This window comes from Megachile rotundata, chromosome 5 (assembly GCF_050947335.1).
Source record: "Megachile rotundata isolate GNS110a chromosome 5, iyMegRotu1, whole genome shotgun sequence".
Classification (NCBI taxonomy): Eukaryota; Metazoa; Arthropoda; class Insecta; order Hymenoptera; family Megachilidae; genus Megachile; species Megachile rotundata.
Window position 1 is genome coordinate 2332197 of NC_134987.1, and position 144179 is coordinate 2476375.

General features: G+C 40.8%; 2 protein-coding genes and 1 long non-coding RNA gene across 3 annotated transcripts; all 3 read left to right on the top strand.

The window, feature by feature from the left end:
• Positions 1-5944: 5944 nt before the first annotated feature.
• On the top strand, positions 5945-71275 carry LOC143264463 (uncharacterized). The gene is made up of 3 exons (XR_013038199.1): positions 5945-6422; positions 68572-68779; positions 69984-71275. It is a non-coding gene; the product is annotated as an uncharacterized LOC143264463 (long non-coding RNA).
• A 60702-nt stretch (positions 71276-131977) lies between these two features.
• On the top strand, positions 131978-132916 carry LOC105663405 (uncharacterized). Its single transcript, XM_012292096.2, has one exon. The coding sequence runs from the start codon at positions 131978-131980 to the stop codon at positions 132914-132916; it is 939 nt and encodes a 312-aa protein (XP_012147486.1).
• Positions 132917-143415: 10499 nt separating this feature from the next.
• On the top strand, positions 143416-144105 carry LOC143264500 (uncharacterized). Its single transcript, XM_076531974.1, has one exon. It carries the CDS (start codon positions 143416-143418, stop codon positions 144103-144105), a length of 690 nt encoding a protein of 229 aa, XP_076388089.1.
• Positions 144106-144179: the final 74 nt, after the last annotated feature.

Sequence of the window (144179 nt, forward strand, 5' to 3'; positions counted from 1 at the left end):
CACAAGCGTGCATAACGCCTACAAAGCTCGACTATCGTTACGGTGGACACGAGCAATTAACATTTGGTCCTTCGAGCCGGATACAGTTTATCCGCTCTTTGGCTACGAAGAAGACACTTGGAAGAAGACGTCTCACTGGAAGCAGTCTGGTACTTGGATCGACCCACGACTGTCAGCGAGGACGTGCAGAAGGACATCGAAGGAGACTACAGCATCTGCAGCGGTACATCCAGGAAGGCGACTGTGCGCAATAGTTGGACGACGCATCCCCCTGGACGTGATAGCAGCCGTGCAGATACGCAGATTCGAGGAGATCGACGCTGCAGCTGGAGGAAGCATCCTAGCAACGCTAATCCAATTCCTTCTTCACGTGAGTTTTTAGTTCCTTTGTCTTATTTGCGTTGAGATAGTGTAGAAATGGAATCCCTCAAATCTTTGGTAGCCGAACGCGGTGCGATAAAGTCGAAGTTGACGCGATTTAGAAAGTTCGTGGAGACGTCAGCTATAGAATCTGATATATTAGCATTTAAGAAACGCGTTCGGGCAAATGAGGGCTTATACGATAAATTTGACGGCGTTCAATCGCGTATAGAGACCATAGTAGTAGGCACGGAAAATGAGGAGACGCATTTGCAAGAGCGCGAATCGTTCGAGGATATTTATTTTTGTGTTCTTTCAAATGCCGAGAGGCGCTTAAATAGTGTTAGAGGCGTGCAAACTCCGGTTCCGTCGCAAGCAATCGGTGCTCCGTCGGCAGCCGTTGAGCCGATGACGACTAGACTTCCCGTTATTAAACTCCCGACTTTTAACGGCGATTTTGGCCAATGGATTAGATTTCGTGACACTTTTACTTCTTTAGTGCATAATTGTGAAAAGTTGACGGACATCGATCGGTTTAATTATCTAGTATCGGCATTATCTGGACCTGCGGCGCGCATTTTAGAGTCATTTAGCGTATCGGCCGCGAATTATGCGCTCGCGTGGTCGCGCTTGAAGGAGCGGTATGAAAACCCAAAGGCGTTAATAGATCATCACGTCAATGCGTTGTTTGATGTACCCCCTGTTCGGAAGCAAGATGGCGAGTCTCTTAGTAAATTTATAGATACAGCGGTCAATAATGTTCGTGCGTTAGAAGGATTATTAAAACCGGTAGAATTGTGGGAAGCATTTATTAGTGCATATTTATCGCGACGCATAGATTCTGCTTCGCTCGATGAATGGGAGCGAAAAATTATGGAAGCTCCGAATAGGCCTGGATTTACCGAATTCGCAAAATTTTTGGAACATCGTTCGCAATATCTTGCTAGAAAGGATGCGAATAAGGCAGGCGCGATTACAGTTCCTAGTAACTTGAATAAGGATAATAGACTTCGCACAGACAATCGAGTAGTTAATAGAGCCTATCATCCCGTTTCTCATGTCACTAGTCAGCATAAGGAATGCCCATTATGCAAGGGTGACCATGAGTTACAATATTGTAGTAAGTTGTTAGGATTAGCTTTCCCGCAAAGGCATGAAACAATCAAACGTTTGCAAGTTTGTTTCAATTGTCTGATGCCGGGACATAGTATCAAGAATTGCACTCGCGGTAAGTGTAGAATATGCGGTAAAAAACATCACACCGTATTGCATCGCGAAGAAGCGCCCGCGACGACTGAAATAAAGTCAACCCCTGCAGAGCCTTCTACGTCGCACGTAGTGCAGTCTTGTTTAGCGAATTCGACCGAAGCCGCGATCGAGTGCACTGTTTTGTCGACAGCAATAGTTTTTGTAATAGATGATAAGGGCAATAGGCATAAATGTCGCGCACTTTTAGATGTAGGTTCTCAGGCTCATTTTGTTACTGAGGAATTTTGCCAACGATTTAATCTTAGACGTAGACCCGTGGACATGTCTGTCGCTGGTTTAGCTGGAGCAAAAAGTACCATAGAATTCAAAACGCAAATAGAAATAGCTTCTCAAGGAAATTCGTTCCATACCGAATTATCATGTTTAGTTATAAAAAAAATCACAGAGACCATGCCGAATATTCTCCTTAACAAGGTTAATATTCCGGTACCCCCTGGCGTTATTCCGGCAGATCCTGAATTTCAACAACCCGGTCACATTGATCTTTTAATCGGCGCTGGTTTATTTTGGCGATTATTATGTATCGGCCAGCACAAAGTAGGCTTAGGTAATTTAGTATGGCAAAAGACGCGCTTAGGTTGGGTTTTAGGAGGCAGTTTGAATTGGCCAGAAAATAGAAAATCGGTGCAAGCATGCCACGCGATTACAAATGCACAGTTAGATGCCTCAATTTCGCGATTTTGGAACATAGAGGAAATTGATTCGGGAGAGTCAACTAGTATAGATAGCAATGAATGCGAGATATATTTTAAAGAGACTACGGTACGCAATTCGGACGGGCGTTATATTGTTAGTTTGCCTTTTAACAATCGTATTAGCGAATTAGGAAATTCTCGCGAACAAGCCCAGAAACGTTTATTGAACATAGAACGTAGATTCAAAAGAGATTCAACCCTTCGATCGCAGTACATAGATTTTATGCAAGAGTACATAGATTTAGGCCATATGTCTATAGTTCCGGACGAAACCGTAGAAAATTCCAACTCTTGTTATTACTTGCCGCACCATGCCGTTTTCAAATCATCTAGTACAACCACGAAAATTAGAGTAGTATTCGATGGTTCAGCGAAAACGTCATCAGGACTTTCTCTGAATGACGCACAATTAGTAGGACCTACAGTTCAGAGCGACCTTGTCACAATTCTCATTCGTTTCCGGAAACATCGTATTGTATTATCCGCTGATATTGAGAAAATGTACCAGCAAGTACTTGTAGTCAAGAAGGATTCCCTGGTATTGGTCAAGGAGGACAATTTGCCGCCCACGAAATGGCGACTTGGACGCATCACAGAGCTGCATCCCGGATCTGATGGTGTTATCAGAGTAGTGACACTCCGGACAGCTGATGGCATCCTGAAGAGGCCAGTCACGAAAATCTGCCCTCTCCCAGTTATAGACTCGGATCAACCTACTGATCCACCCTCCCCCAGAACTGATTTGTGTATTAGTAATAGTTGAACCATGGACGAACTTTTTTGTATATTTGTATATATGTGTATAATTTGTGTACAGATATGTTTATATTTTAATTTATTCACTTGTTCCACTTGATGTCATTTAGATGTAATTTTGATGTATCGATTTCGTTTGTAATTTTAGTTTTGATATTGTAGAACCCTTTAGAACATTGTATCATATTGTATAGACTTTGTCGTGTTGAACGTAACCGTTCAAGGTGGGCGGTATGTTAAGACTTGTCATAGATTTAACTGTAAATATTTAGCTTATCCTTAGTTTGTAAATTCATAGTATTAGTTTTTAGTTGATTTATAGCCGGTCCCTTGAAAATTTGTAAAACGTTCCGTGGCAGCAGTAAACTCATGAAGCCATAAAGACCCGCGATTCTTACCGTAGCTTTTTTCGTTCCTTTGTTTCGCATATGGTCACCAGGTACCATCATTTCTAACTTTCTAGTCCGTTATTTCTCGAATGTTTTACCACGGTCAGCGCGCTGCTTGACTTTATTACTTGCCACGGTCAAGGGCCAAAATTAGTCATAAGTAGCGACTGGGAAAAACCCAAGAAGGGCGTTAACTTTCGCCTCCCTTCCCTGGTTTTCACAATTTTTGTCACCCAATCGGAACATTCCTCCCCCGCCAAGTACATCCTTACCGAGGTTACCTCGGATATAGTTTTACACTTTTTAGACAGATAGAACCTAGATAGAACCTAGATAGAACCTAGATAGAACCTAGATAGAACCTAGATAGAACCTAGATAGAACCTAGATAGAAACTTGATAGAAGGCAACATAGATATTGGACTTAGAAATAAACTAGCACATTTTCAAACCTAGACACTTAGATTTTTTCCCGAAATATCGGGTGGTCCTTCGAGTGTTAGAACATTAGCTCTCGTTGGCACAAGCGTGCATAACGCCTACAAAGCTCGACTATCGTTACGGTGGACACGAGCAATTAACAATTACGATCGTGGCTCTCAACCGGTAGAATTTAAAGTGAATGATCTTGTAAAAATTAAAAATGTTCAAATTAAATTAGGATTATCAAAGAAACTTTCTCTAAAAGCTAATGGACCTTACCGAATTATTCGAGTGTTTCCAAATAGTACAGTAGAACTTCTAATAGGCAAAAAGAGAAAGAAATATCATACTAATCTTCTCAATATGTTTTTTCCAGATGAATCTGACGATTCCATTCCTCCTCCTATTACCTCTCCTGATAATGAGTCATTACTATCATAACCAACCACTTATTAATTCAAGCGGAATTTTTTTATAATAAAAAAGGTATCGCTCAAATTACTAATTCTAAATTGACGTTATTAGCTCACGTCAATATCACTTATATAAATGATGCTACTCGAATGTTAAGTGAATATTTTATAAAAGCACAAAGCATTTGTACGTCAGTTGTTAAAGATCCTTCTCATAATAATCATGTCAGTTATCACTGTGAGCGAACTCTCAAATTAATTGAAAATGAATTAGATGAAATAAGGAAAAAACAAAATATTTTACAACTAAGTCGACAGTCTTCACTTAGGAAAAGGCGAGGACTTATTAATGGTGTGTCATATGCGCTTAAATGGATCTTCGGTGTACCTGACGCCGCTGATGCCCAATACTATGGAGGTAGTATCAAGGCTCTAATAAATAATAATCAACAAACGCAGACATTGCTCAAGTCGCAGGTACAAGTGATAGCTAGTACAATTAGAAATTTTAATAATTCTATTTCTTCCTTGAAATATCAAGAAGCAGTTATGAATGAGAATGTTCAAAAAATTAATGAATTCACTATTCAAACAAACTTATACATAACCCGATTAACAATGGAAACAATAGTTACTCAACAAATTACCTCGCTTCTTGCGCTTTCAAGTCGTATCACTCGCAAATATAATCAATATATTGAAGCAATTAATCTGGCCGAGCGTAATATCATCTCATCATTGATTATAACCCCTGAAGTCTTATATGAAGAATTACAAAATTATAAAGGAGAATTAAATTTAATTATGAAACCAGAGCCACAGCACATTCGATCATTTTATAAATTAATTCAGCTTCAAATGATTACATCTACTGATATAGTTATTTTTGTTCTCAACATACCTCTAGTGAGAAAAATAAGTTTTGATATCTATGAGCTCATTCCACTCCCCATCCATCATAATCACTCATCTTTTTATTCCTACATAGTTCCTCGAAACAATTACGTGCTCATATCTCAGTCCAAAACACAAGTCACTTTCTTAAAGGAATTGTCTGAATGCATTGAATATCTAGACCAGCTCTACATTTGTTACGATCTTCACACGACACAAACGACAACGCAACAAGTTTGTGAAGAACAGAACTTTAAAGAACCCCTAGCATTTATGGCATATACCGCCGGCATTAGCATTACCTGATATGCATCTCGGAGAGGTTGCTGAACAGATTTTGCACATCATATGGCTCTGACAAGAGCCTTTTTTGTGTGTATTTGTATGTGATAACTATTTATAATAACTATTTATAATAATTATTCTTATTTTCTTATTAAAACTCCTCTTGCAAACATAACTGTCGTGAGAATTTTATAACCTACCTCGCGACACTTACAAGTAAACCTACCCAAGTGTCACTCTCCGATTTTTATGAAATTTGGATATGTTATAGTACATGGAAAATTAGGGGATACGTATTTTTTTTTATCTGCGGTAAAACGTATTTAGGGAATGAAACAACCCCCTAAAGTGTGAGGGTATAAAATAATTTTAAGAAAAAAAATACGCCGACATCGAAATGCACTAAAAAGTATAAAATAATTTCTATTTGCTAATGAAGTAATTTCTATTTCATTTGTTACATCCGAGGAATATTCCTTTTCCGTCGGTATTCGGGTCGCGACCGAATTGACTCGCAGGAATGCATTAACGCGGCATTCTGCGAAGGCGATCGCGTAACTCCAAAATGTGCATGAGTGACAAATGAGAACTCGATTTGGCACACTTTCGGGTACAAAAACCGCCGACAAGCGCGAGTAAAGAGTTAATGGTTGATAGTTGATAGTCGATGGTTGATGGTTGGTTGTAGTTGATTATTCGTGACTTTACACTTTGAGGTTTTCTTCGCGCTCGGCCAGCGGTCATTCGTGTATCGTATCTCCGGGTCTGATAATACAAGACCCGTAAACAGTTAATTCCGGGAGTGCGTGCGCCATCGCGTAGGTCCACCGCGAAGGATAAGACTATCATTGACGTCTACAGGGGCAAAGCAGTACCCGAAACCAAGCCACCATCAGTCACGAGTGTAAGTGCGTGTGAGAGAGAGAGAGATCATCATTGTAAGTAAGGAACATATACAATAAAATCTAATATAACCAACAAAAGGCTTAGTCAGTTCGGAAATAGCCTCCATCGAATTTCCCTGATTAGCCTAGAAATCGGAAACCGGCTAAGGTCAAGGTGTGCGTCAGCACTTTAAGGTTAAAGAACCGCAGAATAGTCCGCGACGTAACACATTCAATCATACAATTACGTAACAGATATGAATGAAACCTATTTACTCGTTAGGTAGTATATTAAATACATTTCAACCTTTTCGGAGACAGCGCAAAATTAAAAATACCTCAGTAAACGTTGTTGCCAATAACCAGTTGATTGTGGTATGGCGTATTGGAAATTAATGAATCCTGAGAAAGAATACGTACCATTATAGATATGTGGTAATATACGTAAATGTAACGACTGCATCTTCATTTCGCAACGTTTCTGATATAAATGAAATTGAATCGACTTCGTTCGCGTGTGGAAGCCATGGATTTAAGAACCTATAAACGGAGCCCACGACGCGGGAATAACCAAATTTGCGGCAAATGGGCTCTATCTTTATAGTATATGCGGCAATCGAGTCTTTCCGTCGCATACTCTATGAATCTAGATAGACCATAGTTACAGTCTATACGCACTAACTCCTACTTCGCGGCGTGCTGTCGAGTTATATGTATAGAAAAAAAAATAGCTATACAAGCTTTGCCTATGTTCGGCTGTCCAAAGGTTGACATGTTCAAGAAAATCTTTTAATTTTGCGCCACCTCCGAAAAGGTTGAAATGTATTTAATATACTACCTAACGAGTAAATAGGTTTCATTCATATCTGTTACGTAATTGTATGATTGAATGAAATAAAAATTACTTCATTAGGAAATAGAAATTATTTTATACTTTTTAGTGCATTTCGAAGTCAGCGTATTTTTTTCTTAAAATTATTTTATTTCACACTTTTTGGTGGAATGGAGAGAATTGTATAGGATTCTGTGAGACAGTTCTTCCGGGCTTTTTTTTGTCTGCGTAAATGCCATGAACATAATTAAGTAAAAAACAACGTGGATATTCGTTTTTTACTTTGTTAACTTTCTTTGCAAAAATTTACTGCGCATGTGTATCTCTTACGGTTTAGAACTGCGCAAGGGTCAAAGTATCCGTAAAATAATAGCAGATCCTGCGCAACAAATTTTCTAACAAATCAAATTGATGCATTTTTAGAACGATACGGAGACTGTACCAAGCAATGGGAATAATAGACCAACGTCAACGTGAACTCATCTTGGTGCATAAGTCGCGTGTCAGAACGGTAAAGCTTAGTTAGTGTTTTGGTACAGTGCATAGTAATTGCCCTTTCTTTTCTTTCCCGTGCATAGCACGGGGCGTTCCACTAATATTAATAACAATAGTTTTTCGCTAATATCACGAAAACTAAAGTTTTCCGTCAATTATGCATAAGGAAAAAATTCGTTCACAATCATGCCACTAATAACGTAGTAGAAGGACATAAAAATCGTTCGAAGTTGGTTTCAAAAGTTAATAACAATTTTCGCTATCTCGAAAAGAGAAGCTTTCCGTTAATTATGCAAGAGCATAAAGTTGTCCAGAACCACGCACCTAACAACATATTCGAAGGACATTAAAATCGTTCGAAGTTGATTTCAAAAGTATCCGGTTGTCTTGCAATAACAATACTTTGCAATTAAAAAATGAAAAATTTTTTTATATTGCTACCAATGAGGAGTCAGGACCTACCAGATGTAAAAGGTTTCGTTCCGATCGGTCTACCCAGCTAGGCGTAATCGGTGAACATACATAGAAAAAAAAGAAATATATATATATATATATATATACAGGGTGTTCGGCTACTGGTGGGCATAATTTTAGAGGGTGGTAGCTGGAGTGATTCTGAACAACTTTTTCCTTTACCAAAATGCTGGTTAAAGCTTAGTTTTTGAATTATTAATGAAAAACACTGACCAATGAGAGCGCGTATAGACCAGTCGCGCGACAGCGTGAGCGACAGCTTCGAATATGACGGCCGATCGTCGTCGTGAACAAATGTATCGATACTGTCGGTATAACGTCGGTATAACGTCGGTATAACAGGAAGCTATTAGGCAAAAGTTAAATCGAATAATGAATTAACATGTTAAGAATAATATTAAATTCTTCGTAATTCGTGAATGAGAAATAAACCAATTAGTTGTTGTTTACAACAACCACACGAAGTATATTGTATTTATTTTATGCCTTCAAAAAGGGAAAAGAATAAATTCACGAAAATTAATTTTGTCAACTATACTAATGAAGCAAACGAATAAATTCACGTTTCAAAACGAATGAGTACCTTGCCTATGAAATGAGATCGAACTGGAATAGAATATCTAATGCAGTACTTCATTGAAGTGAAATAAATCTATTGCTGCGTACGTTTAATTTTAAAAATACAGAAGTAACTTAAATAACACTTACTCATTGATTCATGGAAAAACTAGCTTCGATATAAAATATTTGTGTCACCGGGTAGATCCACCGATCAGAGCATCAACAGCTGATGTCCTGGCAGGGTCAATGAACTCTCAATTTATTTCACTGTCTTTTTCTAATAATAATTGCACAACATAAGCACGACCGGTAAACGGACCGAATGAAAACGCGTGAACGATTATTCATAGATATGTATGTTTAACGATACACTATTCTAATTATAAGATATCCGAATTGAGGAATCGAAATTATATTATATTTTATAAGAAGACATTGTTAGACTGGCTACGGATCGCGGTTTTGTTCTCGATCGCGAGGCATACGTCGCTAACGGTTGCCATGCAACGATGATCTGTTGAACGACTGCGGCGTCGATCGACAGTCATCGTTTATTGTCGAAAGAAACGTGTCGAAATAAAATGTATCGTTGTTTTTAATCGAGAATTCCGTTTTCTTGCTTTCAAGATACTATAGTTTAAATCATTTATGAATTTTCGTTCACGTGTTTTCATTCGTCCTATTTACGTGTCGGACTGACAGTGAAAATTAGTGCAAATTAGTGAAAAATGAGAAAGAAAAGTGATAATGAAAACTCATAATGAAAGATGAAAGTGATAGGTGACAATGAAGTTTCTTGAGAGTTTTTTGAGAGTTTCTGTATGGTGATTGATTTATATTAACAGTAAGGACCGGTGGATCGGACCGGTGACAGAGACGCATTTTTATTGTGATTATTTGCGGTTTAATGGGTGAGCTACATTTAAATTTATTAATTACTGAATTCACATTTTTATTTGTTGAATAGAAAAGTTATTCAATTTTTTAAAAATGAGAATTTGTTCTTTTTCATCATTACAATATCTAACGAAAATAATTTTCCATATTTTAGCTATTATTTCTTTGCGATAACGAATAAACGTATTGAATAAATTCGATTTACTTTGATTACGTGAGTAGAGACTAATTTTGTTATTTCTTGTTCATGAATGAATGATAATTCAACAATAATCCAGATTTTTTTATTTATTATTCAATGTAACTTTCATCTAACAGCTTTCTATTATACCGACGTTATTCCGACGTTATACCGACAGTATCGATACATTTGTTCACGACGACGATCGGCCGTCATATTCGAAGCTGTCGCTCACGCTGTCGCGCGACCGGTCTATACGCGTTCTCATTGGTCAGTGTTTTTCATTAATAATTCAAAAACTAAGCTTTAACCAGCATTTTGGTAAAGGAAAAAGTTGTTCACAATCACTCCAGCTACCACCCCCTAAAATTATGCCCACCAGTAGCCGAACACCCTGTATACATATACTGATCGAAATGAGTAACCTCCTCCTTTTTCGAAGTCAGTTAAAAATTGCTTTCTCAACCCCAACTTTAAGAGTTATTTTCACCACTTCAAAGTGGATATTCGCTGATAAAAAGGTACGTATCAAATATTTTTTCGAGTTCTATAACATATTAAAATTTCATAAAAATCGGCGTGTATCAATTGGGTGACGTCCCTCTTTAATTTAAGTTAATAACAAATAATTGGTTTATCCCTATCTGCAAATAATGCATAACCGGATCTTATTTTTAATTATTTTATTCGTTACTAGTTTTAACTTTATCGTAATGGTTTTCTATTAGCAATCACATTGTCACAGTGTAATCGCGCTTGTTCACGATCATGCTCGGCCGTTAGGCTTGAAGTTGTCACTATCGCGTTTGAGCGTACGCAATTCTCGCGCTCTGTTCTTACTTAATGATTCAAAAACAAAGCTTCAAGCCCTATTTTTACGAAGGGAAATGTAGTTCACAATCACGTCCACTACGACCCATTTCCGGGATCTACACTAGTTGGGAGACACCATTTATACAATGGTGACCTTTGAATAGGAAAAGCTCTAAAGATTATAACGAGATGTCCGTTCATTTATCTAAATATTATATATTTATCTAATATTTATCTAAATGCTTTAAATGATGGCGCGTGTTAAGAGCGCCATTATGTTATAAACAGGAAGGGTTTTTTTCTCAATTTCTAATTTTATATCCACGTTTACTGTCAAGGAAAAAAACCTAAATTACGGTCCGCTTTAATCACTTCACTCTCATAACCTTCGGCAATAAGACACACCATAAACCATAGGCAAAATATTCTCACTACCTGCACGCCAACTTGGGTTTTTCCAAAACACGTACCCCGAGGAAAGGGAAGAACAACCCCCGATATGACCAAAAACAGACGATTGGACAACGACTTTTCCCACATTAGTTTTAGTTCTTACCTCCGCACACACGCCCACATTCGAAAATAGATAAAAAGACCAACACGATAGTTTTTAGGGAGAATTTTTGTAACATCTCAGAGCAACACACTAAATAAAATAAATCAGGAGTAGAAAGGCAAAGTTAGCATTTGCTACATTATTTAAAATTCCGTACAACAGTACAAACGAATTTAACAGCGCGTACATTCAACAGATCTTACAACTTTAGACTTCTTTCTTTTGTTGCGATTAAACTGGAAAACAAAAGAATAAATAATAAGAATTGTTTGTGTCAATAAACAAGGTATAAAAAAATGCCAGAAACTCATTCTTTAAGTTTGTGGAGATTTGAGTTGAATCCGAGCGATATTATTTTGAACATTTGTTATAATAAAAATTTCATACTTAATCTTTCTATTAGTCATTTCAGTCTGTCCGTCAGTTATCTAACATCTCATCAATTTTTAGTTTTCAAGGCTTACTTTACACAGTACTCAAGGCAAGTCAATCATAATATTTATGTCATTGGACGCCTTGACCTCAATTCTTATTCTATTATAATGAAAATATGTTGTCATTATTAAACAGACTTCAATGATTATGAAATCTCATAAAAACTGAACTCGAGAAAAATTTCATAACCATTATAATATTTGGTCCTTCGGACAAAAGCATGTTTCTCTTTGACTTTTATTTCTGTCGCAAAAAATATGCAAGATATTCGAGATGCTCAAGTTAGACAGAGTACCCTGTATAAGATCGATTATAACTTTCCGATTTAGTGTGATACGTGTGTATGGAAACATTCATTAAAATCCTTTCCTGCAGCACTTTTGTAAAGGATGTATAAAGATTATTTTTCTCTGTTTAAAGGATATTGGTATCATTCAACATAAAATTTTCATTTTTAACGTACAGAAATTTTTCGTTTCTAAGATATAAATTTTAACATCAAAATGAAAAAATATTGATGAAATTATTTGATCGAAGTGAAACTATGCTATATCTAAATTTCATCATAACATTTATTAAAAGACTTCTGTCAGTTATTACAATGAAATTAAATAGTATGTACAATTTTTTCTTCGAAATCTGCAATAATTTTTGCTTTATACATCGTAAACGTGGTGCAAGGCTATGACTGTGAAGTAGAGACCGATAAATCGCTATTATCCTTTTTCGTGCGATATAAAGTCCATTCTGATCACTGAAAGCACCACCTTTGTAAAAGCTCCAATTATTGGAATCAAAGCTAGAGCTGTTCACAACTGAAGTCCCACGTCTGCATGAAAGCAATTTTTCACTATGAACGTCAGCGTTAACATCAACGTTATATCGTTGAATCGAATTTAAAGAAAAATTGATTTATCATAGATTTCTGACGATCAATTCTCACCTAGGTGAATATTAGCGACGAAAAGATGGTTCAACTAGGAAATCACGATGCATAATGTTATAAAAGCGCCATACACGCGTAATTATTATGCAGGATGTTAGATATGTCAATAGAAAGTTTGCAAGGAATGAAAGAAAAGGTTATTTGAAACGTATCTATATAAACCTTTGTGCAAAGTATCGTCGTTTTTGAGATATTGTGGTATTGATTGAATATTTGTCAGTGCAGTAAATTCTTTATTTGGTTAGAAATCGCTACCCTCACTGAAGAATTTTTAACTTTTCCATTTATTAGTAGATTGTTATGTCTGGAGACGTCAAAAGAATTGTAGACCCTACTACAAAAATTAAGGAAGAAATTAAGTTAGCTATTACTACTGGTGAAATCCGAAGACGATTACATTCTGGAAGAATGTATCAGCGTCCGAAGACGCTGGGTACATTATTGTGTTGATACAAACAACTTACAGAAAATGGTCAAAGTGTTACATACTGTAACATCCCTGGAAGAGTTTTTTTTTTACTTTTCATCACCAACATGACAGTTCTGTGCTCAATTAAATTACCCACCAATAGTTTAGTTACCGACAATAATAAACTGTTATCGACGGTACATTATATATTAGTTATCCTGTGTATTTAGCTTTGACAGTCGGTAATCATTAGATATATATATATATCAATATTCTTAATTTTAATAATTGTTTTATGTTTCTAATTTAAAAAGAGTAATATGTTTCATTAAATTAATCAAATGTTAAGTTAATTTATTTAAAACAAGTTAATGTATTATTTTATAGGCTATTGTAATAAATGTATTCCGCAATGCTATGTGCCTACGTGCCGCGAAGCTAGCCCCGAATTTCCTGGAATTCTCGCGTAGTCTTAGAGAAGGATAGAAATACATTTTACAATTGCGATATTATTAATTATCAAAAACTATTAGCTAAACAAATCAGTTACTACATATCAAGCGTACTAATATTATGTTATCCAGAATTAAAGTCAAACGTTAGTTTATTGCAACATATGTTGTAAATTATAATATTATTCAATGGAATGTTCTAGAAGCATCCTATGCTTATACATCTAGCTCCGAACCGTATAGAAGTCGTGCGTAGTACATAGAAAAGGATAGAAAATGCAATTTCATTAAAACACTATTAAATTACTATTTTTATATCAGGAATATAAATCATTATGTAGAATGCGATATTAATAATGTAATTAAACCGTTCGTTTGTACAATTAATGTCTAATTACGAATTTATAAGACAATTATATATTTCGACGTTATGGGGGTTTTCCGAGAATTCGCCAGGCTGGCGAGTATAAAAGGCCGAGCGGAGCTCGCCAAAATTGCAGAACAGTTTTCGAAGTCGAGCCAGCTAGAAGTCTTCAGATAAGTATAACCGGAACAGTTTTCGCTGTGAAGAGCCGCAACGATTCTTAATACTTGACTGGTAAAGCGGGTATACGCCATTTGGATACTTGGTCGTGGGTCGTTCTAGTAGCTAGCTAACGCAGGCTCCCCATTCAAACGGTCTCGTATCTGAAACTCCTTTAGGAGAGTGCTATACTTGGCGCCAAGAAAGGCTAAGATATCGAAAGGATAGCTCTCAGCTACTCATATTTGATTTTACATCGGATTGCTAACGCGCCATCAGATTCTCGGAGCTCGCTCTGGGTCGTTTCGTAGCTAGCTAACGCAGGCTCCCCATTTGAGCGGCTTGGTCTCTGAAGCCCGTGTCTTTTGGGTGGCAGTTCAGCAATTACGATTTTATATTAGAATCAATTGATTTGCTACCCTGTCAACTTATACTGTTCACCCTTTTCCTGTATCGTTGGGTCGTTCTAGTAGCTAGCTAACGCAGGCTCCCCAATTAAGCGATCTGGTTTTGGCTGTCAGTGTTCGTTTTGACGAAAAGGGTCATGTACAATTAGTTGTCGAGTCAGACTAAAAGAGTAACTGTTCCGAAGTAATTAATTCATTTAGATTCAAACAAATTTTGAACTTGAATTAATAAAAGAATATTGTTCTGTCATCAGCGTAATTTCCGTAGTCGACTACACCGCGTTAGATATCAGATAAAATCATTAATCTATCTAACTTTGCGAAAGCGTATTTAGGTACACTTAGAGAATCACACTTAGGTCGTGTTCCTCGCTGCGGTAGACTATCACGCGCTAGTATTAATAATTTCGTAAAAGACTTTTCATTATATAAATTATAAACGTATTAATCAATATAAACTTTGTAATTGCGATAGCGTTCGAAACAAGAATTAAAATAATATAGAATATCAAATTCAGTAATTATATAAAAGCGAAGTCAGACTTAGGTATGAAATAATCTAAAGTGTTAACTAGCGAGAATCAGATTTAGTTAGTTTCATAATTATCAATTACATATTGTTTAATTTACCAAGTACTATTATTTCTATTATCAATAATATATCAAAGTCTATTTAGTTTCTTTAATCAAACCAGTATACTTTTCATATTTTGTTGTTATTTGTTACTTGTTATTTGTTAAATTCATCATCTTCGTTATTTTATTGAATAAACCTTATTGTTGAAAGATATTGACCTGTGGATTTCACTCCTTAACCGCACACCACACGAATCCCACAATCTTTATATTTAGTTATTTTCCAAAACGAGTCGTTCAGTTGGTAAAAGCCGCTCTTTACCTTACTAGCGCTAGTAACTATCTGAATCTAGGTTCCAGAGACGTTACAATACCATTAAAAACAGAACAAAAAAAGTTTTTACAAATATTTTAATTTGATAGGAACTGTTTTTGAAAAAGAGGCGATTGCAAATTTACTTTAATTATAAAACACAATATACAAGCAGATTCATTCGCTTACCAAATATTTAGAATTACGTTCAGAAAGATTTTATTACGTGATTTAAATGAGATACGTTCTAAAGATAAGAAAATATAGACATTTGGAGTTCATAATAATCATAATAAGCTTTTGACAAGCGTTTACTTCGGAAATGTTCGGTAATAAACGAAATTAGCAGATGATACTTCGCATAAAAGTATATATAGCAAAATATTTTTCAAATAACTTCTTTTCTCATCCCTAACAAACTTTCTATCGACGCTACCTAACACCTTGTATAGTATAATATGTAATATAAAAACCAAAACTTTTTTATAAGATTTGATTTATAGAGTATTAGTAAACTTCCTGATTGTGTACGTTAGAATTGCAGAAATTTTTTTAATTCTTTAAACCAGGGGTCGGCAACCTTTTTCGGATGGCGGGCCATTTTCAAAATAAAATTTTTTATGCGGGCCGCACATTCAAATGTAACTTAAATAGTGCTTTTATATCATATACGAGTATAAATAAATTAAAAATAACATGTATTTCTCATTATCTATTGTAGTGAAACGTCATACGGTTGTCAATATGAACGTGTTTATGTGCAAAATGTACATATGAACATACAGTAGCAAATTGGCGAAATGAAAGAATGTTACACTTGTTATGCGAACCGTCGTATTCGCTAGGGCGTGGGGACTAAACTTGCGCAGTAAAATAGGTTTCCCAATATGCTTCTGTTAGTGCGCATTTTTGTCACTGGCCACATTTCGGCACGCTCACGCTCTAAGTTTGTTGATTTTTTCTAAAATTATATTGGTGTTTTGGCGGGCCGCACAAAAAGTTGCATAGGGCCGCATGCGGCCCGCGGGCCGCAGGTTGCCGACCCCTGCTTTAAACCATAACGCTTATAAAGAATAAAAAATTATTATTATTTAATAACTTCTTTTTATAAGGAAAGAAAAATTTATTCCATTGAAACGTGAATTACATTCACGCATAAGACAGAGTCTTGACTTTCTGGCTAGTACTCAACGAGCTTTCCTGTTCATACAAATAGTTCCTGTCCATCCCATCCATAAACTACCGTATCTAAGACAAGGACCTGCTAAGATGCCTTACTGACGAATCAACTACCAAGTCTGGAACGAAAAGCTCTCTCCCTTTCCTTCATTTTTTTCATAGTCTTTGCACTAGCTAGTCAAACTGCCAAACTCTCTTATTAAGAAACATAAGTTCTGTGTTCTTATACCTAGTGCAAGAAGAAACAAACTCGGAATGATAATTACCAAACCATAAGTGTCTTCAGTAATAAATTAAGTTTTCTGTATAACATGTTCAGTACATTGAAAAGGGAAAGTCTGGAAAAAGTCTTTCTAGTAGCTGCTAAATTTAAAGATATATCTTACAGAAAAGTATGTTGAAGAAAATAACATTTGATTTCGAAATTTATTGAAATCAGACAATTTTATACCAGATAATCTAAACAGTATAGGTAATAAATTTGAAGATGATTTCATCTGAAAAAGTTTTATTTCGTTATATACAGGGTGCGGCGCCAAAATCCGGATAAATGAAAGATTACTTTCAAACATAATTTTTTTTGTGAAAACGGAAATATTTACAACTTTTTTTTACTACATTGTTAATAAGGCTATAAAGAACCCTTTTATTCAATATATCCTTCCTCTGCTTGAACGACTGCTTCCAATCTTGGTCTGAAGCGCTTGTAGGCCCGTTTTAGTGCCTCACGGTCCATATCGGCAAATATTGCCTTGATAACGGCTTTCAATGATTCTATGTATGGATGTATGGATTTGTTGGTGACCCTTTCAACAACGCTCCATACATAATAATCTAAAGGATTTAAACCGGGCTATTAGGAGGTCAGAATTCTTGAGCACATTGAACGATGTCGGGTGTTCTGAGAGTACGCTCCTTTGAGTCAGTCTTCCTGGATGGTGTTGCAAAACTTTCATTTCATTTTTCCGACACATATTTCTTCATGACATCGTATACAGTCGATTTCGGGTACCCGAAGTAACGAATAATTTCTGTCGCTGTGCGGCCTGCGCGAATGCTTTCGATAACCGCGGCTCTTCAGTTATATTCTGCGCTTGGTTTGGACATTGCGACTATTATGAGGGTTAGACTGTTTAATACATATTTCAAGTTATTTGGTTGCCAATCGCGAAGTTTGCAATAAGTATATGACGGCGAGAAAATTAAATTAAATTTTATCTGGATTTTGGCGCCGCACCCTGTAATTACAATGGTATTATTTTTTAATACATTTTTCATGATTTTATTAATCACATTAGTGTAGAAGAGTAACGCAGGACTAGGTCGATCATAATATGTTCGACCATGTTTCTAAAAAAAAAAATACCGCGCCACTGCCATTCGAGCAATTGCCTTTAGACAGATGTGTATATGATAGTATGAATGCGAAGTATGAATGGGTATAAATAAAGGATGTATCAGCGAGAGAGAAAGAACGAACGCGAAAAAGAAAGAGTAACGAAGATATAATAGTTTGAAAATCAAGGCGGCACGGCGGGTATTATTTGAAATGCTAGCGAAATAGGGATACGGCGATACTGTAATTTAATGAGATTTTTTAACGTAATTACGAAATATACAGTGAGGACCAAAAGTGAACACACATGCGATGCTTTTACAAAAATGAATTTTTGTTCAATGTTTGTGTATAAAATAAAAACTATATATACAGGGTGCCTCACAACTCGTGTAACTCCCAGAAAAGGGTGGTAGAGAACGTAATTCTGAATAAGATTTCCCTTTCCAAAAATAGGGTTTGAAGCTTCGTTTTTGAATTATTAAGCAAAAACACGGACCAATCAGAGCCCGACGATTACGCGCGCCCAGAAGCGAGAGCAAAAGGTTCTAGCCTAGCAGCTAAGCATGATCATGATCAAGTACTTATGCGCCAGGACGATGTAAACGTTTAATATGAAGCCCTTACGTCAAATATCAGTTAAATAATAAACAAAACAGTTACAAATACTGTTCTCTTATTCGTTTGTCATGAGTAAGGAACAGAATTAGTTATGTGTAATTAACAAAAAGCGAACAAATTAAATTTCTGTAACTTTAGATTTATATATAACTTATAAACCATTAAAATAAGACTCACCAATTATTTAAAAATAATCCTGCTTGATTAAGTATGGATCCTTGTAACGAGATCGTTCTATCGATTGTAACTATTCGCAAAAATAAGACGCAACATCACTTCACTACAATTTTTTATTATCACTTTTCACTGTAAAGTTGTCCTTTTAAGGGAAGGCGTTGTCCCTTTCTCTTTCTAAACGGCAAAAACGGTATTCGCCTTTTTCTAAAGAAAGGCGTACTTTCACTTTCGTTCGAGAGTCAAACGTCCTTTTTGCAAGGGACTTTTGTCTAAATTTTCCGTCAAATATGTTCATCACGTTGCGATCGGTAGTTTGAGAGAGACCGTCAAGTGTTCAACAGCAGAGAGGAAATAGAAGGTCGCTGAAATTTATAAATAATCATTCTAACGTTTTCATTCGCGTTCTTTATCTGTGGTTATTACATTGGAAAATTAGTGAACAGAGGCAGCAGAATATTAGTTAAAAATGACAATTAGAAGTGACAGTAAAATGAAATGAGTTTACTGACCAAGCTGTGACATCAGATATTGTGCAGTGTGTCTTTTTATGAAAGATTGGGATCGATGAAGTCATGAGAACACAATTTTATTGGAACAGGATTATTTTTAAACAATAGATGAGTCTAATTCAAATTTGCTTATCATGCATTCACGAAGAATGAATAAATGATTCTATTTAAAAAAAATTATTGACCTTCATATGTCCTTTACACGTCCACCTACAAAAAAAAATATACCATCAGTATATGCTCCTCCCAAAACCATTCAACTTCATATGATACATTGTTTGCTATAAGTAACAATAATAACGCAAATCTTGGCAAAATGTGGTGAGCCACCCTGTATATGACGTTCCTTTTTATTTTATATGCATTAAATAAAAATTAATGTTTTGCAAAAATATCGTATGTGTGTTCACTTTTGCTCCTCATTGTATATATCTTTTTTTAGATTATTCGACTTGTTATATATTTAGTAAAAACAAAATAATTGTAGATGATGTAAAAAATGATAAAATTTCCTATTGAACTATAAGTGTGAATATCGAATTAATTGTATACATTCTCGATGTCACGTAATGTATTTGGCACTGAAGAAAGTGTTTAGAAATTTCCTGAAAGTAAATTACTTTCCATGACAATTGGCTGAAACTCAGATTATAAATAACCTTCCCAATAGATCGTTGTATTATTCATCTTGAAATACTCTATCAGAATGTAAATAACAAAACATATCGTACCACTTTAAAAAATAGAGATGACCTTAATACAAAAATTATGATTTATCTACTATTTTTCTGTATCAGCATCGGTACCGAAGTTATAATCTGATGCACTTGTGTGAACCACACTTATATAAATATAGAATACGGAAAAGAGTAATTGCAATCGTTTGCAGTTTAGTACGCCATCTAGCTGGATTTCAATGTACCCCTTTGCATTTTTTTGTTTCTAGTTCTCTTGTGCTAGTACCTTGGTTTACGTTAATATGACTACCACGTGCAAACATGTAGATATGTTTTACGCTTTATTAGATGTATGCTTATTCGTTTATTATTATAAATTTACAACACATTTGCAAGATTTTGATCTCCGAATACTTTCTTTATTTTACCGAAATTATTAAATAGTAAGGCTCTTCTCTTGTCGTTGCAAACCATTTAATTTAATAGTCCCTGTAGAGGCTTGTTAATTTTTGAAAAGGGTATACAGGGTGTTACCTGTAACGCTACTCACGATTTTTCTCCCACTTGCAGCCACCTTACGAAAAAAAGTTTAGAATAAAATTTGCAGGGTATGAAGTGCACAATAGATATTAGTAAAGCAAATTTTGAAAACAGTTTGTTCTCTTGGCAAAGTCAAGGTCACCTTGGGTTTCTTAAATAGGAACATACATTTTTTTTTATTCATAGCTTTAGAGGATATCGAGACGAATTCGAAACATATATTACATTATATTTTTATTAACATATTACTCGATTTACAGAAGTGGAAAAATGTAAAGTACTTAGCTTTTGACTTTGGTAGGGTAACCATTATTTGGTTCCAAAGAGATCACTGAATGTAAACACGCGACTAGAATATAAGAAAAATACACTTTATTTAATTACATGTTCAAAATGTAACATATGTCGCCTTCCATCACATAATATTCCAGTCTTTTACTTCACTTTTCCACTTCTGTAAATCGAGTAATATGTTAATAAAAATATAATGTAATATATGTTTCGAATTCGTCTCGACGTCCTCTAAAGCTATGAATAAAAAAAAATGTATGTTCCTATTTAAGAAACCCAAGGTGACCTTGACTTTGCCAAGAGAACAAACTGTTTTCAAAATTTGCTTTCCTATGTAGACATAGTGTTAGATTTTAAGAGAGTTTGTAATATTGAAGGTTTGACATAGCAGTAATAAAAGACCAAGGAACCGTTACTTGTCCGTTTTAACATTTGGTAGACACATTGAGCCCAGGGTTGGCGTAGTTGTATTTCTTTTTTCGGTACATGTAATTTGAAAAGTCGAGGTGATCCTTGGGTTTATTACTGCTACGGTAATTTGTGAATCGAGGGATGGATGGGTCACCGGTCAACGATTTTGGGTCGGATGACCGCTGCAGGAGAAAGTGGGATTTTCCAATTTGATAGGACGTCACACTTTCCCCACCCCAAGTTTCCTCCCTTCTCGGAGTCCCGAGAAGTTGATAAAATAGCATGTAAGAGAGGATGCGACAGAGTCTGCATTGAGAATTGTCATTGAAAACATTAAACCTCCTCCGTATCCAGTTTTAAAATAGTTGTCGGCCTTTGATTGATTTTTTCTTAACCCGAAATAGTCTACAACTAATATCTATTGTGCACTTCATACCCTGCAAATTTTATTCTAAACTTTTTTTCGTAAGGTGGCTGCAAGTGGGAGAAAAATCGTGAGTAGCGTTACAGGTAACACCCTGTGTAAAGCAAATCGCAAATACTGTACAACCATTTTGTTTTGATTCTAATACATAGATATTTTTTACAAATATGTGAACTCTATTGGTTATCTACATATTCTCCACAAAATGTGCAAATTCCAAATATAAATTACAGAAAATGTTGCATAAAAAATTCGATTTTTACAATAATTAAAAAATCGACTTCAAATTGCGAGCTAAGAGATGAAATTGGCGAAAAAATTAAAGTTTGCGTAAATGCGAGCAGTCAAAGCGGGACATGTGTAACGTCCCTAGAACCTAAGTTTAGTTAGTTACAAGCGCTAAAAGGTAAAGAGCGGCTTTTACCTCTAAACGACTCGATTTCGCGAATGTAGATTGTGGGATTCGTGTGGTGTGCGGTTAAGGATTGAAATCCACAGGTCAAAATCTTTCAACAATTCGATTTATTCAATAAACGATAAGAAATGAAACTAACAAACAACAATAACAACAAAATAAAGAAAGTATATAAATTATAAATGATTGATTAGTATAAAGAACTAGATAGATCTTGAAATAATAATAATGATAGAAATAATAAAAATTGATAAATTAAACAGTATGTAATATGAGACTCGCTGGTCAGTACGTTATGTTGGACCGTATCTAATTTAACTTTGCATTTGTAATATTAACTAAATTTGATATTCCTTATATATATTTGATTTTCGTGTTCGAAGGTATCGCAGTGACAAAGTTTATCTCAATTTGTACGATCGATTTGTATAAATGTTCCTTGACGAAATTAATTAATACTAGCGCTTTATAATCTACCGCTGCGAGGAATTCGACCTAAGTGAGATTCTCTAAACGCACCTAAATACGCTTTCGCAAAAATTAGACAGATTTATCTATTATCTAACGCGGTGTAATCGATTACGGAAATGACGCTAAGTGAGAACAGTATTCTTTCATTAATTCGAATAACCAAAATTTATCTGAATCTGAGAACTACTCTTCGGAACAATTACTCTTATGATTTGACTCGACAACTAAATGGTTCATGACCCTTTTAGCCAAAACGAATACTGACATCCGAAACCAGATCGCTTAATTGGGGAGCTCTGCGTTAGCCAGCTACTAAAACGACCCAACGATACCAGAATCAGGTGAACAATATAAGTTCGACAGGGTAGCAAATCAATTGACTCTAATTGTAAAATCGTAATTGCTGAACTGCCACCCAAAAGACACGGGTTTCAGAGACCAAGCCGCTCAAATGGGGAGCCTGCTATTCGCTGGCTACTAAACTACCCAGAGCGAGCTCCGAGAATCTGATGGCGCGTTAACAATTCGACCAAAAATCAACTATGAGTAGCTGAGAGCTATCGTTTCGATATCTTAGCCTTTCTTGGTGCTAAGTATAGCTCTCTCCTGACGGAGTTTCAGATACGAGATCGTTTGTATGGGGAGCTCTGCGTTAGCCAGCTACGAAAACGACCCACGACCAAGTATCCAAATGGCGTATACTCGCTTGACCAATCAAGTATCAAGATTCGTTGCGGCTCTTAACAGCGGAAATTGTTCTGAGTTCTTATTCTTCTATCGTGCTCGACTGCGAAACCTGTTCTGCTTTTGGACGGGTTGCGCTCGCCCTTTTATACTCGCAAGTTCGCCGAATTCCTGGAATTTCTGTGACGTCAGAATATCTAAATTTTCATATAATTTCGTTATTATACATTAATTATAAAATTGAACGATTTAATTATATTTTAAATGTCGCTCTTTAATTTCTGGCTATCGTTTCGATACTAAAATGGTACTCTAATGGTGTTTTAACGAAAAATACATTTTCTGTCCTTCTCTATCAGAGGCGAGTCTATTTCGATTTACAGCTTTCTAGTTTAAGGAAATAATTTTAGTTCCGGCCATGAGTAGTTTAACACTGGTTGATTTTACGTATATAAATTGATTCAGTTAACTAATTAATTTAATGTCCAAAAATGCCGAAAATAGAAATAGTATCGCTATCCTTTTCTAGGATTAGCGCTGATCTCAAGGATTTCGGGCGAGTATCGCGGCACGTAGGCACATCATAGCGTAACGGGAATTTCTTATACAGACTATTTATTAGAAAAATAAAATAAAATAATACATAACTTTGTTTTAATGATTCAACTTAATATTCAATTATTGGTATGAAAATATTACCTATTCTAAATCAAAATTATAAGATAATTAATATAAATGATAATATATATATATATATATTATGATTACCGGCTGTCGAATTTGATAGATATGGTAATAGATACCTAATGTACTGTCGATAATTGGCAACTACGGTCGATAATTGACTATTCTAATCGATGGACAGAAGATTGTCGCGATGATGCCGGTAGAAAGAAAAAAAAGTTTCCCCAGGGACGTTACACATGTATCTTTGTTAGTGTGCTTTCCTGTTCGTAGGGAAAGTTTTTCGCAGCCAAAAGGACAATGAATAGTCGTCAACAGTGACGTTGGTGTTGCCACGGCTACCTGTGGACATGGAATCACACTAAAATACAAACAGAGCACTTTCTAATTTAGTCTTATTTCATAATATTTCACGGCTTATCGGTTTCTTTTTTCCTGATTTCTTAAAACAATATTAAACCTCACCAATTCTTATGAGGAAAATTGCATATGAAATAAGAAACATTAGTTGCCTTAATATAAAGAGCTGAGAATTAATCAAAAATATCAAATAAAAATGTTTATTTTTGCGATCAAATGGGCGTTTTAAAAAACTATGTAACATCGTATTTAGCCAGTATGATGCGATTCGCAGATCGGTGTAACGATGCGCACGAACAAAACTAGAACAAACCCCAACGTCTCTCGACAGAAACGGAAAAGGAAGCTCTTTGTGCCTTTGACATGCAGCCATAGCCGTGTTAATTAATGTCACCAAATGGGAACTTCGAACTTCACTGTCGTGTCGTTCGAAACTGCGTGCATCAGCATGTTAAAACTGAAATTTCGGTTGTACGAGTGCGTGTCATAAAACAAGAGGAGAAAAATGGTATATATACATGTGAAATGCATAGCTTTGTTGACACTCGTTTACAAGTTTCTACTGACTGCTATTGTTTGTTTCTCTGGAATGTCTGCTGATTATACGTATATGTGGTACATTTAAAAAATAATGTATTGATGTTACAAAATTATTTTATAATTAGTTGAACTGCAAATTAACATTATGAAAACCTTGACACTGCTGAAAGCCTTGTCTCCATTTTTGATAGTAGTGCTGAGAGTAATCAATTAATGTATTAAAATGTGGCGTACCGATTCCTCGCATCGGATAGGTTTTTTCCGTAACCGTTAATGGTAACGGTCATGCGACGGGGGAATAGGAATTTTCCATAAAACCGTTACGCAGAGCGATGCGTTTTTGTCTTCGAGGGGTACGCGTGGCAATAAGCGTGGGCCTCGTGGCCAGTGCGAATCGTAACTCGTGACCGATCACACGTGCATTAAAGAGATGCGCTAATTGTTATTTGTTCTTATTAATAAATTGTTGTTGTTAAATAGTTAACAAACTACCTATATATATTTTTACCTCACCAAAAACCTAAAAAAATTTGTTGGATATTGCTTATAATTAAAAAATGATCATGTTTGAGGGAAACTTTAAGCTTTAGAAAAAGGAATACGTTGTATGGATTCAGGTAGGATGAATAATCTATAAAAGTGGGACATTTTTTTCGCGCAAAAAATTAATCTCGAAGATAACAGTGTAATAGAGAGTGCTATTTCGGTGCAGTTAATAATAGTTCACTATTATTCAATACGATTAATTCCTTATAGTTGCTTTTTTAGTTCTTCGAATTGAACTCACTGCTCATTATTTGACAAGCAAGCTTTGAACAACATATTTTATATACATTAATACATTATGTTCTCCACAAATCTACTTGAAACTCCCATAAATTTATATTACGGTCTAGTTAGGTTAAGTTAATTTGTTCAATAACAATCGATATTTAGTTTTGTTTGCGGAATAAAAACCGTTAAATTGTGTAATTCTTGTCGACCTTCGTTTGATTTAATCTTCTCTAAAACTTTTATTAGATATTAAATGTTCGTTATAAGTGCAAAATCAAATTAACAAATGACTAAACCAAAATGTCGAAATAATTAAAATAAAAAGAAAGACAGATATTATACTTTAGTTTATAACATATATATGTTTAGAAGACATGACAGTACATGTGTAACGTCCCTGGGGAAACCTTTTTTCTTTCTACCGGCATCATCGCGACAATCTTCTATCCATCGATTAGAATAGTCAATTATCGACCGTAGTTGCCAATTATCGACAGTACATTAGGTATCTATTACCATATCTATCAAATTCGACAGTCGGTAATCAATATATATATATATTATCATTTATATTAATTATCTTATAATTTTGATTTAGAGTAGGTAATATCTTCCATAAAAGTAATTGAATATTGAGTTAGAATAATTAAAACAAGATAATGTAGACATAATGTTAGATTGTTAGGATGTTTTATAATATTGAAGCTTTGACATAGCAGTAATAAAGTCCAAGGAACCGTTACTTGTCCGGTTTAACATTTGGTAGGCACATTGAGCCCAGGGTTGGCGTAGTAATATTTCTTTTTTTCGGTACGTGTAATTTAAAAAGTCGAGGCGATCCTTGGGTTTATTACTGCTACGGTAATTTGTAAATCGAGGGACACATGGGTCACCGGTCAACGATTTTGGGCCGGATGACCGCTGCAGGGGAAAGTGAGATTTTCCAATTTTGTAGGACGTCACACTTTCCCCACCCCGTATTTCCTCCCTTCTCGGAGTACCGGGAAGTTTATAAAATAGGATGTAAGAGAGGATGCGACAGAGTCTGCATTGAGAATTGTCATTTGAAACATTAAACCTTCCTCCGTATCCAGTTTTAAAATAATTGTCGGCCTTTAATTTTATTTTTCCGTTCTTTAACCCGAAATAGTCTACAGTTTCAGAAGTGGGATAAAGGACTTGTATTTATTTGAATTTAGAACTTGTATTTTCTTTGTGTTCGGGTTAAAGAACTTGTATTTTTTTTGTGATTAAGACATTGTGTGGACAATTGTATTGGTGAACATTGTTTTGACTCAGTGTGTGATAATTGTTTGTTTATTGTGGTGCAACGTGATTAGCACATTGTTTTGTGAGAGTTTAGCGTATTGGCGCATATTGTGAGAAAACTCGAGCGAAGCTAATCACTAGGATCATGGCGAAGAATTACACGCTCAGCGAATTGAGGGAGTTCCTTCGCGTACGGAATTTGCCTGTGTTGGGCTCAAAATCAGAGTTGGTCCTGAGATTGGAGGAGTTCGACAAGGATATTTGGAGCGTACTGGCGGCAGGAAGGGACAGGATACAGGAGGAAGATGAACAACCACGGGAGGAGGCCAAAGAGGAAGAAGTGCCAAACAGACCACCTGTTCAAGCTGGAGGAAGCCAGGAGACCGATTTCCAAGCACGGGAATTGGAACTCTTGCGACGGGAACGGGATCTTCTGCAGCGGGAAGTTGAGCTCCTGCGCCGTGAACAGGCTGGAGGACGAAGCACGTTAAATGCTAGTCCAGGGTTGATGTCCACGATGAGCCAGGCCGCGGCGACAGCAAGCATATGCGTAAAAGCCGTCGGTGAGTTGCTGTGCGATTTCGATGGACAGGACGGTACTCTTTGGCGGTGGAAGCAGCAGGTGAGATTATTACGTGACACCTACGAATTGGACGATAAAGCCACGCGGATGTTGGTTAGTTCCAAGTTGAAGGGACGTGCCGCGAATTGGTTTCACTCGAGAATAGAATTGTTAACCGCGGATGTCGAGACGTTGTTCCGCGAAATGAGGAAAATGTACGACCGTCGACCGAATAAGCTGGCCACCAGAAGGGCATTCGAAAGCAGAGTTTGGACGGCAGGTGAGAGCTTCGCGGATTATCACCACGATAAGGTGGTTCTGGGGAATCGGGTGCCGATTCCGTCGGACGAGATAGTTGATTATCTCATCGACGGGATTCCGGACTCGCGGTTTCGGAATCAAGCCCGAATATCACGTTTCCGGACGGCGGCAGATTTGTTGGAAGCTTTCGAAAACATCTCCTTGGAACCGAAGAAGACAGTTCCTAGTGAACGGAGGCAGCCAGCTGAGAGGTCCAGTCAGCCGAAGGAGAAGACGGAGGCGCCAAGGAAGCCGGTGAGGTGTTTCAACTGCGGGGAGCAGGGACACATCTCCACGAATTGTATGAAGCCGAGGACGCGGGACCATGGATCTTGCTTTGGATGCGGATCGACGGCCCACCGAATCGCGGATTGCCCGCGACGGCAGCCAACCCTGCGAGCAGGTAGCAGCGCGCGGAAGGAACTCACCGCGACCACGTCGACGAATGTGGTCCACCCCACACTTCCAGCACCGTACCTGCTACAGTTAAGTTATAGCGTAGTTGATGAGAATAATCATAGTTGCAGATACGTACTGAGCGCAATGCTAGATTCGGGGTCGCCGATCAGCTTCATAAAAGACATTTTTGCACCGATAGAAGCGCGCAGTCCGTTGCCGAGTCATACCCCCGAATTCGCGGGAATTAACGGCTCGCGGTTGGAAGTTTTAAGTTTATTTAATTGTAAAGCGGTGGTTGAGGACGTGCCAATAGAGTTAACTTTTTACGTAGTACCCGGCATATATGGCAATACTTGGTCGAGATTTTTCGTTGAACGCGATGATAAAATTGTCATTTGAGGATGGACCCGTAGTGTCCTGTAGGAATAAACCGTTGGAAGATTTAGATACCGTTGTGACGCAAATATTGAGTATTGATTGTATTGGCGAACCTGTAGTTGCAACCGAGAAATTACAGATAAACCCTGACATTGACCCCGAGATTAGAGAACGCATAAAAAAAATCGTATGAGTTAGATTATTTAGAGACGATGAATTTAAGTACGGAACGCATTAACTTTGAAATGAAAATCGCATTGATGCATACCCAACCGATTAGTTGTAGACCGCGACGACTCTCGTACGCGGATAAGGGGAAATTACAGAATATTTTGGACGATTTGCTAGAACGGGGAATAATCCGTCCAAGTGAATCTCCTTATAGCAGCCCGATTGTTTTGGTTAGGAAAAAGAATGGAGAGACACGACTTTGTATAGACTATCGCGAGCTTAACAAGATTACCGTTAAAGATAATTTCCCTTGCCAATTGATAGACGACAATATTGACCGGTTAAAAGGTAAATGTTTCTATACCGCGCTAGACTTGAAGGATGGTTATTACAATGTTCGGATGGCGGAGGAATCGATTCAATTCACATCTTTTGTTACGCCTCTCGGGCAATATGAATTTTTGTATTGTCCGTTTGGATTGACCAATGCGCCAAAAGTTTTTGCTAGGTTCATTAAACAGTTGTATTCAGAATTAATTCAGGCTGAAAGGGTATTAGTTTATTTCGATGATTTCTTAATTGCCACTGAGACACTGGATGAGCATTTACAGACTTTACAAGAAGTGTTTCGGACTGCAGGGAAAAACCGGTTAGTTTTTAAATTAAATAAATGTGTTTTTGCTCGATCGGAGATTGATTATTTGGGGTATCGGGTCAATGTTGAAGGGATTCGACCAAACGATGATAATATAAAGTCGGTGCTTAATTATCCAATACCGCGTAATGCTAAGGATGTACATCGTTTTGTGTCGTTAGCGAGTTATTTCCGGCGTTTTGTACCTGGGTTTTTGATTGTAGCGAAACCCTTATATGATTTGATAAAACAAGGGGTTAAGTTCGAGTTTAGGGAAAAAGAAAATGAGGCTTTCGAGTCCTTGAAGAGACAATTAGCGAATAAGCCCATCCTTTCTATTTACTCTCCGACCGCCGAGACCGAACTTCATTGCGATGCGAGTGCATCGGGATTCGGCGCGATCTTGTTGCAGAAGCAAGTAGACGGGTATTTGAAGCCGATTGCGTATTTTAGCCAGCGAACGACACCGACGGAAGCGAAGTATCACAGCTTCGAGTTAGAATGTTTAGCGGTCGTGAACGCGCTTAAGCGTTTTAAAGTGTATTTGAGCGGGATTCGTTTCCGAATCATCACAGATTGCGATAGTTTCCGGTTGACGCTGAGCAAGCAAAACGTGAACCCGAGGATTTCTCAATGGGCGTTGTATCTACAAGATTTTGATTTTGAGATTCAACACAGACCGGGGAAAAGGATGGGTCATGTGGACGCGCTCAGTCGTTGTCATAGCGTGTTAGTGACTGAGGGTAATACATTAATGATATGTCAAAATAGGGATACTGAAATAGGGACGATTCGGGATAAGTTGGAAAAAGGGGAATTAAAGCAATTCGAGCTTCGAGACGGACTTGTGTATCGTAAAGATAAAACGAAGAAACTACTATTCTATGTACCGCGATCTATGGAGAATAATGTTATTCGTACTTGCCATGATGATCTTGGTCATGTAGGGTTAGACAAAGTTGTGAACAATCTAATGAAATTGTATTGGTTCCCTAGTTTGGGACAGAAAGTGAAAGAATATATTTCTAATTGTTTGCGATGTATTGAATTTTCGCCGTTAGATGGTAAACAGACGGGGTATTTGCACAGTATTCCTAAGGAAAAGGTGCCGTTTCATACGTTACATTTAGATCACCTTGGGCCACTTGAGAAAACAGGAAAGGGTTTTAAACATATACTCGCGGTAGTTGACGGATTTAGTAAATTCATTAAATTGTTTCCGTGCAAGTCCACAGGTACCCAAGAGGTAATAAAATTTTTGAAGGAATATTTTCGGGCGTATAGCAAACCAAAACGGGTAATTACGGATCGAGGGACCGCGTTCACATCAGGTAGTTTTGAAGAATTTGTAGGGGACGAAAATATTAATCATACTTTAATTGCCGTGGGTACCCCTCGTGCAAACGGGCAAGTTGAACGTTTTAATCGCGTAATGACTCCGATGCTCGCGAAATTGTGTGAAACACCAAGTAAATGGGACCGCGTGCTGGATCAGGTTGAATTCGCGTTAAACAATACGGTGTGTAGGGCGACAAATGATACCCCTAGTCGGTTAGTATTTGGTATTGACCAGGCAGGAAAATTAAATGATAAGTTGCGAATGGTATTAGAATCGGCCTCCGATGAGGTGAGAGACTTGGAAGGTATACGCGAAAGGGCAGGGAAAGTTATTGAAAGAACTCAAGCGGTCAATGAAAATTATTATAATAATCGACATAAGGATGTGTTAGTATATAATGTTGGGGACTATGTAATGATTAGGAACATTGATACCACGGCGGGTGTAAATAAAAAATTAATACCTAAGTTTAAGGGACCGTACGAGGTAAAGAAGGTTTTGGATTGTAATAGATATGTTATTGGTGACATTGACGGATTTCAGTTAACACAAATTTCGTATAATGGTGTTTTATCCCCGGATAATATGAAACCCTATATTGCGAGGTAAATGTAGAAATAAGGAATAAGGATGTACATAGATTAGCAATTAGAAAGTGTGAATGGGTTATGGTATGAGTATGCGTGCGTGATTTAATCGGGTTAAAATATTGTATTGGGCTTTGTGTATTGTGTTCGTTATCGTGTTCGATAAAGTCCAAGGAACCGTTACTTGTCCGGTTTAACATTTGGTAGGCACATTGAGCCCAGGGTTGGCGTAGTAATATTTCTTTTTTTCGGTAGGTACGTGTAATTTAAAAAGTCGAGGCGATCCTTGGGTTTATTACTGCTACGGTAATTTGTAAATCGAGGGACAGATGGGTCACCGGTCAACGATTTTGGGCCTGATGACCGCTGCAGGGGAAAGTGGGATTTTCCAATTTTGTAGGACGTCACACTTTCCCCACCCCGTGTTTCCTCCCTTCTCGGAGTACCGGGAAATTTATAAAATAGGATGTAAGAGAGGATGCGACAGAGTCTGCATTGAGAATTGTCATTTGAAACATTAAACCTCCTCCGTGTGTTGCTATTTTAAATTGTGATCGGCCTTTAATTGATTTTTCCGTTCTTTAACCCGAAATAGTCTACAATAATATATTATTTTATTTTATTTTTCTAATAAATAGTTCTGTATACGAAATTTCCGTTACGCTATGATGTGCCTACGTGCCGCGATACTCGCCCGAAATCCTTGAGATCAGCGCTAATCCTAGAAAAGGATAGCGATACTATATCTATTTTCGGCATTTTTGGACATTAAATTAATTAATTAACTGAATCAATTTATATACGTGAAATCAACCAGTGCTAAACTACTCATGGCCGGAACCAAAATTATTTCCTTAAACTAGAAAGCTGTAAATCGAAATAGACTCGCCTCTGATAGAAAAGGACAGAAAATGTATTTTTCGTTAAAACACCATTAGAGTATCATTTTAGTATCGAAACGATAGCCATTAATTAAAGAGCGACATTTAAATTATAACTAAACCGTTCGATTTTATAATTAATGTATAATAACGAAGTCATATGAAAATTTAGATATTCTGACGTCACAGAAATTCCAGGAATTCGGCGAACCTGCGATTATAAAAGGGCGAGCGAAACCCGTCTAAAAGCAGAACAGGTTTCGAAGTCGAGCTAGTCACAACTCTCTGATAAGGAACAATTTTCGCTGTTAAAGGGCCAACAAATTCTTAATACTTGACTGGTCAAGCGGGTGTTTGCCATTCGGGTACTTGGTCGTTGGGTCGTTTAGTAGCCAGTGAACAACAGGCTCCCCGTTTAAGCGATCTTGTATCCGGAACTCCGTCAGGAGAGCGCGATACTTTGCGCCAGGAAAGGCCAAGACATCGAGCGAAAGCCCACAGCTACTCATATTTGATCTTTTGTCAAATTGCTAACGCGCCATCAGTTTCTTAGAGCTCGCTCGGAGAGTCCTTTTGGCGGCGGTTCTGCAATTACGATTTCATAATTAGAGTCAAGTTCGATTTGCTACCCTGTTGGACGTATATTGTTCATCTGACTCTGGATCGCTGGGCTAATTAACATAATAGACGGCAAGTCTGTTTGCAGTCAGGCCACACGGACGACAATATTAGCCCGTTCAGTTGACCACTGAACAGGTAATGGTTCACTTGAAAGTTAAAACTTCGCTACCAACATAAATTTATAACCTAGTTTTACAACTCAATAACGACTCAAATTTTTAGGAGAATTTATTTTAGGGTTTCTTTTAAAATATCGACAATGTATCCGTCAGCGGCCAAATTGCCTTCCTACCCAGTGTTCCGTACGACGGTACATCTGGGTGAGGATTTCGAAAGTTTATTTATGATCGGTCTGTTAGGCAGCTGTTTTTGAGTTAAAATATTTCGGGTTTTTCCAGTTATTAATTTTACTACGTGTCTTGCCATAAATTTAGAGTTAATTTTCGCTTCATCCTCAACGACCACTTTTCGATCATAAATACGGTTTTTTTCCGAAGGGTACTTTAGAAACGGTCACGCACGGACCTAACGGCAATTATAGTCGCCTAATGTACCTAGAAGAAAAAATCGCGGCATTGCCGGACGTTCGGGGTCTTCCCGCCAACTCACCGGATTCCCCACCCTTCCTACACGAAGACGCTCTAAGGAAGCTATGAAGGGTGGGCCAAATCCCAAAAGGCACGCTGATTGGAATTTCATAAAAAAGGCGAAAAACCAATTAGCGTACGACCTCCGACTCCATCATCAACGTGGGAGTCAAGACGACAGCGACTCGTCAGATTCACTAACGTATTATTGAGAGAAATATCTCACCACTTCGCTCATCATTCGTTGCGAAAACTACAAAACCTCCAACAGTCGGGAGGACTTGAAACATTGCTTGTAACAGCAAAGTGTTAGAAACAAATCGCGTTGCGGTATTTTTAATTTTAATTTTTTAATCGTAACATAGTAGCGATACGTTTGACACGCTACACCCAGGAATACAACACGTTACGAGCGCACTGGAGAAGATAAGATGAGGATAAAAAATATCCTTGGTCATTCGTTAGTGTTGGTTTTACGCCGTTTTATTATACATTTAATGTGTGTTTTATACAATATGTCTCTTTCATATAGCGTCTTTACTCGTACTGGCGCGAAAATACACGTCTTCTCGGTCCACGATGTATAAACAAAAGAATAACGATTATGTTAATTCGTGACGTCTGATGAGATATCGCGATACTCCAGTGTAAGGTAATTAAAAATATTAATGGTAAAGGGTGGGGTTTACCAAATAATTTAGTGAGCGCGATTTAGAAAATACTGAGATGTTTTAATGCTGACTTTTCACGACAAATGCCAATATAAGAGTGTCTTCGTAAACACGATCTCGTCTTGAGGACACCACCGTTAACATGGCTGCTTAGGGCACTTAGGCCCACCGAAGTTTTCCTGAGGAAGGGGAAATGCAATGACAAAAGGCACATGGCCTGTGTCGTCCGTTCATCGATTTCTATTTTCTAACAAATGGCCGAAGATTATTCTCAAATAATTGGCTATAGGTGTCCAAATTATACATATGTTAGGGACTCAGCAAACAGCTGGAGTACAGTGGCAACAGAAGTTTTGCCAACATTGTCAAAAATTAGACTGCCGAAATATAAATCAACACGGAAGACCCTGGAGAGAAATAAGCCAAGAATTATCGAGATCACACCATAGAGCTTAAGATTCAGGTTCCAAATAAGCAAACTATACCCAAAAGCCCTTGTAACGAGGCATATTTTTATGCCTCGTTACGAGTGGCCACCAGGGCCGCCGGCCTCACTCCTCCGCCCTGACAAACCCCTCGCCGCGGGATGTATGGAAGGTGTGAGAGTTTTCTATTCTTTTTTTGTATATTTGCGCGTCCCTCCCCTTCAGCCCCCTTTGCGTGCGGCCGCCGACGTAGGAAGAAGCGGAAGAAGCGGAGTCCGCGGCCTTCGGTCGCGGGGAAAAACCTCAACCCGAGCGACGGAGACGCGGGATGGAGCCAGAAGATCACAGCCGCCTGCTGACCGGTCGCCGAGCCACCCGTTCACCTCCGCGGGGGCGACCGGCAGCCAACACCGAGGGACGCTAGGCCTGGGGACGAGCCACCCCAGCTGTCACCCGAAGGGGCCCCAGGACCTGGTCAACATACGCCACTTGGCCCATACCTGGCGCCGAAATCCTCGGGGAGGAGGAACTCCGAGCACCGAGGACCCGAGCCGCGGATACGGAGGAAGAAGTTAGCGAGCCGCGACGTAAGCGCCTTAAACTCCGCCGTGCGCCGAGTTACATCGAGTTTTCTTCTTGCTGTACCTTGCCCCTTCCGTTTTTCTTTTTATTCTCTTCTTCTTTCTCTTGTGTGAGTGTAAAAGTCTGTGTTGGCCCGCCTGACGGAGGATAACGACGCCCGTCCGAACGCGAATTGGAAAGGTAGGATCTTTGCCTTTTGTAAGATCCTTGAGCGTGTGTGAGAGCGTGTGTGCGTGTGGGTGGTTCCTGGCGATAGGACCACCAAATCCCGGCGTCGAGGACCCTAGGGACCGTCTTCGCGGAATATCTCGCGTATTTATTTGCGTCACCCGTTTTCCGCGATTCTGGGCCGCTGACCCCAGTTCGGGTTATCTTTTTCTTTGTATTTTACTTTTAGGCCCAGCGTCCCCTGTGCTGTCCACGACCCCCAAGAGGGCGTGCTCCCACAGCGTACCGCGTTTTCTTCTCATTTCCGATTTTTATTTTGTATCAAGCGCGTACCCCGTGAGCCCCCGTGTCGCGATACCCTTTTCCGCTTTTGGCAATCGTGACTCGGTTCCTTATCGTATTTTGTACCGCGAGGGGCTCATTCTCGTTCTTCTCGAAGGGCTAGCTTCGGCCCTTAATAAAGCCAAAGTTATCTTAGATACTCGCGGATTCTCTATTTATTTTCTATCCCCCCTTGAGTACCGCTCCCGGAAGAGCAGCCGGAAGGGCGATTCCACCGAACGCGTGCGTTGCACTGGCGCCCGCGCCCCTTTAAAGAAATCGTCCGTGGGTGTGCGTATCGGGACGTGGACGATGGTCCCTCCCACCGATCCGTCACACCCTTCAATAGCCAAGCTTCCTCCTCCTGCTTGCTCATTTTGTAAAAACATTGGTCATACGATTGAGCAATGCCGGAAAAAAACAGTTCAACATTTAGTAAAAAAATTTAAACAAAAGCTATAAATTTTCAAAATATTATTTAAATAAGTCAAGATTATTGCAATTTTTTATATAGAAAAATTCTCTATTAAATGACCCACAATTCAAAAAAAGGATTCCAATTACGTCCTTTAATTCCAGAGGTACTCCCAAAAGTATTGTTATACACCCAAATATTTATAGCAGATTAAGATGCATCATCCATTACGTCATCTCCAATCAGTCAACAACTTTCACCATGATTCACGCCAGACTTTTCACTGTTCAACTTCCTCCGAATATTTCCCTCCTAGTGTCAACCCAAAGTTAATTTTCCGAAACCTGCAAATAGCCCTATCTTCCCGTCTCTGGCATCATTCTCATTCTCAGTTGTGGCGGACCGCCGCCGAAAATTCTAGACGCGCGCGAACGCTCGCTATGCGGCACGAGCGTAAAAGAATATTCGCGAACGCTCGCTATACGGCGCGAGCGTGGAAGAACATTCGCGAGGCCGCGCGCTAGAACATTCGCGACGAGGCGTGTGCGACGAGGCGCGCGCGAGAACGTTCGCGAGCAGGAATTTTCGAGAAAGACAATTGATTATATAAATCGGCCGGTTCGTGAAACAATTAACTAGTCGATGTCCAGCTCGCACTCCGAAAGCTTCGAAGTTCAACAACGCGTGTTTGCAAATACTTGTACCAAGTCCGATTTTATAATTTATAGTTATAGTTCCTAGTTCGTAGTTAATTACTTTAGTCTGTAAATAGTTAAATGTTTATTTTAATAAAGTAGTTAAGTTATTTAATCCGCGTATTTAATCCACGCAACCACTTCACAGTTTTATCACGCGTGCTCAACATTTGTAAACCGAGTTTTTTCCGGAATAAAGTATTTTTGTTTTACCACGTAATGTTGATTCTTAATTGCAATTATTTATGTGTTACCCCAAATCCGTACAAATTTCGAGGAACTTATATTTACCGGGCATCACAGTATGATTTCAGCCCTTAACTTCGAGGGCTATTTTCACCCTTTCAATGTGAACGATGGCCGATAAAAAAAACACGTGTCAAATATCATCTTGAAAACTGTCTTTCACATAAGTTTCATTGAAATCGGTATGTCCCAATTCGATATATTTCCTTGTAAGCTCAGAAGTTAACAGCGCTCGCGAGGGAAAAAGCAGCGGTAAATATGCCGTTGGAGGGAGCAGCTCCATATAATACGGCCACGATTATATTTTCGTTTCCCAATTTTGGCCTCATCGATTTCAATTATTTTTCCTGGACCACCCAGAACTGTATCTTGATCTAACTAGGCTAATCTAATTGTGCTAGCAACTGCAATATTTAAAAGTAGTATATAAAATAAAAAATTATACATATATTGCATAATTATTTTAATTACCTCTCCACAAAAATTGGTCCAACCTACAACACTATGAGAATTCATTTCCAATTCAAATTGTAAAAATTGTTGTTGGGGTGGACGTAACATTAAAAAATAAGCAATAAAACGACATGCTTTGTCTAAGCCTAGCCGAAAACGGAAGAAGAATGTTCCATTTAACGGGCTTACTTTGAAATTACATGTCTTCCTTTGCCTTTTTCGTCCATGAACAATTTTATAATAGTGTCCAGTGCAATGAAACAATAATGTATTATTTATATATGTGGGAATGAGAGAATGACGCTGTGCGGGAATGAGAGAATGATGCTGTCAGTAACCAACTGACCGAATGTCGATAATTAATCGTCGGTAATGAATGATATTAGAATATGTGTTTTGTCATTTTGCGTAAGAGTTACCGACGTTTACCGACGTTTCAAGGTATTTTAGAGCGAGCGGGATTGATAAGTTTTTTCCGAAAAGCCAATCGGGAAAAAAGAGTGTTGTTGATTAGAAACCGGGTCGTGAGAGAAGACGTATTAGAAAAATAGGCGTAAAAGTCGAAAAAAGTCGTGAAGGTTCGGTGTTTATTAAAAGATTGTAAAAGTCGTTTATTTTTAAAAGTTCTGTGTTTTGCTAGTGTTAGAGTTAAGTTTTGTTTGTTAATGTTCGTGTTAAAATTTGTTCTTTGTTAAATAATAAACAGAGTTTCTTTCTTTTGCACAAAACCGAATCAAAACGGTGCAAAACCATTCTTATCATTTTAATTCCTACATATATACACTATTAACAATTGTGTTACATCGCGGACACTCAACTGTTTGTCTAATTACATTTATTTCACAAAGATAAGAAACTAACTCTTCATAATTATAGGTTAAATGCAGAAACTCGTGAAGTCGCATGCTCACGAATCTAGCAACAACTAAACACAAGGAATATTTCTACGGCTTCAGTATGCCTCTATTATTGTTATGTGTACATATAAATGTAAACACATACCTAAACATGTTTATATTTCTGTCACATTCAATATACCGAGTAGGTAATTATTCACTTTAGGGGAAGCACCTGTTTTATTTTTAGAAGCACAACTTTAATATGTGTGTAGATGCAATACATGTGTGGGCGGGGAAGGGGCTCCGGACCTCTCCCCCCCCCCCCCCCCCCCCCCGCCCAAATTTAACCCTACCCACACCAATTCTCTGGTAACTTTAATAACTTTTTAATAAAAAACGAGCGATGCCTAAAACCTTCTGAAGGTCACTCAGGAGGGTGACCTTGGCAACATATGTCAAGGTCAAGGTCAGCGGAGCTGACTCCCTCCATCGGCATATTTACCAAACCGGCTTTTACCTTCTGAACAACTCATTTCTATAATAACTAAATCTATAAGAATGTGGGTTTCGTGTAGTGTGCGATTAAGGAGTAAAATCCACAGATCAATACCTGTCAACAGTTAAGTTTATTCAATTAATAAGTGAAGATGATGAATTTTACAATTAACAGATATAGCAAAAATATGAAAAGTATGTGGATTATAAATTAATGTAATGCACGACTAAATCAAAAGAACTAAATAAACTTTGATTGCATAACAGCAGAAACTCAATAAATTAAATAATGCGTAATCGATGAATGTAAAACGAATCTAACAAAAATGCAATTCGCTGGTGAATACCTTTGAAACTTTACGTAATACCTTACGATGAATCCTACTTAAGTCGGATTCTCATTCAAAGCTAACTACGCTTTTACAAAACTAACAAGATTCGATATTCTAAATGCCTATGGTTTGATACTTTTTCAAGGCTAACGCGGTTACAAATGTAAATGTAATGTAAAAGAATACGGTATTACGCACGAGAGTAATACATTGTAACGTCGTATGTTATGCATGATAGATATACAGGGTGTCCCGTAACTAGTGTTACTCCCTGAAAGGGGTAGTAGAGGACGTCATTCTGAACAAGATTTTCCATTGCAAAAATGGGGTTTGAAGCTTCGTTTTTGAATTATTAAGCAAAAACACGGACCAATCAGAGCGCGAGGATTTCGCGCGTTCAGACGCGAGAGCGAGAGCTTCGAAAATGACAGTCGATCGTGATCGTGAACAAGCGTATCGATACCACGTCGGTATAACAGCGGTATATCGTCGGTATAACAAGAAGCTATTAGGTAAAAGTTAAATCGAATAATGAATTAAGAAGTTAAGAATAATATTAAATTCTTTGTAATTCATGAATGAGAGATAAACCAATTAGTTGTTGTTTACCCAGACCAAGTATATTGTATTTATCTTACGCCTTCGAAAAGGAAAAAGAATAAATTCAAGAAAATTAATTTTTCGACTCTTCGAATGAAGCAAACGAATAAATTCACGAATTTCAAAACGAATGAGTACCTTGTCTATGAAATGGGATAAAACTGGAATGGAATATCTAATGCAGTACTGTTACGTGCGGGAAGCGCGCGTATAAAGCCTCGAAGATTTGTTTGCCCTAACAAAATTAATTGTTAACGGGACTTAATGTTTTTGTGGATCCGGAGACACGCTAGTCCCATACGGGCCCTTTCACAAGATCGCAATGTTTGTTCTCTTTTGTTCCGCTGTATTTGGTATTTAGGACCAACGTCCCCTTACTGTCCACGACCCCTCAGAGGGCGTGTTCCTTCGCGGACGAATACCTCGGCGTTTTTTTTTTATACCTCTCTATTTTCTCTATCTTTGTACTCGCGCGTACCGTGTGCCCCCGCGCTGCGAAAGCCTCCCTCGCAATTGACGAGTCGACCCCCTTATTCCTCGACCGTTGCTTGTAACGCGTGGGGCCCACGCGAATTCATTTTTCTGTTCTGTTTACGCGGCCCACTTGGAGGCCCGAATAAAAGCATTTTCTATTGGATACGAACTCGCGGGTCTTTTACTAGTTTTTTTTTTGACCCCCTCTGATTCCCGCTCCCGACAGAGCAGCCGGAAGGGCGATTACTATGGACGAGTGCATTAGCACTGGCGCACAATGGGCCAGCGCGGCGAATTAGCTGTTCACAGCCAATTGTAGCGCTATTTGAAGACTTCAAATGAAAGTATAGCGGTTCCTGTGTCGTTCCAGCATTTAAAACAAGTATTATTATTACATTTAATCGCACCGGATTATTTTCTTGCCAAAAAAATTAAAAATAAAACAAAAATAAGCGTTATATTTCAAAAAGTTAGTGAATATACTATACTCTTAATGTGGACGTTCAGTTTATAAGCATAATTTTTATTAACGTAAACATAAGTTTAACATGGAAACAATTTTTATGAATAAAAATAATATTTATTTATTATTACTTATGTATCATCGTCATCGTCTTGTAGGTCTTCTTGTAACATTAATTTTTCTATTTCATTCTTGAAAATATTAAAACGTGAAAGTGTTTTATAAATTTTTCTGTCTTCTGCCGAAATTGAAGATATTAAAATATTGGACGTATATAATAAAGTCTGAAAAAGGTCCGTCAATGTTTCTAATTGCGAAAATTTTCGTGTGTGGTCTCTTCTAATATCTCAGAAATCTTTGTTTCGTGTCTCCATTGCTTCTTCAGAAAACAAGAAGGTTTACAATGAAGGTTTTCAAGCTGGTTTCCAATGGGCAACCCAGCACTTTGTATTATATCTGCACCATGCAATAATATTTTGTGCAAACTTAATGGCATATAAAACCAGTCGTACTCTGCTACATATAAGTTAAATGTTGCCATTGCATATTCTTGAAATAAAATCGAATGAATTAATTAATATACTTACAGAATATACAATAAAATATAGTAATGTCTATTCGACTAAATACACAATGTATACCTACGTGTTGCTGAAGCGTGTGTCACGCGACGATTCAAACAATAATAACTTCTGCGGTGGGACGAGGGGGGACATGATTCCTTTTGGACTAAAATAAGGAAATCCTGCTGAAAATTTTGCACTATGATAGAGCCTGCAATTCTTTGCACTTTTAAAGATATCCCTTGCTAAAGATGAAAGACTATGAAAATAATCTGTAGTTCATTGAGAATTATTTTGTAAATAAACTACAGCTAATAATTTGTCACGGCATGTGTATTCTCAATATAAACATATGCTGTTTATTAAAGAAAAAAAAATTTTGCAAAAATGTTTAATACTTTTGCCAGGGCATCAATATGAAAAAGAGTAAATTTTTCGGTGAAAAATAGCATTCATAAAAGTCTGATCTTTGAATGCTTGTCATGACTATAATTTTTAACGAATTTCATTACTTTAATCGGTTTTGAATTCGACATATATTTAGCAAGCGATATATGTTCGTTTCATATCGATCTAGGAAAATCAAATTTTTAACAAATGAACAGCTAATTCGCCGTTCTGGCCCACTGTGTGGCGCCCCGTTAAATAAATCGCCCCGTTATTAAATGTATAAAAGAACTATTATTATTTTCCACACCATCCCACACATTATAACTATCATTAAGGAACTGGAAGGACTATGGAAAATTATCACTATCTACATTTTTACATAAATATAACGTCTCTTAAACATACTTGCAACAAAATTCTTATCTGCTATACCATATTATCTGGGCAGAAGGAGCTCAGAAATTCAAGTTTATTCAGGCAAACCGAATCCTTGTGTAACGAAATTTATCAAAATCTACAACAAATTGCACCCCCAAACGAAAGGGTTAAAAGAGGATTAATAAATGGATTGGGTACAGTAATTAAGTAGTATCACCAGATGCTGATGATCTCGACAAAATAAACAATTATTTGGTTTCGCTCGAACGCCAACAACACGAAAATATATTAACTCTTAGTAAGACAGTAAACATTATGAATACGATAAGCAATACCATAAATGGTAATACTGAAATAATTAACAAAAATTTACAAAATCTTGCAAACACTCTTAGTAAACAAAGCACTCGACTTGACCTCTTCGAAGCCATTATTACTCTTATCACACAAGAACAACATTTTCTAAATCTGCTTGAAAAAATTAAAAGATCGTTCGTTTTCTCAGGAGAGATGTTTGACCTAGAAATACTAACTTATAAACAAATGTCAGATATAAAAGCACATTTATTAGAACTTTATTCTCGGAAAGAATTAATGCTATATTATCATAATTTATTGGATTTCCGGTTTATTCAAGGATCAGTCGTAACCGCCCTTGACTCCATTATTTATACACTTAAAATCCCGATTCTTAACCCTATCGAATTCTCCTTATTTCAAAGACTTGCTACAATCAGCCATAACAATCAAACAGAAATTATAACTACACCATGGAAACTAACAAGACCAACAGTCAAATTATTTGCTCATAAATGTCAACTAATATATGATCATGATTATGTTGAAGGCGAGGAGATCCGTGGACGAATAGTGTCGTAATTAATTATATACAAAGCACAAAAACTAAATTTAAGAACGATACAAAATACAATCAGAATTACGTGAGAAGAATATTAGAGAACAAAATTGAATCGAAACATGCGAACACAAGAAGGAACAAACAATTCTCTGATTAACATCGCTAGATGGAGACAAATGTTAATGCTAATTCGTGTATCGCTCTTATATCGCTTTTATGTCCTATACTTCCCCTCGAGACACGCAATTGCATTAATTCAGCAGGAAATTGCTCGAAGTCCAATTCTTTCAGAACACTTCTTGTGTTTAGGCCCTGGAAGTCTCTTGGTCATCATATCTGCACGCATCTCGTCCGTTGGAACATATTCTATTTTCATTTCTCGATTTTTCAAAACTTCTCGTACGAAATAATGTCTTAAATCTATATGTTTGCTTCTGGCCGTAAAAGATGCATTATCTGCCAGTCGTTTGGCTCCCAGATTATCGTTGTACAATACAATATTTGTAAGATTCGAAAATCCCAATTCCTGTAAGAAATTACGTAAATATATAGATTCTTTTGCAGCTTCAGTGACAGCCATATATTCAGCTTCAGTTGATGATAGTGCTACTGTTCTCTGTTTTCTCGCTTCCCATGATATGGCCGCTCCACTTAGGGTGAAAACATATCCGGTGAATGATCGTCTGTCAATGAAACAGTTTCCCCAGTCTGCATTCACGAATCTTTTTATTGTATCAGAATCTGAACAGAAAGAAAGTCCTAAATTCATGGTTCCTTTCAGATAACGCAATACACGTTTAGCAGCTGTCCAATGGATAGACCCAAAACAGTCATTAAATTGACTTAAATATCCAACTGCAAACGTAATATCTGGCCTCGTAGCAACCGCCAGGTACATTAGAGCTCCGACCAATTCTCGATAAGGCAGCTTGAGAATATCACTATCAAGTTCGCCTTCCGGTTTCGTCAGCTTCACATTCGGATCGACAGGAGTACTGACTGGCCTGCATTCGGTCATTCCAAAACGATCCAGAATTTCCCTGATGAAACCCTTTTGATGCATAGTGATGTTGTTTTCCCGACGAGCAAATTCGATACCTAAACAGTAGCCAACACTACCAAGGTCCTTCACTTCGAACTCTTGAGAAAGATTCCTCTTCATTGCCAATATCGCCTTAACATTTCTGGAAATTATCAGAATGTCATCAACACATACCGTCATCAGCAATAAGTCTTCCCCTTGACCAGCATGATATACACAGGGATCGCTGTGACAATTTGACATTCCATATTTCTTCAGGGCTTTGTCCAATAGGTTGTACCAGCACTTTCCAGTCTGTCGTAGGCCGTATAGAGATTTCTTGAGACGACAAACTTTGTCCCCAGACGATAGTTCCTTTAACATGCGTTGTGCCTTAATTTTAATTTGACTATTTTTACCTTCTGACTCAATAAGTGATTCCAACGCTTCATTTAACATTTTAGGCGGTGACATAAATATTTCTTCATCCAGTACACCATTCAAATATGCTGTTGTGACATCAAGCTGTTCAATAGCCATTCCATAACGCGCTGCTATAGCGATTAAAAGACGAATAGAACTTAATCTAGCTACAGGAGCAAATGTCTGATTAAAATGAATTCCCGGACGTTGTGAGAATCCCTGAGTGACAAGACGCGCCTTCCTTTTCTCAATAGTTCCATCCGGTCGACATTTATTTCGTAAAACCATTCTATTCCCGATAACGTCACAATTTTTCGGTCGAGAAACCACTTCCCACGTATCATTTTTAATAACTGACTTTACCTCGGTTGCCATAGCTCTTATCCATTCGTTCACTTCTGGACTGGACATCGCTTGCTTCATGGTAATTTCCGATACAAATGCGTAGTTCTCCTCAACATTACCTGCAAGTTCGCTTGGCATTTGAAATAATTTCCGTGGTCTTCCCCTCAAACCAGTACGAAGTAGTCTCGGTCTTCCACGTGATCTTCCACGACCTACTCTAGGCGTTTCGTCTGGTCGTTCCTCTTCGACGTTTTGCTCATCTGACAAATCTTCCTGAAAATCGTCAAATTCATTACCCGAAAAATCATTATTTTCAACGCTGATTGATGGCTTCAGCTCAATGTCAATTCCGTGAGGCATTTCTTCTTTTTCCGCTTCGTCTTCTTCGTCGAACGTTACTTTTTCATGATCTACAACTCGAGTTCCTTTATTTTCCAGAAACTTAACGTCACGCGCAGTTTCAACTTTTCGATCTTTCGGCAACCAAATCCTGTATCCTTTGGAATTATCAGAATAGCCGACAAAGATACCTTCCTTGCAACGCGACTGAAATTTATCTCTGTTAGATTCTCGATTTAAAAGAAAAACTTTACAGCCAAAATCCTTCATGTGTCCCACGTCTGGTTTCCGATGCGTCCAAGCTTCGTACGGCGTTTTGTTTACTAAACTTCTAGTTGGACAACGATTCCTAATATAATTCGCTGTATTAACTGCTTCAGCCCAAAATGATGAAGAAAGACCTGCCTGCAACAAAAGACACCTTGCAGTTTCCAATAAAGTCCGGTTCTTTCTCTCAGCAACGCCATTTTGTTCCGGATTTCTCGCAACAGATAATCTTCTTGAAATTCCGTGTTCCCTCAAATAATTATTAAATTCGCGACTCATATATTCTCCGCCATTATCGGATTGTAAATATTTAATTTTTTTACCTTTCAAGTTCTCGACGAGTTGCTTAAATTCCTTAAAAGCTTCAAAGACTTCTCCTTTTGATTTAAGAAAACGTACCTCAGTCCATCTCGAATGATCGTCGATGAAAGTTACAAAATATTTAGCTTTCCCATTCGAAATAGTCTTCATCGGACCACAAACATCGGAATGAATGATCTCCAGTAAATCTGTTTCCCGCGTTGATTTTTTCGGAAAAGGCGTTCGTGTCATTTTTCCACGAATACAAATGTCGCACTCCAATTTCGAATCACGTTCCGGTAAATCAATACCTTGTATCATTTTACCGCGTACCGCTTAGATAAGATCTTTACAATTTACATGTCCAAGACGACGATGCCACGACATTAATGTACCCGGCGCGTTTGACGATATATTTTGCGAAATAGCATTACACTCGCCGTGTAAATTTCCGCGCACATAATATAGTCCACCGATGCGATTTGTTACTACATAATTTCGTACTTCCGTTACTGTCTGTCACCACGGCTTTAGTTTTAGTAAATGTAACCTTTATCCGTAATTTTCGCGACTGATAACAAGTTTGTTCGAAGATCTGGCACGTATAACGCATCATCCAACCGAATGTTCTTCTCATTATTATAAGCTTTCGTCGAGAAAGAAACCGTTCCTCTTTCCGTTATTTTGGTCGACGTACTGTTCGCGAGATTTAATTTTCCGAGACTCGAATATTCGATGTTCGTGAATTCGTTCAAATTGTTACATAGATGTGAAGTTGCGCCACTATCTATTGTTGTATGTTGGGATTCGTTGCTAATTTAATTCTGTATGAACATAGAAGAAGCGAAACATAATGTAAAAGCGGCTCCATCTAGCGACAAAATGTAACTTTTAAACGCGCAAAATTTAGATTGTAAAAAGGTTCAGTTGAAGAAGAACATAGAGTGTATTCAACAAATTGTAAATTGAAATCATAGACAACTTGTAAATACTCTTATCTAATAAGTGAAGGATGATAAGGTAGCCAATTAACGACACTTTAATTATAAATATTAATTTTATTGGAGGAAATGAATCAAATTGTAAAACAAATTCATAATTATCCTTGATTTTCAATTAGAAATCTGATTTCGTCATTCAATTCTGTTAAATTTTTATTTGATTACAAAATTCTTACACGTTAACGTCCTTTACGGTATTTACAAAGCGACTGACTACGCACACGGTTCAGGACAGATATATACGCGTTTTCTCTCACACACTCATACAAACAGAAAAAGACGTATCGACAATGACTCATCCTTCTAACATGCGGGAATGCTATTAGCATGTATTGCTATATTTTAACATCCCCCCCTCAATACATGCTTACTTTTTATTTAATTGTAAGGTGGGAATTTTTCATACTTTTTCATACCCGTATTGTTGACGCAAAAATTATGTTTAACCTTGTTAAGTGGTTTTGTCATTACATCCGCAATCATTTCTTTAGTGGATAAATATCGTAAATCGAATTTTTTATTTCTTAAAGAGTCTCTAATAAAGTGATAGCGCAGGTCAATATGTTTTGATCGTGCATGAAACATGTTATTATTAGCAAGTAATTTTGCGCTTTGATTGTCATTGTATAGGTAGCCTTCAAATCAAGGTTTAATTCTGATAATAAGTTTTTTAAAAATATAATTTCTTTTGTTGATTCTGAAATCGACATGTATTCTGCTTCAGCAGATGATAGTGCGACCGTTTTTTGTTTTTGGGTTTTCCATACAATTGCGGCACCACTTAATTTGAAAATGTACCCTGTAAATGATTTTCTGTCGAGAGCATTGGAACCCCAATCGGCGTCAACATAGCCTGTAATATCAAAATCGTGTTTCTTGTATACTAGGCTTAGATTTTTTGTACCTTTTAAATACTTTACTATGCGTTTAGCTGCATTCCAATGTTCTCTAGAAAAACACGAGTTAAATTGTGAGAGAAATACAACAGAAAACATTATGTCGGGCCTTGTGGCTACAGCCAAATACATAAGAGATCCAATTAACTCTCTATAGGGTAGATCAACTACCGTTTCACTCTTTCTTAAATTGTACAGCACGCTTGGGTCAGCTGGTGTATCAGATATTTGCGCATCGCTCAAATTAAACCTTTTTACAATTTTATCAATTAGATTTCTCTGAAGGAGATGAATCCCATCATTTGATCTACATATTTCTATACCTAAACAATATTTGGCTTTTCCCAGGTCTTTAATTTCAAATTCACGCTTTAAATGGTTTTTAATCTCGTTAAATCTAATTTCATTATTATGCGCGATTAACATATCGTCTACATACAAAATTATAATAATTATGTGCCTTTTGTTTATGTCATAATACATACATGGTTCGATTTTTGAAGCTGTCAGATTTAGTTTTTTAAGGGCCTGATCTATTTTTAAGTTCCAAACTCTGCCTGCTTGTTTCAAGCCATATAACCCTTTTCTCAATCTACAAACTTTGTTACCTTTTTCAATTTGATTTAACATATTCAGTGCTTTAAGTCTAATATTTTCATCACTTTCATTTTCTACTATTTGAGTTAAAAAATGTTCGACTAAATCCGGCAGCTTCATATATACACTTTCAGTTAGTTCGCCATTTAGGTAAGCACTCGTCACATCCATTTGCTCGATCTTAAGATTTAATTGAACTGCAATCGCTATTAGAATTCGTAGAGATTCTAATCTTACAACCGGCGCAAATGTAGAAAAATAATCTATGCCGTATATTTGTGCGAATCCTCTTGCTACTAACCTTGCTTTCCTGGTCTTTACTGCTCCACTTTGGTCGAATTTGTTTGTCAGGACTAGTTTTGAATCAATTATATTTCCTTCATCCGGCTTTTCAACGACATCCCAAGTATCGTTTTTAATTAATTGTTTAAATTCATTATATATAGCCTTATTCCAGTCTTCGCTATTTACACCATTTAATGCATCTTTATAGTCGATGTCCGCGTAGTTTACCTCTTCGTAACTGAAAACATCATCGTTTAAACTTTCATTTAATTCATTTTGTATATTTTCATTTATACTGGTTGCTGTCGATCTATATGCTTTCCTTGGTCGGCCTCTTTTGCCGGTCCTCAATAATGTGGGCCTTCCTGGTAAACGTTTTTCCGTCTGGCATTCAATATCTCCTTCATTTTGAATTTTATTTTCGCTTTCCGTAGGTCCTGTTAAAACAACTTCAACTTCTCCAAAAGTATTAGTATCATTATTTTCCATACTCACTTGATTCCCTTTTGTACTTGGATTTTCATCTATGACCTTGACGTCTCTTGATATTAGAATTCGTCCTAAAGACGGCGCCCAAATTCTGTATGCCTTAGATTCTTCTGAGAAACCTACTAATCTTCCTTCAATCGACCTTTCTGCTAATTTGTTTTCTCGGTGTTTCTTCAGGGCATACACTTTTGCTCCAAACACTTTTATGTGATTGATTGTCGGCATTTTACCATGCCACAGTTTATATGGGATCTCACCGTTTAACCCCATTGTCGGACATCTGTTTCTAATATAATTAGCGGCCATGAGTGCTTCTCCCCAAAATGATAACGGCAAACCTGATTGTTTTAGCATACACCTCACTGCTTCTATCAATGTTCGGTTCTTGCGTTCTGCAAGTCCATTTTGTTGCGGCGTGTACGGTGCGCTAAGTCTTCTTGAAATGCCACATTCTTTTAAGTAATTATCAAATTGCTCGTTGCAATATTCCTTACCATTGTCACTGTGAAACTGCTTTATTCTTTTCCCTGTGAAATTTTCTACCATATTTTTATATTCTTTGAATTTGTTAAAAACTTCATTTTTACTCTTTATTAGGTATGTCTCGCACCATCTGGAAAAGTTGTCGATAAACGTGACAAAATATTTAGCTCCTCCAATAGTTGAAACATTAAAAGGTCCACACACGTCGGAGTGAACTCTATCTAATAAATTTGCAGACCTCTCGCTCGAATGATTGAAGGGTTTTACGGTTTGCTTACTTGCAGCACATACTTCACATGAATCAATGTCATCGAGTGTCTTAAATTGAATATTACTCGCTTCTTTCATAATTTGTGTCAAATCTTTTCCATTTAGGTGGGCCATTCTATTGTGCCATAGCATTAGAGAATCATTTTTTTCTTTAGCGTAGTGCATACTATTTTCTATTCCTTTTCTTAAATAAAACAAATTTCCGATTCTATCGGCTACCATTTTTGTTACATTTTTATTATCTTTTACTAAGGCTGCATATTTTGTAAACGTTACAGTATTACCCCTATCGACTATTCTGGCTACTGACATAAGATTCGATCTCAGATCGGGTACGTACAATACTTCCTCAAGTTTTACATTTCTACGCATGTTATTATTTGTATTGATTTCTAATGCTACGGTACCTCTTCCTTTTACGTCAGTTGGCGCATTACTCGCCAAGTTTACGCTATCAGATGCTTTAGACATATTTAAAAAAATACCTTTATCATTGCACAAATGTGCTGTACATCCGCTGTCCAAAATCCATTTTTGGTTATTTATTGTTGAATTATTATCAAGCTTCCCAGTAAAGGCATAATAAACATCTTCTTCATGCGTCGCTTTGTTTGCGCCTTGACCTTCGTTTTTTGTAAATGGATATTTGGTCCTGCACTTTGGTGCTGTATGTCCTCTTTTCTGACACCTGCAACACTTTATATTCCATTTATTATTAGTTCTTATATCATTATTTTTTGTTTTCCAATTTTCTGTTGTGGTTCTTGAATTTTCATTTTCCTTTCTTTCAAAATGTTTTTTATGCGTTGAAGCGACCATGGCATTGGAAGTTCGGACTTCAGTTTTTTGCAATCTAGCCTCGTGTTCTTCTAATATTTTTACTTTTAAAACTTCGGGCTCTGGCAACTCATCTCTTGATTCAATTGCGCATCTGAAATTCTCGAAAGAAGTCGGTAAACTATATAATAACATTATGGATAACAAATCCTCATTTATATCGACATTCATGTATTTTAATTTATCCACCGTATCGAAAAATTTATTTATATGGTTTCTTACGTTTTCTCCTTCGGGCAACCTTTGTAGCGTGAGTTGCTTAAGGAGTGTTGCCTTTCTTGCGGGACCTTTCGATGCGTAAACGTTTTCTAATTTTTGCCATACTGACCTTGATGTCTCGCAACCCTTTAATTGTGTTAACTCGCTCGGGCTAACGCACAGAATGATGTCCGCCTTGGCCTTTTTGTCGTTTCTTATCCATTCTTCAATTTTTGTCCGGTTTTGCTCCGTTTCTTCAGGCTTCTTTATATCACCGCTTACGTACTGCCACAGATCATTTTTTATCAGTATCGCTTCAATTTGCATCTTGCAGGTGTCATAATTGTCCTTGTTGAGCGGTTCAATTCTTGTCGTACTATTCATCGTTTCGTTCCTTTTATTTTATTTCAACTTTGGTTGAATTCCACGTATTTTTAATGCACTCAAAAGAATACAAAGAAATTTTTCTTTCTTGTTTAATTAATTAATTCAGCACAACTGGGCCCATAACCTGTTAAATTTTTATTTGATTACAAAATTCTTACACGTTAACGTCCTTTACGGTATTTACAAAGCGACTGACTACGCACACGGTTCAGGACAGATATATACGCGTTTTCTCTCACACACTCATACAAACAGAAAAAGACGTATCGACAATGACTCATCCTTCTAACATGCGGGAATGCTATTAGCATGTATTGCTATATTTTAACAAATTCGATTTAATTCTCAGAGCTAGAAAGTAACGCACGTATTCTTCACTTACTTAGTAGAGCAATATATTTAAATTCGTTTTGTTAATTCAGTTTCATTTTATTAGTTTAAAAGTTAATCCTTGTTAAAGTTTATTAAAGAAGTTCAAAAGTTTAATTTAGTTGTTTAGTTCATTTAATTCATTTCAAAGTTTCAATTAGCTTATTTATTTTTCCTTTTTGTTGTTTGATTAAATCGCGAAATTAAACCAAGCGCCCATAGCGCTTCTTGAGAATTGAACCTCGCCAACAAAGTCCCTAAATTCAACAAGAAGAATCGCAACACTATACACCAATTACTGGCATTACTCGAACTGTCTACTCGCAACACTTCATGTTTATCAGTACATTCGAGAAACGTACATAATCCGACATCTTCAGCTTTATTTGCATTTGATCCGCGATCGTCTTTAAATTTCTTACAATCCGCAGCTTTATGACCGTACTTACGACACCGATGACACTGATATTTGAAATTTTCCTTAACACTTGGAAAGGGGTGGGCTGATCACCCCTTAAAAATTATGTGCACAGTAGTGCCTCCTAAAACTCGAAGGACCACCCAATGGCTAAATTGGGAACAAATGATACCCAAGCTGATCCTCAGATAACAGTTTATTCAGTAGAAATGTGTGGTGTCGAGTGTACGTGTGTAGATGTGTGTATATGGAAGTATTAATTACAATTTGTATGTGATCCCTGAACTAAATAATTACAACTGACTGATCCAGTTGACTGACTGAAAAATGACTAAGTACTGATTCGGTTGTCTAACTGATTTTGACCGACTGATCTGGTCACTGATTTTTGCTGAACTGGTCTAATTGGAAAATCTTCGCTTCCTGGTCACCTTCCCTTCCAGTGCGCCCTTAGCGCGCTTCCCTGTGGAAGGGGAAGACGAAAACCAGAGTGGGCGAAAGTTAGACCCAAGGCGAAACCAAGAGTCCCAGGAAAACTGTCTTTCGTCACTCCTTGAAACCCCTAGTCCCTGCCATAAATTAGGCCGTACCCTAACAACACTCACGTCTTTCTTTTCCGTTGCCTTCTTCTTCTGATTCCATTTCCGAAAACTTTTATTTACAACCATGGCGCCTTGAACGTTGCTTCGTGCGTCGTTTTTACGAGCGTCACTTTCTTCAATAATTTTTTTGGTTTCGTCACTATAATATTCGTCGCTAATTTTAAGAAGTTCTGACCTAGCATCGTAGCACGTAGCACGTCATGTTCCAGAATATTCCATACAAAACTACATTTACAATATACTATTTATTTAAATTAGTAAAATAATACATGTATCTGATCATTAATAACTCAACTTAACATTTACTTAATTAACTTGTATGTTTCTTGGACCTAAGAATTATTTAATAACATAATATTTGCTGGGCCAATGATCATAGCAGTCGACGCCCTTATAAAATCAATCAAGCAATCAATAATGTTTGCAAATAAAAGTATATACAGGGTGTCCCGTAACCAGTGTTACTCCCTGAAAGGGGTGGTAGAGGACGTCATTCTGAACAAAATTTTCCTTTGCAAAAATGGGGTTTGGAGCTTCGCTTTTGAATTATTAAGCAAAAACACGGACCAATCAGAACGCGAGGATTTCGCGCGCTCAGACGCGAAAGTGACAGTTTCGAAAATGACGGTCGATCGTGATCGTGAATGAACGTATCGATACCGCGTCGGTATAACGCCGGTATAACGTCGGTATAACAGGAACCTATTAGGTGAAAGTTACATCAAATAATGAATTAAGAAGTTAAGAATAATATTAAGTTCTTCGTAATTCGTAAATGGAAGATAAACCAATTAGTTGTTGTTTACCTAGACTAAGTATATTGTATTTATTTTATGCCCTCGATAAGAAAAAAAAATAAATTCACGAAAATTAATTTTGTCAACCATTCTAATGAAGAAAACGAATAAATTCACGTTTCTGAGTCTGAGCGCGCGAAATCCTCGTGCTGTGATTGGTCCATGTTTTTCGTTAATAATTTAAAAACGAAGCTTCAAACTTCATTTTTGCAAAGGAAAATCTTGTTCAGAATGACGTCCTCTACCACCCCTTTCAGGGAGTAACACTAGTTAGGTGACACCCTTATACATTATCGACAGTTTAAATAAATTCTGATGGTAACTGATTTCTGTAGTCTCGCGATCGGTAACACAAAAAGAAAATGCAATCGATGATCGAAACTAAAGGTGTAATTGAAGAAATAAAATTAACACTGAAATTAAAAAAGAATTCTTCAAGGATGTTACATATGTGTAAATAATTCATAATCTGTTCTCATTCTTGATTATTTCATTGATTTGATTTAACTTTGACGTAGCGGTTTTCTGTTAGCAATTATACGGTCACGGTGAAAACATGCTTGTTCACAATCACGCTCAGCCATCAGTTTCGGAACTGTTGCGTTCGCGTCCCGGCGCGTGCTACTCTCGCGCTCTGATTGGTTAGTGCTTTTTATTAATAATTCAAAAACTAAGCTTCACTCAACAGGTTGGTAAAAGAAAAACTTGTCCAGCATCATCTCAGCTACCACCTTCATTTATATCAGAAACGTTGCGAAATGAAGATGTAGTCGTTACATTTGCGTATATTACCAGCTATATCTATAATGGTTCGTATTCCTTCTCAGGATTTATTAATTTCCAATACGTCATACCACAATTAACTGGTTATTGGCAGGAACGTTTACTGAGGTATTTTTAATTATGCGCCGCCTCCGAAAAGGTTGAAATGTATTTAATATACTACCTAACGAGTAAATAGGTTTCATTCATATCTGTTACGTAATTGTATGATTGAATGAAATAGAAATTACTTCATTTGGAAATAGAAATTATTTTATACTTTTTAGTGCATTTCGAAGTCGGCGTATTTTTTTTCTTAAAATTATTTTATTTCACGCTTTTTAGTGGAATGGGGAGAATTGTATAGGATACTGTGAGACAGTTCTTCCGGGCTTTTTTTTTTGTCTGCGTAAATGCCATGAACATAATTAAGTAAAAGACAACATGGATATTCGTTTTTCAATTTTTTTTGCAACAATAATCCTTTGCAACTAAACAATGAACAATTTTTGGTAATGGTACCAATGGCGAGTTAGACACTACAAGATGCGAAAGGCTTTGTTCCGATCGGACCACCCACCTAGGAAAAACCGCCGAACATGCATAGAAAAAATAATCCTTGCAACTAAAAAATAAAAAAAATGTTTGTTAGAACGGTAGGGAGACTGTACCAAGCAATGGGAATAATACACCAACGTCAACGTGAACTCATCTTGCTGTATAAGTTGCGTGTCAAAGCGGCAAAGCTTAGTTAGTGTTTTGGTACAGTGCATTGTAATTGCCCTTTCTTGTCTTTCCCGTGCATAGCACGGGGCGTTCCACTAATAATAATAACAATAGTTATTCGCTAATATCACGAAAACTAAAGTTTTCCGTCAATTATGCATAAGGAAAAACTCGTTTAGAATCATGCTACTAATAACGTATTAGAAGGACATAAAAATCGTTCGAAGTTGGCTTCAAAAGTTAACAACAGTTTCTGTAATATCTCGAAAACAAAAGCTTTCCGTCAATTTTGCAAGAGGAAAAAGTTGTCCAGAACCACGCCCCTAACAACATATTAAAAGGACATTAAAATCGTTCGAAGTTGATTTCAAAAGTTAATAACAATTTTTTTCGCTAATATCTCGAAAACTAAACATTTCCGCGAAATTTGTATATGAACAAAATTGTACAGAATCATGTCCGCGATAAGATATTGAAAGCGCACTAAAATCGAGAAAAGTTTATTTTAAAAGTCGCCGGTTTTTATGCAATAACAACACTTTGCAATTAAAAAATGAAAAATTTTTTGATGATGGTACCAATGGGGGGTCAGAACCCACCAGATGCAAAAGGTTTCGTTCCGATCGGTCCACCCAGTTAGGCGTAATCGGCGAACATACATAGAAAAAAAAAAATATATATATATATATATATATATATATACTGATCGAATTAAGTAACCTCTTCCTTTTTCGAAGTCGGTTAAAAAATTGCAGAAATGTAACCAATTTTATTTTGCAGAAGTATAAGGAACGCATGCGTCTTATGTTATTTGCTTGGTCGCTGGGAAGAGAATGAATACCTGCTCCGCGCTCGCGGATCCGACGGAGCGATAACGCGATACCGATTATTGACGAACGCTACCCATAACGTCCGAAAATACTTCGTCCTTCATAGACTCGGAACCTCGCTACTTACGAGCATTGCTATCGAATTTTCTTATAAATTCGAATAATCACTCATTAAAAAGTCAACTCTGCCGGTTTCGCCGGCAGTTTAGCGGCCCCGGGTCGACTTCGTCTTCCCGTGCACGCGTGGACCTTCATAGCGGTAGATGCCTACCCAATTGAGGTCTATAGCGGCCTCGGAAAGATTTTTATCTTTCTGAGCACGCGGGGAGTTTGACGGCCACAGAAAACCCTTTAGTTTTCCGCGCACGCTTGGCTACACCGTTGAGAGTTGACACAATCAGACTTTTCCGATTTTAATGACAACATATGCCCCTTATAGCTAATATTTCCGCGTCTATGATTACAATGTTGCGAATCGGTGCATCAATCGCTTATAAAATAAACATATGAGAACTGAAATCAATACGTTTCTTCGTTTAGCGTTAAAGAAACTTAACATTAACAAACATTGGATATTAAACATCATAAATAAATTTTCCATTACAATACATTAAATAAACTTAAACTAAATCTATACTAAACAAGTAGGAACAGAGCAAGCTTTCAAGTTTCTCTGTCCTCCATAAAACACATGTGAAATGCTTGCATCTGGGGGGTTAAACACGAAAAATAGAGAGGAGATAATCTAAATATGAATTTATTCTATTTAATATTCTCTTAAACTCGATTGTTCGTAAGGCCAGGCCTTTTAGTTTGTAAGAATTTTTTTTATTACAAGAATATTTTTGTGATTTATTATATAAAATTTTGATTTTGGTCTTGTTCGAAGTAAATGGATAGTGGTTTACTTTTATTCTTATAAAAGTGACTGCTATCTATTTGTGGAGATCAATACCAATATTGAAAGCTTATGTAATTGATATGAAAGTAAAGAATATCTCAGTTACCGTAAAATTTCGCGAGTGATATTTGCGAGGTTATGTATCGAAGACAGACGAGGCTACATACCGAAGAGCCCCGGAAAACGTTTGCCAAGGAAGAGGGGAACTATTACTGGCTGTCCATCTTATGACGAAGAGTCATTCTGCCCCTATGCTCGCTACTATTTTTTTATATTCTACATGTGTTTTTTTACGGTACGAAAAGTATCATATTGTACTAAACTAAAATAAAATTTTTCTCCTGCCACAAATTTCTATGTTGATACATTTTTGTATGTGTTGTGTATTTTATTAAATACAAGATTTTTACTAAGTACGTGGTTTTATTCAAATACGGGTCGCTTAATCGATTTACAGAAAACTTTATGTACACGTGGTTGGGGACCATGCCCTGCTCTGAAGTCGCACTTCTTCTGCCCGACGATACTCTTTGTCATCGCGTCCCGAGACCTCCAATCTCGCGCGAAGTAAGAAACAAAACACAAAAAGAAAGGACAATATGGTGACCCGTAACGCGGGCATTTGGAATTTACCATAACACCCCCCTTTCTTAAAAGTAAGTGTTCGGCCGCGAACCGAAGCCTTTGTCGCGATTAATGAATTTACAACAGGGTTCAAGTGGTTCGGCGCGCGGACCGTCGTGAACCGTTCATACCTCGAAATACGGGTCACCGAGGACCCTTTTGTCTCTCAAATCCTGTCCGAACTAGTCTTACTGTAAACACGTGCGTGCCATAAATGAACTAACAGCTGTACCTCTCTTTTTAAACAGTTTTAACGAACAAAAGCATAGAGTTCTTCTTAACCGTTACTTTCGGAAACACGAGGGTACTTAGGCGATTCTTCGTACAAAGAAAGGGTCAGTCGAATGTTGAAGCTTGCACGGTTCGGATCGAGAGTCGAAAAAGTGAATCGTGAGTTCGAAAGTTCCGCGTAACGCAACGTAGCATAACCAATGCAGGGTGGTTCGGGAATCAATCACAACACCATTCGAGTAGGACCCTGCACTCCTCGAATGGGCCACGGTAGAGTGGTTAAATCATACATTACACACTGTTCGGGTGAGTCCTACACCCTCGGACAGGCCACGGTAGGGTGGTTAAATCATACATTGCAACATTATTCGAGTGACTCCTACACCCTCGAATCGATCATCGTGAATAATCTCACGCAACGTGAATTATCACGCAAATCGAACAACATTGAGCGAGACCCTGTTCTCCTTAAATCAAATAACACTGAGCGAGACCCTGTTCTCCTCAAATCAAACAACACTGAGCTCGACCCTGTTCTCCTCAAATCAAACAACACTGAGCGAGACCCTGTTCTCCTCAAATCAATCCACAATCAACTCAACCATACGCATAACGTATACATACTCGTACACATTTTCACCGTAGAATCGTTAACGAATACATATTTTTTGAAAGGGGTTTTTTATGCCGCAAGGTTTTTTCCCCTAATTCGAATCATACGAGCCAATAAATTATCATGATTTTTCAGGCTCAATTATGTCTAAACAACTTTTATTTACCCTCTTCCTCAATCGAATTCATCTATTCCTTGAAACACGAAATTTCTCCATGTTGGAAAGATTTCGACGATACAGTAAGGGTTGTAGCGTAAAAGAAAGAAACGAAAAATACTTATCTCTACTAGGATAACGAAAAGTAATTTTGGTTGAATAAATACTCAGTGCGTTACAAAATCGCCGTATCTTATAGGAGGCGCTCTGATTCTTTCCGATCTACGGTTCGGTCGTTCCGCGACAGGTGGTTCTTCTATTCTATCGTTCGTTAACCCTTTCACTGCGGCGCGATTTTGGAGTAATCCATCAACAGGAACGACGCGTTAGACGCATATCGCGTCGGTCGCTGCGCCGTGCAGACCAGTGACCATAACAGTATCCGGAAATTTGATACTATTCGTAGGACTTAAAAAACAATCATTACAAATTGTTGAAAACAACAAAAATAAATACAGAAATATGTCGGTAATTTGCCAATAAGTCGATAATCAAGTATGTATATTTATCTACTATCTATATGATACCGCTCGTTTCAATTAGATCCTCAAATGTTAAAATAAAATAATATCTACACTGCTCAAAAGAAATATGGCATAGAAAAATTTTAGGCAAAAATTGGGCAAATTTGACTGATGATAACTCCGTGAAAAATTATCGCAAAGTTATGCTCTTTTCTTTAAACTAAAGCTTGAGATCTCTACTTTAAGATCTTATAATTTGATTTTAGATTTGATGCATCCATACCACAATAACACCGTAAATGTGAGGTCATGTTTGCAATATTGAAAATTACAAAGTTTGACGAAATGCATGGACTTGCCACATTTTTTTTTGGTGATACTGTTTAGAGCAGCATAAAGTCCAAACCTTCATCTTTAGTTTTCAGTACGTGAAAAACCGCTACCTTTTTTTCCGCAAAGATACAGAAGTTTAGAGAATGATTTTACACGGAGTTATCATCAGTCAAATTTGCCCCATTTTTGTAAAAAATTTGTCTATGCCATACTTCTTTTGAGCAGTGTATATAATTATTCTTTACTGTTCTCTCTGCAATTACGATATCGTATACGTATACAGGGTGTCCCGCAATTAGTGTAGGACCCGAAAAGGGGTGGTAGGTGGAGCGATTCTGAACAACTTTTTCCTTTGCCAAAATATTGGTTGAGACTCCATTTTCGAGTTATTAGCAAAAAACACTGACCAATGAGAGCGTGCATAGACCGGGCGCGCGAAAGCGTGAGCGACAGCTTCGAATATGACGGCCGATCGTCGTCGTGAACAAACGTATCGATACTGTCGGTATAACGTCGGTATAACGTCGGTATAACGTCGGTATATCGTCGGTATAACAGGAAGCTATTAGGTGAAAGTTAAATTGAATAATGAATTAAGAAGTTAAGAATAATATTAAGTTCTTCGTAATTCGTGAATGAGAGATAAACCAATTAGTTGTTGTTTACCCAGACCAAGTATATTGTATTTATTTTACGCCTTCGAAAAGGAAAAAGAATAAATTCAAGAAAATTAATTTTTCGACTCTTCGAATGAAGCAAACGAATAAATTCACGTTTCAAAACGAATGAGTACCTTCCCTACGAAATGGGATAAAATTGGAATAAAATATCTAATGCAGTACCTCATTGAAGTGAAATAAATCAATTGCTGCGTACGTATAATTTTAAAAATATGGAAACAACTTAAATAAAACTTACCCATTGATTCATGAAAAAACTAGCTTCGATAAAAAATATTTATGTCACCGGGTAGATCCACCGATCAGAGCATCAACAGCTGATATCCTGGCAGGGTCAATGAACTCTCAATTTATTTCACTGTCTCTTTCTAATAATTGCACAACATAAGCACGACCGGTAAACGGCACGAATGAAAACGCGTAAACGATTATTCACAGATATGTATGTTTGACGATACGCTATATTCCCATTATAAAGTATCCGAATTGAGAAATCGAAGTTATATTACATATTTTATTAGAAGACATTGTTACACTGGCCACGGATCGCGGTTTCATTCTCGATCGTGAGGCATATGTCGCGAATGTTGCCATGCAACGATGATCTGTTGAACGACTGCGGCGTCGATCGACAGTCATCGTTTATTGTCGAAAGATACGTGTTGAAATAAAATGTATCGTTGTTTTTAATAAAAAATTCTGTTTTCTTGCTTTCAAGATAATATAGTTTAAATTATTTCTGAATATTCGTTTATGTGTTTTCATTCGTCGTATTTATGTGTTGAACTCACAGTGAAAATTAGTGAAAATTAGTGAAAAATGACAGAAAAAAGTGATAATGAAAACTAATAATGAGCGATAACAGTGATAGGTGACAGTGAAGTTTCTTGAGAGTTTTTTCAGAGTTTCTATTATTTATGAGAACAGTAAGGATCGGTGGATCGACCCAGTGACAGAGATGCATTTTCATCGTGATTATTTGCGGTTCAATGGGTGAGTTACATTTAAATTTATTAATTATTCAATTCAAATTTTTATTTGTTGAATAGAAAAGTTATTTAATTTTTTAAAAATGAGAATTTGTTCTTTTTCATCATCACAATATCGAACGAAAATAATTTTCCATATTTTATCCATTATTTCTTTGCCATAACAAATAAACGTATCGAATAAATTTGATTTACTTTGATTACGTGAGTAGAGACTAATTTTGTTATTTCTTATTCATGAATGAATGATAATTCAACAATAATCCAAATTTTTTTATTCATTATTCAACGTAACTCTCATCTAACAGCTTTTTATTATACCGACGTTATTCCGACGTTATACCGACGTTATACCGACAGTATCAATACATTTGTTCACGACGACGATCGGCCGTCATATTCGAAGCTTTTGCTCACGCTTTCGCGCACCCGGTCTATGCGCGCTCTCATTGGTCAGTGTTTTTTGCTAATAACTCGAAAATGGAGCCTCAACCAATATTTTGGCAAAGGAAAAAGTTGTTCAGAATCGCCCCACCTACCACCCCTTTTCGGGTCCTACACTAATTGCGGGACACCCTGTATTAAAAGATCTTGTGTTTCGTTTAAAGTTCCTTCCCTGTTGTTTCTCGTTTTAAAATAAATTCATTTCGTGTTCAAATTGTGTTAATTGTGTTGTCTTATATTTAATAGTTTTCAATATTATATTATAAAGCTGTACTCCCATTTCCATCACAAATGAATTAAATATATCTATTATTGATTTATTTTAAGTAGCCTTTTATAAAAATGTAGCAAAGCTACATCACATTCTTTGCATTCATACCTAGTTTCTCGACGAATTTTGTGTTTACTGCATACTGCACATTTTCGAGCAGAATCTTTTTCTTTAAAAGACGGATTAAAATATGTGCTAGGAAAATGCCTTTCAATAAGACGTAATGGGCGTATATTTAGGTCTCTTGTATATATCGATGAACATCTAGGGACGTATATTTACGTCTTTCGTATACATCGATAGATTTAGCAGGACGTATATATACGTCTTTCGTGTATATCGATAGACTTCTCAGGACGTATATATACGTCTTTCGTGAATATCGATAGACTTGTCAGGACGTATATTTACGTCTTTCGTAGTGAAAGGGTAATGGATTCACTGCTTGTTAGGGTTCCTTATCGATGGAATAATCTATATATCTTTCTACATTTTTGTCTTCAATACATGATCGTGACGGAGTGTATTTTCCAATCAGTCTCATTTGGTTTATGTGTCGTTTCCAAGTTCGTCCATCATCTAATTTAACTATGTAGTGCAATCGTCCTATGCGCTTTAGAATTCTACCGAACAGCCATTTATCTCCGTGCTGATAGTTTCTGCAGCTCACTCTCTCCCCTTCTTTGAAATTTCGCAAACTTTTACAATGGTACCCCTGTATCGTTTCATTGTTTTTAGGACGCATTAAATCTAATATACATCTAACTTTCCTATTAAACATCAATTCCGCAGGAGATATACCTGTCATTAGTATACGTTGCAAAGATGCATGTAAATTTGACTTTTGCATATTAATAGTATGTAAAGATTTTTTTAGGGTTTGTACGAAACGCTCTGCTAAACCATTTATAGCCGGATTATAAGGTGCTGTTAATTTGTGAGTAATCCCGTTCTTTTGTAAGAAATTTTGAAATTCGCTAGATACAAAAGTACGTCCGTTGTCTGACACTATTTGTATTGGCAAACCAAACCTTTTTTGGTTTGTAGTTTCACTACAATTGGACATTTTTGAATTGTAGTTTCCGCTGTAATATTATTTACAATAAAAACCTCAGGCCATTTTGTGTACGCGTCAACTATTATTAGAAAATTGTATCCTTTGAATGGTCCTGCGAAATCGATGTGTATACGTTCAAAAGGGAAAGTAGCGGGTTCCCATGTATGTTTAATTTTTGGTGGATTATTCCTATTCGCGTTGCATTCTGCACAGTTTTCTGTGATGGCTTTAATATCATTATCTATGCCGTTCCACCAAACGTAACCACGTGCCAACATCTTCATCTTAACACTTTATTGATCGGTCGTTTTTGAGACTGCCAGTCACTAAGTACCGGCTGAGTCGCGCGCGCACTTACTCCCAGTACCGGCTAAATTTTCGCTATTCATTGTGTTGTGCTTATTCCTTTTGTTTCAAAGGAATGTAATTTTATTGATATTTATACTTTATTTTGCATTTATTTTATATAATAAAGGTCTGTATAAACTAACATTCATAAAATAAATTCAAGGTAACAGTAATTTAATTTTTCGACAAGCTTTGGCAATCGAAAAGCCGATAAATAGGCTAGCGGTCGATAAGCGTTGGAAATCAAAAAGCCGATTAATAGGCTAGCGGTAGATAAAGTGTTAACAATTCCGAAGTGTTGGGTGTGCAGTTCTTTTAACCCTTTCCTTACGGCAGTCCGCGTCGCGAAGTGTGCACTTTGCTCGTCAGTAGTCTTCGATATTCGGACTAACGTTTTTCAACGCCACTTTGTGATTGTCTTGTATGTACACTTTTTTAAGAGCTACATAACAACTGTTTCATCGTATTATAGGAAAAACATGAAAATAAGTATATTGTATGAATATTCAGTCATTTACATATAACACCCGTACACACAGGTCGTCGCGCGGCCGTCGCCTATAGTCGGCACCCGTACACACAGGTCGTCGCGCGGCCGCCGCCTGTAGGCGGCGGCCGTAATGAAGGAGTTAATAATCTAGCTTGTAATATTTTTGGTATGACTACTCGATGTCCGCGCAGAAGGACTCCTTGTTGAACGCTGTATTCTACTTCTCTATTTGAGGATCTCTCATTTTTACACATACGCTTCCCAGTTTCTATCGAATGTAATATTTTCTTTAAGTGTTTGTCTTGTTTGGTCGCTCTTACCAATTCTTCGAAAGTAATTGGTAATGACTGTATTGTATCTACCTGGTGTACGTCAACTACGTCGCATGTAGTCTCATCGCGGTTTGCAATTGGTAATCTGGACAGGTAGTCAGCATTACTATGTAATTTAGTATTTTTGTATTTAATTGTATAATTGAAACCTCGTAGAAACAATGCATAGTGTTGCATACGCATTGCGCTGTACATTGGTAAGTTTCTCGAAGGAGCAAGTATATGTACTAGTGGTCTATGGCCGGTGTACAATGTAAACTTATTTCCATAAAGATACTGTTGAAATTTCTTAACACCAAAGATTATGCGATATGCCTCCTCATCGATTTGCGCGTATTTCTTTTGTGTATCATTTAGCGTACTTGAAGCGTATTGTATGGTTCTTTCGCTACCATCTGAGTAAACATGGGATAGTACTGCCCCTACACCATAGGAACTAGCGTCGGTAGCCAGTATTAGAAGGTGTTTGGGGTCGTAATAGGCCAACACCTCATCGCTTTGGAAAACCCGTTTTGCATTTCTGAAAGCTATTTCACATTCCTTTGACCAAATAAATTTGGAATCTTTATGTAATAATTTGTTTAGTGGATATAAAATCGAACTAAGATTCTTAATGAATCTCCCAGTAATTTACGAAACCTATGAATGCTCGTACTTCTGATACATTTCGAGGGGTAGGCATCTGTTCAATAGCCGCGATTTTGTCTTTGTCTTTATGTATTCCGTATTCCATCTTTATCGATAACGTAACCACAATATTTAATTTGATCTGTAAAGAATGTACTCTTCTCTAAATTAACTTTAATGTGATGTTCATGTAATCTTTGAAAAACCATCTCTAGTCTATGTAAATGCTCAGTATCATTTGTATCTGTAATCTTAATATCATCTAGAAAAACAGTGACTCCCGGAATATCTTTCAAAATATTTTCGATTTCTCGTTGCCATATGGCCGGAGCAGAAGCAATTCCGTACATTAGTCTAGTGGGTTTGTATAGCCCTTTGTGCGTGTTCAAGGTAAGTAAAGCTTGATCTTCTTCCCGAACTTCTAATTGTAAATAGGCTTGTCGCAGATCAATTTTAGAAAATGTAGTACCCCCCGCCATAGATGCAAAAAGTTCGTCTATTGTTGGTAGCGGGTGATCATCCACTATTAAGTTTGGATTTTTTGTTACGCTGTAATCTCCACAAATTCTAACTTTACCTTCTTTCTTTAATACTCGCACTATGGGTGTAGCCCATTCCGAGGTGTGAACCTTTAGTAAAATCCCCGCTGCTTCTAAATTTTCTATTTCCTTTTCAACTAACGGTAATAATTTGAAAGGGACCGTACGATGTTTCATGAATGTAGGCTTAGCATTATCTTTGAGTGTTAAATGTGCTTGTCGATCTTTAATATGATCTAGACCTGGCTCAAAAACGTCTTTATACTTCTGTAAAATACACTGGTGGCCAAAATTAACGCACCACTTTCTTTACACCGTCGTCATTTCCACTGTGCAGGAGGTAGGACTTTGAAATTTTGAGGATAGGTGGGCCCATGGGTTGTCTCAATACTCCACGAGTGCCATTGCTACCTGCCACCCCTTCCGGGATCGGCGACCCCTTGAATACTACAGGGTCAAGAAAGTGACAAAAAAGGTTCTAAATTCGACCGAAAAAAAGAAAAAATCCAAAATTTTTGTCAAGGATGAGGCTCTTTATGTTACGGCCTTTCCGAAAATGCCCAGCTCAACCCCCTCCAACACCCCCAACCCCCTCCATAATTTTCTACCCTTTCCAAAAGGGTGGTTATTTCGATTTCGCTGAAACTTTTGCCGGAGCTTCGTCTCGATCCCTGTTACACGTGGTAAAATTTTGGTCGCATTTGCACCAACCCCTTGGACGCTACGCGCTGTCAAAGAACAACCCCTTACTGTTTTTTCATCTTTTCCACAGTTAAAAACCAATTTTGGACCTGCAATTCACGGAAAAACTTGTTTTCGTCACGACAGTATCGTGTTTGTTGATGGTTGGGCCCTAGCGTGAAACCAACCCCCGTTGTGGAGGTTGGTACCCCCAACCCTTTCAATCCGGCCCCGGGGGTGGGTGCGTAAATTGAGTGCATGCTATCGATTGAGGGACCATTGAAGCATTTCTGTACAAATTTTCAAGTCGATTGCTTGAACCGTTTTCGCGGGATAAACAAAAAAGTGGAAATTTTGCGATTTACAACCCCCAAGTTCACCTCACAATCCCTACTGATTGGAGGGGGTTGGCGTGCCGCGGATCGGCTTCTCATGAAGCTTGAACCCTCCTTTTCTCGGTCCCAGAAGATGGAATTGCTCACACGACATGCACAGCCTCCAGCGATGCCGCCAAAATACCCTGTCATCGTCGTGTCGGCCAAAGCGAGCACCGCGGCCTCCAAGCGGCGAGTATGTGAACCAAAAGCGATCCGAACGATATGGACTTTCAGCCACCCAAAAAGACTCCACGAAAAATCACAGATTTTACACGCCAACAATTAACAGACAATTTTTTAAACTCGTTTCTTTCACATTTCCAGCAGTCTTACTGATTTCTTTTTCAAAGCAAAAGCCAAAAGCAAAATTGTAACAAAAAAATTGGCAATTCTCCACGCAGGAAAAAAATGAAATAAAAAATGGCGAGAAAAAATTAAATTTTAATAAAATAAAAACAATACAATGTATAAACAATAAAATTAATGAATAATAAAATTAATAAACGTTTGGCCCCAATGGGGCCTCTTAACGGCACGGCAGCGGTACGGTAGCAGGGCAATTTTGCTTTTGGCTTTTGCTTTGAAAAAGAAATCAGTAAGACTGCTGGAAATGTGAAAGAAACGAGTTTAAAAAATTGTCTGTTAATTGTTGGCGTGTGAAATCTGTGATTTTTCGTGGAGTCTTTTTGGGTGGCTGAAAGTCCATATCGTTCGGATCGCTTTTGGTTCACATACTCGCCGCTTGGAGGCCGCGGTGCTCGCTTTGGCCGACACGACGATGACAGGGTATTTTGGCGGCATCGCTGGAGGCTGTGCATGTCGTGTGAGCAATTCTATCTTCTGGGACCGAGAAAAGGAGGGTTCAAGCTTCATGAGAAGCCGATCCGCGGCACGCCAACCCCCTCCAATCAGTAGGGATTGTGAGGTGAACTTGGGGGTTGTAAATCGCAAAATTTCCACTTTTTTGTTTATCCCGCGAAAACGGTTCAAGCAATCGACTTGAAAATTTGTACAGAAATGCTTCAATGGTCCCTCAATCGATAGCATGCACTCAATTTACGCACCCACCCCCGGGGCCGGATTGAAAGGGTTGGGGGTACCAACCTCCACAACGGGGGTTGGTTTCACGCTAGGGCCCAACCATCAACAAACACGATACTGTCGTGACGAAAACAAGTTTTTCCGTGAATTGCAGGTCCAAAATTGGTTTTTAACTGTGGAAAAGATGAAAAAACAGTAAGGGGTTGTTCTTTGACAGCGCGTAGCGTCCAAGGGGTTGGTGCAAATGCGACCAAAATTTTACCACGTGTAACAGGGATCGAGACGAAGCTCCGGCAAAAGTTTCAGCGAAATCGAAATAACCACCCTTTTGGAAAGGGTAGAAAATTATGGAGGGGGTTGGGGGTGTTGGAGGGGGTTGAGCTGGGCATTTTCGGAAAGGCCGTAACATAAAGAGCCTCATCCTTGACAAAAATTTTGGATTTTTTCTTTTTTTCGGTCGAATTTAGAACCTTTTTTGTCACTTTCTTGACCCTGTAGTATTCAAGGGGTCGCCGATCCCGGAAGGGGTGGCAGGTAGCAATGGCACTCGTGGAGTATTGAGACAACCCATGGGCCCACCTATCCTCAAAATTTCAAAGTCCTACCTCCTACACAGTGGAAATGACGACGGTGTAAAGAAAGTGGTGCGTTAATTTTGGCCACCAGTGTAGATACAATTTTATACAATAGATACAATTAGATACAAATTGTGCTTTCCTGTCGATACCAATGGCATTTACAGTACTATGGTTCAAGGTAAATTTATGCAATTCATTTTCAGTTAATAATTGACGTAGCCATTCAGGCCCTAACAACGGAACTGTATTTACATTTGTAAGATATATATTTAATTTATGTATTGTACCACCGTAATTGACGCACACTGTTATATAGCCTTCTGCTTTAAATGTGATCTTACAATATGTAATTAACTTAAGTGTAGTCGGATGTATGATCGAACTTGGACACAACCTAAGCATGTAGGCTTTACTAGCAAGTGTAACAGCCGCTCCGCTGTCTACTTCGAATTTTAAAAATTTATCGTTTACCTGAAGTGTAGTAAGAAATTTATTTCAGTATTTTGCCTGTTCTAACTGTATTATGCCTACGTCTGATGCGTTGTATAGAATTTCCCCAACGTTGTCTGTTAGTCCTTTATCTTAAAACAGACTGATTGAAGATGACCTCGAATCCCACAAGCAGTGCATCGAACATTTCGATTCAAAATACATTTTGTGGCTAAATGCCCTTTTCCACACCTAAAACATGAAATGCTTTTATTATCGGTAAACTTAGAGTTATTACGATTATTAGAATATGTCGGGGTGGGTGTCGAACGCGGCTGATGTGTATTCTTCGCGTGCTTTGGCTGGCTTGTTGGTTGACGTTTTTGAAATTTCCTGGTATCTGCTATTTGAACTGCCGCTGTTGAGCCCTGTAGTTGATCCGTGTCCTTTGCCGACATTTCCATGCTTGTTGCCAGCTCCACGGCCTGGTCGAAGGTCAATTTTTTTGTCTCAAGTAATCTTGACTGGATCCTTGTACTTACAATGCCAAAAACAAATTGGTTACGTGACGCCATTTTCAAGTAAGTACTGAAATTGCAATTTAAGCTTAATTTTTGCAACGCCGCGACGTATTGCAGTATGCTTTCTCCTTCTTTTTGACGCCGTTGATGGAAACGGAAATTTTCTGCAATTTCAAGTGGTGCCGGAGCGTAGAATTGTCCGAGCAACTGAACCAAGTCTCGGTAATTTCTAATGTATGGGTCGTCGGGCGCACACTTATTGCTTATTACGTCGAAAGCCGATGCCCCAATGTAGTGCAGTAAATATGGGACTTTGTCATCTTCCACCACTTTGAAAAGTTTAAATGTGCCTTCTAATCGCTTGACCCATCGCTCCCAGCTCATGGATGGCTCGAATGGTTCAATATTAAAAATCGCCTGTACACGTGATTCAGCCATCGTGTAATTTGTGCTCGTTGCGATTTATGATCGATAAAATTTCGAACGATGCAAAGAAAAATTATAATGCGTAATGTAAAGCGTAATATAACGCGTAATGTAATTGCGTAATGTAATACGTAATGTAATGCGTAATGTAAAGCGTACCCTTGAGTCAGGTGGCGCAATTTGTAAGTGAGGTTAGCGGTCTTCGAGATCCTTTTCTTGACGTATTTTTTTTCCTCATTAGGATCCCATCCTCGTCGCCAATTCTTCTTATTGTATATTTTATTAAATATAAGATTTTTACTAAATACGTGGTTTTATTCAAATACGGGTCGCTTAATCGGTTTACAGAAAACTTTATGTACACGTGGTTGGAGACCATGCCCTGCTCTGAAGTCGCACTTCTTCTGCCCGACGACACTCTTTTGTCATCGCGTCCCGAGACCTTCAATCTCGCGCGAAGTAAGAAACAAAACACAAAAAGAAAGGTCAATATGGTGGCCTGTAACGCGGGCATTTGGAATTTACCATAACAGTATGTTTCAGATTTTACTTTTTGGTAAGTTACAATATTTAATGCACTAGTTTTATGTTAATTTCGAGCTTGTGGGAGAAAGGTGGGCTCGGGCGCAAGTTTTTCGTCATTGTGTGGCGAAAAGCTTGTGCAAATTGTAAGTGCCTTTTGTTCTAACTTGCACTCATCTTTGCGACAATTTTTTAACTTCTTACATATTAGACTGTAGTAGTAGCTTCACAATTTTATTGTTAATTACAAGAAACTTAAGAGAAAGTTCTTCTAATTTTGTACCCTGTTTGTTTTTCTACAAATTTATAGATTATAAGAGTGTAATTTTAAAACAAAAGGTACACGTTTTTAGAATAAGTTGTGCAGTATGCGTGAGTGTGCGAATGTATTCTGTATTTTGTTCTCACATTCAGAATCATCGCGGGATCAATGAATTTCTAAAACTCTGAATTTTACTTCTAGCTTCGAAGCTTTCAGGTCTTCTCCATATTTTATTTTTTTCTGTATTATTTTATTATTTGATCGGTATTTTAATGCGTGTCCTATCTTCATTCACGTGCGTGAATTTTAGATCGAGCATTGCGTCTTTTGCATCTCCTCGTCACATTAATTTGGTATTGTGTTTTCTAAGTTTTCCAGGATTTTATTTCGGGGTTGAAGTTTTAAACTTATCGTGATTTTATTTCGGATTTCAGGTTTTCAATACTTTAACGTGATTTTTTTCTTTGAGATTTGAAGATTCTGAAATTAATTTACACTTCATTTCGCGCTTCGAAGTTTTTGAATTCTGCCATTTCGATTTTTCAACTTTTTGGTTCGTTGCAATTTTCATTGCAATTTCTATTTGTGTTGATTGAAATAAAGAAAGATTATGTAGCGTGCAGCGTTGATTTTTTCGCCGCTAGAAAGTCGTTGTTTCCGGGCCTGGGAAATGTCCAGGTACCGGAGACAATAAAACTTTCGCCGACCAGATGATGTTCCGTTGTCGTGTGTTTACGGGATTTCTCCTCTTGAGTTTTTCCCCATGCTTGCGGGGGTAGGCTCAAGAGGCAACGAAAAAGGTCATTCGAATTACCGACTTCGACTCGAACAGTCACTTTTCGATCATCGAACACCACGCGCATTTCGATCAATAAAATTCTCGTTATTGTTAATCGGACTACGATTCATTCACCTTTCACCTCAATTAGTACCTAACCCTCCAATTTTCTATGTTAATTATACTTTTCTGTTTCAGGTTCTCATCTTAAGTAACTTCATTGTTTATATTTGTCAATTCATTGCGATTTTTATTTTTGTGTGTGTTGTTGGAAATAAAGAAAGAGTTCGTTCCTTCTTTCTTCGTATCCTATGTTTATTATACCATTTATTTTTAGCGTTTAGTTGTAAGGAATTTACTGCGTTATTTATTCTTCCAGAAATTATAAGATTTAAATTCGAAACTTGTGGTTGGAAAAGCGGGCCAGGGCGTAAGTTTTTTGTCACAATTTGTGTTGAAAAGTTCACGCGAATTATAAGTGCCTTTAGTTCTAATTTTTTACGATTCAGATATTTGCGCTGCTTGTACGAGGTGTGACCCAAAAGTAACGAGACTGGTCCAATAAATCATTGTACCTGTAGAATCAGTTCTCCGTGACATTATCACCTTCAAAGTAGTCCCCTTCAGCATTCACACACTTATGCATTCGGCGCTGCCATTGCTGGTAACAATTCTGGAAATGGGTTCCCTTTAAGCAAAATTTAACTTTAGGAAATAAAAAAAAGTCGCATGGATCCAAATCAGGTAAATAAGGAGGATGCCCCATCACAATATTATTTTTGCTAGTCAGAAACTGCTTGACAGACAGTGCCGTGTGAGCGGGTGCATCGTCCTGGTGTAACAGCCATCCATCGCTCCACAATTGTGGCCTTTTTTCCTAATTTTTTCACTAAATCTTTTTAGTACTTCAATGTAATAGTGTTGGTTAACAGTCTGATCACTGGGAAACCACTCAATCAGTACAATTCCATTAATGTCGAATTTTGATTTTGACATGCGTGCTTTTTTGAGTTTTGGGGATCCTGAAGATTTCCACTGCATCGACTGGCGCTTACTTTGTGGGTCATAGGTAAAAATCCATGTCTCATCACATGTTACAACAGATTTCAACAAATTTTACAAGAAACTTGATGTTTATTCGCTGTTCGGTTTTTACGTTAGACATTTTTCCGGCAGAATGCAGTTGCACGTGTTCACTAAATAACGCAATACTTCCAAATGGTATGACCGATTCAATCGAAATTTGCAACATGGATAGAGGAGGTATGTGGGATGATGCCACAAAAACAATTGCTGCCAATTCCATTGTTTTTTCAAGATACACACCGAGTCTCGTTACTTTTGGGTCACACCTCGTATGTATTAGGCACTCACTTTTTACGCAATAGCTTACTCTTGTTAATTGCTTCAAACCTAAAAGAAAGTTCTTCCAACTGTGTTCATCTCCTTTATTTTTTCTTTCACATAATTTTGCATTATGCTAGTGTCATTTTAGAACAAAAAGTACATGTAGAGTTCTTAGAATAAACATTGTAATTTGCGTCAATATAATGTATTTCATTGATTTTTTAATTACATTTTTATGTTTCATGTTTTGATTTGAAATATGTAATGAAATGATTCATAATTTATCTTAATTGTATTTGTATATTTCAGTTTTTGATTTTAAGTATGTAATTAAATGTATCATATTTGTCTTAATTACATTATTATGTTTCAGATTTAAATTCTAACTAAGTAATATAACAGTACGTATATCTTAATTTCTCATTTTTAATTGTAATTTCTATTTTTTTATGTTTTTCATTTCACTTTCTTATTTTGTTATTTTATATTATTGTACATTGTTATTTTATTTGCTTATTTTTATCGAGTCATCTAATTTTATTTCATTTTTTCTTATTCAAAAACTACTAATTTTGCATCTGTTTTCTTTCTTTGCATATTATTTTTTATTGTTGGAGCATAGATAATCGTCCAGGACATAGGTTTCACTGATGCATTTTAAATTAATTTTAAGTTGCGTACGAAATTCTGTTATATTTTAGTATGGATGAGTGCATGTGTGAAATGTGCATATACGTAACTTGAAGGTATCATCGAGAGAGCATAGAGAAATCATCGAGGGATCATCGTGGGAAGTATGCGTTAGTTTTAAATTAATTTTAAGCTCGGGGGCGGGGGCGAGCAGGTAGGTGGTTCCTTGTAAGTGTCTCTTATTCTATCTTGCACTCGTCTTCACAATTGGTAAACTTTTTGCGCGTTAGATTGTAGTATTCCCAGTTATTTTTTGTTAATTGGTCCGAACCCAAATGGGTCATTGGGGGTCGGATAATGCAGTGAACACGTGGCAGTTGTGAGCTAAAAATGCTGGTGTAGCTGGTGCTGGGACACATCTTTGTGAGGCAGTATTCTCTCTACGGTCAGACTTCTCTACAACGGAAGCAGGAGAAATAGGATGCCCTTCACGGATGTGTCACTCGTTCTTGCAAGTATTCTTGGTTCATTTCTATCTCGTGGTTCACGTAAGACACGATTCAACTACCCTTTGCTCCAGGAAGGCGAGGTTCACTTGACGGAAAATGCCGCTCCTCCTTTTAGCAGAAAGTTCTTCTAACTTTCTTCCCTTTCCCTTTGTTTTTTTTTGCTTCGTTATATATCATACGAGTGCAATATTAGAATGAGAGACACACGCGCGGATTTTAGAATAAGTTTGTTATATGCTAGTGTATTAGTTGCCCTCTTCCTCTTTCCTCTTTAGTGTGTATGTGGAATCGCATAAAATTAAACTACTTACTTATAAGTAAGTTTTTGCGTGAACGCTTACAATTCTAACTTGCACCCTGTAGCGTCTTTATAGTGTACATATAAACCCCAAACCATTTATGGTTATACGTCACGTCAGGGAAAAACCCAAATTGTTTTAGGGCACCATAATTTTTAAGCAATATGAACCGTACTTAACCGTCATGCTGTAAACCTGTCCCTAAAATTTAGAATTTTTTTCCAACTACCTGCACAACCAAACCGTTAGTCCAGTCTTCCTCCCTCTATCTTCTATTTCCGCCCTCTATCAATTTCCTCCCTCTACAACTCACCTTGCGATTGGTACAACTACCACTTTATTACCAAAAAATTGTTTTCTTCGCACATTCCAAACTGTACAACAAGCAGAATCAATCTAAGTCTCAAGAAGTTGACTTAAAAACCTACTACAACCTATTGCTAAATAAACGCATTCAGCATTCTAACTATTTTGTGAATTTTTTAAAAACCTAACTTATACAAAATCGAGTTCACCCGGCACATTGAGTGCAACAATCGTGCTGCCTTCAATATATTGCGAAGAGCACGACATAACACACCCATTTTGACAATTCGTGAAATTTTTTGCGCTTAATAAAAAATGCTGATTAACCTTCTTGTGAAAGTTCTTTTAGCTTTTTTTCCTTCCTCCCTTTGTTTAGTATATCATTGTTTAGTATATCCGTGTTTTAAATAACACGGGTACAATCTTAGAATGCAAGCGTATTAAATTTTAAGTTATACAGTGTGCGTGCGTGCTGTGCAAGATCTTTGCTATTTTAAAATAAAAAACGTAAAGAACTCGCATATGCGAATCTATTGGCTAAATAGAGTAAGAACTAATTTATCCTTCCGATAAATGAGATTGTTATAATTGGAGGGTGGTAGGGATTTGAAGATAGGGTCTTCGTGTTTCGTGTTCAATATGGTTTCAATTAGCTAGAAAGCACTTTTGGTGGTTTTATGTTATGATTAGGTCATGATAATGGAAACCACATTGAACACGAAATGTAAACATATCAATAAGAAATACCGGTAAGTACAGTAACACGAAATATGTGAAATATTTCGTTTGTTTTTGACTCTCAATGGGTCTCAAGGTCATGATATGGTACATCGTTGACTTCTTTTTGATACGCCCTTTCATATGATATAAAAAAATATATACCATTCCATTTAAAAAACTGAAGGTTAGCTTCACTTCTCAAAAAATAGTATAAACACGAAAAATTTATATACTTCGTTATGTTGATTGTAAAAAACACTATCACTTTTTCCTCTTTCATTTTTTTCTCGTACCAGTCGTTTACGAAAAAAACGCAGGCTAGTAAATCTTTCAACACTCTGTATACACAAGTCGTTCCTTTTTTAGTTATCAGTGCCGTTGAACCGTCTCTTCGTTTAACGATCGCCTTATCCTCAACAAATCCATATTTCGTTATCTGCGAGAGTGGAACTAAATTATTTCTAAGCGCTGGAATGTAGAGTACGTCTGTTAATTTTATTCGATTCGTTCTAGTATTGCTCCATTTCACATTTAGTTTTATTTCTTCGACACCGCATGACTTCGTCCACTCATTACATGCCGTGTTTACTTTTGTTTTTGCATCTTCGTTAAACACAGTGAACTTATGTCTGTCATTTATCATGCGTTTCGTTGCTGTGCTGTCTAAGTACCACATGTTTTGATTTCAACACTTCAGCGTTATAAGCTATTGCTGTCATTGCGTCTTCGTTTCCTTTTGCTTCACGTTTCTTTCTCCGCTAACAATCGGCTCCTCGGTGTCCCACCTTTCCACACTCGTAGCATTTTCCATTGAATTTCGGCTGTTGCTTCAATGGAATGTTTTTGACTTTATTCGTACGAAAATTTACTTGCTTCGTCGTCCTAGTATGTATATAATGCCTCATCGTTGACGTCACTCTTCTTTTCCATTTCTCCTTTTTCATTTCGTTCGTTTTGTTGAGCTTCTTCCTCGAGCATTTTATTCTTTAAATTGCTCATACTACGAATTTCGCCGCACGATTTTATTGCCACGGTGAAGTTCTCATACTCTTCGGATGACGAGCCAAGCATTATGATGGACAATAAATCTTAGGGTATATTAATACTTGCCTCCGTCAACTGTTCAGCTTTGCTTGTAAAATCATTATGGTATTTTGCCATGGGTGCGTCTGGATCCTTTCTCATTCTGTGCAATTGTTTGTATAACGTTGCCTTGCGAACAGGATCTTTAGATTCGTATGCTGATCTGCATCGATCCATTCTATCAAATCAAAATATGTTATAGTCCACGTGAGATTAAGGAGAGTTAAAGTCATCATTTGGCAGTTATCGAATTTGTTAAAAAATAACAAGCCTTCAAAGTTTTGCCCATTTTGACAAAAACAAGCTTCACTTATGAATTTTTTCTCAGAAACTGATTGAGCTATGTTTCACGGCAGTCTCGCGACAAATGAATGCCCGTCGCGATAATAAACGCGGAATATATTCCTCGGCTGAAGGTGCAAATCTCAACCTATCTTTTGGATTCGTTGTCTACTCGTGACGTGTTGATGTTAAAATTAATCGAAATACAACCAGTTCAAGATTAGCCGCGCGTTGCCAAGTAACTCTCGCAAGAACAATCGCTATAAAGTAAAAATATGTAAGTGTCACTAAACACGAACGACGCGACGGCTTGTCTTACTATAGAGTCTGATTTCGAATTGTTCCCGCACGATGGATATGTCGTTGAAAAAATCTTATTTGATTTGTTTCTGAACGATTAACTTGTAGTTTCTACTCCGACGTTTGATTTGACTATCATAGTTCGCTGTCGTTTTGACTGCTACGAAGACAACGGAATCGAAGATCGTACGCTGATTGGATTTGATATTTTTTTCCAAATTCCAATCAGCGTGTCTCATTGACGATTGGGCCTACCCTCCTATAGCTCCTTTAGAGCGTCTTCGTCTAGGAAAGGTAGGAACCCGATAAGTTGACGGAAGGACTCCCAATGTCCGGGAATGCCGCGATTTTTTTTTCTAGGTACATTTGGCGGTCATAAATGACCGCTAGATCCGTACGTCCCAGTTTCTAAAGTTACCTTTCGGAAAAAGACCGTGTTTATGATCGAGAAGCGGCTGTTAAGGACGAAGCGAAAATTAACACTAAATTTATGACGATGACATATAAAAATAAGTACTGGCAAAACCCGAAATGTTTGGCTCAAAAATGGCTACTAACGGTCCGATCATAAATAAACTTTCGAAATCCGCACCCAGATGCACCGACGTACGAAACTAGCTACATTTTGTTTCTTTTATTCATAAAGAATTGGACTATTATAAAATATTTGTATCATCTTCCTTAATTTGTTTTATAATGTCGAAAAGTTTAAGCAGATTCTTTTTTTAACGTTTTTTTCTAAGGAGAGGCGTAAAGAGTTTAAATATAAATAAAATATGGTCATATTCCTCAAAGTTTCCCATTTATAAAATAATTTTAAGAAAAAAAATACACCGACTTCGAAATGCACTAAAAAGTAAAAAATAATTTCTATTTCATTCAATCATACAATTACGTCACAGATATGAATGAAACCTATTTACTAGTTAGGTAGTGTATTAAATACATTTCAACCTTTTTGGAGGCGGCGCAAAATTAAAAGATTATTTTGAATATGTTATTTAATCTTGCGCCGCCTCCGAAAAGGTTGAAATGTATTTAATATAATACCTAACGAGTAAATAGGTTTCATTCATATCTGTTACGTAATTGTATGATTACGTAACAATGCACCCTTCAGAAGGATGGAGCCTCGAAAATTGGCGTCACAAAATTCTAGACAGTAAGGAGTCTAATGTGATCTCAAAATTTCTTGATATTTTTTGCTATTTATTGTTACAATTAGACAGTTCAGATCTACAAAGAACCCCTCATATGTTGCATTACATGCATCAAAATTAAATGACGAGGGAAAAATAATTTCAATTTGAATCAACGATTTTCTTGATTATTTGTGGTGATGAAAAAATATTCAGATCAGATATATAAGATGGTTTTAAATTTTATTAGTACGATATTCTATAAGAAAAAGTATATTTTCCCAATGTAATTACGTAAAGAGTTTCCCATGAATCTGGGAAATCTCGAACTCCAAGGATAAATAGTAAACAATATTAAAGAGTTTTAGAATCACAGATTTCCTCTTATATTTAAGAACATGATGAGATATTATTCAGGTTTTAACAGAATAGTGTTAAAATTCTATTCATTACAATGTAAATACACAGACGCGGCTTCAGGATTATACTACTGTAACCTTAAAACTGATCGGCACGTTCTCGGGATATAAATGTATCATTAAGGGTATATAGAGAATACTAATGTACTGAATTTATGAAGAAAACAAAAAATGCCTACGATTTGGAAAGAATTGAAAATAGTTACTGTTTGAAAGTGGTAAGGAATTAGTTAAAAGTGGAATGGAACACCTTATTAAGTGCATGAAGAATCAAATTTTTCACTTCACTAATCACAGTTGAACAATAATAGGTTTCTAAATACAGTTTTACTGTAGTTATTAAATGGCTGCACATAAAAAAAATCAATTTCGAATATAATCAGACATGATTTCATGAAATAAAACTATTATAAAGTAGCACTTATGGTATATGAAACTAAAATTTGAAATTCACTTAGACTGCATACATCGTTTAATAATATTCTTAATACATATTACATGATATTTTTATTAACATTTTACTCGATTTATAGAAGTGGAAATGTTAAGTACTTAGCTTTTGACTTTGGTAGTGTAACCATTATTTGGTTCCAAAGAGATTACTGTATGTAAACACGCGACTAGAATGTAAGAAAAATACACTTTAATTACATGTTCAAAATGTATGCCGTCTTCCATCGCGTAATATTCCGGTCTTTTACTTCACATTTCCACTTCTGTAGATCGAGTAATATGTTAGTAAAAATATCATGTAATATATGTTTTGAATTCGTCTCGATGTCCTCTAAAGCTATGAATAAAAAGAAATGTATGTTCCTATTTAAAAAACCCAAGGTGACCTTGACTTTGCCAAGACAACAAACTGTTTTAAAAATTTGCTTTACTAATATCTATTGTGCACTTCATACCCTGCTAATATTGTCCTAAACATTTTTTCGTAAGGTGGCTGCAAGTGGGAGAAAAATCGTGAGTAGCGTTACAGGTAACACTCTGTATATGTACATAAGAGTGTTATTCACGATAAAAGGTTCGTAGCAAATACAATTTACTTTGAGTTTTAGTTAGATTTCGATCAAATATTGATTGAAATTTAACTAAATGTAATTTAACAAATGTTAGCTAGTAACGGTACACATGCTCAAAAAATGGAACCATATTGGTGTTCTGCAAAAGACTGGATGAGAGAAGAAGAATTTTATTGCCGGAATAATATTGACTTAATGACGGTTTTATTAGATGTGATCCAAGCACAATATGCGTTTTACTAAATAATAAAATTCACTTTAGTAGCACGTGAAAGTAAATTATACAATACACCAAAAGAACATATAACTTTTACACCAATGGACATCTGGACTTTCAAAACCATTATATGTTGTCCATATTTATTGAATACTGTGAAATTATGCAAAAAAATAAAAAAATGATGCCCCAATACAAAGTTTAATCATGTTTTGTATCACCAATATTTTTGAAGATATATGAGTAAGTCTATTTAAAAAGAACATTCTACTGCACTGATACAGGTATCCGAGTAAGTAATAAAAAAAAATTAACAAGTAAAATATGGCGTAAAAAAGAAAGGTTTTAGATTCAAAACAATTAACTACTTTAGTTGTTTCGAAACGCATGTTTTCAAAGCGACATTGCAGTACACGTGAAATTAGTCAGCTGCATAATATTGTACGATAAACAGCATCTGACATACAGTATTCTCTCCGTAAATGTTAAAACTTCGGGTCTCGATTGTAATATTTATGGAATAGGTACTACATATTTGGCCTTTCTCCCTCCCTCCCCCTTCCTCTCCCCCACTCCTCTCGCGAAAGGAGTTTTATGTCGATCGGAAACTGTAGACTTTCGAAACTGTAGCATTTTTCAAAAACTTTAAGTATATTAATTTGATAATATTTTGCTGATCGTTATTGATATAATAAAACTTGATTAAAGCAACGGATATAATTCCGAAGTACCCCGATAGAGAAAGGTGACTTTTGGTCGGATAGAGGGGGAAGGGAGAAAACTCCAAAAAATCAGGAGATGTCCACATCAGACTATTAATTTCAGAGATATTAATGAAAAACTTTCAGCATAATATATAGAATTCTGCCTATACAGACATAAGGAACAGACATAAGTTAGCAACCGATGACATAGTGGGTAGCCCCGACCTAAATACATATAGGGGGTCCCACTAAAAATTTTGCTGATACATTGATCGTTGCGTTAAGCAAGATCAAATAATTTCAACATTTCAAAACAATTATCAACGTTTTTCAGTAATATCTTCGAAATTAATAGACCGCAAAGTACATAAAAATATACAATGTATAACTAGAAATAAAAATGAATAATAATCGTTGAACGTATTACAATGGCTCCAATTAAAGTTTCTAAATCTTAAAATAGGAATCACCAGCCAATTTACTTTAGTACGTCTTTTATGTGTCCATAATTAACTGTAGTGTCGTGCATATTACAATTTTCGAATCCAGTCATTCTATGTTACCCATATCGGTGTAAGTGTGTATAAATAGAAAATATCACAGTTTACAGTCTAGAAACGTTAATCTAATGATGTAACGTGCAAAAGCCAAACAGATCCTAAAGTTCTAAGATTGTATGATCGAAGTATTTTTCTTTCCAACCATTAACAGTTGAAGTTTCAACGTTACCGATAGAGAAATGTACACGCATCTGTGATAAGTATGCGATCGATTTTTCTACGGTTAGACATTTCTGAATTCTAGCTATTGTACAGCGGAAACTCTAATTCCCCAGAGCTAATCTCCACGCCACTCCTCGAGGCGAACTTTTAAAAAGTTCCACTCGAAGCGGTAACTTTCCCGTCAGCGGCACACTCCTGGGGGATAAAAAAGGGTTAAAAAGTCGTGCGGGGGATGACGTGCGATCGACAGAATTCCACGCGAAACTCGTAGTCGTGGTCGTAGAATCGATACTTGGAAAAATATTACTTCATCCGATGCACCCTTCCGAACTTTGTGCCGCTACTTTTACTCGACTTCTTACCGTTTCTCTGTTTATCTGACTCCTCCGTTTTCGTACATTTATTCTCAACTAACTTTGCTAATTTCACTGAAAGTTGTTTTAAGCTTTCTCAACTGTTCTTTTTTTGTAATCAAAAATGTTTTGTTCGAACACGCAGACCGCTCTTTACACATTATCTGCTCATGCAGTTTATCTACGACCACAAACTTTATTTAATTGAAATATTTGGAACTGATAACCTAACGGATTGTAATAATGAATCGTTACCGTAACAGTCTCTGATAATTATCCAAGAGATGAATGTACACTCAAGTGTAAGTCTGCTTTCCCTGGAAAATATGGCGGTGGCAGGAATTAGTTTCCACCACTCACCGTAGTATTCGAGAATTGACAGGCCTAATTCACAGGAAATATTTTCATACAATACATATTAGTTAATTCGTAATCAAGTGTTGGATGCCCTCTCCTAAATAAATAATAAGTCATTGCCAAACCATGACTCTTTCGATTCACAGTAACGAAAACAGCTTATTCACATCTGCCATTAGTCATAAGGGCTAAGGTCGTCCTCCTCCGCTAGAGTAAGGATACATACAGGGTCTCTCACAACTCGTGTAGGTCCCTGAAATGGGGGGTAGCTGACGTGATTCTAAGCAAGATTTCCCTTTGCAAAAATCGGGTTTGAAGCGTCGTTTTTGAGTTATTAACGAAAAACACGGACCAATCAGAGCGCCGGGATTACGCGCGCCGAGAAGCGGGAGCGAAAGCTTCGAGCCGGTCGCCGGAGTACGAGCGCGGTCAACTGAGTTTTCCTCGGAACTGTCTTAACGTCTAATAAGAAGTCTTTACATCGAAATTCAGTTAAATAACGAACAGAATAATTAAAAGCAATGTTCATTTATTCATTCCTCATGAAGGAGGATCGGAATTAGTTATGTGTAATTGACACAAAGTATGCAAATGGAATTTATTGAATACTGCAATTCGTTAACGACACGGAATGTGACATTAAATATCGAAATTTTTTTGTTTTATTTCCGACAATAATATTGGCCAACGAATTTACGTATTTTAATAGGAAATACTTATTCTGTTTGTGATAAAAAAGAGTTTCAATGTGAGATCTAACAAATGTATTAACGTCTCTACTAATTTACAGGAAATTTATTAAAATAAGACTCACCTACTCTTTGAAAATAATCCTGTTTGTTAATAATCCGAGAGTGAAAGTGATGGGGTAATTGCCACGGGGTCGTCCTGCCGATGTTGACCTGTCGCAGACATTGGCACCTTATAACACAGCTGGTGGCACTCACAGATCACTGCACTGTCTTTATTTCAAAACACTTTTGTTTTCACTTTCACTTTCTGGAGAATCCCTGGTAAAAGGTATTGTCCCTCCCGATGCCTCGGAGGGTGTCCGAAAGGGGCCGATTATTTTAATATTGTCCTGGACTGCTCCTGTGATTAATAATAATCCCCCAAGATCCATGTTGAAAACTACAGGTGCTGTGAAAAGTCCTCAGAATTTAAATTATGCGGCCGTATAAACTTATACGGGTGCATCTTGTTCTCTTGAAGAATTCGATGTACCGCGGAGCGATGCATACTGAAATAAAATACAGAAATGTATTAATAAATAAAGAAGGATACTTTACTATTAACGTTTAAATACTATTAACATTACTTACCCTAAACGGCGAGCGACGTCTCCTATGCTTAACGTTCCATCTTCATGGAACTCTTCGACTACCTCGTGTTCCTCTTGCACTCGACGTAAAAATATAAAAAATATAAAATTCTGCGTTAGTCCTTTGCAGAGACATTTCGATGGTTACTGTCCGGCAGCTCTTACGAAAATGCTCACGGGTCAAACATAGTTTTCTTTCCAAAAACCACTCTGCCTTTACCCACCCCATGGCTCGATATTTTAACAAAAGTGTGCATATTGTTTGAACGACTTCCCCGAGTCTGATTGGCATCTTTAAACGTCCGCACGTATTTTTCGAAACAATCAATTATACGACAGCCGATAGCTGCGAGACTCGAATTCACCTGAATCGCCCATTGTCCCGTTTAGGCTTAACCGTGCAATAAATTGTGCGAAGGCGAACTAACGAAAAGCTAATTACCTTAGATGACCCTTTTTACCAGACATTGAACATTCTGGTAATGCACACGGTTTTCTGTCCACTGGTCACATACCGTTCGTCAATACCTGGCCAGATGGCACGAAAGTACAAAACAGTCGGTACGAGAAATGAACTGTTTTACGGCTCCGAACGTTGTTTTATAAAACGGCTGCTGGTACGTGCTATACCAGAATGTTTAACGTCTGGTAAAAAAGGTCATCTAAGGTAATTAGCTTTTCGTTAGTTCGCCTTCGCACAATTTATTGCACGGTCAAGCCTAAATGGGACAATGGGCAATCCAGGTGAATTCGAGTCTCGCAGCTATCGGCTGTCGTATAATTGATTGCTTCGAAAAATACGTGCGGATGTTTAAGGGCAGGATCCCGCAGTAACTGTGCTTGTATACTAACACATAGCGGCGCATGCACGTATAGGCGATGTGCGAGTGAGAGGTCCGATTTCGTACTTTTAAACTAACGTCTCGAAAATGGCATAAATTCACTTTCTGAGGATAACTTTAGCATCGTTAGCTATCCACAATATCGGGCTGCTATCTATTTTACGTCAATAAACATCACATTTTGAATAAAACGAAAAATTCTTCGGACGTACACGTGAGACAGATATAAATTTTGACAGTCAAGATGGCCGCTCCTAGACACATTGCGCCGTATTTTCGCTTTTACGCAAAATTTAGAGATTTACTCACGGAAAACGATAGCAGCCCGACATTACTGTAATGGTACGATGTCGGGTTGGTCCATATTTTGTCAATTTATCACTTCTGAAAGATGTTAGTTTAAAAATACGATTTTGCACACCGGCGCCTGTCAACGATGTTCCGCCATGCAATTATAGTTTCACGATTATCTACTTGGAGCGCTTGTAGTATTAGTCGCATGTTGTCGCGGTTTTGGCCACATTACCTACAACGTCGATAAAAATACGAAACTGTCGGTAACTGCGTACAATTTTCGGGACAAGGTATGACACTGCGCATTGCATTGCGCATATCACGTAATTCAACTGTTCAGGGAAAATAGAAATCTCAATTTTCCACCTTTAACTTTTCCGTGCTTTATTAACAGAGATGGTCTTCGACCATTCGCTTCCGCAAACAGTGATGAACTGAGTCGCACGAAAAAACATTCATCGCCACGCACGCTGACGCATTCTCGCCCGGAATCATTCCTCGAACTCGGACACCCAACGCGACACTCGATCCGATCATCTAAACATCCTCTCGCAAACGCTACGCAGCATTCAATCGGACTCAGGCAAACAATTCATTATCTCATTTCATACACACCGAAATTCTTACAGCTAGACTAAATATAAGTTTAAATCATATAGTGCATATGCCAAAGCAAAATCAAATCTTACAATAGACTGTGGTGCAAGAATAAAAATGTTTAATCGTTAGATTTTGGAGAATTTTTTATTCTTCACAATTCATTATTAGAATATCATCGGATATTATTTACGACATAATATTATGGAATTGGAGAGAAAAAGTGCGATATCTCGGTTGCCGGAATCGAACTCAGAACCACAAGAATCGTAGCAGCCAACCCTACGCGTTTACCTACGCAATTTCTTGCAAATTTGTTTTCTAATAGTCGTAATAAATGAATTACATTGCACCGAATTTATATAACAGAAAATAATATAACACATTACCTCTTGCCGGCTGTAAATTCTGTAGGATTACAATATATAACAAGAAATTTTATAATATATTTTTAATTAAAAATAAACTCGTAACACTACGAAAAAAGAATCAACTCGTTCGCTTCGCGGTTCAGAAGTCAGTCCGCTCGTCCTTTCCACCTCCTCGTGCGGTGCTCAGCCTCAAAATCTCCGACGAAGAAGATGCGTCACCGTAACGATGACGCCCTTCGTCGAATTTTTATATTTTCTTTATTGACCCGTCAATTCGCCTTCTTATTATAAAATATATTTGAAATAATTATGAATAATTATCAAGAAATTGTATATAATAGTATATGCAATAGTATTTAATATAATACTGGAACTATTATGGACAATATCACCTAACCCAACCCATATTAAAAGTATTACAAAAAAGAAAATTAAAAACATAACATAAAAAACTAAAGGATTCCACAAACTAACGGGGGATTCGATCCCACGCCTAGAAAACATCCACCAATTGCGAGGCAAGAGTCCTACCGCTTTCGCTAATAATGCTGTTGCAGTATACTTTTACGTTTCTAAATATAATCATATACGACGTAAAATAAATAAATGCGTTTTTTCATTTTTTACAACTACAGTTTGCAATATAAAAATGTGCAAAAATTCTGTAATGTGTGCTATGTGAATCTCAATGTTTTAGAATTTTTTCGGAATTTTTGTACGAGATTAAATAGGCAAAATAGGCCAAAAACCGAAATTTTGTTTTTCCCTGTTTACTGCCCCCATGGTTGAGATAAGGGGTTGAAACTTGATGTAAGATGTCTTTTTTTGATATGCTATCGACTGTCGTATTGGATATTTCATTTGGCTCAAGTGCATTTTTGATCATCCCCTCCCTCTTTCTTCGAGTCGCGCTCGCTAGGATTAGGAAACTTGGCTCGAGCTCGTATTTCTAAAATTTGCTTGACGTCTAAAAATAGATTGATAGATATGGCAACAGCGTAACAATCCGGCAACGATGCCTTCGCGTCCTTTGTCTGTCAAAAGTTGGTTGGTAATAGGAATAGGAATAGGTGGCTAATAGAGTTTAGATATATTTGTAGATCTAGTCGATAGATGACGCAACGCGAGTTGTCTAGTTTATAGATTGTTTATTTATAGTATTCTCCGCTCATAGACATCGTCGCTTCGATCGATTCGGAGATAAGCCAAAATGGGATCCTGCCCTTAATCTGGTTAATACGTTATTCATCCTGCGTTGGAAACAGGATGCAGCATTTTTGAGGCCAAATGGCATTCGAGTGAACTCGTAATGTCCATTAGGTGTTGAAAATGCAGTTTTAGGACTGTCATTGGAATCCATAGGAATTTGGTGAAATCCACTAGCTAAATCCAATGTTGTGAAATATTGTGCATGCCCTAATTAATCTAATGTATCTTCGATATTTGGGAGAGGATATGAGTCGCCTATTGTTTTTAACCGACTTCGAAAAAGGAGGAGGTTACTCAATTCGATCAGTATATTGTTTTTATTTTTTTTTTTTTTTTTTTTTTCTATGTGTGCCCGCCGATTACGCCTAGCTGGATGGACCGATCGGAACGAAACCTTTTGCATCTGTTAGGTTCTGACTCCCCATTAGTACCATTATCAAAAAATTTTTCATTTTTTAGTTGCAAAGGATTATTGTTGCAAAAAAGATTGAAAAACGAATATCCATGTTGTCTTTTACTTAATTATGCTCATGGCATTTACGCAGACAAACAAAAAAAAGCCCGGAAGAACTGTCTCACAATATCCTATACAATTCTCCCCATTCCACTAAAAAGCGTGAAATAAAATAATTTTCAGAAAAAAAATATACCGACTTCGAAATGCACTAAAAAGTATAAAATAATTTCTATTTCCTAATGAAGTAATTTCTATTTCATTTAATCATACAATTACGTAACAGATATGAATGAAACATATTTACTCGTTAGGTAGTATATTAAATACATTTCAACTTTTTCGGAGGCGGCGCAAAATTAAAAATACCCCATTAAACGTTGCTGCCAATAACCAGTTGATTGTGGTATGGCGTATTGGAAATTAATAAATCCTGAAAAAGAATACGAACCATTATAGATATATCTGGTAATATACGTAAATGTAACGACTGCATCTTCATTTCGCAACGTTTCTGATATAAATGAAATTGAATTGACTTCGTTCGCATGTGGAAGCCATGAATCTAAGAACCTATAAACGGAGCCCACGACGCGGGAATTACCAAATTTGCGGCAGATGGGCTCTATCTTTATAGTATATGCGGCGATCGAGTCTTTCCGTCGCATACTCTATGAATTTAGCCCTTTGCGGACTACCGCCGCATATATGCGTTCTGCGTAAATCATCAAATTGGCCGAAGAACTCATATATGTGTTTGGCGAAAACAGTTGATTGAGCCGAGAAACGCATATGTGTCCCACGTAAATGCGTGGCTATGGCCGAGAAACTTAACTATGCGTTCTGCGAAAACAACTGATTGAGCCGAGAAACGCGTACATGTGTGCATGCACGTAAATCTGTGCATGTACATATAATATGTCCAGAATTTGACTTGGAATGCTATGAACGAAAACTGCGTTTAAGCAGAAACATGTGCTGGCAATTTTTAATGACTATCCTGGCAGGAGCTCGGCCCCACGGTACGATTCACTTCGAACCGTCCCGTCCGCAAAGGGCTAGATAGACCATAGTTACATTCTATACGCACTAACACCTACTTCGCGGCGTGCTATCAAGTTATATGTATAGAAAAAAAATAGCTATACAAGCATGCCTATGTTCGGCTGTCCAAAGGTTGACATGTTCAAGAAAATCTTTTAATTTTGCGCCGCCTCCGAAAAGGTTGAAATGTATTTAATACACTACCTAACGAGTAAATATGTTTCATTCATATCTGTTACGTAATTGTATGATTGAATGAAATAGAAATTACTTCATTAGGAAATAGAAATTATTTTATACTTTTTAGTGCATTTCGAAGTCGGTATATTTTTTTTTCTGAAAATTATTTTATCTGATTTAGCTTGCGATAATCAATTACTATTCTCCACTTGCGTTTCGCAGAAGCATCGAGCTTTTTGGGAACCACCCATAAGGGGCTCGACCATGGACTAGTTGACGGTTTGATAATACCGTGTGCTAACATCTTTTCAATTTGTTTCTCTACTTCTGCTTTGTGAATTTGAGGATAACGATAAGTTTTTGCTTGCACTGGTGTGTCATCTATAGACGGAATTTTATGAGATGTCGCGGTGGTACGTGTAAGTAAGTCGGAAGGAAAATGAAATATGTCGTTAAATTCCGAGCAAATTTCTTTAATTGAATCGCATTCTTCTGAATTTAAATGATTTAAACGTAAATTTTGATGCAATACTTGTAAACGATTTGACTCTTTATTGTTGTCTCGACTTTCAGCAAGGCTATAAATATATGAATGGTTAGGGATAGGTTCAATGACTATTTCAGGAATTGGAATTTCAAGTGATTCAATGGATGTATTTAATATCGTTATTAACCCTCGATTATAATGATCAACTTTAACAATTGCATATGGAATTAAAAGAGAATTGTTTGCATTTAAACTCTGCCTAGATACGATTCCTTCTTGAATATTAGATGGATTTATTAATTTTATAGGAATTGTTGTTTCGGATCGTCCACAAATTCTTATTGTTGTTTGAGAACATTGTGGAGTATTCCGACCGAGAGATATGGGAGTTGAAATCGAATTCAGTGATAGCAGAAAATCTTCATAATTGATTTTGGCGCGATATGCTTTCAGAAAATCATCACCTAAGATACCGTCAAATGGAATATTTGAAACTACGTCCAAAACTTGAAATTTGCCAACGACTTTGCCACTACGAATAGCTAAATCTATTGTTGTTTCCCCAATTGTTTGTATCGTGGCATGCGAGGCTATTCCGTTTAAAATAGTATAATTATTTTTATCTACAGTATAATATTGAATAGATGATGCCTTAATTAAGGATATGCTAGCTCCCGTATCGATTAAGAATTTTAAAATACCATTATCTGCTGTAGAATGACGTGATTCAAATAATACATAAGGCTGATTATGAGACGATGACGATACAGTAGTAAAATTATCTAATGTTAAAGGTTGTTGAATTCCGACGTCATTGCTTCTACAGATATAGGGGGATTGGGAAGATCCTGGGCATTGCAAAAATTTGCCGTTCTAGGAGCAGCGTTGTTGTTATTTGAGGATGAATCATGATTGATAACGTTTTGTGGTGAAAAGGAATTTGTCGATGTTTGTCCGGAGGTATATTTGAACCGTGAATTTGTATTTTGGAAGCGATTCGTGGATACACCTTGGTGTTGGAAATTGGCTTTAAAATTTGAGCTTTGATTTGAATGTGTTCTAGAATTATTAAATTCGCGTTTTCTACATTCTTCTATTACATATCCAAACCGTTTACAATACCTACACTGTTTAGGTTCACTTTGAGGCATTCTGTTTCTATCAATTTGATTATAATGAACGGGTCAGTTAATAGGCGGAGTAGCCGTATTGCAATTATTGAAACATTCATTAGTAGTGTGATTTGTTTTGTAGCAAATTTTATATTTCCGTGTTTCTACTTGATTATACTGTATTCGCAAAGCTTTCTCTTCCATTACTGCAGCAGTAAAAGCATTATTAATATTTTTGAAATCGCGATACCTTAGCATTTGTGAAATTTGCGGATGTGAGTGATATACGAACCGATTTAAGGTCATTTCATTAATCATTATTACGCGTCCTGCTAATGTATTGTCTTCAATATCCGCGGAATGAATATTACCTAGGATTCTGGACTGAAGTTCTTCTAAGCGTTGGTAAAATTGTGAGATGGTTTCGTTACGCATTTGTTTAATAGAATTCAACTCCGTCATTAATTGATCTAGTGTTTTCTTATCTTGATATAAACTTAACAATAAATCCGAAATTTCATCCCATGTGGTAAGGTTACAATGGATATCGACTTGATCTCTAGCTTTCCCTACTATTCTATTTTTTACAAATAATAACAATACTGGCTTTTGCGAAGGATTAGCTACTTCGATATGGAGGGAGCCATCAAACCACAATACGGATTGTTATTTTTGTTTAATCAATATTACGGGATACAAAAAAAGGACAAAAAGAAGATTACGTATCCTAATGTTCCATCAGCCATTAGACCTGCTCAAGAAGACAAAGTACATCCACCACTTGTGCCCCCTGCGTGTGATATATTAAACGCATCGAGTTCATCCGGTGACACAACTTCAGAATTTCTTCAAGGCAGTGAAGTGCACTTGATTAATCAACAAGAGCTAAATGACTTAGTGAGAGATTTAAATCTGACCAAAGAACAAACAGAAGTATTAGGTTCCAGACTCCAGCAATGGAATTTGCTTGAAAAAGACACAACAATCACGCATTTCCGAAACCGGACAGACGAATGTAAAAAATATTTCACGACTGATGATAGGATTTGTTATTGCTGTAATATAGATGGACTGTCCGCAAATTTGAAATATCATCATCAACCCGAGGAATGGAGACTGTTTATAGATTCCTCAAAAAAAAGTTTAAAAGCTGTATTGGAAATATTTGGAAATATTTATCCTTCCATTCCAGTCGGATATGGCGTGAAAGTAAAAGAAACATACGAAATTTTCAAACTACTACTTGAAAAAATAAATTATAGAAAATATAATTGGTGCATAGTAGCAGACCTTAAAGTAGTAGCAATACTAACAGGTCTACAAGGCGGTTATACAAAATATTGTTGTTTTTTATGCGAGTGGGATAGTCGAGAAAAAAGGGAATATTATAAACAGAAAACGTGGCCAACAAGGCAAATTTCCATTGCAGGCGAAAAAAATATAAAATATGAAGCACTCATTGATTCCAATAAAATATATTTACTTCCGCTACATATCAAATTAGGTCTAATGAAAGCGTTTATAAAAGCTGCAAGCAAGAATAGTCAAGTTTTTGAATATTTAAAAATAAATTTCCTGGTCTGTCAGAGGCCAAGATCAAAGAGGGCATTTTCGTGGGTCCGCAAATTAAAACTTTAATTGGAAACGAAGATTTTTTTAATATAATGGCGCCACATGAGAAACAAGCGTGGGTAGCGTTTGAAAATATCTGCAAAAACTTTCTTGGAAAACATCGGTCAACAAATTATATACAAATAGTGAAAGAGCTAATAGATAATTTTCATAAATTAGGATGCAGCGTGTCATTGAAAATGCACTTTTTACATTCACACTTAGACTTTTTCCCATGTAACCTTGGTGACGTCAGTGACGAACACGGTGAAAGATTCCATCAAGATATTTCCGTTATGGAAAACAGATATTGTGGCAAAGATAGTCCTGCAATGCTAGCGGATTATTGTTGGAACTTAATGATAGAATCACCTACACCTCACAAACGTCAGTCCAGAAGAAAAAAATTGTAGGTAAGTTTGCAAGTTATAAATATTCGTTTTGTTTCACTTTTACTAGAAAAAATTGTTTTAATAACAAATAAACTCATAGCAAGGAATGAATAATGTAATATCAAGATTCACAATAAAAACAACAACAATAATAGTAGTAATAATAATAACTGTAATAAACTGATGCAGTTTATTAAAGCGCTCGCATCGCGTTAATAGAGGCGCGATACGGAACGGCCGCTCTGATGCGGAACACCACTGGTCTCATGTCGTGTCGCGCGTTGCTATTTTGCTTTCTGGCATCGTAAAGAAAACGATGTTGCAACTTTCTATGGGTGTATTTTAAAGGTGAAAATCTGCTCTATCGCGTGGTATAGTTCCGCTAGACCCTTACTCTTTAAGATAAATTGAAAAATATACGTAAAAATTGATGCAAAATCCATGTCTCTCGGCGTTCAATGGCCATTTAAACATGTTTAAACATTCAGAATGCATAAAACGCAGATATCGTTGTATTCGGGAAAGTCTATAGAATCTTTTGATGCAAACAGAATCTTAGTATCTTTTATAGTTACCTCACAAAATTAATTCAAATTTTAAAAATGTGTTTTTTCTTCAAACTCAAATTTCTCAAAAACTGTACGTGCTGGAGAAAAACGGGTTGCAGATTCGTCATCAACACGAAAAAACCTATATGAATGACTGGTCGAAATTAGAAACGCCAATTGGCTGTTGGACAGTGTTACTTGCCCCACCCTATCCAGCATATCCTTGAACTCCGCGAGAGGCCAACGAAGCGGTACGTAAACGCCCACCACCGCTATTTCCCCCCACTTAACCGCGACTGCCCCCCGCCCCGCATCGATTACGGTACAAGAGGGTGAACCCGGTTTACCCCGCGCTATGACTGCGATTGTCGCGTCGGAGCCCCTCGCATCCGCGAACCAGTTAGGCTGGTCGGGGACACGATATGGCTCTGCTACCACCCCAAGTGAACAGTCCCACTCAGCGAAAGTGCGGAGCAGTAGGTCCTGCGCCCCCGCCGAGTGGTTCACATTAGACTGTATAACGGGGCTCAACGGCCCCATCACGCGGTCCCTTCCCCAGCCACCTCCATGGCTTCCTCTCCCTGTTGCTCCGGTTGAGCCGCCTCCTCTACTGTCTCCGCGCTTTCCGTCGCTTTAACCCCCTTCGACGCGGTTTTATCGCCCCCCCCCCCATCTTTTTAGGGGCAGGCGCGCAGTCCGCTGTTCCCAACCTGTGGACTGCTGGTCGGCCCAGATCACTGCATAATGGGCAGTTCAACTTCTCGGTGCACGCTGCGGTCTTGTGTTCCGTACTGCCGCACGCGAAGCATCTCCCGTTGCGCACCGTTTCGCTGTCACACATCGCTGCCGTGTGCCCTTTTTGTAAGCACCTGAAGCAGTGCTTCGGTCTGGCCGCCAACACCTCTACTCTGGCGGACGACTATTCAATGCAGGTCCTTTTCGCCGCTTCGGCCTTCCGCGCTACAGCCACTGGGCACCTCACCCAGACTGTGCCCATGGTGGTGGGAGACCTCCGAATATTTCCAACTTTTATGTCTCTCACCCTTGCTTTTCCCAAGGAGGCCAACGCTTCCGCCACATCCTGCGGCTCAATAGAGTCGCCCAGCCGGATCAGAAGTATCTCCGCTGTTTGGACGGGGTTGGCGACTCTCACTTCCTTCTCGTCGAAGGCGGTCTACAATCTCTCTGCGAGCTTCTCTGCCTTTGCCTTTGACTGCTCCCCAGGGATGCCAAGGATGAGTCCACCGGTGGCTGCCTTGCATATCCGGAACTCATTAATTTCCATCTTTTTGAGCTCCTCCTTGTTGACTGTCTCCATAGCCGTCTTGATGACTTGGGAGTACGTCTTCTGCCCTCCTGGCAGCACCGTCAAGGTGACGGCGGCCGCCCTCGGCGGTCGAGGCACCCTCGGCTTGTTCACTGTCGCCGCTGCCGGCTTAGCAGTTCCGGCACCCGCACTCTTCTTCGCCGTCTTCGCCGCGGTCTGCGGTCCTTTGGCTGGGCCTATCTTTACGGCCGCTTGGGCTTTCTTCGCCGCGCGCTTCGCTTTCCGCCCCACCTCAGTCGCCCACGTCTCTCCTGTGGAGGCGGGTTTGGGTGGCGGGTTGGCCGGGCCCGCCTCTTGGCTAGGGCGCGCCGCTGGTTTGCGCGCCGCAGAGGCCCTCCTCGTAGGTGGTTTGGGTCCTTCCCTGGCCGCCGTGGCCTGAGGCTTCTTGGTCTTCCCTCTTTTGACCTCGGCGGCGAGCTCTTCCACTTTTCGAATCAGGATGGCCACCACTGTTTCCAGGCCCGCTTCCTGATTCCGCTCCGTCGGCTTATCTGCCGCCACTATCTCTCGGTCGACTGTCGTCGGTTTCAGCGCTATCGACTGCTCATGTGGCTCGCGCCGCTCCTCCGTCAGCTGCTGTTCTCCCATCTCAATCTCCCTCAGCGGCGGCGGCGTTGGCGGCCGTTCTTCCACCGCCATCACAGGGGCCGTCGTTGGTGTGGGCGCTTCTGCCCCCACCGCGCTCAGTTGTCGTCTCTTGTTGTCCTCGCGTTCCGAGGAGGATGACGACAATCTCCTTCTCGTTTCCGTTCTTCTCCGTGGCACGGTTGCTACGGGGCTGGTGACTGTTCCGGGTATCGCGGACCCCTCCCGCAGCTCCCCCATCTGCTTCTTCAGCGCAGGCAGCTCAGCGACCATCTGCCTGCGCTGTTCGCCTGCCTCGCGGATCTGCCGTTTCAGGCACTCCATCTCCTCGTCCCTGTCCGCACGCGCCTGAGCGAGTCTAGACACTGGCCGTTTCGCCAGCTCGGCCGTGTACGCCTCTATCGTGTTCGACGCGATCTGGAGGATACGAACGTTCGTCCCTTTTAACTTTTGGGAGCAGGCCGCCACTGGCCTAATAACGTCCGCGTTCTTCAACATTTCCGCGAACAAATCCATGGACGGCAACCAGCGCACCTCGCGCGACAAGTGCTCCACCGCCGTCAAGCGCTTACTCGCCTGACAGGGGCCCGGTGCCGGGAGCGACTCGTCGAATACCCTGAGCTGTCTGTCTAGAACCAACGACTTCCTTTTCGCCTCATTGTGGCGTTCGTGGGTCTCTGCAAGGCCCACGCACTCTCCCGTTGTTGGTGGCCTTCCCTTCTGCCGCACAGGCCGGTCAGCACGGTTGCTGGCTGATGGCGTCAAATCAACGGAGATCACCGACTCGGACCCCGAATCGTCGTCCTCTTCCTGCTTCCTACGCCTCGGTGCGGCTCGATCTTTCACTTTTGGGACGACCGATAGCTTTACGCCGTCCCCTATTCTTAGTGCCGACCTGTCTCGTGCACCTCTCTTGTCCTTCAGGCTGGTGCTCCTCTTGCGCCTTGTGTTCCGCCATTCAGAGACACTCGACTCGCCGCCGGAGTCGCAGGGAGTAGTCTCCGCGGCGGTGGGCTTCTTCGTTGCGCCCGAATCCACAATTTCCATCTTAGGCAAGGACGCACATCTGATTGTTTTTACCGGCGTCTGTAAGATGTCGGTACACTGTACTATTGGCTGGTTGATGGTAGCAGCCGTAAACCTCCCGTTGTCTTTGCCCTCTCCTTTCTCAGCCTCTTCTTGTTTTTGGCCGTTTTTAGAGCTGTCTGCCACAGCTTGAATTTTTGTGTTGAGTAGACAATCCATAATTGTTCCCACGAGCGTGGTCGGTCTGTGGGTCCACCCGGGCAGAGCCGCCATGCCCGGGCAAGCCTAGATACTCAGGGGGTCGGCAGGTACCCCCGAGAGAACCGTTCGAGACTGCGCCCGTTTTCCGTTTGGGCAGCCATACACTCCTCAGCACGGTTGCCTTTACACCTTGAGTTCAGACGTCAACTCTCGCTTCCGCCACCCCCGTTTTCAATCCTCGGTGCGAGTCTTACCAGCTTGGGAGCCTACCAGGGTCCGAAGACCCCGCCGGCATCGCCTCGCACTTCACGGGACCTACTAGAGAACGACAGGAGCACCTCTTTTAGTGGACTTGTACCACAGGCAGGGGATACCGTGGCTTTATTCCGCCCCGCAGCCACACAGCGGATTTTTTATAGTGGTTTACTCCTCACGGGCCAGTCGGTTAAGGCAAACCCCCCGTTCCTGCGAAACATGATCACAGGCTTACGGTGTGAGTCAAGGCTCGGACCCCTGGGATCGCTAGCCCGTGGAAGAGGTGCCATACAGGCCTTGTTCCCCCTGGGATCGCCGTTCTCCCGTCAGCATAGAGGCCCTCACCCTTGGGTAGCCGATCACAGAAGCAATCGACTACCGAAGGGCATAGAGTGCCTCTATCCTAGCGGACACCACGTGGAGGTGGGAGATCCGACTTGTGCCACACCGGCACCATTCGCCCGCCATTATAGCTATACCTAACATTCTATTAACTATATCTAACTCGCAACATATAAAACATATATATACATATACAGGCTGTCCACACCTAAATATGACAGCGCAATATTTCATGAACTATTGATCACACAAGAAAGTGTTTATAAGGAAATTGCAGAATAAAAGGGGCTCTATGTATTGGTGTAAACAACATTTTTTTAATGTTATTAATGTAAAGGATATGATGGTGAAGTTTCGTTTTTTAAATGGAACTATAAACAGTAAAGACTGGATAACTGTAACAAAATCGGGACCCAAGCGTTGCAGTTATCGAGTCGAGCTGTCGATTTTGTGTTTACATTTTGTGACGGATCGGTGGGGGGAAAGCCCGAAGGGGGTTCCCTGGAGTGGGGGCAGTTAGGGAAAGCGGCCCTCCACGCACCGATGCTCACACCCACGGACGATTTCTTTAATGGGGCGCCAGTGCTAATGCACTCGTCCGTAGTAATCGCCCTTCCGGCTGCTCTGTCGGAAGCGGGAATCAGAGGGGGTCAGAAAAAAAAACTAGTAAAAGACCCGCGAGTTTGTATCCAATAGAAGGTGCTTTTATTCGGGCCTCCAAGTAGGCCACGTAAGCAAAACAGAAAAAATGAATTCGCGTGGGCCCCACGCGTTACAAGCAACGGTCGAGGAAAAGGGGTCGACTCGCCAGTTGCGAGGGAGGCTTTCGCGGCGCGGGGGCTCACGGTACGCGCGAGTACAAAGATCGAAAAATACAAAGCGAACGCTGTGGTATTCGCCCGCGAAGGAACACGCCCTCTTAGGGGTCGTGGACAATAAGGGGACGTTGGTCCTAAATACCAAAATACAGCGTACAAAAAAACTAAATGAGAGGGGACGGTGTCGTATGAACCGTCCGCGGCCTCTAGGGTCCTCGTCACTGGGGCCAGGGGTCCTATCGCCCTCGCCCACGCGCCAATAAATATCGGCAAAGAAAAGTGGGTAAGGAGATGACTCCTACCTTTTCGGCGCTGGCGTACTCCAACCACTCTGGGGCGGCGGTGACAATTACTCCTCGCAGGCTCACACACACGGTACAGCAAAAAAAACGGAGCGCACTACAGCTCACAACGCAACACAAAAAAGAACAAACTAGAAACGCGAAGTGCACGGGGGGCTGTGGGAGAAGAAAAAACAACTCGGGTTTCGGCGGAACTTTCGAAAAATCGACTCCGTTGCGCGGCAGCTCGCTAGCTTCTCTTCACCATCCTCTTCTTCCCCGGTTCGCGGTATTCCCCCACCCCGGGGATTTCGGCGTCGAGGATGGGCCATCCCGTGGTGTTCTGCGGTCAGGTCCTGGGGCCCTCTCTAGGTGGCGGTTGGGGGTGGCTTGTCCCCAGGCCTGGCGTCCCTCGGTGGTGGGCTGCCGGTCGCCCCCGCGGAGGATGACGGGGTAGCGGCGCGACCGGACAGCCGGCGACTTTCCTTCGATGGGCCCATCCCGCGCCTCCGTCGCTCAGGGAGGGGTTCCTCCGCGACCGGGGCAGCAGCGGCTCCTTCCTGGTGTTGGAGAAGGGGGAAGGGGAAAAAGAAAAGCGGGGCCCGCGCAAACGCAAAAAAAAAAGAAGAAAAAGAAAAAACAAACGCAAACACACGCCCGCTCATTCATACTTGCCCCAGCGGCGAGGTGGTCCGCTTGGGCGGAGGAGTGGGGCTGGCAATTCGGGAGGATCATCGTAACGAGGCATAACCCAAAAAAAAAAGGAGGCAATCAACCCAGTGAAAATATGCCTCGTTACAATTTATGTAACGTCCCCGGGAACATCACATTAAATCCTGTCGATGAATAAAGAAACATCCTAATGCGTATATCTTTTTCTATTGTATTACCGACCGCAAATTACCGACCGCACCATAAAAATTCGCGTGATAATGGGATGGGGTAGTTCACGCGTGCAACATTGTTTAGAGTGGATCACCGATCGATGGCGCGCGCGTTAGTCAGAAAAAGACAGGAGATATACTTCGAAACGAAGTTATTATAAATTATTATTTAGATGTTTATATTATATATATTATTAATTATTCACTCATTATAAATTGCGTTATATTTTTAGCTATTATTTTATGTATTGCTTGCGATTAATTATTTCTTCTATTGAAACACTTATAATTTGCGTATCTAAATATTATTAAAAACACGATTTAACGGGAAAACTTGTGAAAAACTAATTAATAATAAATCAGAGCGTATTTTTATTAATCAAACTAATATATATTTGCTACTAAATAAAGCGTAATAAATGAATAACTACTTTTTGAGCGGGAAAAACCCATGATTCTCTGGGTATAAAAGGGCGTGCAGCAGAGGCTGCGAGCGCAGAACAATCTTTGAAGTACTACGTGCAGGACCTCTTAGGAAGCAACGAACTGGAGCAGTTTTAACTGGTAAGAGCCTACAAGATTCTTAGTTTTAACTGGACAGCGGGTATCAGCTATTTGGATACTCAATCGTTGGGTAGTTCTAGTAGCCAGCTAACGCAGGCTCCCCAATTAAGCGATCTGGTTTTGGCTGTCAGTGTTCGTTTGGACTAAAAGGGTCATGGACAATTAGTTGTCGAGTCGAATTATTAAAAGAGTAACTGTTCCGAGGAAATAATTCATTAGATTCAAATAAATTTTGGGAATTTGAGTTAATAAAAGAATACTGTTCTGACTCTAGCGTAAATTCTGTAGTCGACTACACCGCGTCAGATAGTAGATAAAATCTGTCTAATTTTGCGAAAGCGTATTTAGGCACACTTAGAGAATCACACTTAGGTCGGATTCCTCGCTGCGGTAGACTATAAAGCTCTAATATTATTTAATTTCGTCAAAGAACATTTATATAAATTACAACCGTACAAATCAAGCTAAATTCTGTCATTGCGATAGCTTCGAAGATGAGAATCAAATACATACATAGAGTATCAAATTTAGTTAATTTTATAAAAGCGAAGTTAGCATTATCAAAGATCAGACTTAGGTACAATTCAATATAAAGTATTAACTAGCGAGTTTCTTTTTTGTTAATTCCATAATTATCTATTACGAGTTCTATTATTTCTATAATTATTATTATTATTATCAAACCTATTTAATTTCTTTGTTCTAACTGATCATTTATAATCTATATATCTTTCTTTATTTTGTTGTTATTATTATTTGTTAGTTTCATTTTTTTTTATCGTTTTATCGAATAAATCTTATTGTTGAAAGATATTGACTTGTGGATTTCACTCAACCGCACACCACACGAATCTCACATTCTTTAGATTTAGTTATTTGCGAAAACGAATCGTTCAGTGCGTAAAAGCCGCTCTTTACCTTCCTAGCGCTTGTAACATCTGAACTTACAATTAGGTTCCAGAATCGTTACAAATGTATCAATAGCAGGAACTAAAGCAGAACTCATAAACCATTTAACTGAAGCAGATCCTTCTGTATTTGTGATAGAAAAACTAATGAAGTTATCGAAGGGCTGTCCGAAGGATTGAAAAGTGCGAGTGATGCAATGCTGCTCCGAAGGCATCTAGAGTTGATGGAAAAGGAGAAGGAGCTTGTCCAACACGACTTGGCGCAGAAACGGATGCAGGAATTAAACGTTGTTCGAGAATCCAAACAAAGAGATAGCGCAAACCGTTAGAACCGCGAAAAATACACTTTTTCTAGGCACCGTTTCACAACAGCAGCAAAAGTCGTTGGCGGTGTCTTGTTTTTCTAGCCTAGCTGTTGTCGCGACTCCAACCGTCAAACCGACGCACGGCAACAGCTAGGCCAATCAGGCGACCCGCGGAACTCCACGCTTTGTTTGGATTCTCGAACTGCCGCAACGGAGAAAAATTGAATGCTCCAATCGCGGAATACCGGCGAGTACATATAAGAGCGTGAGACCCTTGGGCGTTCTACTGATTTACGAAGACTCTCGTTAACATAATCACGAACCAGCATCTCTGCGAGATTTAATCCCGTTCAAAGTGACTTACCTAAGCGCGACTGCGTCGCCCAATAAAAGACAATTCATTTCATTTTGAACTTATATATATATATTTTTTATGTGCCGTTCAATAAAGTGTACAGTTAAGTTTTCGTCGTGTAATCGTGAGTGTACAAAGTCATACGTGAATCTAACTTTTAAATAAACTTTGTTAATTGTCCATTTGCACTTTTCTTGCACCCAAAAACCAATCCCACGTTATCTAGCTCAGCGCTGAGCTTTCCGGCAATTCGACTACACAACATCTACGTCGAAACAAACGTAACAGAGGAAACAAGGGTAACTTCAAGTACGGATCCTGGTACATCAAACGTGATGAGTGTATCCCAGGGACAAAATTTAAAACATATTGCTGAGTTCATACGACGAAGAACTTTCACATTATGATATCTGGGAACGACAATAAACCTCTTGCGAGATACATATCATCTGAGTGAAGATAATGCTAGGATCCTAATCGGAATTAAATTACGCGGTAAAGCTCTAAAATGGCTACATTCTAAGCCAGAATACATTACGATGCCCGTGTGGGGACTCCTGCCTGATTTGAGAGGCATGTTCAGATATGAGTCCAATATCCTTGCGTTGCGAAAGTAATTCGAAGAAAGAACACGGAAAAGAGAAGAGACGTTCCACAGCTACGTAAAGGAAAAGATAATCATGGCGAATCGAATATCAATTCCTGAAAGGGAAATCGTGGTGAACTGTTTCGTATTGTAACCGGTGAGCACAGGCGATCCTGAATTCACCTCAAGACGAAAACAAACCATTTCGTCTCCCCGCAACCCTGCTGTATTTAAACCCAACGGCAATGTTTTTCTTCCGTCGCGTTTCCGTTAGCATTGTCGTTAATACGGTTATTGGCTCCTATCGCATGGTGCGCCGGATTAGCGACAGCTGATTGGTTCGTGACGTCATGGAACCGTTTCCGAATTCAGATGATCGTCTAGCTCTCGCCGGTTAGAAGACAACGGAACCTCGAGTACGATACATTCTCGCGATTACCGACCCGACAGTGCAATTAGTCACTCCCCAGTAACAGTTAATTAATTTTTCAATTCTTTCTTTCCCGTGTGTGAGTCGTCCTGCTCTCTGTGTGTGCGTGTTAATATTCAGTGTGTCATTAAATATTAGTATTAAATATCGTGAAAGCAAACAACTGAGTTCAGCTCATTGAAGGAATCTCCACCATTCCTGCATTCCCAAACACGAACCTTATTCAAGATATCCCGGATTCGCAGCTTCGCGACTGTTTCGTATTGTAACCGGCGAGCGCAGGCGGCCCTGAATTCACCTCAAGACGAAAACAAACCATTTCGTCTCCCCGCATCCCTGCTGTCTTTAAATCCAACGGCAATGTTTTTCGTCCGTCGCGTTACCGTTAGCATTGTCGTTAATCCGGTTATTGGCTCCGATCGCACGGTGCGCCGGATTAGCGACAGCTGATTGGTTCGTGACGTCACGGCGCGTTTCCGAATTCAGGTGATCGTCTAGCTCTCGCCGGTTAGAAGACAACGGAACCCCGAGTACGATACATCCTCGCGATTACCGATCCGACAGTGATATTAGTCACTCCCCAATTACAATTAATTAATTTTTCACGTTTTTCGTCTCCGTGTGTGAATCGTCTTGTTTTCGGTGTGTGCGTGATAATACTCAGTGTCGTTTGTGTTAAAATTAAATTTAGTTAAGAACAATCGAGTTCCGTTCATTGAAGGAACCCTCACCATTCCTGAATTCCCAAACAATAAAGTGGTCCTTCGAGCCGGATCTTCACGAGTGTATCACCGTGAAACCTGCACCTATCGACACCGGATTGTGGAAAATCATCCCCGAACCGAGAGACACGCACACGACCATCCCAACGGTTCGCCAAGGGTCGTTGAAATTATTTAAATCCAACGACCAACCGATCGAAGCGCACCCTCGCGCTGCAACCAACCAGTTCCCAGAGCCGTTCCGAATTTGAAAAATTCCAAGATGGCGAAAACTGGAGAAGAGAGGATCAACCTGAAGGTGGAGATGGTAACCTTTGACCGCACGGCGAAGCTGATCGGCAATTTCATTCGGAATGTGGAGAAGCTTGGCGAAGAACACCGAACCAAAGCGACCCTGAAGGGACGACTCAAACTCCTGGACACCTACTGGACCCAGTGCCAAACGGCGTGTTCAAGGATTGAAGTCGCCGCCACCACCATCGAGCGGGAGGAGCTCCCGTTCTTCCAAGGGGACTACCTTGAGGAGGTGGAATCCTCATACTTCGCTGCATATGATTACCTGCACAACAAGCTGGCCACCTTCGAGGAGACGCTGCCACCCACCTCCACTCCGACGTCGCCCGGTCCGGGCCCCGTGAGTCAAACCCCCATAAAACTGGCTGCAATTGACCTCCCGACGTTCTCGGGCGTGATCACCGAGTGGATCGCGTTCCGCGATTTGTTTACTTCACTCATAATCAATAATTCGAGTCTTACCGGAATGCAAAAACTCCACTATCTATTGTCGACGCTCCGAAAGGACGCCGCGAGGTTGGTTGCACATATCAGTCTTTCCGATGCAAATTTCGACATTGCCTGGGGTCTACTGGTTGCGCGATACGACAGACACCGCGCAATTGTTACCGCTCACTTAAATCAATTTTTTGCGACCCCTGCCGTGGGATCCGATCGCTACACCGGGTTGACAAGACTCCGCGCTGGCTATACGGAGGCGCTTAACGCTCTCCGGAAGCTTGATCAGCCAGTAGACGCCTGGAATAACATTGTCGTACACTGCCTCGTCCAAAAATTGGACCCCAAGACCCGTTCCCAATGGGAACTCCACATCGGTGAGGAGATGACTTTCCCATTATTGAGTCAGCTAACCGCGATGATTGACTCGCATGTACGCGCGTTGGAAGCCACCGTCCCCCTCCCGGTTGCAACAACCGGAACCGTGCGGAGTGAAACGTCAACTTCGAATAAGTCGCGAAAGTCGGAGATACGAAATACTGTTCGAACCCATAATACCATTATTTCTCACGGAAATTGTCCGTTGTGTCCGGAGTCACACCGTCTGGTGCAGTGTAATAAATTTCGATCCATGAAACCTGCAGATCGCGATGCGTGGGTGCGTCGACAGGCTCGATGTTGCAACTGTCTAAGTCGTGGCCATCGTGCGGTTGATTGCCCTAGCACTTTCTCGTGCAATATTTGTAAAAATCGACACCATACGTTGCTCCATCCTGAAAATTTAATATCTACCTCCGCGACTAAAAATTCTTCCAACAACCAAACGCGCTCTGACTGCACTCCGTCCGCGCCTGAACGGTCAAGTACTCCGCCAATTCCAAATACGATCACGACATTATCCGCGCACGCTGACCGTCAACACCATTCGATTTTACTTGCAACCGCGTGGGTGACGGTGGAATCCACTCAAGGACGAACCACCACAGTGCGTGCCCTTCTTGATCAAGGTTCCGATGCAACCTTCATTTCCGGGTCTCTCGTGCAAACCCTTAGGCTCAAACGAGAAAAGGCTTCCGCTCGTGTCGCGGGTATAGGTGGCGAGCTCTCTACCGAAATCAACACCATGGTTCATTGTTGTCTTCGCGCCACTGATACCCCCTCTCCAATCGTACCAGCTCGCGCGCTGGTCTTACCGCGAATTACTTCCTACATTCCCGACCGAACCTGCCTCCCTGAAGCGCTGACGTTCTGTCAAGACCTACCGCTCGCAGATCCTGACCCCTGCTCCTCCACACCCATTGACCTGCTCATTGGTGCAGACCTCTACGCTGCAATAATGCTGGACGGAATTCGAAAAAATTCCACCGGAACCTTACTCGCCCAGCGATCGATCTTCGGATGGATTCTTTCCGGATCACTTCCAACCCTTCACCGCTCGCGACTGCCCATCCGAGTCCACCACGCGAATCTCTCCGACCTCAATGAAACCCTTCAGCGCTTCTGGGAGGTGGAGGATCTTCCCGCCTGCGGTTCCGTTCTGTCGTTGGAAGAGGAGCAATGTGAGGCCCATTTTGTGGCGACTCATTCTCGCACTTCCACCGGTCGTTATATCGTTCGTCTTCCTTTTCGCGAAGGCCCTCCTATTAACATCGGGGACTCTTATTCCGTCGCATTAGCGTCTTTGAATCGCATTGAGAAAAGATTCCTCAAATCGAACGAGTTGCGCGAACACTATACCGCGTTTATGGAGGATTATCTCCAATCCGGTCATATGCGTCCCGCCGATCCATCCCTCCTCCAGCGACAGAACGCGTTTCTTCCACACCATGCCGTGACCAGGGAGGATAGCGTCACCACTAAGCTACGGGTAGTTTTCAACGCTTCAGCGCGAACCTTAAACGGAAAATCAGTTAACGACCATCTTCTAGCAGGCCCCAAATTACAGACCGATCTCGTTTCCCTCGTTCTCCGTTGGCGACAGTGGAGAGTCGTTTTTACTGCGTATATCGCACAGATGTATCGGCGGATTCTGGTACATCCCGACGATCAACGATACCAGTTAATTTTGTGGCGGTTTAATCCTTCTGAACCGGTGAAATCATATCAATTCTGTACGGTCACCTATGGGACGACCTCTGCTCCTTACCAAGCCCAACGGGTCATCCAGCAGCTAACGGAGGATGAGGGCCCCAATTTCCCACTCGCGATCCCAGTATTAGGCAATGAGCGATACGTCGATGGCATAATGTCAGGCGCAGATACCATCCCTGCCGCGATCGCGAAACGGCGAGAAACCGTAAATCGTCTTGCGCGAGGTGGATTCGTTCTCCGAAAATGAGCTAGCAATGACCCTGAAATCCTGAAAGAGATAGAACCATCGAACCATGGACTCGCGCTGGAGCGTCCTTTTGACCTAGAATCCAAGGTCAAGATCCTCGGACTAAGTTGGAATCCTGCACGCGACGAATTCCAAATTTCTGTTGCACTTCCCCGCTGGGAAACCCCGACGAAGCGACGAATTCTATCCATTGCCGCTCACCTCTTCGATCCTCTTGGCTGGCTCGCACCAGTCATCCTGATTCCGAAAATCCTCATCCAAGAGTTGTGGAAGCTTAAACGAGGATGGGACGAAGCCCTTCCAGGCGAGATTGCGTCACGGTGGGCCATCTTCTACGATGAATTGACCGCGCTCAACTCCCTAACCATCCCTCGATGGTCCGGTTACGGAAGCGACACGCAAAGTGTCCACCTCCACGGATTTTGCGACGCGTCGGAACACGCGTATGCCGCGGTTGTTTACCTCGCTGTGAAAACTCCGTCTGGACCGCGTGTTCAATTACTCCTCGCGAAAACGAAGGTGGCTCCCGTGAAAACTCTCACCATTCCCCGACTCGAGCTGTGCGCGGCAGTATTGCTGGTACGGTGCTTGAAATGTGTTCTTCGATCACTCCCGTTTGAGGTCGCGTCCGTTCACTGTTGGAGCGACTCCACCATAGTCCTGAGCTGGCTTCAAAAAACTCCCTCCACGTTACGAGTTTTTGTCGCGAATCGGATCGCTGCCATTCAAACCGAAATACCCGCCGCAAACTGGCGACATCTTTCGTCCGAGGACAATCCCGCAGATTGTGCGACCCGGGGATTATTTCCTTCGAAAATCGCGACCTTCAAATTGTGGTGGCACGGTCCCTCCTGGCTCACGGCTGAACCTACCGCATGGCCAAGCCAAACTCCCCTTACCAACGCTTGCGACGGTCCTGATCTCGAAATAAAAACCGTTACTGTGCATCATGTGCAAGTGCAATGGGACTTGTGCACCCGCATCTCCTCGTGGCCGCGCCTTCTACGTATTACCGCGTATGTACGACGCTTTGTAACGCGATGCCGATACCCTGACGTGGCAGACACAGAAATTTGTTTGTCGCGAGATGAGGTCGTCGGCGCACAGTTCTTTTGGGTGCGCTCCGCGCAGCGCAATGCATTCGCCCTCGAATACCGGTCATTGAAAGGAGGCCATCCTCTGCCCGCAAATTCACCTCTTCGCAAGCTTGACCCGTTTCTAGATGAGTCCGGTCTTATCAGAGTAGGAGGACGTCTGCGACTTTCTGACCTTCCCTTCTCTGTTCGGCATCCAATAGTACTCCCGCAATGTGATATCGCGAAACTAATTATTTCCCAAATTCATCTTGACACTTTCCATGGCGGAGTCCAGTTAATGCTTCGTGTATTACGGGAAAAGTATTGGGTGCTCGGCGCCAGAAACCTAGTTCGAAATTGCATACATCGTTGTGTCCGGTGTGTCCGCGAGCGAGCTATCTCCGAAACTCAGTTCATGGCCAACCTTCCAAAATCCCGTATCCGCATATCACGTCCATTTACACACTGTGGTGTTGATTATGCCGGTCCCATTCGAGTTCGACCAGCGTCCGGTCGTGGCCGTACGACGATCAAGACATATATTGCCATCTTCGTGTGCTTCGCGACCCGCGCAATTCATCTTGAATTGGTCCACGACTACTCCGCGAACGCCTTCATCGCCGCGCTCGAACGATTCTGTGCTCGTCGCGGAATTTCAGAATCCCTGTATTCGGACAACGGTACCACGTTTCACGGGGCGGAGCGTGAATTGCGAGAAGCGTTTAAAACCGTTATGACCAGCGATTCTTTTCGAAACCGACTATTAAAAGATTCAATTGATTGGAAGTTCCTTCCTCCGGCAGCTCCGCATTTCGGTGGCTTGTGGGAGGCCGGGGTCAAAAGCGTGAAGCACCACCTAAGAAGGGTGCTGGGCGCCTCCACCCCGACGGTGGAGGAATTCAGTACTTTATTATGTAACATAGAATCGTGTTTAAACTCACGACCTCTGGCCCCTCTCAAGGATGACATCGATTCCTTCGATGCCCTCACGCCAGGGCATTTTTTAATCGGCACGGCGTTAAAGAGCATTCCTATGCCTTCCGTATTTGACAAACCCGAAAATCGACTAAACCGATGGACCCTCATGCGGCAAAAGTACGAACAATTTTGGCGACTGTGGTCCCAAGATTACCTCCATACCCTCCAACAACGAACAAAGTGGCGTGAACGTCGTCCAAATCTCCGACCGAACGATCTTGTACTTGTAAAAGAAGCAACGCTTCCTCCTGCCAAATGGCATCTCGGTCGAGTAATTGAATGTTTTCCTGACGGTGAAGGATTAGTGCGAGCCGTGCGAATACGAACGGAGTCAACCACTCTCATTAGACCGATTACGCAATTGTGTAAACTCCCTGTTTCAAATAGCGTGAATGGCGAACCTTGCGACGAGCGCAGCGCGAAACACGACGATCAAAATAAACAAGAATAAGTGTGGTTGTCTCTCTCTTATATTTACCGTCCGGTACCAACCCTCGATTTGCACTCCGAGGTCTGTGAGTGTCACCGATCTGCGATTAATTTTGTAAAAGAAATTCACCCATTGTACCTAAAATTTGCGAAGTTAGCCTGTAAGTGTGTGAGCTGTATGCCTGAGTGATGTATGCCAGTAGGGATGTTCAATTACGCGTTAATCGATATCGTTTTGTTTCTTGTTTTAATTTTTTTTGAATCCCTCCGTGATTCAACGCGGGCGGCATGTTTCGTATTGTAACCGGCGAGCGCAGGCGGCCCTGATTTCACCTCAAGACGAAAACAAACCATTTCGTTTCCCCGCATCCCTGCTGTCTTTAAATCCAACGGCAATGTTTTTCGTCCGTCGCGTTACCGTTAGCATTGTCGTTAATCCGGTTATTGGCTCCGATCGCACGGTGCGCCGGATTAGCGACAGCTGATTGGTTCGTGACGTCACGGCGCGTTTCCGAATTCAGGTGATCGTCTAGCTCTCGCCGGTTAGAAGACAACGGAACCCCGAGTACGATACATCCTCGCGATTACCGATCCGACAGTGATATTAGTCACTCCCCAATTACAATTAATTAATTTTTCACGTTTTTCGTCTCCGTGTGTGAATCGTCTTGTTTTCGGTGTGTGCGTGATAATACTCAGTGTCGTTTGTGTTAAAATTAAATTTAGTTAAGAACAATCGAATTCCGTTCATTGAAGGAACTCTCACCATTCCTGAATTCGCAAACAGCGACCAATCGCGAATGATGTGATTTGCGACCAAAGAAACACTGTTCGAATCGTTTGAAGACATAACGCTCCGAGAGGGAGGAAAACGAGACGGAGGGGCGACAAAGGCCAAGGTGAGAAGCTGAGAAAATGCATCCCATAAAAGAAGAGAAGCTGGTCATTTGTGCTACGACTATCCAACAAGAGGAAGCGGTCAAAAATGCTTCAAGTGCAATAAGCGTAGACACATTGCGTCGAGATGTACCGAGGTACCGGCACCATCAGCAGTGTCATGCGCCCTCATGCAATCAGAGCTAAGGAAATACATCAAAGAAGTGATATTAAACGAAGTAAAATTTAAGGCGCTAATCAATACCGGTAGCGATATTTCGTTCATGCGTGAAGAGCAATATAAAAAGCTGGGCTACCCGCATTTAAGCATTGCGAAATTAGTATTTCGTGATTCAGGATCCGACATTCACGAGATAAATGGTACCGGGTAGAGTCATCAGAGTCTTTTTTTTTCACCTGGGAAGATAGCCCAGGTAGTGTGGAAAGACTCACGCTTCCGGCGCCCCCCACTGGGGGCGGTTTCCGCGCATACCCACTAAAACTGTCTTCAGCCCCCACCCCCCGGGAGGTGAGGGGTGGCGGTAACCAGACGAGCTCCATCGTCGTTAGATATGTTCCACTCGCACTAGGCCGTCGCTTGCGTTCGTTGAAAAAAAGAAAAAGAGACTGAAGCCCGTCTTCCGCGTGTGCTCTGCATGCAGAGAGAGGATGCCCTTACGCGGTGGATCTTGGCCCAGGTGGTTTCGTCAAGTTCCTCGGGGAAGCGCTTCAGTTTCCAGCTTCATCCTGTAACGCCGCCCGCTGCCGCCTTCCATCGCGTCCGAACATACGGTCCTAAAACCGTGACCTCTCTCCACCACATCACACCCACTAAATTGCTAATGCTCGATATCGCGTGTATGTTAGCCTAATTCCCCCCTTCAAAAATTAAACATTTCCCGTAGTTTTAGGCAACTATTCGCGTCTCTATGTTTAACTAATATGGCCCCTAACCTTTTACTTCAGTCTCTATTTCCCCAAACGATGTAGTTCCTCCTTCCTCTCTCGTGCCGATCCCGCTCGGTCCCCATTGTCGCCCCCTAATGGTGCCATGACCAGGATGATGACTGAGTTCCTCGCTAAACCGACAATTGATCAGAAGGGTAGTTGACACAGTTGACCTTTCTCCCTCCTCTCCCCCGCTCCGTCGATCCCCGTTTTGTGTCCCCTAATGGTGTTATGACCAAGCTGATACCGGTTTCCTCCTTGCAGGTTTGAGTCGTTTGATCGGTCGTGTCTATGTTTAGTTTCTCCGCCTCTTCCACTCCTGCTCTTCCTCTTCTCCCTCTTGCTGTCTTCTCGCTTTTTCCCCTTCTCTTGCCGTTTGAAAAGCGCGCCATGCCTCCGTCATCTTGCTTGCTGCCGCATCCTTTCGCTCCACCTTTTAGGACCGCTCTCCAAGCGCTTGCAGCGTTCCTTCCGCCGCCATGTTGGATATTCTCGATCCGGCCCCTTTGCTCCACCATCGTTGTGACTTCGGAGTTTCCAGGGTGCTGGAGCGTTTTCCGCTGTCCTTCCGACACTTTTCCGCCATTTTCCCGCTTCGCACTGCTTCCTCTGCATTCGCGCACGTGGTCACGTATATTACCCTGTACCCGCAACACTCACAGCACTTCACTGCACTCCCATAACACTTTCCGCACACTACACCGAATTAATTGCCTATCTGTTAATTATTTATTATTTATTTATTAATCCACTAATCACTTCACTATTTATAAATAATTTATTAGCTAATTATTAATTAATTAATATTATTATTATTATTAATCTCATTCACTTCATTTATTTATTAATTTATTAATTAATTACTTCCTTCCTTTACTTCGTTCCGTGTCGTCTCGCCTCCTCCTCTTCTCCTCCTCACTGTTTTCTTGCTTCAACCTATCTGCTTACCATTTGGAAAACGCGCCATGTCTCCGCCATCTTGCTTGTTGCCGCGTGCCTCCGCTTCACCCTTAGGCTTCGTCCCTAAGGGCAGCTCTCCGTGCGCTTGCGGCGATCCTTCCTCCGCCATCTTGCTTTTTGCCGCGTGCCTTCGCTTCGCCCTTAGGCTTCGTCCGTAAGGGCCGCTCTCCATGCGCCTGCAGCGACCCTTCCCCGGCCATGTTGGATGTTTGCGAACCGGCCTTTACGCTCTACGCTTTCCCTCGCGCGGAGATACCCACGTGTTCGTACGATATATCGAAGCATGCTCGACCGACGCCATTATTTATTTACTCTCAAATCATGAAAATACGAAAAAAGTCAAAACTAATCACCGCGTGCATTCAATATGCCTCATTCGCCCTTTCCCGCACTCTAAATCCCTAATGACATTTACATTATTAATTAATTAATTTAATTTCTGCGACTTTCTCTCGCAACTTCGACATGTCGCACGACCACGTGATCGCGCAACTCCTTCTCCGAGGGCAAATTCCACCCTTAAATTGCACTATTTTCACTCGCGATATATAAAAATAATCGTGTTTAAGTCGCGCACATATTTATTTTATTCCACGGTCGGCCCGAATACTCGTTTCCTCGCTTTCGTTTACTCATGGGTTTGCACACCATGCTTTCCCTCGCGTCGCGTGGAAGTCGCCATTACCGAAATTTCGTTTTTTACTTATAAATTCATTATTTCACCTCCGATTTTCACAAAACTTCACCGCTCACTTCCCCCACGGTCTCCCCTCACATCACAACATTATTTACCACACTTTTACCACTTCTTCCCACCAAAACTGGGTTTTAACGAGGAGCGACCCTCGAACACGTGCGCTCGCCACGACAGCCAGCCGTGCTCTTCTTAAACTGTGAGTGTCTGACGAACCGTAAGAGACTCATTGATTTTGAAAACGGATATGGAATTCTCGTAAAAAGTTATATTTGCACATAAAATTTCAGCACTCAACTCGATGGGGACTGTTAAATTCGTTTGTACTGGTGCACGGAATTTTAAAGTGATGTAGCAAATGCCTGCTTTGCCTTTCTAGAATTATTAGTTTATTTAATGTGTTACTGTGTGTTGTTACAAGAATTCACTTTAAAAACTATCGAGTTATGCTTTTTATCAATTTTCGGATGTGGGCGTATATTCGGAGGTGAGAACTAAAACTAAGGGGGGAAAAGTCGTTGTCCAATCATCATTTTTGGATAATGTCAGGGGTTGTTCTGCCCTTTCCTCGGAGTACGCGTTTCGGAAAAACCCAAGTTGGCGTGCAGGTAGTAAGAATATTTTGCCTATAGTTTATGATGTGTTTATGGCCTACGTCTATAAGAGGGAAGTGAATTAGGTTGTAAACTGGATCGTAAATTAGGTTTTTTCCTTGAGCAGAAACGTGGATATAAAAATTAGAAATTGGGATTCGGAAAAAGACTCTTCCTAGTTATAAAATAACTGTGTTCTTAACAGGGGCCATTTGGAAGTACAGCCCAAGTTTCTTATGGAGTTTACTTTTCAGTTGCCGTCATGATATACAACATTTTTCGAATCGCACGAATTGGCGAAGATCTTCACCGATCTGCGTAGTAACCGTTTACAATAAATGACTGTTTCAACATTAGACTCAAAGAGTTGCCATGTGTTTGAATTCATTCAGCCAATCACAACAATTTAAAGTGTCGCCACCGCTAAACATTTGCATGGACCCTTTAGCATCTCTTATACATATGTAGAAAAAACTTCATATAACTTACGTCTTAACACTATTGCGCCCTATTTTGTGTTGTCTTCGTTCTCCTCATTGCCTTTGTCATCTTCTTCTTCCTCTGCTTTTTCTAACGCTAGAGCAGCTTTTAAGCGTTCCAAGAAGACGTACTTCCTTCCTGTTATCCTTAGCTTTCTACGTTTAAGTTCGTTCCGAAGAGCTTGCATCTTCACACCGGACACGTCATTCACCTGAATGCACTCTACAATGATTTGCGAAAGATCTTCTTGGAACTGTGAGGCACTCATTATTACTGTTTTTCACTGGCACTATTTTGGACGAGGCCCCAAAACTTGTAAGTTAAAAAATCATTCAGACATGTTACCGTTTAAAGATAATTTAACAATATGGTAATAATAATAATAATAATATCCACAGTAAAAATTACGCGAATCAAAAGTGCCGATGCAGTCCTTTTTATGGCCTACTCGACGCCATTCCGAAATGCAATGATCTTTTCGCGGAACGAAGCGAACATTTGCCGATCGTGTTTTACAAGGCACCGGCATGTACGTAGAGCGCGCAACATATACAGGATGCCTCACAATTCGTGTAACTCCCGGAAAGGGGTGGTAGAGGACGTGATTCTAAACAAGATTTCCCTTCGTAAAAATAAGGTTTAAAGCTTCGTTTTTGAATTATTAAGCAAAAACACGGACCAATCAGAGCACGGGGGTTACGCGTGCCGAGAAGCGAAAGCGACAGCATCGATGCCTTGCAGTTGAATCTGAACGTGATCAAGTGCCTATCCGCTGGGACTGGGTAAACGTTTAATAAGAAGCCATTATGTTAAATCTCAGTTAAATAATGAACAGCACGGTTGCAAATAATGTACACTTATTCGATTGTCATGAGTAAGGAACAAAATTAGTTATGTGTAATTAACAAAAGTCAAGCAAATGAAATTTCTGTAATTTTAAAGTTACATAAAACTTATTGTAGTGTGTCGAGCGTTGTCGTTACTACGTCACGATAAAAAAAAAAATAATTAACCGCAACGCGATTTGCTTCTGAAACTTTACTTTTACAAGCTATTATTAAATTTCTCCAAATGTTGGAGGGGTTGTCTTGATCATAACGATCGTACAGCGATTTCGTGAAACGTTTCTTTCGATAGCGTGCTTGCGAATGTGACGACTCGCTGTCGTCTTGACTCCCACGTTGACGACGGAGTCAGGTCGTACGTTGATTGGTTTTTCGTTTTTTTTTTTATGAAATCCTAATCAGCATGCCTCCTTGAGATTGGGCCCACCCTTCATAACTGCCTTAGAGCGTCTTCGTCTAGGAATAGTGGGGAAACTGTTGAGTTGACGGGAGGATCCCGAACGTCCGGCAATGCCGTGATTTTTTTTTTCTAGGTACATTTGGCGACCATAAGCTACCATTAGGTCCGTACGTGACCTTTTCTAAAGTTACCTTTCGGACAAAACGGTGTTTATGATCGAAAAGTGGCCGTTGAGTACGAAGCGAAAATTAACTCTAAATTTATGATGATGACACATATAAAAATAAGTACTGGAAAAACGCGAAATGTTTGGTTCAAAAGCGGCTGTCTAACGGTCCAATCATAAATAAAAATTTTCACCCTGATGTACCGTTGTACGGAACACTTGTAAACTATTAAAATAAGACTCACCAATTGTTTAAAAATAATCCTGCTTGATTGAAAATAGATCCTCGTAACTAGGTCGTTCACTCGATCGTAACTATTCGTAAAAATAATACGCAACCCACAATAACTGATATCGCAGAGAGTTCACTGCACTATCATTTTGTATTATCATTTTTCACTGTAATATTTTGTTGTCACTTTTCACTAATTTCCTAATATAATAACGACAGATAAACAAGCGAAGACGCGTGAACGATTATCCGAAAATAATTTTAAGAAAAAAAATACACTGACTTCGAAATGCACTAAAAAGTATAAAATAATTTCTATTTCATTCAATTATACAATTACGTCACAGATATGAATGAAACCTATTTACTCGTTAGGTAGTATATTAAATACATTTCAACCTTTTCGGAGGTGGCGCAAAATTAAAAATACCTCAGTAAACGTTGCTGCCAATAACCAGTTGATTGTGGTATGGCGTATTGGAAATTAATAAGTCCTGAGAAAGAATACGGACCATTATAGATATATCTGGTAATATACGTAAATGTAACGACTGCATCTTCATTTCGCAACGTTTCTGATATAAATGAAATTGAATCGACTTTGTCCGCATGTGGAAACCATGGATCTAAGAACCTATAAACGGAGCCCACGACGCGGGAATTACCAAATTTGCCGCAGATGGGCTCTATCTTTGTAGTATATGCGGCGATCGAGTCTTTCCGTCGCATACTCTATGAATCTAGATAAACCATAGTTACTTTCTATTCGCACTAACACCTACATCGCGGCGTGCTGTCGAGTTATATGTATAGAAAAAAAATAGCTATACAAGCTTTGCCTATGTTCGGCTGTCCAAAGGTTGACATGTTCAAGAAAATCTTTTAATTTTGCGCCGCCTCTGAAAAAGTTGAAATGTATTTAATATACTACCTAACGAGTAAATAGGTTTCGTTCATATCTGTTACGTAATTGTATGCTTGAATGAAATAGAAATTACTTCATTAGGAAATAGAAATTATTTTATACTTTTTAGTGCATTTCGAAGTCGGTGTATTTTTTTTCTGAAAATTATTTTATTTCACGCTTTTTGGTGGAATGGAAAGAGTTGTATAGGATACTGTGAGACAGTTCTTCTGGGCTTCTTTTTGTCTGCGTAAATGCCATGAGCATAATTAAGTAAAAGACAACATGGATATTCGTTTTTCAATTTCTTTTTTCGCTAATATCTCGAAAACTAAAGCTTTCCGTCAATTATGCATAAAGAAAAGATTGTCCAGAATCATGCCCCTGACAACATATTAAAATCACATTAAAATCGTTCGAAGTCGATTTCAAAAATTAATAACAATTTTTCGCTAATATCTCGAAAAGCTTTCCGCCAAATTTGTATATGAATAAAATTGTTTAGAATCATGTCCGTGATAAGATATTAAAAGCGCACTAAAATCGAGAAAAGTTTATTTCAAAAGTTGCCGGTTTTTTTTTTGCAATAACAACACTTTGCAATTAAAAAATTAAAAATTTTTTGATAATGGAGAGTCAGAACCTACCAGATGCAAAAGGTTTCGTTCCGATCGGTCCACCCAGCTAGGCGTAATCGGCGAACATACATAGAAAAAAAAAATATACTGATCGAATTGAGTAACCTCCTCCTTTTTCGAAGTCGGTTAAAAACGAAGTCGCAGGTGGTGAGGTCAACAAGTGATCGATTTGACGTGGAACGATCCAAAACCTATTTTATTTGTAAATAGTATTTGCTTCATATGTTGTCAAGATATGTTTTCCATTTACAAAAATATGTTAAATGTTACTTTATTGACATAATATAATGCATTATTATAAAAACTTATTTATAAATATTGTAAGTAACTGCTTAATATTTTTTAAGTGAATTACAGTATGCATGCGATTTGTATTCTGTTGAAAAGTGGCGGTGTGAAGCAAATCGATATCATTATTTCGTGGCTCTGATTGTAGGAAGCTCTAGTTAAAGTAATCAACAAATACTAAGTAAGTTAATCTAATCAGCAAATGATTATTTTTTGAGTCCAAAGGGTTAAAGATTGTTTGAAAGCAACCAACATCAGATCCCCATTACGTGTTCTATACCTCAACAAAGTGTGTTTTATGTTAACAAAATACGTAGGAACTAACACGTACCATCCGTCTATCTGTTTCCACAATCTTATTAATCATTTTGTTGTGATTTAATAGTTTAACTGTTCGTTTCGTGTGCTCGATAAAGTGCAAGAACTGGTGCATATGGGTCGTCTATATCGTTCACAATCCGACTCGTGTATTAATTTAACGATCCTGTCCAGGATAAAATAATTTTGTACCTCTTGGAAACGTGTTTCGCGTTTCCTTCCTTCCTTGTTTCCTGAACACGATTTCCGCGCACGCCACGAAATTTAACGTATCGGACAACAACTGATAGATTTTCGATAGAGCTCAATGTTATTTACGAGGTCAATTGTCGCGGAATTATCATTTGTAATTGTATTTAGACGTGATAATAATAAGTCATAAATAAGCGCCAGCAATAGTAATTAGGACGTGACAATTTCGAAATAATATTTCGGTGCAAATAATATTAACTACGATTTTGTATGACAGATTTTGCATACTGGTTAATTAGCTTTCAAGTAATTACTGGAAAAATAATTATGGAACGATTAACATTGCAGGATAATGACCGAAATTCGGAATGTTTGATCGATCGTCGAGGACAGGAATCTCTTGCATGCAAGTTCCTTTGTACGTGGATCCTCCGATATGTAGCAACCAATCGATGCAATTACAGATAGGTATTAGCGAACAATTATCGTCGCGTCATAATGTTTCCATCCAAATCAAAATATAAATACTAATTTGAACCTCTGAAATGTTAATTCTTTTGACCTATGTTATGTCACGGAAGTAACGTTCTCTTGGTTCCCTCACATTCTTAATTTAAAAGATTTTAACTTAGAGAATTGATTGTTGCCGCATTTTTTGTTAATATCTGTTGTTAAGACTTGTCATATATTTCACTGTGAATATTTAGTTTATCCTTAGTTTGTAAATTCATAGTATTTAGCTTTTCGTTGATTTATAGCCGATCCCTTGAAATTTTGTAAAACGTTCCGTGGCAGCAGTAAACTCATGAAGCCATAAAGACCCGCGATTCTTACCGTAGCTTTTTTCGTTCTTTGTTTCGCATATAGTCACCAGGTACCATCATTTCTAACTTTCTAGTCCGTTATTTCTCGAAATGTTTTACCACGGTCAGCGCGCTGCTTGACTTTATTACTTGCCACGGTCAAGGGCCAAAATTAGTCATATATTGCGACTGGGAAAAACCCAAGAAGGGCGGAAACTTTCACTTCCCTTCCCTAGTTTCCACAATTTTTGTAACCAATCAAAACATTCCTCCCCCACCAAGAACATCCCTACCGAGATTACATCGATTACAGATTTAGACATTTTAGACAGATACCAAACAGCATTAGATACGAACTAGAACTTGATAGAACATAGCACTTACTACAACATAGCACTTGACTTAGAATAAACTGACATAGTACTCGAATAGAACCTCTTTGAACTTAGTCATTTTTTCCCGATGCATCGGGTGGTCCTTCGAGTATAGAACCTTAGTTTTTTCGTTGGCACAAGCGTGCATAACGCCTACAAAGCTCGAACATCTTCATGGTGAACACGAGCAATTAACATCCGTAAATCCCATCGACTTTTTAAATTTCGTTTTTGATATTCAAAGGTAAGCCACAAGAGGTGATATTTAAGAACGTAAATGATTTTATTACTTTACAAATAGAAATTTCAATATACAAAAAAAGAGTATTTGATGGATTGTTTTAATCAATTTCTTCCATCGAGAAACAATATATGACTGGATCTTTTCAATATCAAAAGTAAAATATTTTATAGTTTTTTGGAATATTTTAGAAATATTATTGATGCTATTTAATTTTTTCATTAGGACATATGAACAAGTATTTATTCAAGATCAGTTTAATTTTATTTTGTTAAAGAGGACGTTATTTATGTTAATTAATAGTATATACTTTTGTAAACTCCACCTGTATAGTATAGATTTAGTTTAAGTTTATTTAATGTATTGTAATGGAAAATTTATTTATAATGTTAAATATCAAATGTATGTTAATGTTAAGTTTCTTTAACGTTAAGCAAAGAAGCGCATTTGTTTCAATTATTATATGTTTATTTTAGCTATAAAGGGCATATGTTGTCATTAAAATCGGAAAAGTCTGATTGTGTCAACTCTCAACGGTGTAGCCCAGCGTGCGCGGAAAACTAAAGGGTTTTCTGTGGCCGTTAAGCTCCCCGCGTGCTCGGAAAGATGAAAATCTTTTCGAGGCCGCTATAGACCTCAATTGGGTAGACTTCTACCGCTATGAAGGTCCATGCGTGCACGGGAAGACGAAGTCGACCCGGGGCCGCTAAGCTACCGGCGAAACCGGCAGAGTTGACTTTTTTAATGAGTGATTATTCGAATTTATAAGAAAATTCGATAGAAATGCTCGTAAGTAGCGAGGTTCCGCGTCTATGAAGGGCGAAGTATTTTCGGACGTTATGGGTAGCGTTCGTCAATAATCGGTATCGCGTTATCGCTCCATCGAGTCCGTGAGCGCGGAGCAGGTATTCATTCTCTTCCCGGCGACCGAATAAATAACATTTGCAGACGCCTGCGTTCCTTGTTCAAAATTCTGCTAAAATAAAGTTGGTTATATTTATTTAAAATCGAGTTAAATTATTTATGCCCACAAAATCCTGTACACCACCGTTGGTTTTATAATTTTATAACTGTTAATTTAATTTCATAATTTTATAACTTAATTTAATAATGTCGTGAATTAACATTGCATGTTTTCATTAATTATTAGTTATCATAAATTTTTTGAATCAAACGAGAAGAAAATTATTGATCAATTTAAAGATTACATCTATTTTTAAATGTATAATTTTAATGTGAATGTTGTTATCAATATTTTGACAACAGTATAGCATTTATATCACCGAAAAAACAGATGCATGATATTATTAAGGAATAATAATTAATGGCATCAATATTTTCGTATTTGTATTACGATCACCAATACCTACTTTAGCCACAACGACAACCATCAACCAGTTTTAGAAAAGCGTAGTCTACAGTTTGTCATCAAAGACTTGAAACCCCAACAATGGAAAAGACCGATATTATGAATGTTCACCTTAATATTGAATAAAGTTAGTCCCTACCACCTGTTGGATGACCTATCTTAAGCAAATAATAAGTCATAGCCAAACCATGACTCTCTCGATGCATAACAACAAAAACAGCCACTATTAGTCATAAGGGCTAAGGTCGTCCTCCCCCACTAGAGAGAGGATATATGTATAATATATATTGTCACTGACCACGGACAGTTTTTAGGAAGAGTTTGGACAGAGAATCAATTTTGCTGCAAGTTAGCAAGGAGGTCGTTGTTTCTATTCATCACACGATTTTCTGTTAAAGTTGAGTTCGGCGTAACCATAGAGGTTTTAAATCCAATAAACATTTAGTATAGTAAAGCGGTTTTATTCCTCAACCCGGATTCCAACACACCTAATTAAAAGTATTGCGCGTTTCTCCAAACCCTTTCAAACTGCTATACATGTAGGATCGAAATTATCGAGGATGACGGATTACTGTTCTTTGGGAATAACAATAACAAAATAGTTTTAATAACTTTACAAGAATACAAAATCAACTACAAACAATTATACAATGACTTTTTCGGACAACTTACTACTTCAACCGTTACGACACCACTTCCTCGCGACACCACGCCGTTTTCCTCATTCTCCTTTGGTTCCCGCGTAAAAGGAAACAAATGCCTTGCGATCTTTTATTCTCCCGCTAATTTTCCGCGCCAAATCATGGTAACGCCGAATTATCTTGGCGCCAATTGTGCGAGTCGCCCGCTCGCTCGATTGCGCCCGATCGCACCCGACGACCATCGAACAAACCGATCCTTCATACATATTGGAATACTTGCCTAAATTAACAAGATCAATTAAATAAAAGCAGAATTTACTCAATGTTTATTTTCTCTTTTTTATCCAGTTGGGGATAAACCCCGTTATATATACACTTCCTTCATAAATATCTATGTTCTTTTAATAAATGCAATTCATACAAGGGAAGAAATTGCAAAGAAGATAATTGATCTTTCTAATAACATAAATTAGAAGTTGAATAGTTGTTTCTTTTTTGTTTCGTATTTTATTGCAAACAAAAACGCTCACTTGCCAACTCTTCCCGAACATAGTTAATTACAAACTCGTCTATAATTTACGTTCACTATAAATTGAAATCAAATGATAGTGTATAAATAAAATTCCAGTTCCATTTTTCTTCGCCTTGTCATAGGTAGATACAGACGAACGTCAAAATATCAAGTCTAATGTAAGATGAATAGATGGAATGAAAGTAAAGGTGAGGTTTTTCGCTAAATAAACGGTGGGCGTTTTATGTGGAATATTAAATGCTTTACTGGAAACGTTTCACGGCAAATGCCAATACAGAAATGTCTCTCTAGACACGGTCCCGTCTTGAGGACACCCCCGTCAGCATGGTTGTTTATGGCACTTAGGCCCAGCAAAGTTTCCCTGCGGAAGGGGAATGCACTGACAAAAAGCACGTGGCCCGTGCCGACCGTTTGTCGATTTTCTATTTCCTTACACTACAGTGGTAGAAGGCACCTATTATTATATTTTTTTTAACAAAAATGATAATATCATAATGTAGAGTCATAAGGGCGAGGTCGCTGACCAACCCGAACGAATGGGATTTAACGAAACGATTTACAATAGGAATGTAAAAGAGCGAAACAGCGGAAGACAATTATAAGACAGTGAATTTTTCGCTTCATCCTCAACGGTCACTTTCCGATCATAAACACGGTTTTTTCCGAAGGGTACTTTAGAAACGGTCACGCACGGACCTAACGGGCGAACTTATGGTCGCCAAATGTACCTAGAAGAAAAAATCGCGGCATTGCCGGACGTTCGGGGTCCTCCCGCCAACTCACCGGATTCCCCACCCTTCCTAGACGAAGACGCTCTAAGGGAGCTATGAAGGGTGGGCCCAATCCCAAAGGACACGCTGATTGGAATTTCCTAAAAAAGGCGAAAAGCCAATCAGCGTACGACCTCTGACTCCATCGTCGACGTCTGAGTCAAGACGACAGCGAGTCGTCAGATTCACTTACGCATTATTGAGAGAAACATCTCACCGATTCGCTCTTCAATCGTTGCAAACATTACAAACATCCAACAGTCGGGAGAACTTGAAACCTTGCTTGTAATATTAAGTGTTAGAAGCAAATCGCGTTGCGGTATCTTTTAACTTCAAATTTTATCGCGACGTAGTAGCGATACATTCAGCACGCTACAATAGTTATACCGGCTAAAAATATTATTACACAGTACTGCATGATTCGATATCTTTAAACTCGTTTAAAAATATTATAATGACTCAATAAAATGAAATAAAATCATAAAGACTCAGGCAAGAAAGCGAGTACTTTTCTCAAAATTCTAGCTGGTTAACGGTTTAGATTTATTAAATAATGGAAAATTTTTATGAATTTTATTATTTTTTAACTTCGATTTAATATCGAAATTAAGTATTGTGTTCTTTCATGACTGCATGATAACGTAACACTGACCACTCATTAAACATCATCAATATACACTGGTGGACAAAATTATAAGACACCCCATTTATTCTTTAAAAAAACGTGTATACGTGTGTGCACGTAACAAGTATAGAGATGGACGAGTAGTATTTTTAACCGACTTTGAAAAAGGAGGAGGTTACTCAATTTGATTAGTATATTTTTTTTTCTATGTACAGTAAGACCTCGCTTAACGCGGGGGATACGTTCCAATAAGTTCCAGCGCTAAACGAAACAGCGTTAAACGAGGAATAGTCGTTGGAACCTTTATTTTGAACAGAGTAACAAAAGAGTGTAGTGAAACAAAAATCATGTGCATCGTCGTTGCATAATGCACCGCTTATAGTTGTTGCATGCCGGCTTCTTTTGCACACATATACAAGTATCAATACCGTGTGCCATTTCGAGAAATCCAAATACAACCGCGTAATACCGAAATAGCGTTAAGCGGGGTCTTACTGTATGTTCACCGATTACGCCTAGCTGAGTAGACCGATCGGAACAAAACCTTTTGCATCTGGTAGGTTCTGACTCCCCATTGGTACCATTATCAAAAAATTTTTCATTTTTTAATTGCAAAGTATTGTTATTCCAAAACAACCGGCAACTTTTGAAATAAACTTTTCTCGATTTTAGTGCGCTTTTAATATCTTACCACGGATATGATTCTGAACAATTTTGTTCATATACAAATTTCGCGGAAAGCTTTGGTTTTCGAGATATTAGCGAAAAATTGTTATTAACTTTTGAAATCAATTTCGAACGATTTTAATGTCCTTCGAATATGTTGTCAGGGGCGTGGTTCTGGACAATTTTTCCCTCTTGTATAATCGACGAAAAGTTTTTGTTTTCGAGATATTAGCGAAAAACTATTGTTATTAATATTAGTGGAACGCCCCGTGCTATGCACGGGAAAGACAAGAAAGGGCAATTACTATGCACTGCACCAAAACACTAACTAAGCTTTACCGCTCTGACACGCGACTTATACAGCAAGATGAGTTCACGTTGACGTTGGTGTATTATTCCCATTGCTTGTTACAGTCTCCAAATCGTTCTAAAAATGCATCAATTTGATTTATTAGAAAATTTGTTGCGCAGGATCTGCTATTATTTTACGGATACTTTCACCCTTGCGCAGTCCTAAACCGTAAGAGATACACATGTGCAATAAATTTTTGCAAAGAAAGTTAACAAAGAACAAATGGATGAAGCACACTCAATCATGATGTAATTAGTTTGTACCTGTCCCTGAAAGAGTGTCCCTTATTTTGTTTTCTATGCATGTTCGCCGGTTTTTCCTAGGTGGGTGGTCCGATCGGAACGAAGCCTTTCGCATCTTGTAGAGTCTGACTCCCCATTGGTACCATTACCAAAAATTTTTTCATTTTTTAGTGCAAAGGATTATTGTTGCAAACAAAATTGAAAAACGAATATCCATGTTGTCCTTTACTTAATTATGTTCATGGCATTTACGCAGACAAAAAAAGCCCGGAAGAACTGTCTCACAGTATCCTATACAATTCTCCCCATTCCACCAAAAAGCGTGAAATAAAATAATTTTAAGAAAAAAAATACACCGATTTCGAAATGCACTAAAAAGTATAAAATAATTTCTATTTCCTAATGAACTAATTTCTATTTCATTCAATCATACAATTACGTAACAGATATGAATGAAACCTATTTACTCGTTACGTAGTATATTAAATACATTTCAACCTTTTCGGAGGCGGCGCAAAATTAAAAATACCCCATTAAACGTTGCTGCCAATAACCAGTTGATTGTGGTATGGCGTATTGGAAATTAATAAATCCTGAAAAAGAATACGAACCATTATAGATATATCTGGTAATATACGTAAATGTAACGACTGCATCTTCATTTCGCAACGTTTCTGATATAAATGAAATTGAATCGACTTCGTTCGCGTGTGGGAGCTATGGATACCTATAAACGGAGCCCACGACGCGGGAATTACCAAATTTGCTGCAGATGGGCTCTATCTTTATAGTATATGCGGCGATCGAGTCTTTCCGTCGCATACTCTATGAATCTAGGTAGACCATAGTTACATTCTATACGCACTAACACATACTTCGCGGCGTGCTGTCGAGTTATATGTAGAGAAAAAAAAATAGCTATACAAGCTTTGCCTATGTTCGGCTGTCCAAAGGTTGACATATTCAAGAAAATCTTTTAATTTTGCGCCGCCTCCGAAAAGGTTGAAATGTATTAAATATATTACCTAACGAGTAAATAGGTTTCATTCATATCTGTGACGTAATTGTATGATTGAATGAAATAGAAATTATTTTATACTTTTTAGTGTATTTCGAAGTCGGTGTATTTTTTTTCTTAAAATTATTTTATTCGATCTCTACCACTTTATAAACAATCACGAAGCGTCGAAGTACTTCCAAGAAATGTAGTGTTTAGATTTTCGGGTAAGACAAAATTATAAGACACTAATGGTAGTCGACTGCAGACAGTTGTATCTAAATGCGTTCATGTGTGTCGTACTATAAATTCTCTGTTGTAGTTATTTCTGTATTATAAAACATAAAAACATAGTAAACGTTAATAAAAACATTTAAACTTAAAGAATGCCACGTGGTAACCATTTAACTGAGGAGGAAAAAATAGAAATCCTTCAAAGAAGAGCAGAGGGAGAGAATTTAAAACAAATTTCACTAAAAATGAAAAGAAGTAGATGTGTAATTCGTAATTTTTTAAGTAATCCAAAAAATTACGGAGAAATGAAGAGAGCGGGAATGCAATCATCCCTTACATCGAGAGATAAAAGAACAATTTTAAGGTGCGCATCAAATTCAGCCCTTCCATCTAGACAAATTTTAGCAGAATGCCGTTTGAGCGTATCTGTAAAGACTGTACAACGAGTTATACAAAAGGCACAGCACCTGTTCCAACCGTTGGAACACGGTACGTGAGGATTCCGCTTGGAGAGTTTATGATAGGTCCGCGACAAAGGCTATTTTTGAGAAAGACTTTTTCCTTACTTCCTGCAATACTCATTTACCTTTTTTCGTACAATAACGTTCAATTTTTAATTTCGTTTCGTCCTCGATAGCCAATTCCTGTCATAAATACGGTAATTCTGAAGGGTCATTTCGACGGTACATTCGTTACGGTACTTTACGGCCATCGGGCCTGAGACTCAGAGGAAAAACCCTGGCGTTGTCGTACTTGCAGATTTCTCATGTACGCTCTGGTACCGTCCCACCCTCCTAAAGAAACGCGCTAAGGGCGTAACGGAAGGGTGGGAGAAAGTCAAGGGACACGTTGATTGGAAAATCAAAAATTGAACGATGACCAATCAACGTGTTTCCGAAACTTTCGCCAGAGCCCCTTAGCTCGCACGATCGAGAGCTAAGAGCAGAACATAACGAACAGTCGTGCAAATCACAATCATCATCAGAACATATCTATCATTCAAACAGAGCAGAACAAAACTATTCGTCGCGGAGAAAACAGTTCGCAGTCGAACTGAACACAAGTTGTAATAAGTCATTCGTTACGGACTTAAACATTTTTAAGAGTCAAACGTTCGGACTCACTTTGAACTACTGCTCCAAAGTTAAGTCGGCAGAGCAGCGCGTCGCGAAGGATCGTAACCAAACGAGTCACGAGATTTACAACCTCGTGGCACGGAGTTAAAAAATCCGTGCGATCAGTTCGCGGCACGAGTAACCTCGTAAGAACGGTTACATTTTTTGGTCCTTCGAGCCGGATCCTCGACCTATAGACACCAGTGCATTAGTGATCCGCGACACGAGTGATCGAAGAAGTGCCAATATCGTGGGATCCGATCTACATCCATCCGAAGGAGAAGATCCGAAGGAAAAATACTAGGAGAAGAAGTATACTCGAGGGATACTACTCGGAAACGCAGCCATCGACCACACCTGGAGCTGATTTCGACAAAGAGCCCGGACGATCCAGAGACGATCAGCAGCATCCAGTCAAAGGTAGGCTCGTTAAGGTAATCATCGATAACCATTTTTTATTTATTATTTCTTTGCGATAACGAATATACGTATCGAATAAATTCGATTTATTCTGATTACGTGAGTAGGGACTAATTTTGTTATTTCTTATTCATGAATGAATGATAATTTAATAATATTTCAGATTTTTTCATTCATTATTCGATTTAACTTTCACCTAATAGCTTCCTGTTATACCGACGATATACCGACGTTATACCGTCGGTATCGATACATTTGACGTACAGTTCACGATATACAGTTCACGACGACGCACAGTGTTTCATGCAATGAACAAAAGTCAAATTTCTGTAGTATTTAAATCATGATGTTGTATATACCATATTGTCCAGAAAGAAACGTAGATTTCAAAAATATTTGTACTTTTAATAAATAGAGTAACCTCTTTTTAAAATTGAGAGTAAAAGTTTACGCATACGAATTTTACTCGTGTATTCGGCGGAGCGATAAAGCAATTGAGTTTGTCGCGGTCAAGGTAACTGATTGTACACGACAAGTTATTTTATTTACACGTTTATGGTAGGGTAGCCTATTCAGTTAAAAACTGTAAAATAAGATTTCCAGCTTACGGACCTAAGACTTAATTGCCTATACCTAAACATCTGGAAATGGCCAATGCTATTTTCTACCAACACTATGGGCCATGTGGCGTTACAAGTTAGAAAATCTAAACATTTGCCTTTTCTGGACATTCTGTCTTCAGTTTTGGAAGAGCATTCAGAGGTGACACACAGCTAATGTAATCAGTTATTTTTTCTTTCAGTTTCATTTCCTAGTAGTATTATTAGTTTATAAATTCATACTGTCTAGTGCTATTTTTCATTACTTTATAGTATTAGTGTAGTGTATATAGTGCAGTGTAATATAAATATATAATATATATTAATATAGACATTTTACTATTTTATAAGATCATGAGTCAAGAACCAATAAGTGGTAATGTACAATATTTTTACATGGTTGTTGATATTTCACCAAGCAATATCTTAAAATTGGAAAAGGCTCTTTGAATCCTAGTTAACTTTTATTATAGGTCAAAATCACTTCATCACCTATGGCCGATGCTTGGAAGTGTGGAAATATTCCAGACTAAATGAAGCAACAGCCATCTCAGCGTTTATTAAAGAAAATTTTAATTTACACGATATACCAGATTGGGTGGATAAAAGTGTTTTTGAAACCGCAAGATTTGTTCATCTAAAAATAAAGCAGAAGTACACTAAGTGTAATAGGATGTACAATCGAATATATGAATAACATGCGGAATGGTTGTCAACCAAAATTGTTATTAACAGTTCCATATTAAATTATATTAACGATACACAGGCTGGATCAACCATAGAAGTTGGTGGGCTCGTCGTGACGAGTGCACGCGTCCAGGGGTCACTCCTCGTTAAAACCCAGTTTTGGTGGGAAGAAGTGGTAAAAGTGTGGTAAATAATGTTGTGATGTGAGGGGAGACCGTGGGGGAAGTGAGCGGTGAAGTTTTGTGAAAATCGGAGGTGAAATAATGAATTTATAAGTAAAAAACGAAATTTCGGTAATGGCGACTTCCACGCGACGCGAGGGAAAGCATGGTGTGCAAACCCATGAGTAAACGAAAGCGAGGAAACGAGTATTCGGGCCGACCGTGGAATAAAATAAATATGTGCGCGACTTAAACACGATTATTTTTATATATCGCGAGTGAAAATAGTGCAATTTAAGGGTGGAATTTGCCCTCGGAGAAGGAGTTGCGCGATCACGTGGTCGTGCGACATGTCGAAGTTGCGAGAGAAAGTCGCAGAAATTAAATTAATTAATTAATAATGTAAATGTCATTAGGGATTTAGAGTGCGGGGAAGGGCGAATGAGGCATATTGAATGCACGCGGTGATTAGTTTTGACTTTTTTCGTATTTTCATGATTTGAGAGTAAATAAATAATGGCGTCGGTCGAGCATGCTCCGATATATCGTATGAACACGTAGGCATCTCCGCGCGAGGGAAAGCGTAGAGCGCAAAGGCCGGTTCGCAAACATCCAACATGGTCGGGGAAGGGTCGCTGCAGGCGCATGGAGAGCGGCCCTTACGGACGAAGCCTAAGGGCGAAGCGAAGGCACGCGGCAAAAAGCAAGATGGCGGAGACATGGCGCGTTTTTCAAATGGTAAGCAGATAGGTTGAAGCAAGAAAACAGTGAGGAGGAGAAGAGGAGGAGGCGAGACGACACGGAACGAAGTAAAGGAAGGAAGTAATTAATTAATAAATTAATAAATAAATGAAGTGAATGAGATTAATAATAATAATAATATTAATTAATTAATAATTAGCTAATAAATTATTTATAAATAGTGAAGTGATTAGTAGATTAATAAATAAATAATAAATAATTAACAGATAGGCAATTAATTCGGTGTAGTGTTGGGAAGTGTTATGGGAGTGCAGTGAAGTGCTGGGAGTGTTGCGGGTACAGGGGAATATACGTGACTACGTGCCCGAGTGAAGAGGAACAGTGCAAAGCGGGAAATGGCAGAAATGTGTTGGAAGAACTGCGGAAAACACTCCAGCACCCTGGAAACTCCGAAGTCACAACGATGGTGGAGCAAAGGGGCCGCATTGAGAATATCCAGCATGGCGAAGGAAGGAACGCTGCAAGCGCTTGGAGAGCGGTCCTAAAAGGTGGAGCGAAAGGATGCGGCAGCAAGCGAGACGGCGGAGGCATGGCGCGCTTTTCAAACGGCAAGAGGAGGCGAAGAAGCGAGAAGACAGCAAGAGGGAGAAGAGGAAGAGCAGGAGTGGAGAGACGGAGAAACGAATGTAGACGCGACCGATCAAACAACTCAAATCTGCAAGGGAGGAAACCGGTGTCAGCCTGGTCATAGCACCATTAGGGGGCGACAATGGGGACCGAGTGGGATCGGCGGGAGAGAAGAAGGAGAAATTTTACCAAGAGCAATGGGCTCATGTAGCGTTGTGGAAGGAGACTGAGGCGTCATAGGAAACGCGGGGAAAATCGGAGAAACAGCGATGATGCGAAGGGTAAGGGGACGGGAAAGGGGGAAACAGAGAGCGCGAAACACGACGAAACGGCGATGCGCGAAAATTCAAAGGGGGTGGGGGCGGGGACGGGAACTTTGCGGAACTCATCCGACGGAAATTTATGCACGAACAGGGGAGGGGGGGGGGGGGGGGCGAAATTTCGAACTCAGGCAACATTTGGTCGAACGTATCGCGACACTTAGGTGCGAAATGGTGGGGAGAGGTCGCGGTTTTTTGCCGTATGTTCGAACTCACCGGGAGGCGGTGCCGAGTGGGCGTTACAAGGTCAAGCCGGAGGTCAGTGCGCCTGCCTGGGAGCCCCCCCCCCCCCTCCCTTGGACCTTGACGAAGCCCTTCGGGTCAAGACCCTTTGAGTAAACATGGAACAGACACGCGAGGGGGTGGGGGGTGGGGGAGGGTGGTAGTCTTTATTCCACAGCAAGCGAGCGATGGCCTAACGCAGGGGGACTATACCCACCGACAGGAAAGCCTGCCGGGTTGCCGCCACCCTCTGCCCTTGTGGCGGGGGCGGGAGACAGTTTTAGTGGGTATGCGCCAAAACCGTCCCTCTTCTAGGGGCGCAGGAAGCGTGAGTCTTTCCACACTACCTGGGCTATCTTCCCAGGTGTCCGTAATTTCTGCCTTCCTAAACAAAAAAAAAAAAAAAAGGCTGGATCAAGAACTGTCAAACCTTTCGCAGAATGTGCGGAGAGGACAAAAAGACGTAAACTTAAGGATTGACACAACAGTCGAAGAACTTAGTTTTGCGGCAAAAATAGCGGAAAGTGTAAAAATCCCACAAAATAAAGGATTTTCAGTAAAAGAATCTTTAGCTTTGAGCCTGGAGCTGAAATTGACTGTAAGACAGTATAAAACCCTACGTGCCAAAATAAATTTATTACATCCACAAACGTTTCAAACATACCATAGTATAAAAAATTTTAAGAACACGTTGCTGCCAAGAAACTGCACAATTACTGAAAACGGCGCAGAAGTTGAAATGCAGGAATTATCAGACAAAACTAGTTCCTCAATTGTAGAACTTATGTCAAATACAAATTTAAAATCGGCAACCCTTTACGTAAAATGCGACTTCGATGGAAGTTCAGGGCACAGTAGGTATAAATAAAAATTCAGTGATCCATCTGCAACCGATGAATTTATATTTACATCGGCAATAGTGCCCATTTATATGAAAGATAATGACAAAAACATAATAGTATGGGAAAATGCAACACCATCCTCCACAGCATTATGTAGACCATTAAAAATTATATTCGCAAAAGAATCAGTAGAATTAGTTAGAAAAGAATACACCGATTTAAAAGATGTAATAGAAAAATTAAATAGCACTAGTATTTTTCATAATAATATAAATGTAACAGTTTTTTATGATGCAGCACTAACCATGATAGATGGAAGCATTTGCAATATAATATCGGACACAATGTCATCACAAGTATGCTATATTTGCGGCTGTACACTCAAAGAAATGAACACTGATTAACAAGAACATGATGAACAAGGAAATGAATACGGATTGTCACCTCTGCACTTATGGATTAGGTGCTTCGAAAATTTATTGCATATAGCATATAGAACAAACGTGGCAAGTAAGAGGAGAAGACACCAAAAAACTTTTTTCCGAAAATAAAAGAAAAATTCAGGATCACTTTAAGCAACAAATGGGACTGTTAGTTGACATACCAAAACCTGGGTATGAAACAATAATCGATGGAAATACTGCCCGTAGATTTTTTAATAACCTAACAACAAGTGCTACCATAACGGGAATTAATTACAATTTAATACATAAAATAGGAATCGTTCTTTCTGTTATTTCAAGTGGGAAAAAATTAATAAAATCGAGTTAAAAAAATTAATAATAGAAATACAGACAATATATTTAGAAAATTATAAATGGTATTATATGTCCGTAACACTGCACAAACTTTCAGTCCACGGAATAGACAGAATTTCTAATTCTATAATACCGATAGGAAAATTGTCAGAAAATGCCATAGAAGCACGACACAAAGAAATCCGATACATGTGTAACGTCCCTGGGGAAATTTTTTTTTTCTACCACTATCATCACGACAATCTTCTATCCACCGATTAGAATACCCAATTATCGACAGTACATTAGGTATCTATTACCATATCTATCAAATTCGACAGTCGGTAATCAGAATATATATATGTTATAATTTATATTAATTATCTTATAATTTTGATTTAGAGTAGGTAATATTTTTCACACCAATAATTGAATATTAAGTTAGAATGATTAAAACAAGATTATGTATTATTTTATTTTAATTCTAATATGTTAGATAAAAAGTCTTTGTAATAATTTTCGATGTGTATTCTCTGAAAGTTCTAGGTTAAGTGCATTGCTGACCCTCAAGGTCCGCTTAACGAAGGATGCAATATCCTCCCCACTCCGTGACCAGATCCTACTAGAATACCCTAATCTCTGTGCACGTGCCACGCAGCACCATGACGTCGGGTCATCGGCCACGAGACACGACACTTTCGGTGATCCTCAAAGAAGAAGGCATCGACCTCTAACCATAACATTCGCGACTCTTAGAATTCGTTGCGGTCCTTAGCTATCGGTTACCACCGATCCTTAACTCGATGACGGACATGAGTTTATATTATTGTCATCCCAAGACCCCTGAGAACCGGGTCGAAATCCGGGATACGATGACCCTGACACGTGTGCCACCTGTGCACACAGCTTGACGTTAACAAATAAATAGTTTTGTATGAAAAATTTCCGTTACACTATGCTGTGCCTACGTGCCGCGATACTCGCCCCGAAATCCTTGAGATCAGCGCTTGTTCCGAACGTGGTACGGAACACAATATGCGAGGGTTTCATAGGTAGTTTATGATGGGTTCGGGTCCAACAGTTATTTTTGAAAGACAGATTTTTAGCCATCGACGGCAATTTAGTTTTACGTTTTTTCGAACAATGCCTTTAGAATTTCCAAGTTTCATTTAGTCTTTAATAACTACTCAGTCATAAACAGGATTTTTCCCGAAGGGTCACCGAGGATGGGCCTCGGTTCAGTCCTAGCGGTACTTTTTAGGACAACGTGCGTGTCACCTGGAGGGAAAAAACCCCGGCGTTGCCGGCCTTCGAGATCCTCCCGCACTCATCGGTATTTTTTCCCACCCTCTTCCAAAAAAGGCGCGCTCAGGGCGCAAGAGAGGGTGGGCCCAAGTCAAGGGGCATGTTGATTGGAAAATCAACGTTTCTAATGAGAACCAATCAGCATGCCTCCTTGCACTTCCGACGTTTCGAGGAAGTAAGGATGAAACGCATCGTCAGATCACCAACATAAGTCATCCGAGTCGGACTTAAAAGATCATCAATATAAGTCATCTAAGTCGGACTTAGAAATTTTACGAAAATCATTCGTTACGGATTTAGTAATTTTTACAAGTCAACCGTTTAGGACGACTTTCCGAGTCAACCGTTCGGACTCATGTTAAAATATTATTCTTAAGGTTAATTCCTTTTGAATAAACGTGCGCGAGTCAGCACAGCGCTAATCCTAGAAAAGGATGGAAATACTATTTCTATTTACGGCATTATCAGACATTAAATTAATTAATTAACTAAATCTATTTATATATGTAAAATCAGTCAGTACTAAACTATTCATAGCCAGAACAAAAATTATTTTCTTTAATTAAAAAGCTGTAAATCGGAATACATTAGGCTCACGTAGAATTTGTGCTTAGTTCATTAGAAAAGGACAGAAAATGTATTTTTCGCTAAAACACCGTCGTATTACTATTTTAATATCGAAATGTTAGCCAGAAATTAAAGAGCGACATTTAAAACATAATTAAACCATCCGATTTTATAACTAATGTATAATAACGAATTTTTTGGACAACTTTTCCGCCGTTAAGCAAATTAACCGCGATGATCGACAACCAAGTTCGTGCGTAAGAAGCCGCCGCTACAACCCCGATCGCGTCTAGCGGAGCGTTGCGGAAGGAAACGGTTCTTTCAAAACCCGTGCGAAAATCGGAAACGCGAAACACCTACCGAACACACAATAGTGTAACCAGCAGCGGAAACTGTCCGCTTTGTCCCGACTCGCACCGATTAAACCAGTGTCCGAAATTTCGCGCGATGTAAGTTGCAAATCGCGAAACGCGGATACGCCGGCAAGCGCGGTTTCACAATTGTTTAAGTCGTGGTCATCGAGCGTTCGACTGTCCCAGTTCGTTTTCGTGTATGGTTTGTCAGAAACGCCATCATTTGTTATTACACCCGGAAGCGCAAAGAACCGCCAACGCGGGCGGCGAAAGTAGGGGTCAATCCGCACATTCGCATTCGGACTTGACGAAAACCTCGAGCGATCATGCGAAAACTTCGTCGGCACAAGAGAATGTTACCACCCTTTCCGCTCACGCCGAAATTCCGCGTAAAACCCGATGTGTTCTGCTTGCGACTGCGTGGGTGATCGTCAAGTCTATATCGGGACGAACCGCGACCGTTCGTGCACTCCTCGATCAAGGGTCCGATGCAACATTCATTTTGGAATCCTTGGTACAACCCCTTCGGCTTAACCGAGAAGCGGCTTAGGCTCGTATCGCTGGCATTGGCGGCAAACCCGCAGACGAAATCAATTCTATCGTAAAATTCCGATTACGACCATCCGATAAATCTTCGTCCATGTTCGCTCGCGCTCTCGTGCTACCGCGAATTACCTCGTATATTCCCGACCGAATCCCCCTCCTTGAAACACTTTCCTTTTGCGCGAATCTTTCCCTTGCGGATCCAGATCTATTCTCACCCGCACCGATCGACTTGCTGATTGGAGCAGATCTGTATGCCTCAATTATGCTAGACGGAATCCGTAAAAATCCTACCGGGACAATGTTAGCCCAACGCTCCATTTTCGGATGGATCCTTTCCGGATCGATTCACTCGAAAAATCCGCGACCACCGATTCACGTTCACCACTCGAGTCTCTCCGAGCTGAACGAGCTTGAAGCGTTTCTGGGAGGTGGAGGACCTTCCCGTTTCCGGTTCCACTCTGTCGCTGGACGAGGAACAATGTGAGGCCCACTTTGCAGCGACTTATTCCCGAACGCCCACTGGACGGTATGTGGTGCGTCTTCCCTTTCGAGTAGGCCCCCCAATTGATATTGACGAATCTCGCTCAATTGCTATGTCATCTCTTCATCGACTTCAGAAAAGACTTTCTGAATCGGACGATCTACGAGCCCAATATACTGCCTTCATGGAGGATTATCTCCAGTCAGGTCATATGTGTGTCGTTGATCCGTCCCTCCTCCTCCGACAGACTGTATACCTTCCGCATCATGGCGTGACTCGAGTCGACAGTCTCACCACCAAACTCCGCGTTGTGTTCAACGCCTCGGCGCCTACGCAAAATGGGAAATCATTAAATGATTATCTTTTCCCTGGTCCCAAATTACAATCGGAACTTGTGTCCCTTATTCTTCGCTGGCACCAATGGAAATATGTTTTTAGCGCCGACATTGCACAAATGTACCGGCAAATACTAGTACACCCCGAAGATCAATCATACCAGCTGATACTGTGGCGGGTTGCTTCATCTGAGCCCGTGCAAACCTATGAACTTCGCACGGTCACTTATGGGACAACTTCAGCCCCATATCAAGCGCAAAGGGTCATCTACCAGCTAGCGGAGGATGAGGGTCCCAATTTCCCCCTCGCGGTTCCTATATTACGCAATGACCGTTACGTAGACGACATAATGTCGGGCGCAGATACGATTCAGAACACTCTAGCAAAAAAGACACAAACCGCGGACTGTCTAGCGCGGGGCGGATTTCTTCTCCGAAAATGGGCCAGCAATGAACTTGAAATCCTCACCGGAGTCGATCCTGCCAACCACGGATTCGCGCTCAAACGTCCATTTGACCTTCAATCGAAATTGAAGGTGCTAGGGCTGTGCTGGAATCCCGTAGGAGATGAATTTAACATTCATGTTTCTCTTCCGCCATGGGAAACCCCTACCAAACGGCGAATTTTATCCCTCGTAGCTCACCTCTTCGACCCGCTTGGTTGGCTAGCACCGGTCATCTTAATTCCCAAGATTCTTCTACAAGACTTATGGTAGCTCAAACTAGGTTGGGACGAGAGTCTTTCCGAAGAGCTTGTGTCACGTTGGCTCATCTTCTATGAACAATTACCAAACCTGAATGACCTCTCGATACCCCGATGGTCAGGATACGAAAATACCACACGAAAGATTCATCTTCACGGCTTTTGCGATGTATCGGAACACGCCTACGCGGCAGTGGTGTATCTGGTAGTTGACACTCTGACTGGGCGACGCGTACAGTTATTGCTTGCAAAAACGAAGGTCGCGCCAGTAAAAGCTCTTTCCATCCCTCGTCTCGAATTGTGTCTCGAACGCTGTTGATGCGCTGTATCAAGAGCACCCTGCAATCGTTTCCGTTTGAAGTCACCTCCATTCATTGTTGGAGCGACTCGACCATAGTTTTGTGTTGGTTGCAGAAACCTCTTTCCTCTTTTAAGGTTTTTGTTGCAAATCGAATCGCCGCGATTCAAACTGAGCTGCCAATCGAGTGTTGGAAGCATCTTCCTTCCGAGGACAACCCCGCGGACTGCGCCTCTCGCGACCTCCTTCCCGTCAAGTTTTCGACCTTCACATTGTGGTGGATCCTGGCTAGTCTTGGACCCTTCATCATGGCCGAAGCAGGACCACCTTGCGCACTATCGAGAGCCAATAGATTTTGAAACAAAATCAGTGACTACCCATCATAGTCGAGTGCAATGGGACTTGCCCAATCGTATTTCCTCGTGGCCGTGCCTTCTGCGCGTCACAGCGTACGTACGTCGGTTCATCACGCGGTGTCGACATCGAGACGTGGCAAGCACTGACTCGTGTTTATCGCTCGATGAAGTGTCAAGTGTGCATCGCTTCCTAATACGACAAGTTCAGAGCGAAGCATTTTCTGAGAAGTACAGGTCGCTCAAATAAGCCAAGGCCGCTCCCGCAGGATCTCCACTCCGCGCTCTCGACCCCTTCCTAGATTCGTCTGGTCTCATACGAGTAGGTGGCCGTCTCCGATTATCCGACCTTCCTTTTCCCGCGCGACACCCAGTCGTGCTTCCCAAATGTCGAATCTCAGAGGTCATCATTTCCCAAGTGCACCGTAACACCCTCCATGGCGGAGCGTAATTGATGCTCCGCGTGCTTCGAGAACGATATTGGGTATTAGAGGCCAGAAATATAGTACGGACTCACATTCACCGGTGCGTTCGATATGTACGAGCAGTCTTCGAGTCGGTCTTCCCAAGCCCCGAATTCGAATTTCGCGCCCCTTCTCGCACTGTGGAGTAGATTACGCAGGCCTCATCTGAGTAAGACCGACGTTCGGTCGTGGACGAACGACCATCAAGGCCTATAACGCGGTGTTCGTGTGTCTAGCAACGCGTGCGATTCACTTTGATCTCGATTACTCCGCGAACATGTTTATAGCAGCGCTTGAACGATTTTGCTCTCACCGTGGACTTCCGGAATTCTTATATTCAGACAACGGCACCACGTTTCACGGAGCGGAGCGCAAACTTCGTGACGCATTTGCAGGCGTCATTGCCAGCGACGAGTTCCGGGGTCATCTCTTCAAGGACTCTATAAATTGGAGGATTCTCCTCCTGGCAGTTCCCCATTTGGGAGGACTATGAGAGGCGGGGGTCAAGAGTGTTAAACATCACCTGAAACGAGTACTAGGCGCGTCCACCCCTACGGTGGAAGAATTCCGAACCCTCTTCAACAACATAGAAGCCTTCCTCAACTCTCGACCTCTGGCTCCTCTGAAGGACGATGTTGATTCGTTCGATGCGCTCACGCCAGGATATTTTCTAATTGGTACCGCGTTAAAAACCGTTCCCATGCCATCAGTATGGGACGTACCAGAAAACCGACTAACTCGTTGGAAACTCATGCGTTAAAAGTATGAGCAGTTTTGAAAATTATGGTCGCAGGACTACCTGCATATCTTGCAACAACGATCTAAATGGCGCGAGCGCTGTCCGAATCTCCAACCGAACGATTTCGTGCTTATTAAAGAACCGTCAATCCCTCCTGCGAAATGGCATCTCGATCGCGTGATACAATGTTTTTCCGATTCCGAAGGTCTAGTGCGATCTGTGCGAATACGAACAGCCGCGACTGATTACTCATCTGTGTAAGCTGCCCGTAGGAAACAGTCCCGACGATAATTCCGCTGACAAGGGACATCACCAAGGTATCACACGCGGATTTTAATGAAATTGACATATGTGGTAGCTTTTTAAAAATCATTTGACACGTATTTTTTTATATCTGCGGACATGCATGTTGAGGGGGTGAAAATAGCCCTCAAAGTTCGGAGTTGAAAACACATTTTCTTTAATATCTCGGAAAGTAGAGGGTGTAGGAAGGTGAATTTTTTTAAAAATTGTGTAGTTTTTAGTCAGGAATTTAGTTAGTGACAAAAATTTCGGAAGAAATTATTTATTTAAATAATATATTAAAAAATTGGACTTTTTTTCAATTTTTCACCCTAAATGCAGTTCGACTTTTTTGCAGATTTATATACGAAAAATATGCATCAAAATAAGGGATACGTGTTTTTGGAATTTTTTGTTTATTGCAATTTAGCAATAATTATTACATATACAATTTTCTCTTACCTTTTACGGAGAAATGAATTGAGATTTGTTTTCGAAGAGGGTGAGCCATTTTTATACGATAATTTGTCACGTCTTTAACAATTGGATAATATCAGATGTTTATTGTTCCATCGGTAGCCAGCGGTATCAGTCGTCGTAATACGGAACATACATTTCTGTGGCCAATGAAACTTTTAGCCGAAGGTGTACATTTATTTATTTGACTTTTAATAATTTGAACGGAAATGTTCCTTGTTTAAATGATTCGGTACCTCTGAAAAGAGCTGCGAAAAGAGCGAAAACCTCAAATTATAAATGCAACAGAAGTCTTCCATGGTGGAATCAAGAATGTGATGACGCCATTAAAAATAAAAAACATGCCTTCAACGTGTACAAGAAGCATAAGACAGACGCAAACCTATTAGAATTCAATCTTAGAAGAGCAGTAGCTAGGAAAACTTTGAAACAAACCAAAAAACAGGCGTGGATGAATTACATATCTTCACTAAACAGTAAAACATCAAATAATGAAATGTGGACTAAGTTAAAGAGAATAAATGGCCAAAAATGTCGCACCCATTTTCCCTCTATATACGCACCAAATAATACTATCACAAACGACCCTAAAGAAATAGCGGTTGGGTTCTAGAAAATGGGGTACCCTCCGATTCAACTGATTTATATATCAAAAGAAAGCCCTTGACTTGGCGATTTCAACGGTGATCAACCCACCCCTCTGCTCCCTAGAAGCCAAAAACTGAAACGGTCCAAAAAGTGATTTTTCCCCATATCTCAGCGAGTTTATTATTTCCATCCCTTTTTTTTGATAATCAGATTTGGTTAGGTTATATCGTTTGGGGCAGGGGTGCAGGGGGAGGGGTGTAGACCCTCCCCCGCCAATACGTTTAGATTTTGAACTGTATTTATATTTCTTGCCTGGTGAGTGTGAATGCTTGGTCTGCGTCCCACCGCAGCCGAACCTGCCAATCGAGCCAAAGCGTCGAAGACGTACAATATAAACTTTCAATTAGATTAGGTTAGGTTAGGTTAGGTAGGTTAGGTTAGGTTAGGTTAGGTTAGGTAGGTTGGCGAACGAACTGGTGCCGGGGTGGCACAAGTCGGATCTCCCACCTCCACGTGGTGTTCGCTGGGATAGAGGAACTGCGCCTTCGGTAGTCGATCGCTTCGGTGGTTGGCTACCCAAGGCCAAGGGCCTCTATGCTAACGGGAGAACGGCGGGTCCCTCAGTAGGGGGGGGCTCATGCTCACACCGTAAGCCTGTGGTCATGTTTCGCAGGAACGGGGGGCTTGCCTTAACCGGCTGGCCCGCGAGGAGTAAACCTCTATAAAAAATCCGCTGTGTGGTTCGCGGGGCGGAATACGGCCACGGTATCCCCTGCCTTGTGGTATGAGTCCACATAAAAGGGGGTGCTCCCGGCGTCTTCAAGTAGTCTCTGTGAAGCGTGAGGCGATGCCGGCGGGGTCTTCGGACTCTGGCAGGACCTCCCATGCCGGTAAGGCTCACGCCGAGGGATGAAAACGGGGGCGGCGGGAGCGAGCGAGGACGCCTGAAATCAAGGTGTAAGGTAACCGTGCCGAGGATTGCGTGGCCGCCCAGGCGTTAAACAGGGCGGTCTCTAACGGTTCCCTCGGGGGCACCTGCCGATCCCCCCGAGTATTTAGGCTTACCCCGGTAAGGCGGCTCTGCCGGGGTGGACATTCTGACCGACCACGTTCGTGGGATCAAGATGGAATTTGAAATGTTAACCAAAAATAAACTGGGGAATGGGGGGGCCGCTTCTTGTACGCAAGAGCGGACGTGTTTAGTGGTGGTGGAGAAACTGCCCGTGGACCGGTTGGAGCGCATGCGCTCCAGGTCGCCCGAGGCTGGAGGAGCTAACCGGCCCGCAGAAGATCGCGGGTCGTCGCCGGCAGTTGCAGATGGGGAAGGCCCGGCCTTCAGGCCGCCCTCTGCACCACCAATAAGGCCGGAGGAGAGGAGGAGGACTGCCAGCGTCAGCCGTAGTCGCTCGCTTGCATCGTCGCGAGCATCGTCGCGAGCGTCGTCGGCTGATTCTCTGGCGCTGGCAGAGGACCTAGAGCACGATGGGTCCGATATGTCCATCGCCTCTCAAACCTCCCCGAGGAGAGCCAAGCGAGGCCGCCAACCCACTGCTGGTGAATATGTGGAGTTGGCTGCGGCTAAGCGGCGCCTCCTTGAGGTTGAGGAAAATGTGGCGGAGGTGGAATCTGTCAGGGCGATTCTTGACCCTGATGTTCCGGCACGTCCCCCATCAAGGTCGGCAATCCCCTTGCCGGACGAAACTACCCTGGCCAGGGAGTTTCGAGCGATGTCGACGGCGGCATTGGCGTCCCGCGTGCTCGAGCACATGCAGGTTGTGGATAAGGTGGCCGCCAATTCCAGAAACCTGCATGGGAAGATGGCTCGTGCGCTGAGGATGGCGGCGCACGAGACGAGGATCGCGGAGGCAGAGCTGGCGACTCGCTCCGCGACCTCGTCGACGGCGGCTCTGGAGGCCGAAAACCGGGCACTCCAAAGAAAGGTCTCTGATTTGGAGGAGGACCTCCGCCTCTTACGGAAAGAGGTAGAGGCACTTCGGCGGGCGCCTGTGAGGTCTGCCGCGCCAGTGGCTGAACCGGCTCCCATCACGGCCCCGCCATCGCCAGCGCCGCCGTTGCCGTCTCCGCCGTCGCCGTCTCCGCCGTCGCCATCGCCGCCGGCGCCGTTGCCGTTGCTGCCATCGCCAGGGAGGCCGCCGGCGAGATCGGATTTGGTGCACACGCCTGGTGGGGGAGCACTGGAGGCCCCGCCGGCACGGGACGACCTCCTGCTCTGTATATCGCGGTTGATTGACCAGCGATTTGCCGAGTTCAGAGCGGAGGTCCTCCCGGGGATGCCGGTGCGTGCCGTGCCTGCCCCCCCAAGGAAGGAAGCCCCGGCTGCTGCCCAAAAGGCAGTCAAGCCGAAGGGCAATAAGAAGGGAAAAAAGCTGGCCTCTTCTGGCCCCTCTACCTCCACCCCGCCTGGTGTTCAAACCAGGCAGATGGCGGGTTGTGCCCAGCAGCCTGCTGCAGCCCCGGCCGCTGCTACTGTGGCTTTGGGAGCGCCTACAGAAACGTGGGTGACAGTGGTCGGCAGGAAGGCGCGGCGCGCAGCCGCGAAACCCGCTGCAGCGCCATCGACGTCTGCGATACGAGGTGCATCTGCGTCGCGGAAGGCGGCAGCGAAGCCGGCAAAAACCGTTCCGCCGCGTCCGCCACGAACGGCGGCTGTGATCGTGACGGTGCCGGAAGGATGTCAGATGACATACGCGGAAGCGATGTCTAGGGCCGGGTCTAAGGTGGACTTGGCGGCCCTGGGCATCCCTCCGCTGCGTCCGAGGGTGGCGGCCACCGGGGCATTTATGCTCGAGGTGCAGGGCCCCGAGCGAACGGCCAAGGCTGACCAACTGGCCAAAAAGGTGGCCGAAGCGTTGGAAGGCACGGGCGTGCGGGTGACTCGCCCGTGTAAGACGGCGGACCTCCGATTGAGGGGATTACTTCCCTCAATCACTCCAGAGGATGTGGTGTCCGCCATCGCGACTTCGGGCGGGTGCCAGCCCGCAGACGTCCGTGCCGGGATGATTCGGCCAAATGCTAGTGGCCTTGGCACTTTGTGGGTGCGCTGCCCGGTGGCCGCGGCCCGAAAGCTGGCTCTGGCGGGAAGTTTAGTCGTCGGCTGGACTAGGGTCCCCGTCGACGCGTTGACGGCCCGTCCGATGCAGTGTTATCGCTGCCTCGAATTCGGGCACGTGAGGCAGCAGTGCACCAGCACTGTTGATAGGACGGGCCGATGTTATGTCTGCGGTGCGGATGGACACCGGTCGGCGGAGTGCACGGCTACACCGAAGTGCACCGTGTGCGCCGACCGGGGTAAGCCTGCAGACCATCGACTGGGGACCCGGTCATGCCCCGCCCGCAAAGAGGGTTCCCGCCAGGGCCGCGGCAAAAAACGGGCCCAAAAAGGCACTGCCGCTAAGGCGGCAGCAGCCGCCCCTGCGGCATTAACCACATGTCCGGCGCATGTCGCAACGCCGGTTAATGGGACACCAGCGGCTCAAGTAGCTGCTGAAGGAGTTGCGGCTTCGGCCGCGGCGATGGCCGGCCCTTCGCCAATGCCTGAAGTGGCGCAGGTACAAAGTACCAGCGCCGAGAAAGTCGGGCCCGTGGCCCAAATGGAGATTGAGCTATGAGGCCTTCGGGCCCGATACTCCAATCTAACCTGAACCGCTCGGCCAGGACGCAGGACCTGTTTGGTCAAGCCCTGGTTGAGCGGGAAGTAGGTTTGGGAGTGGTGGCGGAGCCCTATAGGGTCCCGGTCCATCCAAGTTGGATTGGTGACTCTTTGGGCTCCGTCGCTATAGTTTGGACGGGCCGCCCGGCGTCTCCGCCTTGCTCCCTCATTGAGAGCGGGCGGGGCTTTGTGGCGGCGGATTGGGGAGGCACCGTGGTGGTGGGTGTTTACGCCCCTCCGAGCTGGCCCCTCGCATCCTTTGAGGTTCTCCTGGACGAGGTCAGGCGTTGCGTTCTCCGCTGCCTGCCTTGTCCAGTCATCGTCCTGGGGGATTTCAACTCCAAGGCTACGGCCTGGGGTTCCCCCAGGACGGATCCGAGGGGCGAAACATTGCTCGATTGGGCGGCGGGACTGGAGCTCCGTTTGTTAAATACGGGCTCCGTCCATACGTGCGTGCGGCAGCATGGAGGGTCGATTGTCGACCTCTCCTTTGCGACACCTGCTGCAGCGCGCCGTATTTCGGGGTGGAGGGTGGTGGCGGAGGTGGAGACCTTATCCGACCATCGGTATATTACGATGGTCCTCTCCGCCACTCCTCCGGACGCGACGCCCCGAGGCCGCCCGCAGGAGGGGATTACGCCGCCACCGCGGTGGTCTCTCAAAAAATTGAACAAGGACGCCCTGATGGCAGCTGCCCACGTCGTGGCCTGGCACTCTGCCAGGCCAGTTGACGGGCGCGAGGGGGCCCGTTGGCTTCGCCGTGCATTGACACTCATATGCGATGCGGCGATGCCAAGGGCGGGCCCCTCGTGGAGAAAGGCAGTGTACTGGTGGTCGCCCGAGATCGCTGATCTTCGCAGTGATTGTGTTCGGGCGCGCCGCCGGTACACTCGCGCCCGTCGACGGCGACGTGAATGCCCGACGCGGGTAGCAGAGCTGTATGGGCTATACCGGGAGGCGGTAAAGGCCCTGCAGCTCGCCATCAAGAAGGCCAAGGCCCAGGCATGGCAGGAGCTCCTCCGGAGTCTGGAGGAAGATCCGTGGGGGCGCCCGTATAAGATGGTGATGGGTCGATTACGACCTTGGGCGCCCCCCGTGACGGAGACTCTTGACCCCCAGTTCCTCCGCCGCGTCGTTGATACCCTCTTCCCCCTTTCGGGGATCATGGAGGGTCACGCGGCGGAGACGTCGGACGTTATAGACTGGTCCGACGATCTGGGGGTCAAGGATGAGGATCTCGCTGTGGCGCTGAAACGGCTGGGGGAACGTGATACTGCCCCCGGCCCGGACGGTGTCCCCGGCAAAGCCTGGGTTCTGGCCTCGGGCGTCCTTTGGGATGATATGAAGGCAGTCTTCACAGACTGCCTGCGTGCTGGAGTTTTTCCAGACGAGTGGAAGACGGGACGGATGGTCCTGATAAAGAAGGAAGGCAGACCCGCGGATTCTCCCTCCGCGTACCGGCCCATATGCCTGCTGGATGAGGCGGGCAAGCTTTTGGAGCGTATTATAGCTGCCCGCCTCCACAGGCACCTGTCCTCGGTAGGACCCGATCTGGCGGATTGCCAGTTCGGCTTCCGTGAGGGACGTTCGACGATCGACGCGATCTCACGCGTCAAGTCCCTCACGGAGGCGGCCCTATCCCGGGGTGGGGTGTGCGTTGCGGTATCGCTCGATATTGTCAACGCGTTCAACACCCTGCCCTGGGCCGCCATCAGGGAGGCCCTGGTTTATCACCAGGTGCCTCCCTATCTTAGGGCGGTGATCGGGTCCTACCTGAGCGACAGGTATATCGAGTACATGGGCCGGGACGGCCATGTTCGAAGGGAGGTGACGTGCGGCGTACCCCAGGGATCCGCTTTAGGTCCCGACTTGTGGAATATGGGGTACGACCCAGTCCTGCGGGTCGCCCTCCCCGACGGCACGTATGTCATCTGTTATGCAGATGACACTTTCATTCTTGCCGTCGGGGAGACGTTTGAGAGGACCATCCGTCTTGTCGAGGTGGCAGTCGCCGCCGTCGTCGGACGGATCCACGAGCTGGGGCTGCGGATAGACCCCCGCAAGACCGAGGCAATGTTCTTTCACAACTTGCCTCGGTCGCGGAGTCCGCCCCCCTCGTGGGTCCGTGTAGGTGAGGCCTGGGTCGAGGTCGGGTCCGAGATGAGATACCTCGGGCTCGTCCTCGACAGCCACTGGCGTTTCGTGATACATTTCGACCGTCTGGTCCCCCGAGTGGAACGGGCAGCGGCCGCGTTGGGTCGCATCATGCCCAATCTCGGGGGACCTGAGGAGAGGGTTCGCCGCCTCTACGTGGGGGTGGTGCGGTCCATGGTGCTCTACGGAGCACCAGTGTGGGCACCCGCTCTGATGGCCGACCGGCGCAGCCTTCAGCTGCTGCACCGGCTACAGCGTCGGCTGGCCATCAGGGTCGTTAGGGGATACCGCACCATCTCCTACGCGGTGGCGATGTCTCTGGCGGGACTTATCCCGTTCGAGTTTTTGGCGGGGGCGGACGCGCTTGTTTATACGCGCGTCCGTGCCCTGCGGCGACTCGACGGTGTCCCGCCGGAGCCCAAGACGGTCGAGGGCATAAGGCGCCAGGCCCGACGACTGGCTGTGTTCCGCTGGCGCACGGAGCTCCGTTCGTGCGCTGGCAAGCCAGTTGTCGGGGCCCTCCTACCACAATTTGAGGAGTGGCGGGAGCGGCGGTACGGGTACCTCACCTACCGCATGACGCAGGTGCTCTCCGGGCATGGATGCTTCGGGGAGTACCTGTGTCGAATAGGAAAGGAGGCGACGGCGGTCTGCCACCATTGTGGAGAGGCTGAGGACACGGCGCAGCACACGCTGGAGGTTTGCCCCGCCTTTTCAGCGCTGCGCCGTGTCCTGTATCCACAGATAGGGTACGACCTCTCGCTGCCGGCAGTAGTTGGGGCACTGCTGGCGAGCGAGAGGAACTGGAGGGCTGTGGCCTCCTTCTGCGAGAATGTTATGTTGCAGAAGGAGGCCGCAGAGCGGGCCCGAGAAGCGACGGGCTCGCGGGCTAGGGAGCGGGGGCGTCGCCGTGGGTCGGCGGTGCCCCTGTGTCAGAGGGGCCGGGGGAACGGGCGGGGTCGACGCAGACCCCGCCTGGATTCCCCCGGATGAGGTCGGCAGGCCGGCGGTGCCCCGTGTTAGAGCGGGGTCTGCCGGCCTTCCCAAGACGTCGGTCTTGTCGGGGGGCGGCGGCTCTCGGGAGGATGCCTTCCGCATCCTCGAAGCCGCCGCAGGGGCAGTGGCGTTCTGGGTGGGGGCCCAGAACGCCTTGCACGCTGCCCCGGGGGGGACGGCGGTGCCTCGGTGGTCCGGGCATCGCCGTAAAGATTCGATTTTATTACTCCAGCGAGTAGGGGGAGGTCCTTCCGACCTCCCCCGTGAAGACCTTAGTAAGGCGCTGGGGGCCCTGGTCGCGTTCTTACAGAGTTCCCGGGGCCCCCTCAACGCGTCAGTGAAGGACCACCGTGGGGGTTTTAGCGGGTAAAAATCCCGCATAACCCCGCGCCCTCCCCCAAGGGTGCGGGGTATCTTTGGAAGATTTCCCCCACGTTAAAAAAAAAAAAAAAAAAAAAAGGTTAGGTAGGTTGGCGGCCTACGGGGCGGCGATGGCTCTGGCGGGCCTAATACCGTTCGAGTACCTTGCGGGGGCGGACGCGCTCGTTTACACGCGCATCCGTGCCCTGCGGCGTCTCGACGGTGTCCCGCCGGAGCCGGCGGCGATCGATGAGATCAGGCGTCAGGCTCGACGACTGGCTTTATTGCGTTGGATAAAGGATCTGCGTGCCTATTCCAGCAAGCCAGTCGTTGGGGCCCTCCTGCCATTTTTTGATCAGTGGCGGGAGCGGCGGCATGGTAGGATCACCTACCGTATGACGCAGGTGCTCACCGGGCACGGCTGCTTCGGTGAGTACCTGTGTCGTATAGGGAAGGAGGCGACGGCGGCCTGCCACCATTGTGGCGAGGCCTCGGACACGGCGCAGCATACGCTGGAGGTGTGCCCCGCCTTTTCAGCGCTGCGCCGCGTCCTTATCCAGGATGTTGGTTATGACCTCTCGCTGCCAGCGTTAGTTGGGGCATCGCTGGCAAGCGAGAGATCCTGGAAGGCCGTGGCCTCCTTCTGCGAGCAAGTGATGCTGCAGAAGGAGGCCGCGGAGCGGGTTCGCGAAGAAGCGGACCCGCAGAGGAGGGGAAGAGGTCGCAGCCGCCGAGACGCGGCTGCTATCGGCAGATCAACTGCAGTTGTTCGGAGGAGCAGTCGGGGCCGTCGTGGGCCCCGGCTAGACTCCTCCATTTGAAGATTGTAGGCCGACGGTCCGTCGGTGTAATGCCGAGGGCCGTTGGCCTTTTTCAGGTCTCTGACCAGATGGGG

Excerpts from the sequence above, each read along its gene's own strand:
- LOC105663405 (XM_012292096.2), top strand. The coding sequence starts at position 131,978 with ATGTCATCTCTTCATCGACTTCAGAAAAGACTTTCTGAATCGGACGAT.
- LOC143264500 (XM_076531974.1), top strand. The coding sequence starts at position 143,416 with ATGGCTCTGGCGGGCCTAATACCGTTCGAGTACCTTGCGGGGGCGGAC.